Source organism: Pseudochaenichthys georgianus, chromosome 2 (genome assembly GCF_902827115.2).
Source record: "Pseudochaenichthys georgianus chromosome 2, fPseGeo1.2, whole genome shotgun sequence".
Taxonomy (NCBI): domain Eukaryota; kingdom Metazoa; phylum Chordata; class Actinopteri; order Perciformes; family Channichthyidae; genus Pseudochaenichthys; species Pseudochaenichthys georgianus.
In genome coordinates this window covers 4560244-4704422 of record NC_047504.1, presented here as the reverse complement: position 1 = coordinate 4704422, position 144179 = coordinate 4560244, and the positions used below count along the sequence as shown (strand labels likewise).

At 42.0% G+C, this 144179-nt stretch overlaps 6 protein-coding genes across 8 annotated transcripts; 4 read left to right on the top strand and 2 right to left on the bottom strand.

The window, feature by feature from the left end:
• Positions 1 to 35630: 35630 nt before the first annotated feature.
• Positions 35631 to 49693, bottom strand: txndc16 (thioredoxin domain containing 16). 2 transcript variants are annotated; one of them, XM_034098493.2, is made up of 20 exons: positions 48075 to 49693; positions 45036 to 45216; positions 44565 to 44647; positions 44377 to 44450; positions 44204 to 44278; positions 43922 to 44043; positions 43673 to 43763; positions 43161 to 43323; positions 42863 to 43032; positions 42698 to 42758; positions 42481 to 42616; positions 42219 to 42365; positions 42012 to 42071; positions 41582 to 41771; positions 41232 to 41368; positions 40637 to 40721; positions 40119 to 40260; positions 38960 to 39147; positions 38692 to 38882; positions 35631 to 35880 (listed from the first exon to the last, which is right to left on the bottom strand). In XM_034098493.2, the coding sequence occupies exons 2-20, from the start codon at positions 45190 to 45192 to the stop codon at positions 35681 to 35683; spliced, it is 2472 nt and encodes an 823-aa protein (XP_033954384.1). In that variant the 5' UTR covers positions 45193 to 45216; positions 48075 to 49693; the 3' UTR covers positions 35631 to 35680. The 2 variants fall into 2 exon arrangements, with proteins under 2 accessions (XP_033954384.1, XP_033954375.1); XM_034098484.1 differs by lacking the exon at positions 48075 to 49693 and adding an exon at positions 45439 to 45862.
• Positions 46497 to 57208, top strand: gpr137c (G protein-coupled receptor 137c). The gene is made up of 8 exons (XM_034098511.2): positions 46497 to 47244; positions 52056 to 52105; positions 52337 to 52444; positions 52533 to 52671; positions 53265 to 53414; positions 53848 to 53973; positions 54075 to 54199; positions 54338 to 57208. The coding sequence occupies exons 1-8, from the start codon at positions 46870 to 46872 to the stop codon at positions 54591 to 54593; spliced, it is 1329 nt and encodes a 442-aa protein (XP_033954402.1). The 5' UTR covers positions 46497 to 46869; the 3' UTR covers positions 54594 to 57208.
• A 93-nt stretch (positions 57209 to 57301) lies between these two features.
• Positions 57302 to 63597, bottom strand: acp2 (acid phosphatase 2, lysosomal). The gene is made up of 13 exons (XM_034098524.2): positions 63421 to 63597; positions 61476 to 61571; positions 61181 to 61267; positions 60963 to 61023; positions 60797 to 60888; positions 60622 to 60720; positions 60145 to 60234; positions 59462 to 59545; positions 59322 to 59370; positions 59145 to 59233; positions 58929 to 59035; positions 58579 to 58754; positions 57302 to 58497 (listed from the first exon to the last, which is right to left on the bottom strand). Exons 1-13 carry the CDS (start codon positions 63508 to 63510, stop codon positions 58352 to 58354), a joined length of 1266 nt encoding a protein of 421 aa, XP_033954415.1. The 5' UTR covers positions 63511 to 63597; the 3' UTR covers positions 57302 to 58351.
• A 3227-nt stretch (positions 63598 to 66824) lies between these two features.
• LOC117458168 (insulin receptor substrate 2-like) lies at positions 66825 to 78320 on the top strand. 2 transcript variants are annotated; one of them, XM_034098473.1, is made up of 3 exons: positions 66825 to 69650; positions 69842 to 70341; positions 75871 to 78320. In XM_034098473.1, exons 1-3 carry the CDS (start codon positions 66985 to 66987, stop codon positions 75873 to 75875), a joined length of 3171 nt encoding a protein of 1056 aa, XP_033954364.1. In that variant the 5' UTR covers positions 66825 to 66984; the 3' UTR covers positions 75876 to 78320. The 2 variants fall into 2 exon arrangements, with proteins under 2 accessions (XP_033954364.1, XP_033954355.1); XM_034098464.1 differs by having other exon boundaries at positions 69839 to 70341.
• Positions 78321 to 94209: 15889 nt separating this feature from the next.
• lig4 (ligase IV, DNA, ATP-dependent) lies at positions 94210 to 100405 on the top strand. Its single transcript, XM_034098450.2, has 4 exons — positions 94210 to 94300; positions 94781 to 94863; positions 95518 to 97588; positions 99081 to 100405. The coding sequence occupies exons 3-4, from the start codon at positions 95526 to 95528 to the stop codon at positions 99748 to 99750; spliced, it is 2733 nt and encodes a 910-aa protein (XP_033954341.1). The 5' UTR covers positions 94210 to 94300; positions 94781 to 94863; positions 95518 to 95525; the 3' UTR covers positions 99751 to 100405.
• Positions 100406 to 102460: 2055 nt separating this feature from the next.
• nalf1a (NALCN channel auxiliary factor 1a) lies at positions 102461 to 125852 on the top strand. The gene is made up of 3 exons (XM_034097295.1): positions 102461 to 103638; positions 123859 to 124030; positions 125554 to 125852. Exons 1-3 carry the CDS (start codon positions 102949 to 102951, stop codon positions 125850 to 125852), a joined length of 1161 nt encoding a protein of 386 aa, XP_033953186.1. The 5' UTR covers positions 102461 to 102948.
• The last annotated feature ends 18327 nt before the right edge of the window (positions 125853 to 144179 follow it).

Here is a 144179-nt window from a genome sequence, read left to right as displayed (position 1 = left end):
AAACAGTTTCTTACAAGCACACATTCTGACCTCACTAGCAGTACTTTGAGTGCACTAAATACTTACGCTCCAAGACTTGAAGAACTCTGGGTCCTCCTCACGCAGGTATAATGGGAAGGCTCGAAGGGCTGCATTGCGTTTCATGTGGACATCCTGTACTTCCTGGAAAGACAAGCAAAAACTAGCATAATTAAAAAGCAATGGCTTTTTTTTAATTAATATATACATGTTTATTTTTGATTGTTGTCTAATTAAAAAAAAAAATTCCCTATCTGTTATCGTTATATTTGTGACACTCTTCTGAAAAATACAATCCAGTATATTTTACATTATCTGTTTATGATGTGAATTTGAATGAATGTGGTTTTTGTGTAAAAGTAAATAAGCATTGATATTTGGACCAAACTTCTAGTAAACTCACCTGGAGATCACAAATCCTTAGGATTTCACGCAGGGCCTCAGATACCTTGCCAGTGCGTGCCGCCTTCTGCCTGTACAAGGCAATCAGTCGCAGGGTGTGTCTGTCTAGTTCAGAAAAGAACTGGTTTCCGTAGGTTGACGTTTGTGATTCGTTGAAACTCAGCAGAAACCTACAGGAACACACAAATGTATAAAGATCATTAATGGATATGCAATTGTAAAATTATTAGTGATGCAACCGGTTTTGTTGTTTCCGTAAAAATATATTACAACATGATCATATCAAAGTATTCATTTAATTTGTATTATTATTTATATTATAAAAATAAATATCGTTTTATAATATATTAACATTGAACAACAACACTGTTCCATTGTGTGCAAAGTAGGCAGTTTCTGCAAGCACAATTGGGAAACGGTGTGCAGACTATGAGAAAGATGTGACAAGGGGCAGAAAAGAGAAAGATTAAAAGGTCTGAGAGCATCTGTGTTTTACCTGTGATTCCATCCGGAGGGCCGGCCATTTCTCTAAAAAGTCCCTGACCAAGGGATTTTCTTGAACGATCTCCTGGCGACGAAGGGCAAAAGTCATCTGCATGAGCTTTTCTATTAAGATGAGGTTCTTCTCACTTTTCTCAACTTCCTGCAAAATCTGGATTCTCATTTCTTCAAGACTGGTCTGGTTTTCTCCTCTGGGAAAGTTTGGAAGGTAATTCACTTCAGCTCGTCTGGCTCTTTTTATTTTCGAGTGGGGGTGATCTTTGTCAGGGTTGTTGATGCTCTTTTTGCCTGCGTTGACAGCCACCTCCACACATCCAGATCTGGCCAACTTGGTACGATAATTCCCCATCTTAAACTTCAGGAAAATCTTCCATCCGTACCATCCACTAACACTTCCAAGCTCTTTAAGACATGGATGAGCCGTTACAAGAGCCTCCGCTGCCATACCCACGTCCCTGTCACTTGGGTAAGGTTTGAAGTTGTGCATCACTGCAGCCATACTCTCCAAGATGTTGTGCTTTTGGCCTCTGTTTAACTTCAATGTCTTTCCATATGTCTCAAAGGCACTGTTTCCCTCTCCAAGCACATGTTCTACTTCATAGGAAAAAGTGGGTACAGGGAAAATGTCAGGCCAGGTCTTCTGACGCTCTCTTACTGACACATGAGGAAGGATGTCTGTATCGGAACTTGCACATGAGCTAATATCACTCTCCGATGTGACTACTTTCAAAGTGCCCTTCTCTGGTAATTCTTGGATATCAAGGAGACAGCTAAGTTGTCCACCAAAGTCAGGATCCTCATACTGCAGGGTAAACTCGAAGTCCAGTTTTGGCTTGACTTTCTCACGCAGTATGTTGATTAGCTCTTCAACTGACTCTGGCCGCTCAGTCAGAGTTACCTTTATGGCAACATCTGTAGCAATATAAACTCGCAGCAGGAATTTCTGGGATGCTGCCATCATCTGAGAGACACAATGAGGTATTGAAATAGAAAAAGAGGGACATTTATTTACATAGATGTAATGCATACAAAAAATATCAACGTAGGTACTCATCATCTTTTACCAAAAGTAGTCTCTATATGACATTATAGATTTCTGTTTATGTGGGCAAAAACTGTATACCTGCCATGTTAAAATGGGGTTTCAATACAGTTGCACTGTTTTCCTTAAAGTGTACTTTCAGTGAAGCAGGATGAATCGTTTTGGTGTCAACAGCAGTTTGCCTTCTATATTGTATGCAGAAAGTGATGAGCTATCATTGAGCTCTGATATGCTGTGGACAGTCATATTCCCTGGGTAAAGTTGAAATGATCTCAAATGTTCAATGTAGCATGATTTGTGTTTTCGGCAGAGAAATGTGACATTGTGGTTAACAAGGAGGATCTGTTCGATTTTGCTAAACTGAGGCAGACCCCCCTCCTGCCCTACAGATACAAACATCCCAACATCATAATTAGTGCCATCAAAAATGATCCTGGATGTGTTGTAAATCATGTGGCTGTCTGTTTGTTGTCCAATGTGCTCTTTTGCAACCTCAGGAAGCTCTGAAACCAAGACAGAAGAGACATTTGATGTCTGCTGATGTGGTTTAAAGAATGATGGTGCACTGAGATAGTATGCCACCATGTGCTGATGCCTAGTTGCTAGTGTTTTTAACACATTCTTGAAGTTTTGTGTGTCATGTACAACACGCTTGAAAAAGCGATGTTTGCCCTCAAATCTCATAGTCCACAAATGGACAAGAGGCCCAAAACAACGTATAAGATCTGGGTAGTGTTCGACATAATGATGCTTAGGGCGTAGTCTCAATGCAGGGAAAACATCCTGAAGAATTTGTCTGTGATCCTGTATCTTAGTTTGCAAATACTGGATAGTTTCATCATCAAACGTTGGTGACAGCACCAGCTCCACAATGTCTTTCAAATCCATCAATACAGTCCAAGCACCATCTTTCTCAGGAACCTTGTTACCGATCATCAATGGGAGTAGTCTCAACAATGCGCTATTTTCGTGGCCATTGCCACCAATGGTTCCTTTTCCAGCAAAGGTTTTTGAGAGAGGCTTTGGTTTGTCACTCTTGTCTGTGTATTGGTAGGGGAATGACACAATCTTCCTGTTCAAATACTCAAGGGTAAAATATTTGAGTCTAATCATCTCCTTAATACACAAGGCCAACTCCACAGGTACAATGCCCTGCACTGCAGGTGCACTGCAAACTCTCGCGCAAGATACAGTCCCCTTTTACACCCAACTGACTTTTACCATCCCCGGCTTGCATAACATCCTGCACGTTTCGGTCATGACTGGCTTTAGTCCTTAGACTAAATTCACCATCTACAACATCATGAGACTGAATTTTTTCTCTTGTAGCGTTGCAGAATCGACAAATATATCCTTCCCTGAAAGACTGCACAAAGCCTGCTAATGCATGAGCTGCAAGATTATCAGACAAGACGCATAAAACAGTACCCCGAACTGACTGACCAAGGCCTTCAATGTATACACCATCTTGTTCAAGAGTGTGAATGTCTTGTAACAATGGACCAAGTGCTCTTTTATAGCCACACCTCTGAATATCAGATACCTTACATAATGCTGCTAGTTGAATGACATGCAGCGCTGATTGGTATTTACCTGGCAAATCAGCCATCACCCAGTAGACAGAGCACAGTTTGTGTATTTTCCTTGAAGTGCCAAGTGGATTTGCAATTTCAAGGTCATCAATGTACAAAAGCAATGGCAGGGATAGCTCTGAAGACGACAACAAGTCATTCTCTTGGCAATATGAGCCATCTCGATGGCTCATGTAAAGCCCCTTTTGTGAGATCTTGGTTTCCTTGATTCTGTCAAGGATGTCTGTGTGTTTGAACATTTTCTGGATCATTTGTAGTATAGGGACATAAACTACTGTGCAGCCGGGCTCCAACACATACTGCACTGGTTTTACCACAGGGTAATTTTTCTCAATGAATGTTTTTCTTCGCTTGGCGGAAGACAACTCCTCACCTTTAGCTGTGGCACTGACAAAAATATTTGAGTCCATAACAGCACTCACCAAATCGTTCATGATAGCTTCAGTAGGAGAAATCTGATGCCTCTTAAAAACCTCTTTTAAAGTGTCTTTTATAACAGGTTGAGACAAGGAAAATATCTGAGTCAGATGATCAATTATCTCTTTGGATGCCATATCGGAAACATGAAGAATAGTTTGCATCTTCAGGAAGAGCGAGGACAAATTATGGTGTAACTGGGCTCTCAACTGGCTGGCGTCAGCCTCAGGAGAATCAAACGTGTCTGCATGCTGACACTGAGCAGGATTCTCGTCCTCAGGGTCAGTAGCTGTCAAGACTGGGGCACTATCATTTTGTGTCGACACAATGTCTTCACAAATGTCCAAACTACCTGCATGGTTCCTGCTTTTGTGAGCATTAAATGATGAATAGACATTTGTGCTGTAGCTACAGTTCTTAAATGGGCATGTTACAGTTTCAAGGTTCTTTAAGTGTCCCCTTAAATGACTGAACACTGTTGCTTCAGAGAACGAATGTTTAAAGTTACACAAGGGGCAGCTAAAAATTGCACATCCTCCTTGTGCTCCCTCACTTGCACCAGTACTACACACATTTTTGTGAAGCCGTGATAAATGAATTTTCAATGCATTAAATGATTGAAATGTACAAATGCAAGAGTCATAGACACATGGCAAAGGGCTAACTCTTGAGTACTGGCTATGCTTCAAACGATAGTGCCTAAATAACTGAGCCTGGGTGTCTGACGAGACAGCACATAATTTGCACTTCCACGCCATTGAACCATTTCAACTTCAACAAAGCATGATGATCGGATCTGTAGATAGGCCAGTTCTGTTCAAGTTACCTTGAATCTTGAGTCTCACTGCTCTGAACCAGCTTCACCCTACGACAAAAAGAAATGTGCAGAGTTTTAATACAAGTTTGCAGTTTTCATTAGCTTACTGTCACTAGCAAACATGCCTGTGTGTAGGCCTCAGCGTAATTGTGGAAAACAGCCCTAGCTAGCTACTAGCTTAATTCAGGAATAACATCACATTTACCATATAATATCGGATAACATTAAGCACCAGTAACACACTTATAAACAGTAGGGCTGCCGTTGACTGATAGGAGTTACTAGCTAAAGTTAACATGCTGCTGCTCTGACGTTAACGTCCTTACACTCCATTGAACCATTTCAACCATGCAACTTCAACAAAGCATGATGATCGGATTACTATAGAAAGGCCAGTTCTGTTCAATGTTGTGAATACCTAATTAAATAAATAAACCTACTGGAAAAAAGTTCTAAATTAATTAATTGAAAAAACAGAACACAGTATGGGTTAGCAATAACTTACCTTGAATATTGATGCAACAGCTTCACCCTACGGCAAAAATAAATGTGCAGAGTTTTAATACAAGCTTGCCGTTTGCATTAGCTTACATCTAGCTAGCATCAACGTAATTGTGGAAAACAGCTCTTGCTAGCTACTAGCTTAATTCAGGAGTATTCAGGAATGACATCACATTTACCAGATAATAGCATTAATAAGCACCAGTAAGTAACACACTTTTAAACAGTAAGGCTGCCGTTGACTAATAGGAGTTTCTAGCTAAAGTTAGCATACTGCTGCTCTAACGTTGAGGTCCTTACAGTACTTAACCGGCAGTCCGAAATTCAAAAAATAGCGCGAAGCAGCCGGTAACTGCGGCGCTCTGCACGTAACTCTGAATTAAACAACAGTTTAAACAGTCTAACGATCACATATAATCTTCGGGTGGTATATCCTTACAATATTATAACAAGAAAAGCAGTTTTAACGACTTATTTTGGTACTTACAAGTTAAACCATGTGTGGAATCCCTTCGCTTGCAAGAGCCGCCATGTTGGATGGATCTTTCTCGATTCGTCGCAACGTCATGACGTAATGACGTCAGACGCTGCGTGACTGTTCACTCACAAGTTTTCATTCAAATTTGAATATTCACTCATAAACTATGATTCACATAAAATTAAACAGCACTTTTCGTTAAGAGAACGTATAAATGTAATGTTCGGTTGACTTGATATTTGGTTTTGATTGCAGTACCCATAATACTTATGAGTTAGTAGTACTGTTGGGGTTTACAGTGTAGTGGATGTGTGGAGGATGAAACACCCCTCTGTTAAACAATACACCTGGATGAGAATGCTAGATGGGGGCGTCAGTGCAGCCAGGCTAGACAGATTTTACATGTCTGCTTCTTGTATTACTCGTGCAGTGAACTGTCACATCCAACCGGTTGGTTTCACAGACCATCAGCTAGTTTCTTTAGATTTGGTTTTATCCAACACAGAGAAGCCTAGATCCTTCTGGCAGTTTAATGTTAAAATTTTACAAGATTTGACTTTTTGTGAGAATTTTAAATTATTTTGGATCAACTGGAAATCAAAGAAAGAGTCTTTTCCCTCCCTGAGTCAGTGGTGGGAGGTAGGAAAGGCTCAGATTAGAGTGTTCTGCCAACAGTATACAGCCTACTCCACTGCAAACATTAGGAGAGCTATAGAGCAGTTAGAGAGGGAGATCAGAGAGTTAGAGAGTGTGTCTGCTCGAAATATAGAACAGTCCCTCCTAAAACAACAACAGCTTAACTGTTTTCTTCAGGAGAAGGCCAAGGGAGCCCTGATCAGAGCCGTTTCACTTCCATGAGAGACATTGATGCACCAACCACCTTCTTCTTCAACCTGGAGAGGTCTGTGGGCCAAAGGAAGCAGATGGTATGTCTGCGTCTCCCTGATGGACAGGTCACCTCTGAACCTGCTGAGATGAGGAGGCATGCAGTGTCCTTCTACACAGACCTGTTCAAAGCTGAAGGTTGTGACGTGGAAGCTGCTGATGAACTTCTTCAGGGTCTTCCACAGCTGAGTCCAGCCGAAAGTGACACCCTGGGCTCTGACATTACGCTGGAGGAACTGACCTCTGCGGTGACACAGATGGCCTCCGGCAAGGCTCCCGGCATAGACGGTTTACCTGCAGACTTTTTTAAACATTTCTGGAGTATTCTGGGACATGACTTGCTAGAAGTGTTGATGGAGTCCTTTGGGAAAGGGACTCTTCCAGCTTCCTGTAGACGTGCAGTGATTTCACTGTTGCCTAAGAAAGGAGATCTAACCCTGCTGAAGAACTGGAGACCTGTGGCTCTCCTATGTACGGACTATAAGATACTGTCAAAGGTCTTAGCTAACAGACTGAAGGTTTTTATCGAATTTCTTATCGGTCCTGATCAGACATATTGCATCCCTGGCAGATCAATTGTGGACAATTTGTTTTTGATGAGAGACACTTTTGATGTTTGTAAACTGTATGATATAAATGTTGGTATTATTTCTATTGACCAGGAGAAGGCGTTTGATCGTGTGGATCACACGTCTCTGGCGGCCACATTGCAGGCTTTTGGTGTTGGGGAGCAGTTGTTGTCCTGGGTGAAGTGTTTGTACAGTGATGCATGTTGTGTTGTGAAGGTGGGGGGAGGGCTGAGCAGACCTGTACCAGTTAAAAGGGGGATCAGGCAGGGCTGCCCTATCTCAGGCCTATTATATAGTATTGCCATCGAGCCGCTTTTGTGCAGACTTAGAAACCGGCTGAGAGGCCTGTGTCTGCCAGAGTCAGCTCAGGCCCCCCCGGTGGTTGTATCAGCTTATGCTGATGGTGTTTTTGTCCAGGGTCAGCGAGATATCCAGGAGCTACAGGACAGTCTAGCTTTGTACAGGAAGGCTGCTTCAGCCAAAGTGAACTGGGAGAAGAGTGAGGCAGTTTTGGTAGGTCAGTGGAGTGTAGGAAATAGGCCCAGTCTTCCTGGTAACCTTAGCTGGGGAAACAAGGGTTTAAAAGTCCTGGGAGTTTGGTTGGGGTCTGAGGACATGGTGGCACAGAACTGGGAGGGATTGCTGGAAAAGGTGCAAGCAAAATTAGCCAAATGGAAATGGCTGCTCCCCCAGCTGTCCTACAGGGGAAGAGTTCTTGTCGCCAACAATCTGGTTGCCTCGTCTCTGTGGCACAGACTGCAGGTGTTAACCCCACCGCCGGGCCTCATGAAACAACTGCAGCGGCTCCTCGTGGATTTCTTCTGGTCGGGTCATCACTGGGTGCCAGCATCGGTCCTGTACCTGCCCGTGGCGGAGGGGGGGCAGGGCCTCGTGGACATTACTGCAAGGACTGCTGCTTTTAGACTGCAGGCAGCTCAGCGGCTGCTGTATGGTGCCTCTCCCTGCTGGCTGGCTATGGCCCGGCTGCTGTATGGTGCCTCTCCCTGCTGGCTGGCTATGGCCCGGCTGTTGCTCTGGAGGGCGGGGGGCTTTGGTTTTGATAAACACCTGTTTCTGCTGAAGGCCCCTGCGTACAAGATAACTGGACTTACACCTTTTTACTGCTCAGTCATCAATGCCTGGAAGATTCTGAGTTTTACCAGACCACCCGACCCCCGGCCTGGGATGTGGCTGTTTGAGGAGCCACTGTTTGACACTGGGTTTCTTTCTGGAATCCTTTTCTCTTCAGCCACCCTAAAGAACGCGTTCATTGAAGCGGGAGTGGTAAAACTTGGCCATTTGACGGGGGTCTCCATGGAAAAACTGGCTGAGGTGACGGGCGTCCGATCAACCCGAGTTCTGGAGAACCTGGTAGATGAGGTGTGGCAGTCGCTGTCGCCATCCCACCTGACTTTTGCTCTGGATGCAGATCTGGCTGACCAGTGGAGAAAGGGACATGAGTATGTTTTTCCTGCCTGAGTGTGGGTCCTGCGGTGGGGGAATGGAGAGAGGAGGAGGGTCTCCTGCTATCACTGGGGACTCTAACACCTGCAAAGTTCAGCTCCTGCAATGGGAAGAAGCTATACCTTAGCTGCGTAAAGGTGTTAAACCTCGGCTCGCTTGCAGGCGTCAGAGAGTCGAGGTGGACGGATGTGTTTGGCTTGGGCTCTTCCCCTCAGGGCAGCTGGCGGATCCTGTATAAATCTCCGGTTGAAAAACGGATGGCTGACATCCAATGGAGAATTATACACGGTGCAATAGCCACTAACAAATACAGAGCTCATTTTGACCCAGGCACAAGGGGAGGCTGTCCGTTCTGTTTTATGGCGGAAACATTGGAGCATTTAGTCGTGTCCTGTCCCAGATTGGCTGGTCTTAAAAAAATGTTACAGGGGTGGGTGGAAGGGTTCGGGGAGGTTTGCTCTGTCTGAGGGGGCTGGTGGCAGCGCGTCTGAGGGTGGAGCATGCGTACTATACGCTGATCAATCACCTGCAGGGGTTTCTGGATGTGTGGGCTGTGGGGCGGGTTCTGTGCTCGCTGGGGGAGAATGACTCTCTCATATTGAAGTTTTAAAGGATAGGTGTAGTTTTTGTTTTTAAAGTGTGTAAAAGAGGATGTTTTTAAATGGGTAAAACGCTTTTCAAATGATATTTATTTGGTAGTCATGAAAATCTGTTTATTTATTTGATTGTGTAATGTTTTAGTTTTGTTCCGACTCTTTTGCAGGGTGGGTGTATGTTTAAAACAAATGCAAATAAAATTTGTTTTAAAAATCTTCTAATTCAATGTACCTTCCCGCAAAATATTGGACAAAAGAAAGTCGGCTAGTAGCAGAGATGGAGTACTCGAGTCCTGGACTCGGACTCGAGTGCCGATTTTCGGGACTCGTGACTTGACTCGGACTCGCGCACTGATTGACGCGACTCGGACTTGGACTCGTGAATTCTCGCGCAGGATGACTTGGACTTGGACTCGGACTCGGACTCGTGAATTCCCCCCCCCACGATGACTCGGACTCGACTCGTACATTGACGCTCCGACTTGGACTCGGACTCGAGCACATTTTCTCTGGAGTCTGATGTCCTCTATCCTGTATGGCGAGTTCACGTACTGGGCCCCGCTATTCCAGTCTAGAGATGTCTACAGACACACCCACCCATCATGCTGTATGCTTTCACACATTCTGCTTCCACATTGGAAAAGAGCAAAATGCTCGTTATGTGGAAACAATATTGAAGAGAAGGCTCCGTAACACATTACTCTAAGGATCGAGTTCAGACATATAGGCTGTCTTGAACACTATCATCAGAGTAACGTGATCTAATCAATAAATAAAGATTCAGCCGATAACACGAAAGCACATGGATACTTAACATGCATAATGACGTCATTTTGCATGCTAATGTACTTTCTGGGGCTAAATCTTTATCGGTAAACTGATTTAACCGGTAAAAGTTCCTTCAAAATAAGAGTCCCGATCTTATTACTATCAAAATAAAAGTGCAAAACGAAAAAAACTTTACCATAGAAAAATATTGGCATACAAATATAATCACTTCTCTAAAAGGTAACTCATTTTAAATATAATTTATTTATATATAATAATAATATTAATATTAGAAATAAGCTTTATATTTGTATAGCACCTATTACAAGAATTGTAGCCAAACTCGCTTCACAGCAGTTCAATAGACAGGATAACAGCAATGTAGAGGAGCAGCTACATTTCAAAACATATATCCACAAAGATTAATACATGAAGACTTGTGACTCAGACTTGACTTGGACTCTTCTTAAGTGACTCGGAATTGGACTCGGACTCGAACACAGGTAATGATGACTCGGACTCGACTTGGACACTCCTTGGGTGATTCGGACTTGGACTCGGACTCGACTACGACTCTCCCTTGGTGACTCGGACTCGAAGAGTGGTGACTCGAGGGTGACTTGGACTCGTGAATTGGTGACTTGACTACAACACTGGCTAGTAGTGTCAACTAAATCCATAGTATTAGAACAAAAGTGATTTAAACGAGGTAAATTACGAATGTATGTTCTCAATCGCCAAGTGTGGGATTGAATATTAAATTAGTTTAGATTTATTGTCCCCAGTGGGAAATTCATTTCCACAGCTCTGTGAAAACAAGATGAAATCGACAAAAAATAAGACAACTACACATGATGCTTACCTGTTATTATTTAGGGCTGCCTGTATGGATCAGGTTTTTGCCAAAGCGAGCCCTTTTACTATAATAATAATAATATGTTATTAATATAAACCGTATTGGTACAATGAGCGACATCTAGTGACGGATTTTTAATCTGTGTCTGTCCATTTGATGTAGTATTTGATCCAATATTACATTTGGTTTATATATTAGTCACTTTCTTATGGAATGCCAGGTTTTAGGTCTTGGTTTGAACATTCAATCCTGAAAATAAAAAATCAACCAGATTATTTTTTCTTTAATCCTGACATGACTAGAGGTAAGTAAATCTGTATAGGAAGACGAGTTAAGGGATAGAGGAGAAAAGGTTATGGTATAATTACAGAGCCTGTCCATTTATAAATTGAGGAAATCAATGTTAGTCTGTTAACGTGACTAACAAAGTGCAGGCATCTAATAATGTACTATCTATTATTAAAGATCAGAGGAAAAGAACAGAATGAGAGGGGTCAATCCGGAATACAAATAAAGAAGCAAAGAGATTGTAGAGCAGTGAGAATAAAAAAAACTTGATGTGTCAATTCATTACATTGCCAGTATTTTTCGTTGTTGTGGAAAAAAAGTCGTCCCCTAGGATTTTTGAACAGCCCCCTCAGTCATTTCATCCTGGAGCTGGGCCTGGAAAGACATGTATTTCGCAAGAACGTGGCCGTTTCTCAATCGCGAGGATGCTTGCTTGGTAGCACATATCTTCCGAGTCACTTGCTTCAGAAGCGAGGCAAGAATCCTTCCTGGCATTCGAAAACAAAGAGTGGAACAGGCTAGCAAGTGTGCAGGTGTGTGTCATATGAGAGGCCCCGGCTTACATTTTCCGCCACAGATTTGGGGAAATTGGTCCGTGCGCAAAGCATTGTGGGGATTTTAAGGACGCAAAGTCTACCCATGTGCAGCCTCGAAATTACCCCCAAACCAAGGACGCGGCCTCCGTGGAATTCCAAGTATGCTGGAGATTGGAACAGTCCTTTCGGCGGCACTCGATGACGTAGCATCCTTGAAATATTGGCTTGGAAGCTAGTTTCCTCGAGATTGAGAAACGGCCCGTGACTGACACGATAAGATGCTATGATAGCAGCCTTGCTCTTGTTGTTAGGCCTGGTGAAAATGGACTGCTGTGCATTTAGCTGTCCTTTCAGGTCCCTCACCTTTTGGGAGCGTAGGGCAGAATTAGGAGGGAATTCACTGTGTGCACTGTTTTGAAATGCCGCTCCTAAATTACCCTTCTTCGATAAAGTCACGCTCTTTATTCCAGATGAGACGGATGGACTTTGAATTGGAATAGATACAAAAATAATCATCCTCCCACTCGGAGTGAAAATTATATATTTTGGGCTTTTTTGCTTCTGCCATAATTGCGGTCTTGTGTGTGTGCAGACTGTCACTCCTGGGTTGCGGTCGGATAGTTTAAAATCAGCTCCTAAGTTCTAACCCTATCTCCTATTCCTTGACCTCTGAGTGAAACGTCACAGGGTTAAGGGATAGTGGATAGGAGAATTCAAAAGGACTTAGGAGAAGAGACTTTACTTTAGAGAATCTGACTGCACTTTCACTATCCGACGTGTTTATGATGCGCCAGCAGACGTCATAAATGTGCGTCTGCTGCTGTGGGGAAACTATGGAAACTACAGTTTTCTATACAGCGGACTACAACATGGATGTTTAATAAGAACGAGGGACTACTGTAAACTCATCTAGAGACTCTGCACCGTGCTCTGATGCTGTTGTGTTATGCTTTATGAACGTGGACAACAGAGAAACATATTCTTCATGACCAAAGTTGGAATTGAAATAAAAAATGAAAGTGAAACTTATGCTCGTCACCCTCTCCCTCCGGTCTACACTAATACAAAAAATGATCCCAATACATATGATTGTATGAACTATGAAAATATCTTAAAATCAATACAAATGTATTTATTATAAACGTTAGTCCTTAACACCTATCACTGTGTACATCACCATTCATCTTTTAAAAGTTGAACAAACCCCACACAGCTCAGTGAAATGTTGACTTTATTTGATCATTTCAGTAAAAACTAACGTTCATATTTCTCTTTTTGATTATAATACTGATGAACGTTCAAAACAAAGCACTTTGGCAACTTACCACATACGTTTTAAAATGCTTAATAAGCACCGTAACTTTCATGATATAATTTCTCCGTCATAATCGTTTGTTTCCGTGAACGGCCGACTGTTGTGTGACGCAAATGCTGCGGCTGCAAGGCATTGTGGGGCAGCATTTTCTCCTCTCCTTTTGGTTAGGGAGGTCCAGTGGTTCCTAAGCTAAAGGAGGTTATAAAGGAAGTTCGAAACCTCCTTTCCTATCATTCTAGAGAATTTGAACGGCACTTATCATGGCTGCCACTGAGGGACTTCCGGGTCATTTCACTCCGTTAGGAAGGTTCCTAAGCTAAATGGACTATTCGACATCAACCCTGTTGACAAGGACAACGTCAGCGAAATAGTGCCCACTGCCCACCAGCCACGCCCCGACACATGGGGTCACGCCGGCCAATCACAAAGCTTTGATGCGTTCAAGTGCATTATTCTGGCACAGGAAGATTATGTTATAGGACATTAACGATAAAACAGAATATTGTTGTTCTATTTTTAGACACATATCGCGATCGACTGGTTGGGCACCCCTGATCTAACTGATACATACTAGTGAGGTGCATTTTCCTGAGAAAACTCACTTCATCAGAGCAGGAATCTTTTGAAATCTTATTTTATAGGGAACGCACCCATTGATTGAGCCGTTTGGTTGATGCTGCTGCCGGCTGTTTACTGAAGTGCACTCTGTCACACTGTCTTCATGAGACCATGCTATAGAACAGAGAGCATCCTGGTGCTGGCTTTCTGAGGATCAATAAAGTGAAGGGCTTGAGTGCTGAGTAAAAGGGAAAAATACACATCATGTTTCTCCAGGTGACCTCGGCCAGTTCAATTAGAATACGTCAACAGAAATCACAAGGTGAAAGATTTCAGATTCTGTCAAACAAATCAGATTTTACTGACAGGAGACAGGAGTGATGTGGAGATGTACCTTCCTCAAAATGTTGATAGTGTATCAGTCAAAGGATTATGTGTCAGCTAAAACATCTAAAACACTTGAACGCGCTGTCTTTAAACAACTCTCCTGTTATCTCCATCAGAACAACCTTCTGGATCCGCACCAGTCTGGTTTCAAGGCAGGTCACTCCACAGAAACTGCTGTCTCTGAGGAACCGCACACTGCTAAAGCAGCATCCCTCTGCTCTGTCATCATCCTTCTGGACCTGTCTGCTGCATTCGACACGGTGAACCATCAGATCCTCCTTCACTCTCCAAGAACTTGGAGTTTCAGGCTCTGCACTTTCCCTCCTCACCTCATACCTCAAAGACCGTACCTACAGGGTAACTTGGAGAGGGTCCGAGTCCGACCCTTGTCAATTAACTACAGGGGTCTCTCAGGGCTCTGTTCTTGGTCCCCTCCTCTTCTCCTTGTACACAAACTCGCTCGGATCAGTCATTAGCCCGCATGGTTTTTCATACCACTGCTACGCTGACAACACCCAATTAATTCTGTCCTTTCCCCGCTCAGAGACCCAGGTCGTCGCACGCATCTCTGCTTGTCTAGCGAACATCTCTCAGTGGATGTCTGCTTACCACCTCAAGCTCAACCTTGACAAGACTGAACTGCTTTTCCTTCCGGGAAAAGATTGTCCCACTCTTGACCTGACAATCAACATCGGCACCTCTGTTGTTTCCCCGACTCAGACTGCAAGGAATCTGGGTGTGACCCTAGATAACAAACTGTCCTTCACTGCAAACATCGCTGCTACAACCCGCTGCTGCAGATACACGCTTTACAATATCAGGAGGATGCGTCCCCAGCTGACCCAGAAAACAACTGCAACTCCCTCCTGGCTGGTCTACCTGCATGTGCCATCCGACCTCTGCAGCTCATCCAGAATGCAGCGGCTCGTCTGGTCTTCAACCTTCCAAAATTCTCCCACACCACGCCGCTCCTCCGCTCCCTCCATTGGCTTCCGGTAACTGCTAGAATCCACTTCAAGGCAATGGTACTTGCGCACCATGCTGCGAATGGATCTGGCCCTTCCTACATCCAGGACATGGTTAAACTGTACACCCCAGCACGTGCACTCCGCTCTGCATCAGCCAAACAGCTCGATGCACCCGCACTGCGAGGGGGACTCAAGTTCCCATCAACAAAAACACGTGGGTTTGCTATCCTGGCTCCAAAATGGTGGAATGAGCTCCCCATTGAAATCAGGACAGCAGAAAGCTTACACATCTTCCGGTGCACAATGAAAACTCATCTCTTTCGACTCCACTTCCAGTGATATAATTACTTACAAAGCACTTATATACTAATAAAGGACTGGCTTATCTAAAGCCAGTTGAGTAGCACTTGAAATGTGTTAGCTCTATGAAACCTGATGTACTTATATGATTCTGTTTTCTTCAAGTTTGTATCTTGTTGGTCGAAAGCACTTATTGTAAGTCGCTTTGGATAAAAGCGTCAGCTAAATGCAATGTAATGTAATGCAGTTGGTTAATGTTAGGGTAAGGTTTCCACTATCACTCTGATTCTGTCCTTCATGTTACCTCTCCTAAAAATGTCTTCCTCTTTTAATGCTTTGAATTTGAGTTGAAGAAACGTAGCTGAGTTCAGAGCAGGTTCACATTACTATAAAATTGTATGTTTTGGAGGAGCAAAGATAAAAAGAAAATCTAAATCTTTTATGATTTAATAATCACAAAAATAAAAATATATACATTTCATTCCACTCTTTTTAGGATGAAGCGTAAAATGGGTAGTGTGCGAAAAAGTGCACGTCCCACCGTCCGGGACGTGTTATTCACAACATCGGACAAGTATATATTTAAATTGACAAGTGACGTTTTTCGGCCCTATTTATTGACAAATTATTGATAAATTCAGCTTACAAAAGGCATAACTCATTCGCAAAGTGTCCGTGTCCGCCGTTGTTGTTTGCAACCGCTTTACGTTTCCTTTTTACTCAATTACGTCGTGTCGTAAAACTGTGTGAAAATGTAAAATACGATGGCGAAGAAGAAGGTTCTAGTGGCCCCAAGAGGGCAACAAAAGATTTCTTTCTTTTCTAAGAAGGTTTGTACACATAATTCTCACAGTAGTAAAATTGTGTGTTAAGTTAACAAGGAAAATAATTGAAATAAATTCTGTCAGAAAATAGTGGATTAAGGGCTTGAAAGGGGACTTTTATTAATCCCTGTGGGGAAATTCAATAGGCCTAGTTCAAACAGCAACAGGGTAAGGGTGAAAAACAGGACAGCACAGATTCACACAGGTTGATCAAATCAAAAATAATGAAAAACTATGAAATAAGAAATTAATAAAAAATAATAATAAAAAAGGGGTAGGCCTATGTAAAATAATTTTTTTTTTTAAAAGGGGGGGATTGAAAGGGGGTCTTTCTGTACCATGGGGCTTGAAAGGGGGAATATCAAATTATTTCAGAAAAAAACCCCAAAAAATGCAGAAAGGTTTGTGGGGAGTCTACGAGTACGTAAAATTCATGTTGACAAAAATCTATAATTTGTCTGCAAGAACAGGAGTCTGAACAACAGCCTGAACATGCTGAAACGAGTCATCAGAAAGTCTCAGAGTGTGAGCAGAACAATGACCCCCCCAGTCACGAGAAAGCCTCTGCTAAAAGGCCATGTTCCGTTATCTCACCAATGGCTGGTCCATCTAAAAAGGCCAAGAGTGACATCGCCCTGACACCCAAGAGGAAAAGAACATTTATTGAGACTTGGAAAACCCAGTTTCCATGCATAAGATGTGTGGACGACATCATGTTCTGTGAGGTCTGCAGAGAATATCCATACATTGCTGACCACAACAGTAAACTGTACGAGGGTGTCACAGGGTAAAAACGCATTGAGACACTTCAGTCACACGAGTCCAGCAAATATCACCTTCTCTGCATTCAAAGGAAAGAAGTCACAGAGAAAGGCACAGGGCCAATGTTTGTGGCTCTCAAGAAGCAGGCAGAAAATATGGACGACCAACTGAAACCCATGTTCAACACTGCGTTTTATGTCGCCAAACAAAAGCTGCCTTTCCGTTCCGTTCATCCTCATTGAACTTCAAGAGAAGAATGGCATTAAAATGCCGACACAGTACCGGAACGATAAGGGGTGCAAGGCATTTGTGCAGGCCATCGCAGAAGTCGAGAAGGACAGAGTTTCTGAAGACCTCAAGGCTTCAAGATTCTTCGCTCTGATGGGAGATGGATCCACGGATATATCTGTGACATAACAGGAGAATGTATATGTTAGGTAATTATTATTTTGAATTCTTTTGTAAGTGCATATATTGTCTTATTTAAGTTACATTTTATCTCCAAAAGGGCCTTTTGTTTATGAGTCATTAATTCACAATCATTTTATTGATGCATTTTATTAGTTTCAATTTTCAGTTAACTTAAAAGTTTGTAACAGGTAAAGTATATACATAAATTGTTTAAAGCGAATGAAGGTGAAGTTGCTTTTTAGTGTTCTTAGTCTTAAAAAAAGGTGAAGGCAACACTGGTGTGGGAAGGTTTATATAAGCCAAATCATTTTACATTTTTTTAATGCACTTTATTGATGTACTTTATTTATTTTCTATCTTCAGGTATGTTAAAGATGGACTTCCAGCGACAGAGTTCATTGACATCATGGCTGTAAAGTCAGCTGATGCTAATGGTGTTCTGGCAGCCCTCCTCGAGGCACTACATCATGTCGACCTAACAGATGGAGAAAATAATAGCCTGCACATTTGATGGTGCCAGCGTTAACCAAGGTGCCAAGGGAGGAGTTATTGTGAAGTTGCGGGAATTGTTGGGGCATGTACTCATTTCGATTTGGTGTGCTCCACATAAGCTGGAGCTGTCGCTCCTAGATGCCACCAAAGCCACTGACTTCATTGACATCGTAGAGAAAGGAGTGGACCCCATCTACAGATTCTACTATGGATCTGGTAAACGTAGGAGGGAGGTGAATGCCATATCAGCCGTTATAGACGAGGATCCTGTCTATTTCTCAGCACCCTGTGGCACTAGGTGGATGGCGTCAAGACTCCGGGCATACAAGGCTGTAATAAAAAAGTACAACTCCGTCATCCTACACATGGAAGAGGCTTCAAACAGAAAAACAGAAGAAGGAGCTAAGTGTGTGGGGTAATTGAAGGTACTGAAGTCTGCAAAAGTCTGTATTCCAGAAACAGTGAAGAATTCCTTCTTGGAGAATTCTGAGAAGTTCCTAGAGAAGAGATTTTCCTTCCTGAAGGATACCCCTTTCAGTGATTTCCATGTTCTTGACCCCAGGAACGTCCCAAGATCAGACGCACAACTAGCTACATATGGTGATGTTCAGGTTATGAACATGGTGACCCACTTCGAGTCCGTTCTCAGTGAGGAGGAGGTAACCAACATCCCTAGACAGTGGCCAGCTCTCAAGGCCAGACTGAAGTACAGGCAGAGGCAGCTCCCCAAGGAGGTCATAAGTGACCTTCTCACTGAGAACCACCCAGATGTGAAGGACGTCCTGGTTCTGGTGTACATCATGGTCACCCTTTCTCCCTCCTCTGCTGCCGTGGAGCGTGGATTTTCCCTCATGAACCTCGTAAAAACATCCAGAAAATCCCAGATGACCAATGAAACTCTGGGGTCACTCATGAGGGTCAGCCACATCACCACCACAGTGGCAGAGTTCGACCCAGAGCCAGCCATCCAGAAATGGAAAACATCTGCTAAGACCAAGAGGTATGTCAAAGCTGCCCCAAAGCCTGCTGCAGTGAACAGCAACTTACCTGTGCCTGTTGCCCCATAGCTCGGTGTGAGGAGAACCAGTGGAGTGCTGCTCGGGAGACAGCTGCAGTGAACAACCACCCTGAGCCTGAGGCCATACATTTCTGCTAGCATGTCTACTAGTCCCACAGAGGAGAAAACATTATATTGTTAGTACATAGTTGTTTTATCTTATTATTTTATATCTGACATTCATTTGATGTGCCTTGATGGTAGAAGTTCAGAAACCAGACTCTGTGAACAATATGAACAAATAAACAATACAATGTTACCTACAGTAACCTAGATTCTTGTGTGCTTTATGTTGATATGTAATCATATTTAAAATAGGTGCAGCAATGCATGCACAAAGTATAGCTATGGACAAGTGAAAAATGTATTCGGACAAGTAAATTGCCAAACTCACTTGTCCATGGACAAGTACTCTCGAAAACCTTTTTCTCACACTGATGGGACTACAAACTTTCAAAGCTTTATTAAAAAAACCTCAATATAAGCTTCAAATGTACAAAATATGTAACTGCCAAAGTAAAGTCATGCTGAACAAAATGTGTGATTCATAAATGTCTGTTTGCCACAGATCTTTTTTCCTGCAATATTCCAAAGGTGAAATGTTAATAAAATCGTACTACATTGTTTTTGTAGTAGTAAAGTACTACCACACAAACATTACTGTGAGTACATGTGTTGATGTTACATTATGAATCACTGATAAAGATACAATGAAAAAGTATATCAACTGCAAGAATGGCATTAGTTTGTCGAACAGCAGTGGGGCTTCTTTCTTCTTTTATCATGTTATTTGCTGGGGAAATACATGCTGGTATTGCACACTTTATTATATTCCCTGGGGTGTAAAAGGGGGACAGGAAAGGGAATGTTATCAGATATACACACTTTTAAGTCTTATTTCTCAGTGCATGTCATCCTCTGCTTATACACGAGTCTGTTTTATTTGGCTATAAAACTACAGGTGGTCCTCCAGTGGCAGCAAGATAAAACTGCTGCTACAAATAAAATAGTGAAGATGGAAGAACTAAAAAAGCATGTATGCCAGAATAACAATATTATGTCTACCTCTCTGAAGTTGAACTAGTCATAAATATTGACTCCATTTGTCTCTGTTTATCCACTCCTTGCTTCTATTTCCTCTGCTCTCCCCCTCAACATAATCTACCTTCCTCTGATCGCTTCCCATGTACAACTTCCTTTCCCTCTGACCCTTTGTCATCCATACATATTGATAGGCATCTCTTTATCGCTTCTTTTCCTCCATGTTTGTACTCCCTAGTGAAATACGGCGAAAATAAACACGTCTGGATTGGAAACATTGCCCTAAGCCTCAAGAAGCAATGTGCAGACTTAATACGTTTTCAACAGAAGGAACAAAAGGATTTTGTTAAACCACGTTCCTGTGAAAAACAGGTTCAATCACAGGAGGGTACCGCCTCTATTCCTTTAAAGCGCTCTGCTGCATTACTAACATCAAGTTTTGTTGCATGCAAAGTATTCCTAGAACTTGTTCAAGTTGCAACGAGGTTGTTTGGATCCCAATGACGCAGCGCAGGTGTGTTTTCTCCAAGTGATGAGCAATGAATTATATCTCCTCCATCTGCTTTATTGAGAAGTCTGAGGTCGCTTAAGAAAACGTAGGTGCAAGGTTTTCCCTTGCAAACAACTTGTTAGCTTAAAAGATAAGCCCAGCTTGACCCACACCCCTGCTGTTAATGATTATAGTCTTTCTATTAAGATTTTTACACAGCAGAAGGTTCCCATTCATCACCAAACAACCTTCTGCGTGCGTGTTGTAGAGGTTATACAGCATATTAAGAATCCATACATCAAACAAGGTTAAAAGAAAATAGCACTTATTGTGACATGGCTTCAAAACCAAACTCAGTGGGTGTGTTTAAAAGACTGACACGTTCAAGTGATTTATCTGCGCCGGTTTACTATGACCATTTAATCAACTTTGCTGTGTGTGTGTGTGTGTGTGTGTGTGTGTGTGTGTGTGTGTGTGTGTGTGTGTGTGTGTGTGTGTGTATATACCCTTTATCAAGGACACAGGGAAGCAAGAGCCCAAATTGGACGAAACATCTACATGTCGTAGTCTGCTCTTCGATCAATAACCCCCACACACACTCCCACAAACAGACACCATGTATCTCGTCTACAGATCCTTATAACCACATCATTCTTGAATCACGGAGCAGAATAAAGAAATCGCTTGATCTCTACTCTCCTCCCATCTCCATTCATCATCCTGCAACACGTCCATGTTTAATGCATGTGGGGGCCACATGGGAGGCATTATACTGAGGCTGTGATGCAGCTGTACAGCAGGCACAATATCAAGAACATGTTTCTCCATTATGAGCCAGACACTAGAGAGGGTTATCGGTATACAATAGGGAAGGTAATACACGGTGGTGGAAGGAACTGGTACAATTACTCAAGTACAGTACAACTTTAAAGAAATGTACACAACCTAGCATAACGTGTTCTGATAATACTTTTGCACTAGTGATATTTTTAATGTAGGACTTTTAATTGTACTGCAGTAATTTAACATTAATGTATTAGTACTTTTACTACATCTAATGACCTGAATACCAGCACTTGTAATGGAGACATGGTAGAATGGAAGTATAGCATGTAAGCTTTGACTAAAGACAGAGGACAGCACGAGATGTGATGGGATGGTGGACTTGGTAGAGGTTTGCATCGATCAACACTTATGTATTGATCCAGCCTGTGTCACGGTCGGTCAGAAATAACCTATGTTGTGCTTTGTATGGGGGGATCGCAGCTTGACCTCTCCTCCAAACTAATGACCCACTTATACGTCAATGAAATGGCCTCCCAGGTGATGGCTCGGTAAGCAGTAAGGACATAGGATTGGATTCTAATCTTCTTTTAAAGTGGACCTATCATGCTATTTTTATGCAATAGCATAGGTCTCAGATATATAAAAAACATCTCTATGAAGTGTTTTGCTCAAAATACCAAACAGATCACCCGTTCTAGCCATGCCTCATATCCCTCAATTTCACTTTTTTTAGATATATATATATTCAGTAGTGACATATTACAATATAGTATCCAAATCATGGATTATCAAGGATTATGTCTGAAACAGTTTGGAGCTCAAAGGCTTTCTCTCTTGCCGGTTATACCACAAGGTGAGTTCCTTTTTATTTACCATATTACGTCCAAAACAGTCGGGCATTGTTTCTGATAGCAACGTTTCTGATTGGGCCGTGGGCGTAAAGCCAGCCTACATTTCCGATATTACGTCATATCGGAGGCAAATCTGGATCAGCTCCGTTTTTAGAGATTTGGGTACGCTGCGTGAGTTCCCCGACACACCGGGGACACATCTTGATGTATAAAAGACATCACAAAGTGCATTTTGCATGATAGGTTCCCTTTAAGTAAGGTTTTGTTTGAATAACAGTGTAAAGATGTACTGTATGGTGCACCTCAGGTCCTACAGTGAGTCCTCAAAGGGAAGTGCCAACAGAACGTTCAGTAATATACAAAATGGGGCTACTGTGATTTGTTGAAGTTGTCACCAAAAAACAATGTTTTAAATGGTTTATAAAAACCTTTTGTCCTTGTAGTAGCTACAACACTCTTAGAGCCATCAATAGCATAACCAGTAAGTGTACTGTAAGAACATATTTCAATAGGCTACTCAATTATATTATCTTTTTTTTAAGATTTCAGCATAATGTTTTTCACTGGATCAATATTACCTATCGAATAAAGCTTCCCCGACAAAGTCATTTTATATTACACCACGCCTCACTTGATAACCATATGGGGAACATGTCGTTTTGCATTGCAGAACCACCAGCTTATCTTGTAAGAGAGCACTAATCAACCTACTGTTTAAGTCTGTTTTACATGTTGTACAGTTTGCTGAAATAGAATGAACTGGATTGGATTTATAGTTCTTGGAGGAAATAAATCATTTACATGTATCAACAGAAAATAGGTCGTTGGTGGCAGCCCAACAAAACCACAGCCTCTGCAGTGATATAAAAGGGGTCCTTGTGCCTAGAAAGAATGTTTCAAGACTCCTAAATCATACATTAAATGATTAGTCCCTAAGTCACTTGTAGAAAATAGCTTGAATCCCCTCTTTCTCCTTAACTTTGTGCAGCAATTTGCAAAATATGTGTAGGTCATAGAGAGGCAGGATTTGAGACTTAACCTTTAACTTTATTATCCCTGAGGGGCAAACAAGAAAAACATTGACCATGTCTCCACAGGATGTGTTCAGGAACCGTGCTGAGTGTGGGTCACCCGTGTTTTGGCAGCATTATTGATATTGATTGAAACTAACTTTCTGGCCCAGTCATGTGTTCCTTCAGGGTTAGGTCCATTAGATACAAAGGCTGTATATGTGCCGCAGCCTCCATTGGTTTGATGAAAAATATATATATCGATTCGATGGTGATCACAGTTGATTATTATTGCTATTCCAATTAGATTTTTAACTGAATGTATTAAATACAATTTAAAAAAGCACCAACACACACCATCACACTGTGTCAAAACAATTTGAAGGAAGAAGAGGTGTCTAACATTGGCCTGTACGCATATCACTCACATGCAACACTATCTTGTGCCTCAGTCATGAAAAATTAGAATTGTGCAAGTTATCGTCTTGTAGCAAGCAGCAAAAAAGGTATAGTATTATTAAGAGTTTGAGGTTGATTTGCCTGTCAGGTCCTTCCATGTGACTGTTGCAGGTACGCATTGCGATTTGGATGCTGAGTCGATGTATTGTGCAGCCCTAGTGTGTGTTTGCTTGTGGTAGAACAGGAATGTAGACACAAAAGCCAGGTGAGATCTCTGACGTAATTTACCGCACACACACGGTTCTGACAGGAGAGCTGTCCAGGCTTATCATGGGTTGCACTCACTCACTCACTCACTCACTCACTCACTCACTCACGAACACACACACTCTTTCTCATCAAAAACATAGCGCTGTAGGACATTTTTGGGGAACGGCGGAGGATGTTTACCAGGTCGTACATGTGGAGGCAGAGAGAGGCACAAGAGGAGGATGTTTTCTTTACTGTATGTTCATAAACTGGAAGAAAAGTCAGACCTCGGCAAACATTAATAAACAATAAACAAATAATTAATAAATTATTAATAAAATAAATAATAAATAATAAATAAATAATTAATTAATTAATAAACAAAATAACCATAACAAAAGGAAATGCTGTTTTGGACAGAATATGCAGAACTTCCTCCATATTGATCCACCAAAAACCTCTTAACGGCAGCAGGAGAAATGCTGACTGCTGAGGTGTGACTGAGTGCATGAGGTGCATTCAGTAAAGCTGCGTGGTAATTACAGAAGATGAGTCTCATTAATAAATAAAAAATCTACCACTTCCTTCCTTTTGTGGCTTTCATGTCGTTGTTTGAGAAAACATCATAAAAAGAGTAATGATGAAACAGAAAGTTAATGAGTATCAAGAATGAAACTAAAACTTGTGAAGCGTGTTTTTTTGGATGGCCGTGAGAATAAGTTGGACGAACAACAATGTATTCTCCTTTCGGCCTTTTACTTAAGAGACATAAATGGTGTTTACTGCACAGCAAGATATAGTTATATATCTTTTTTTTCTCTCATAATTCAGACCTTGTGTGCTGCTTTATTTGAACACTTGTGAACAGAAGAACTGGCAAAGAGGCTGAGGAATTTGGATCTGATGCTTTCCATCCTGGTCTGTGAATAATTACACTAACAACGTGGGATAAAAGTAAATAAATTAAGAGTAAATCTCAACAAAACAGAAGAGTTGGAACTGTCACAACAGAGTATAAATATTTGTCTCGACAGACTCAGACACATTTCTTTCCGTTAGAAATATCATGTCTCTCTTTTAAGGGAAAAAATGCACTTAAAGTTGTTGTTATGCGTTTTTTGGTTCGTTTATGTTTTTTCCAAAATGATTTGTTATGCATTATCCCTCCCAAAGAAGACTCCATTTTAGGTTGATTGTCATTTTAAGTGAATCATTTTTCACTACTCAAAGTCACTATACCCAACCCCAGGTTTTTATGGTGATTTTATAGTAAATTCATATTATATTTTCTGTGTGTCCCTCTACATGTCCTTAAGAGAAGTACTGTAAATCACATAACGGCCTCATGGGGGGAGTTCAAAACAGACTTCTTTAGAAAGGTATACATATCCTTCATTCTCATAATAAGCGCTCACACACACTTCATCTCACTCTGACAACAGTAAACTTGGTAAGATGTAAAGGAAATGAAAAACACCAGAAGGTCGTCACGTGTCAAGCTCCTAAAAATGTATCTGACGCATCAAAATCACTTAAATCGACAAAACTTGGACCAATCGATCACTCTGATATCTGTCCACAGTGGAGTGCAGTCCTCCCATTTGATTAGAAATGGCTTTATAGTGAATTATACCACCTATACCAGTTATTCATCACGTTTGCATGTCAAACATAATCGGCCCAATATCTCAAACAACATTATTAAAGCTACTTGTACTTTACCTGTATTTTCTATTTTATGCTATATTGGCTTCAACTACATTTTCGAAGCCAATATTGTACATTTTACTGCACTATAATTTCTCAACTGTACTTACTTGAGATATTAAGATGATTAGCTAATATAAAATATAATTCAATGTCTGACTTCTACTTTTTCTGCTGTCCAAGATGTTGCTTAACAACCCTTAACTATAAATGCGTTAAACCTGCTTTAACTTCACACTTCAATACAAATCAACATTTAGGTTAAACAAACGACATTGTAATCTTTTATACGAGTCTATTTGATGATATGGAATGACTTAGTTCTTGGTATTGCTATCTGAGAAAGCATATAACTCAGTGTGTTCAGACTGTGTGTTCTCAAACTGTGACCTGCAGGAATGCTGACCTCTGCTCTTCCTCTTTCCACTCCTCTCCCTCCCTTCCATGCAATTAGTTTCCAGTGAAAACATGCGCCTTTTAATCCACGCTGAATGTGGTTCCCAAGTGGGAGAGATCTCAATCTGTCATCCTTCATGGTAGGGCTGCTCGATTATGGCAAAAAGCATAATCTCGATTATTTGGGTCAATAATTGATATCACGATTATTAAAAACGATTATCCGTTTACTTTGAAAACATCAATTTATTGGAGGGAAAAAAATGGAACAGTATGTTTTTAACAGTTGATTACCCTGAACTTTAAATATACTTCAACTGAATAACCAACAAATATATATATATAAAAAAAATGATAATAATCGTTTTATTTCGATTACGTAGTTTTCGTAATCGTTACAAGCCATAATCGTAATTGCGATTAAAATACGATTAATTGAGCAGCCCTACTTCATATGTAATGGCGCTGAGGGAGTCATGCAGAAATAAACTATCAAGGAGAACAAACTTAGAAAATGATCAGATGGCATCACCAAGACTTTTATTTGCTCGGAATAAACCGTTGATATTCAACTCTGCTCCGCCTCATGTTTCTCCAGAAGAAGGGCGGATGTCACGGATTCTTCACCAGGGTGAACTATAGAAATGATCACAGAGGATAAGCCAGAATGGAGGCTAAAAGTTTGACTTTTTTTCCTCATACGACTCTAAATCTGGCAGCCACGTGAAAATCACTGCTCTGCAGAATGCATGTTTGGAGAACTTAAAACGTTTTACTTCTCCGCGTCTTAAGACTTTATCGCTGGGGTTTACAGCAGCTGAGCTCAGCTTTCCTTTCCCGTTTCTTTAAACACTATAAAAGCCTTAATCTAGGAAGTCATATAAAAAAAGAATAATAAAGGAGAGATGAAAGGAGCTCCAATAAAAGTCAGATATGCATCACTTAAGGTTTGCTCTGAAAGTGCTCTGTACTGTACTGTTTGCTAAAAGTAGAAACGGTAAAGGATGGAAGTTAAATACAAGCCTGGAGCTGTTTATATCAATCTTATTTACGACAGCAAATACATTTAGAGAGAAGAATTGCTGCTCTTCATTTTCATACACTTTGGAGGACTTCATTGACTTTTTTCTTTTTTGACTGTGGAAAGGATTTCCTTGAAAACAGCTGTTTAATAGTTAAGGGAGGCAGACATATGTTTCCGGAAAACACCATCTATTAGAGGATTCTTTCACTTTCACATTTTTAGATTTCCAGGCAAAAGGCGATAATTATATATATATAAATAGTGCTGTGTAGTTGGGAAGCAGATAGGTTTCCTAGGACGTAGACCTCTGGGAATAAAGATATGTGGCAATCCAGTTAGAGATAATTGGTCTGTAACTTGGAAGCAAAAATGTAAGCATCCGTCTCATCCGCCACATTTTACTCATAAGCAGTGAGTAGGTATAAGACTAGACTGATGAGAGTTCTTTAAAAAGAAAAACGAATATGGATCAACATTTAACAACCACAAGAAAGAAGCCTCATGCTTTCTGTTTCTGTCTGTAACATCTCTGTGAACTAACAGAACAGAGAGTGGCTGTCAGACAGACTTTATCTTCCTCTCTGTGACGCTCACTGCCTTTGTCCTCCTGACACACACACACACACACACACACACACACACACACACAACACACACACACACACACACACACACACACACACACACACACACACACACACACACACACACACACACACACACACACACACACACACACACACACACACACACACACACACACACACACACACACACACACACACACACACACACACACACACACAGCTTTTGTTTGCCATTCCAATAGGTGCTGAAAGGTGTTGTATTGCACGGCTGCCAGGACAGAATGTCTTACAGTTGTGGAAAACTCATCATGTGTTGAATGCATCAGGATTCACACACACACACACACATCATTCCCAACTAACGACCAGAAGAAAAATATCCTTTTCTTATTTACAAGTTGGAGGTGAATCATTTTAAACGGTCTTTGGCTGCAACTAAATTCATGACTCTGCGGACCGTTTTCCGGTATAATCGGTTACTGTTTAGTCTACAAAGTGTCTCAGAATACCTGTTGATGTCATGACAATATATCAAAACCCTTTAATATCTTTACCTTGCTGGATCCTACTGGCAACAGTGAAGTATGACAGACTGTTTTTTACATCCTGGAAAATGAGATTCATCCCCTCGGCCATACTACACTCTCTGTCTCACCACCACACACTCAGACCCTACATTTCCTGACAGCTATTCCTATACGGCCGGCTATTGTGTTTCCCTTCCCAGAATTGTGTAACAAACCCAATAAAAGCCATCTAGGTCTCTCTCCCAGACGCTCTGTCTCTCGCTCCTCACACACTGTGAATCTCATCCATATCGACGTACAAGCTGCTAAAATGACCATCATTCTGAAATGAGTCTTTCACCGACTGAATCAATACACACAATATAATGCACTCACACGTCTTGATGAATGTGTGTTCTGAGGCAGTAATGGGGACGTGGCAGCAGTGGTCAAATTAGAAGAAAAGTGTCCACAGAGTAAAGTAAAACATTTAAAAAGGTCAAAGTATGTAACAATAATTATCTTTTTTCGGTGATGTCCCATCTCCATAATGTCAGTATTCTTTTAGTTTAGATAATTGTTTGATAGGTTTATTTAGGGAACTCTAAATAATAGGGACGCTCCGATCGCCAATTTCGTGGCCGATCGCCGATCCGATTGAGTGGGCTAAATGGAAGATTTAAACATCACTTTAAATGGAAGATTTAAAACTCAGTTAATGCTCATTCACTGGCACCTCCACAAACAACAATCAACTTAATTATTACATTCAAATGATGTACATTATTCAAGTTTACATTCACTTTGGAGAATAACACGGGAGAAATGAGCGGAAGCGCTCTCTTTTCCTCTCTCTCTCTCCTGACAGCCCGTCAGTATCTCATGCAGCTCACTGATCCAGTAATGAGTAACCCGACAGTGAAGAATACATATATTTATAATAACTAGTTTAGCTTGTTCCAGAGGTAGATCAAATAGCTAAGTGTGTTAGGTCTAACTCTTACGGCCCGTCTACACTACAGCGTCGAAAGCTCCAAGCAGCTCCAAGCTGCCCATTCACTTTCAATGGGGTGACGTCACGTAGCCGCGCTTTTTCGCCGAACTGAATTGTGGGTAGCCGAGCGAGGCGTCTCAGGCGACCCAGGCGACCAGAAGTTGAACATTGTTCAACTTCTGGTCGCCTGGACGCCGGAGTAGCCAGCGCCAGCCAATCAAATCCCGTTTCCCAAAATCTGACAGCTGAAGCGCTAGCCAATCAAACCGCGTCTAAGCTGGGAGAGATATCCCGCCGTTCATTTCTATATTTTCAAAAAAAGTCGGAGGAGAAACTAACTATCGCCGTAGCGAATCACCCGGTTTTGTATGACCAGACCCTCTTCACCTCCCGGGATACAAACCGGAGGAACCAGGCATGGAGGGAGGTGGCAGAGACAGTGGGGGGAACTGGTAGGTTTTCGCCTGTTTGGGGAGTTTATATATATATATTGCTCGCATAAAATCCCCGGGGGTTTTTGCTTTGTATGTCGGGGGCGGGAGATTCATGTGATTGGTTGTTGGCCGTGTTGCTTGAATAAAATCCCCAAGCTCCAGACACGCCCAGCTCCAAGCTATTTTTGGAGCTGTAGTGTGGACGCTCCGTTAGTGTCCGTTTCGCTCGGCTCACCGGTCCGTCACAGCGGGCGGAGCTGCAGGATGTCTGCTTCACACACGTTGCATACCGCTATGTTACTGTCTTTTTCGGACACCTTAAAATAATGCCAGACCGGTGAAGCCATTTTGGCGAGCTTGTTTTGCCGCACACAGAGAAAAGTGTCATGTATTTTACGTCATGCGATCGGCATGTTTAGAGAGCACCGATCGATCGGTAGAGAGTGAGTATCGGCCGATCTCGATCGGTGACCGATCGATCGGAGCATCCCTACTAAATAGGCTCGAACTCAAAATAAAAGCCAATTAATCCACTGAAGTGAGGAGATATACAATTATCTTTCCAAGCTAAATGCATCCTCTGAAGTCTATGATTTTCTAAATCTGATTTTTTTCTACATATTATCTAAATGGATCATAGGTGCTGGGTACGCAAAAATCAATCAAATCAAATAGTGAAGTGTGCATTCTGAATTGAAGTTTCTGCAGCAATATATTTCTAAAATGGTGCACTAATAGCCTAAGATGAGTGCACAGGTTCTCTATATTTGTAACCATAGTTACAGGACCAACTGTTGTTGGCTCCCCCTGTTGGCTGACTGTAAACAGTAGATGCTGTCAGTTGTGTACATAAATGATTTCCATCCTAAACTGCAGCCTTGCACCTCCACACAGGTGTCTCCACTTATTCTTCATTAGTTACATGTCTGCGCAGCTTGATGTTGGGAGGATCCAGACAGGAAGTCACATGACATCATCAGGAGGCATTAGCTAATGAGGTGTTATTGATTCAGCTCCAACTTGGACCAGGGTTTCTAATTGGCCGTAGTGTTAATCAGAGAAACAGGTAGGGATCTCAGAGTCAAAACGCGCTTCATGGTTTCATTCCCTTTTCTCTGTCCCCCTTTGGCAGAGACAGTAACGGATACTGAAAGGTTTCCATGGCAACACAGTGTATACCAATCGCAGCTGGCCAAATATTAGCAGTGACCTCAGGGCCTGAACTCTTAAACATATCATATCAAGCGTCTTTGAGTTGTGAAAAGCGCTATATAAATAAAATGCATTATTATTATTATTATTATTATTATTATTATTATTATTATTATTATATACTAATTCCTTCCTGAAGAACACTTTCAAATAGACATTTACCAAATGTACTGAAGGGTCAAGGTGGATGTGACATTTATACAATCTGGACACAGTTAATACTACCTTATAATCTCAGTAATACACTGCAGAAAGTGAATCAACTAAAATATTTTTAAATGTTAATTACAAGAGATGCAATGTGAATAAGGATGGATCTTATTTTAATGTGAATAATTGCACGTTAGCAGGAATGTAACAACATGGTGAAAGTGAAATCAGTGCTCTCTGTTTACTTAAATGTGAAAGACAAATTTCCGCAACTTCAGTGTGATTAAATTAAATAAGAACTTTGTTTTAAACAATAAGTTAAACAATAAATAACTTCATGACCTATTAAAACCCCTTATTTATTTTTAGGAGGCTGCTTAGAAACTATGCTCCCTGCTGCTTGAGTTGTACGTGTTTTCCTTTGTGACGTCATGTGGAGATCAACCTGGCTTTAGCAGTGAGATCCAGTGTGTGTGTGTGTGTGTGTGTGTGTGTGTGTGTGTGTGTGTGTGTGTGTGTGTGTGTGTGTGTGTGTGTGTGTGTGTGTGTGTTTGAATTTGATCGCAATCTTGGGGTATAAATTCCCACACACGCTTACACAAACACAGCCACATTCTACAAGTATTCCCAACAAAACTCCATGCCTTCGTATGCCTGCAACCGGATGAATAAATGACTAAAAACAAACCAACTACGCCACATTCAAAGACAAGTGAAGCACACACACTATCGCAGGTAAAACGTCATTTCCAGTCACAATGAAACGGAGAAAAACTGCCAAACAAGGATGGTTCTGCCTCCCCATCCTTCATCTTGGCATCTGCACTCGTTCCCCGTGATGCGTTCATTGACCTTGTAATCAAGATTTCTCGACATGTGTGCCGACTTGTTTCAAACTCCTATAGCTGCGAAAGGGATTTGCGGTTGGCTTTATGCAACAGTTGAAACGTTTCACTTACTTTAATAAGTGAAACATAACTCAGTCGAAGAACAAATAAAGAATGATGACAGGAACGCTAACACGCCGCTTGAGGCACCAGGCCTGCTCTGTGTGTGTATCACAAATTGAATAACATCTATGGTCTGCTTACACTAATGTTATAACTCACATGTAACACGGGGGTGTGTGGTAGTGCTACAATCCAGTTACGCACTTGATCTATGCAGGATCATTTCCCTACTGATGGATTACAATGACTCAAGTTTTTACGGGATGCAGCAAATGCAATTATTTTGTATGTTTGTGTGCATGACTATTTTACTAAAAGTCACATACATGCTGAATATTCTCAACAAGCAGGTTTACAGTGTTTACATTTTTCAACACATTTAAGCTTATATTCGTCCAATTCATTCAAATAAAAAACAAAAGAAAACAACTGAACCTGTTTAGGCTTTAGAACCCACCTGTTGAATCATTTTTTATTTGACTTTTTTATTGCATTATAGTAATTTAAGAGTCCTGCTTGAATAATTTATTTACAAAGCATTTCCCTTCTGGTAAGAGTATATAAATATGAAAAGCATGAACACCCACTTTGTGTTATTTGCTAAATTGATGGTAATATATGTAAATGAAGGAATTGCATTCCCACAAACACTCCTGATACTCACCTGCGCCCTTGGCCAGAATTCATAATAATACTAATTCAACGTTGGACTACATTTTTGCAAAAGGGAGCATAATGACATGAAATGGGTGTAGAGATAATAAATACATGATTAAAGATCTTTCTGTCTAAAACCACTAGGGACCCACTTTCTATCCACTTTACTTCCACTATATATTTCAGACCAGAAACATCTTCACACTCTGCTTTTATTTCATTTTAACTACACTCCTGTAAGGTTTTGTAAATACGTATTGCACCATAACAATGCAATACAAGTGACAATAAACTGGCCACACACACAGATACAAATTCACCACCAGCAGGAAGAGGTGAAAATACTTAGATAAATGTAAATAAAATATAAATAGTAACTGTGAGTAGAGTGGAGTAAAAAGGAGCCTTTACAATAAAGCGCGTTAGAAGTATAAAATACACTTGTAGCAAAATAATAACTATGGTTCTTCAGTTAATTAGTCCACCACTTATAGCAGGCTTGTAAGAATCAGTTTTTAAAAGGAATGCTGAGCTCATCAACAAAGTTGTCCACCATAAGCAGATCTTGAATAGATTTGTCGTCCTTATTCAAAATGTCTGCAGATACATCGATTGTTGCCACAGTTATCTCATTTGTTTTTATTCCCTTCTCAGCTCCAATGGCAGGAGTCAGTCCTCCCGAAATATCTGCCAACCGCGGGAGAGCTGTTAAAAGTCTGCATGTATTTCACTTTCTCTGCCACACATAGCTGACACATGAGTTAAAATCAGATAAACTCTTTAATCCCAGAAATCTGACCAAATGTTATTTCCAGGCGCGACAACTTTGGCAGCACCTCAGGAATGAATCCTGTATAATCACTGGCACCACTGGAAACCTACACAGATACAGTACGGTGAAATCCAGCCATGTGTAGCTTTACCTTGGCTTTTAATCGTGTTTTTCTGCTCTGCACCAAACAGCTTTGACACTGATTAACTTCAACACACAGGGTTAACTAAATGCTGACTGCATGACTGAGAAATCCACTCTAAGACAGGAATCATTTGGTATTTAAGAACAGCTTTCTGTAACCTGCTTTGGCCCTTTTTAACGCGTATCAAAAAGCCTTTAAATATTTCTTAAAGGAGTCAATAAATAAGACATTCTCTCACTTTGCTTCAACAAAACCAAACTTCTTCTTAGAAGAAAGACGTCAATAACTACAAATCTTATGGATTCAGATTAGTACTGGATACTAAAAAAGTGCATCTTTATATGAAATGGTATCAATACATGTATCAAATAGATGACTTACACATGCTTTAATCTATGTTTTCCAAAAGAAAAGTAGGCCTACATTATTCTAGTTAGATATTAAAGCTCAACATATACAAAACTTATTCTACGGACAGTAACATAGTCAGCAGGTGACTCAGCAACAATTAAATACTAAATTGGAAAACTATAATATATAAAAATATTCAAATGCAATTCAGTATAGTACAGTATGTTATTTTCACGATATCAACATTAACACAAAAAGAGGTGAAGGACACATAAAAAGCCAAAGCCAAACTCATAGTCAAGCATTAGGAAAGAAATTAGCTAGGTTAGCAAAGCTGGCAAGAGACAGCTAGCAAAGACCATAGTTTATGTAAGACAGAGACAGACAGAAAGACAGAGTGTGTGTCTGACTTACGTTTGTTGACGTCCGCATCACTTCTCCCATCCTTCATTCAAGTGAATCTTCCATGTTGACAGTCATTTTGTTGGTTGACAGGACTCCACATCTTCTCTCTCCATGGCTGCTGCTAGCTAGCTAACTAGCTTAGCTTAACTCAAAAGAGGGGACATAATTAATACCAACAATTAAAAACCTACTATCTGAAACACTTAATTTTATATAATACTTAAATGTTTTGTTTCTTGTGAGGCCATTTCACACTTTACTTCACACTTTCTTTTCCTAAAACGTTTCCATACGTTTTGCAGTGCCATATGAGCGTATTGTCTCATTTTTAAGTTTTTTAATCACCTTGACACACCTGGCCTGTATTCGTTAGACATCTGTAATGTGTAATGTCGTCTTTTCACCACGCACACTGGCTAACATGTTAACCCCGTTAGTACCAAGAGGGGCGCTGTTTCGCACGAATAGGAATGTAATATAAATATATATTTATCAGCAAAAATAAATCAATGAAATCGATACCATTTGTTATTGAAAAAACTTTACAAGAAGGCCTGTCTATACTTGTATACCTAATTGTATACGTCAAAATGACTGAAGTGTTGTGTTCTGTTTATTGTGGCCAGTATGTCAAATCAATTAATTCCTGTTTACTTTATATATATGTTTCTCTATTTTTATGTATAATAAATCAAGCCCTAAAAGTATCAAACACCAACTTACAAACTATACTGACATTTCTTACTGACATTACCACCACTTTTAATACAGATATACTGCAATTTTCTCAATAATTGGTTATATTTCTGTAAATATGTATTGTAAACATTGTTTTATATATTTGATTTAATAATAGAATTTTTATATTTCTATATTTGCTCTTATTTAACGTGTTTAGGTATGCACCCACTATTATACTAGAGAATCCCTTGTGTGTGAACCTACCTTGCAATAACGCTGGTTCTGATTCTGCAAGTACTTGAAAATGAAAGATGGTGATGGGTTCAAAAGAAAATCCAACCTAAATCGCAAAATCACTTTCCATCCTTCAGTCGCAGCTTCAGAATGCAGTTACCCTTTTAACCAAGACTCATTAATCTGAATTCCAGTTCCCCGAAGCCACATAAGAAACCACCATAATAATTCAACAGGACCTAATTTACCTGTTTTGTTCAGCATCCCAACTGCAGGGGAAATTACACAGACATCTTGTGATTTACCATAAGAGGTGGTATGCGGGGAAATAACGTCAGAATAACTTCAGGACATAAATAACCCTTACCTAAAGTCATTGCAATTGCAATTGCCACGCATGATCTTATTTCATAACAGTGAAGGCAGCTGTAAGATTATTATTGGGAACACGATATGACATATAAGCAATTTCCACACTAAGCTACACCCCTCAGGTTCAGAACTTGCGTACGTTTGCTTAAACGAATGTGAGTTGCTTGGTTTTGTAACTTTAATAATGATTTGTCAGCTAATGAGATCAAACCGCAGCAGTAAAAAAAACAGGAAATGAAACTTTGTGTAAAATACCCCTGAGGGGGTCAAGTCATAATAAAACCGACTTTAACTCCAAACTTCACATTATCTTTTCGTCGTACCCACCTTTACCTGTTATGTGTTTTTTCTATATCTTTTCCAGTCTGTCAATATAATTCGTAGGGAAAAAATTGATCTCAATAATCTCATATAAACCCAGAATTAATAGAAACACATTTTTTTAATCATTTACTTAATGTCCCAATTCACTGTTATAGTTCAGAGTGAGGGTTATTGTGAAAAGTGTCAGAGTGGGAGGAGGAATCGTTCACATCTTCTTCCTTGCTATCTTCTTCCTCCTCTTCCTCTTCTGGAGTTTGCTGCTGGGCGGAGTCTGGTTCCTGTATGTCCATGATTTTCAGGAAGTCCAGGAACTCGACAGCAGGAGGCCAGCTGTCCTCCCCCAACATCCCTATAGAGACACACAGAAACGGAATATTTATTTAGGGCTGCAACGACAATTATTTTCATTATTGATGAACGTACAATTTCTTTTCTAGATTTATTCGATTTAAAAAAGGCAGGATATAACATGATTTAAGATGATATGAGCCTTAATCTAATGCAAAGAAAAAACCTTTGACCTGTTATTCAGTTATAAATATGAAACAAATAACTCATAATCTACAAGGTAAAAAAATATATTATTTCCTAGTTATTAAATAATAGCAGAACAGTATGAAGAAAGGCCCAAAAGGCAGATTTTAAATGCCCCAAAAAGGCACACGATGATACCATTTTACAGCTAAAATTTGTTTTTAACTCGAACGCAATTAGTTATACACTTCTGATTAAAAGAAGAGTTTTGAAACTGCCTAGCATGGAAACAGGAAGTCCCAGGACGTGGAAAATGAGTCTCTAAACCCTGAAGGTCTGTATTTTCCAGTGGAGAATGGAAGGAATTGGCTGCATGACAATCCTTGTGCTCAGAGAAGAGCAGTGTCACCCTTGAAAAGAGATCTTTTGATCTCAAGGGTCTTTCACCTGGTTAAATAAAGGCTATTCGCTCACAAGTGTTGGGCAAGTTACTTTTAAAAAGTAACTAGTAATAGTTATAGTTACTGCTCTCAAAAAAGTAACTAGTTACTTTATTAGTTACTAAATTATAAAAGTAACTAGTAACAAGTTACTTTACTTTAAAAATAATAACAATAAAAATACAAGTTTTTGTGTTGTTCTGTGGCACCGTAAGTCCTTTATCCCCACAAATTGAAAATAGTGGTTATTTCCAAGTTGCAAATGCGCTGCTGCTCTCGCTGATACTTGCATCTGCCATTGTGTGTGTGTGTGTGTGTGTGTGTGTGTGTGTGTGTGTGTGTGTGTGTGTGTGTGTGTGTGTGTGTGTGTGTGTGTGTGTGTGTGTGTGTGTGTGTGTGTGTGTGTGTGTGTGTGTGTGTGTGTGTGTGTGTGTGTGGTTCTGAGAACACAGATTAAGGGACATCCCATAGGAGTTTCAGCTCAATTATGGTTGAGAATTTGATCGCAATCTTGGGGTATAAATTCCCACACACGCTTACACAAACACAGCGTGTGTGTGTGTGTTGGTGGTGAGCGTTGCCATGTGTGTGTTAGCAAGTGTTCGTGTGTGTATTCTCCCCATAAGGCAAGACCCGCCCAACTCTGTCTCTGATTGGCTTACCCTGAAATGTTACCCCGCGTTAACCAATCATCACGATCATCACCCCTCTCTGGTTCCAATACTTTCACTTTTCCATGGTACTGTGAGAGGACATCGCTGCATTCGCCTGTAAGTTACATCCGCAGGGAGATTCGGCTCAGTTCCATCACATAATGTAACGCAGTAACGCACCCATTTAAATCACAGTAACTATAACGGCGTTACTTAATGGGAATAGGTAACTAGTAACGCTATTAGTTACCGAAAAAAGTAGTTGCTTGCGTTACAGTAACGCGTTACTTTGTAACTGGAGAAGAGTCACAGCGCGACCGCTGCCTCGTCTCACCTGCACCCACTGCAGAGTTCAAAGGTCAAGGGTTAATGGCTCTGGACAGTGGAGGTTTTAAAGTCCTAACAATCATCACCTTCACTTAAAGACCATTTTGAGGTGCAATACACGTGTCGACTCAAAGCCTCCTGCATGCCTGAAGCCACTCGCTCGATCCTGCCCTCTGTCATTGTCTGCTTTTGAACTCTATGGAGCATATGTTATTTGATTTGTGCCTAAATAAAGGAAATACACTGTAAGAGGAGAGTGTTTCTTGGAGGCTATTTTTTTACTATTTCCATATGAGGTCATTTTCTTCTTTCCATGGAAATGAACAAAAACATTTCTGATTCTATTTTAAATATAATTTGACACATTACTCGCCTCATCCTTTTTAGTTCAGTCTGGTAAAAGTGAATGAATCACAATATTTGATGACAGTCCCTTACTGTGTTTGTCTTATTTTGACATCTGAAGGTTAAACATGGGGGAAGTAAAATCATTCGAAGCTCTAGTACGACTTCTCTAATGTCATCCAAACTATTTTCCATTTGAGGCATTAAGCAGCCCTACTCCTTCATGAGAGACAATATAGTTAAAGGTCATAAAAGCAACCAATATTACAACGTGTATAGCTCAAGTTTAAAGGGTCAAGAGGTATTGAAATAATTGTTTGATATCTTATGTATGCAGCAGAGTTTCGTAGTGGAAATGTACTTGTACTTTAATGCAAAGTCATCCCTGCGGGGAGTCACCTAATCACTGCAGGTAAGCAGGCAATCACTGCGGATAACTGGGTCATTGCTGCAGTTAAAAACGTCATCGTCATGACTCCTGCTGCTAGAGACATGACGACCTCTCCAAAGCAAAGAGAACTACTTAAAATCAAACCACCTACAAAGTCTGCTTTTGTCTGCATTTGCTGGCTTAGTAAAGTGTTGTTCACAGTGCAGACAGAATACAAAAGTGAGAAAGTGAAAGCATACTTGGGCTAATCATTATAGATTACACATCCAGATGCACTTCAACAGCAGGCACTTTAAAGGCCATAATGCAGAGTTAGTCTTTTTAGAGAGCTTTTAGAGTGAATAAAAAGAGGAAATGACACAGAGAAAAGCCATGATAGTTTTTTCGTGTCTCTTAAGCTCTTAAGATTTGCCTGACGTGGATTTATTGTTGTTTTGTGTACTTTTATAATTTATGCTTGATTTGTTACACAACAAGTATTTATTTTCCTATATCCTCTTTATTTAACTCCAGCACTTCCTGTTCCTTACCTGCCGCTGACACAGCCCCTCCCTGGATCCTCTGCAGCCACTGCAGGACGGAGGAGGCCACTATGGGCGTGTTGGGGGGGAACTGATAGATCTCATCTCCTGAGGGCAAATGAGTGAGGACCAGAGCAGGGAGGGGGGGCATGGAGCCAAGGTATGACCCCAGGACGGACATACCAGCTGGAGTACGGCCCCTGGAACACATATCAGGAAAATGGATATAAATAGAGAATACATAGTGAGTGAACATAGAGCTTATTTTGTTACGTACAGGTGGATCCAGCAGGCCAGGTACTGCTCCATCCTCCCTCCTCCCACCTCCACCACTCCTCTCATCTCCTCCACCAGCTCCTGGTTCTGCTTCCGCCCGATCTCGTCCTCCTCCTCTCCCACAAAGAGGAGGAGGAGGGCTTTACCCAGAGAGAGGAAGGAGGGCAGGTTCTCCACCGTCAGCTCAGGCTGGGAGAGAAAACAGAGAAGTCACATTTATTTCAGATATAAAAAAAAATTACAGTTTGTCAGCAGAATCTTTTTTTTTAACGGCAATAATTATTGTATTGATTAAAAAAAAAAAGAATAGAAAGTGCTCAAAGCAGAAGTGTGCGTAGTAACAGAGGTCCAAGTGTATGACAGTGTGTGGCAGGATGTTTGACCTCCTAGAATATAAGCATGACACGCTGTAATAGGGATATGATAGCTATGTGACGATGTTTAACCTCTAGAGAGATTCACATGAGACAAGCATGACCATTTTGGATGGGGGCCTCAATCTTGTGACTGTAAAACTTGAATATAAGCATGTGAAGGATACGGTTGGGGAACCAGTTCTACCATATTGCTGTATGTGATGACTACTTCCTTTCTTGCAAGAAATAAACACATGTATCCTGATTATTTATATTCAATAAATGGATTTAACTGTATACGTGTTTGACCCTGCTGCAGTCCAGTCTCATTACAAACAAGGACAATTGTGCCATCTAAATACATTCTGGTATTGTTTGGACTATAATACATAAAAAGAGTTTCAAAAGTACAATTTGAAAACTTCAATACTGTCTTTACCAACTCTTCTGTTTACCTTCACAGCAACAAAACTCGTAAACACTCAGAGAGAGATCTGAACTTGTCTTGATGAGCAACATCTGCATTAAAGATCGCAGTTTCCACATCATTGTATTTGTTTGACAGAGTAAATGTAAACGCAGATGTCATGCATGACTCTGTGAATGTATAAAAGAAATCCACATATGGAGCTTGTTATCTGAGACATGCTGTGAATTATTCCATCCGGGCTTTCACAAACTTCCCAGGCTCATGGATCTATATATTAGGCTTTGTTTGAACTCTAAATAACTCGTAAGATTGTTTAGTATTTCTCCAGGCACACATGTCTTATATCCCAGAAAGAGGAGTGATCACACGGTTACCAGAGGATGCAGCAGAGCAGAGTGGATGTGTGTGAGCAGCTCCTCAGAGGAGGGGGATACAGGCAGCGTGGAGGGAGGAGTGTGTGCCCTCCAGGATGGAAACACCAACACTGCAGGAAGCTCCATGCTGTGCTCTGCAGCCCTGCAGAACACACACAATAAGGGTCATATATTTAGCTTATTTTTAAGGCAAGGCTAGTTTATTTATAAAGCAGATTCCAACAACAATTCAAAGTGCTGTACAGCAAAGCATTAAGACATAAACACATTGTAAAAATGACATTTCATTTCGTATTTGTGTGTTTGATGGAGCCCATACTGGCATTACTAGGGATCACATTTTATCTGTGTTTCTTTATCATCAGTTTGTTCCTATCTTTTTTAATTGGTGTTTTCTGGAAGAAGTATAAGTGATGGAGCATGCTGAATTGAGTTGTATCCAATCCAGTCAAAAATAAATTGTAGAAATGAATGTGTTACACAACTGTCAGGGACAAACTAATAACACAAGCCGTTACCATTTCTCTGCCAGCCCATTGGTCAGTAGTCCGGTCAGCATCTCTCCTCTCAGAGACTTTGCTGCTTCAGTAAACAGTGATACGCCTGCAGCAGGACACAGCAGCATCACATGATTTACTGACAGTGACCCTGGATCTGGGAGACAAGTTCCTTCCCGTGTTAAAAAAGTAGCTCTCTTCCATTTGAAACTTGTCAGCGGGGGTGCATAAATAACCTGAATCTCGCAGATTTTGCACAACACTCAGACTTCCAGCTAGGCACCGCGGTGGCCAATCAAATACATGCAGGCACACATTCTTGTGAGATTACTTAACTAAATGCACCGCTGTGCTAAACAGTTAAACAGCTAAGCTGTTATGGAGTGATTTGTCTCTCAGAAGCTTTTAACCTCACACTAGTATTCCTCAAACTAGACTTCCGGTTTCATGGCTCACAGATACCTCAAGCACCAACACAGCCACAGGTGTCACAAGCCTAATAATACACTATTGTTGACATTGTTGGTGTATATCCTTCTAACGTTTTATTTGAGCGGTATAAAACGCGAAAGGTCATCCTCATCCAATACCAACACACAGAATGACAGCTTCCTACCTGTGTGTAGTTGTGTCTTAAACAGTCCCATCACTCTGTCAGGATGATAGCCTGCTAGCTCAGGGTGAGGCACTTCCTGAAGGAAGGATGTCACTTCCTCTTTGGTAGAGAGCAGCACGGGAGATGCTTGGAGGCTCCTGGTTAGAGAAGGGACAAATGCACGTGTGTTAGATAGACACACAGAAAACAACCTTATTAAACTATGGAAAAAATAGAACAATAACTGATAGCTCTTGTCTAGTGCATAAACAATCTAGAATATAAAAGAAGCTCTTCCAGTAGAAAAAGGTTAGTGATTTATCATATTTTTGCTTGACATTGGCAATAAATCCAGGTCTGTGTATTCTCACAGCAAGATGAAGCGATGCAGCGCCTCACTACCCAGCATGCCTCTGTAAAGCTGCGCCGGCTCCTTAGGGCGAAGCAGCAAGACGCAGGGGAAGGCCGTGATTGGCTGGAAGGGGATTGGGAGGGAGCTTTGAGCAGCGCAGAGGTCGGTCCACTCGCCACAGTCCACTGCACTCATCTGCACTTCAGAACCTGAAGAGATCCAATAATCAGACACATATCAAGATAATGATGATGTCACTATTTCATATTTTCGGCAGTTTCAAAGTAATTCAGTGATAGGTGTCCGTAACAAAACAGAACGCAACACTTGAAACCTAATAAAACAAACTAAACACAAGCTTCAAAAACTGACATTCTCTGGATAACTGACATTCTCCTATAGACAAAACTGGGTCTGGAGTGCAGATGTTTTAATTGTGTCCTGTTTACCTTCAAGTCTCTCTGCAACTTCAATGAAGGAGCTGAGGAAAGCCATTGAAACGGCATCCCCTGGTGGTGAAAGAAGAAACTGCACTTACATTCATTTTCATGTATGGGGGGGGATGAGAGCGTTTAGTTTATTTAATAAAAGAGCACATGTTCAGGCAGCACCTGAAAGCAGTAAACCTAGGGGAAACACTGAAGAGTGTGGCTTACATTTGAGGTAGAAGAGCGCCACCGTCAGGCTGCTATGAGATACTGCCGTGTGGAAGTTGTCAGAGGTCAGCTGTGTAATTGAGTCCATGTCCGGCAAGTTGCCTCGGTTTTCGTAGACAGACGCAGAAATCTCATCGTCCAGCTTGGCTTGAGGCAGACACAGAAACATGTGAAAAAAAATGGTATCTCCTCTTGAGGGATTAATCAACTTTGTCTACTTCTCTATTCTTTCTTTCTTTCTGTTTTATGCTCTAACACTTACCAAAATGTGAATCCACCTCGTCGTCCTCCAGCCACCCCTCGTCGTCCTCTTCGTCTTCCTCCTCTTTCTCTTGATTTGTGAAGAGCTCCAGCACCTCATCGTGGTCGTTTAGGGTCAAATACTTCACCTCTGAACTCTTAAAGCACATCCACAAGAGTGTAAGACACACATTGTTTAAAAATAATGAGTAATCTTATTTTGTGAGTGGGCATCATACCTTCTCAGGCAGCCTGTAGGCAGCATTATATTCATCAGGGGTTTTCACAGCAGGACTCTGTCTGATAATACACACATAAACACACACAGGGATAAAGTCAAATGAAGAATATGACTGGTAAAAAAAACATAAAGCCCACCAGTGATTGGTACCTGTGCCTGTTACCTGTGAACGAGCAGCAGCAGGGCGAGGCCCCGGAGCCTCCAGGCCAGAGCGGTGGCCGTGTCCAAGTCCTGCTGCTTGGTCACAGGGCGAGAGAACAGGAAGACCTGCGGGGTCTGCTGGTAGGGGAACTGGGGGGGCTGCACTGAGGAGGGGTCGTCGTAAACTTCAGACTAGTAGAGAAAAACATGATACAATTATGTACAAGAAATACATTAAATTCACTTCTGCCTGTTCGATTTCTTCAGAATTTGGATATTTATAATTTAGAAAAAGTATTCCAGAGTGGCTCTATCCTCACCACTAGTGGAGCCTCCATGAGCTGCAGGAAGGAGTGCAGGCTGAGGGTGGAGAGGGGTTTCCTCATGCGGGTCAGAGGGCAGCGCTCAGAGCTCAGCGGGAGTTTACTGTGGACTCTACAGTGGAGGAACCACACCTGAGAGGAGGGAGACGACTCATCAACGCTGAGGAGAGAAGGAGAGACACAGTAAATACTTCTCTGGTATAATATATAGTTGTCAGAAAACCCTAATCCTTTCATCTTAATAGATTAATGTATTTTATGATGGTAGTAGAAAGGGCCAACAATCATGCAGCTCCAAAATATATCATTATAAATTCAATCAGAGGGATGTTTCAGAGAGAAGGATTACTAATTTTACCAGGCTTACATCGATAAATCAGGCCTATTTTTTTGATAATTCTTCATCATGAGCCCTGCTTTCCTCTGCCTCCTCTGTGAATCACACTGTGTGACTGCAAAGGCCATGGCATATGACTCAGAGACATAGAGAGAGAGGCAAAAGAACGTACCCTAAGTGCTTCAAAACAGGGCCTCCGGTAATGAGGATGAACTGGTATTTGGATCCGTAGACATAAGCTGTCTCCATCATCGATCTGTGCTCTTCAGTGACACAATCAGCAGAAAGGATACAATCATTTACTTCAGTCAGTATGTGTCTGTATCCAGATTCACTATCAGTCAATGAATCAGTCTTTGATCCCAATGCATCACTAAAAGTTTCCCTCCAAATATATCCATCCTCTCCTTCTGTTCCATACCTTGTGTTCCCAGACTGCGGACATAACCCAGCACGATATCCTTCTTCCCTCTGGCTGCTTTCTCCATGGCCAACAGGTCAGTGTCAGTGTGGACGTACTTCACCTCTTCACGCAGAATGGCACTGGAAGAAAAAAGAAATGTCCTTTAACTGGCAAGAACCAAGGAATGAACCCTCATCAACTTACACCAAAACCATCTAGATTGATACAGGGTGCTAAGTAAGAGGAAAGATATGTATTTTAGATTTTTGGGTCACTCAATATAACTGAGCAAGTACTTACAACAGGACTTCAGACACTATGGAGTTGACGTCAAACACTGTGTCCAAATCAAAACCCAGGAACTCCTTACCACCTCTGCCAGAAAAATACAGTCACAGAAAGAGTCATGGAAATGTCAATACAATGCAACTGAATGTATTGTGACATATCAACAACTGCTGTGCTCCACACACCTGAACAGAAACGCTGTGTGGCGCTCCCTTTCTTGTGTGCAGTACGCCTGGACCAGCTTCTTATCACAGTTGACCTAAACAGAAGGGATCAAAAGATACAAAAATGTGCACATCTTGTAGTTAATATTAACGTTGAGCTTTAATCTCCACTTGCATGTGTTGGTGGAGCTCGAGAGAAATGCAGTTACCTTGCCAACCAGTACTCCATAATCCTGCAGTGCGTCAGCAGATTTCTCTAACTCCAGCAAGAACAGAGAGATGGTAGGAGAGACTGGAGACAGATAAATACTGTTATTATTGATAATTTGGTTAAAAAGCATCAACAACTCCTGTTCTATCTGTATTTTTAAAGGTATTTTCATGTGTTATTATTACCCTTTTGGTTTAGTATTCATACATGATTCCTACAGTCATTTTGTGCAATTATTAAAAAGTATAACAGTACACTGTGAGCAACAATTATTATGTTTTTCATTATTAAATAATAGCAACTGTAAAAAAGGGATAACACAATTCTAGTTACTTTGAATCTATATGGCATCATTTATTCAACATGTTGGGCTCATTAATCATCATCTGAACAATACTACATATCAGTATATATATATTTTATGAGATGTTGCTTGTACTTCTTATGTGTAAAAAGATTGTGCGCCTACCTTGATGCTCAAAATAGATAAACATCATCTTCCCAGAATGCAATTTCTCATAGAAGTCTGCAGCTGTGTACTCTATTAATTCTGATGTGTTGGCCTTCTCTGTGCATCCTCCTGACCTCAGCCACAGCAGGAAAACAGCAACACACATCCACATCATGGAGAACAGGCTCTGTTGTGCTCTCTGTGAGGAAACATTATTGTATTATAAACAGGAGATGCAGCAGTTGTATGTAATTATACGCTGAAAAAAACATGATAATAACTAACTTAACCAAGGAGGGGTTACACAATGAACATATATCATGACCTGCACTATGATATGCGTAAGTGGTTCATATTTGCTGTTCAGTTCAATTGAGCTGTATAGAAAACACTGACAAAAAAGATGCTAGCTGAGTGTTACCTGAGTTAGTCGAGGAGGGGTTCAACTTTTGTCTTTCCAAGTGGCACAAACGTTACCAACCACAATTAAAACCGTGGTCAGACGAAATAAAGGCATTATGAATTATAAATTGTAAGCATAAGCTTATACAACGAGTATAAAACCCAGAAGAAGGTCCAAAAATTGCACTTTTATACTTAGGAATGTAGTGATGGCTAGTCCATTAGCTAGCCTTGTTAGCTACCTAGTGATGGATGTTTTTCCATAGCTTTATGTGGCTAGCTAACGTAAACACCTATAAACTTAAAAGACACATGTTGTCATGTTTCCGTTGAAAGTGTAACGTTAGGCCAAAGAAAAAACTAACTTTGCAAGGTTATTTTTCACCAAGCTAGGAAGTGAATTTTAAAAAATGTAGCTTGGGAAAATGACTAGATATTTAGCCAAACAGTGTAAAGTCACTAGCGTCAGAACATCATTTCCGGTTATTCTAAAATAAGTATCCTTAACTGACAAGTATGTTAGGAAGCTTTTATTCCATAACACTTCTATAATTAATACGAACTCGATACTGTAAGAATAGTAGCTGGTGAGAATATAGCTGTGTTATAGTTCTAAATGTTATTCCCTATGTTGTGTTTCTGAGCACGGAGACATTTTTTGCTTTTATTTTGAAGGTAACAGTGCTTTTCCGCCACTGTTGGTTATCGCTTAGTAACTTGACGCACATGTCTGCGAGTTGTTTTGATGCCTCTTTTCTGTGCAAGAGACGCCCACGTGCGTCTTTTAGCCAATACCATGATGGAGCAGTTTTTGCCTTGAACAAATTGCCAATATAGCACATAAAGGCGGGCATTATTACAGCTGACATCATCAGAAACCAATGGAGTGAGGAAGCTGTGGAGGTTGGTTGGTAAGATTAGCCAATGAAATGGCGTACTTGGAAATGGGTGTGTGTTCTTCGTTCACTTTGGATAATTATCTCGGAAACTGGCGAGAATCTGTGGCTCCGGCGTCAGCTGTTTCACAAGAACATGCGTAGTGTTGAGCCAAGATGGCGTCCTCTGCAGGGCTAGTTTCAGTTGTAGTTGAGAACAAGGGGGCGGGTCTAAAACGGCATCACAGCTGATCTGGAGGTTTTTCCCCCTTAAGTTGTTTTTTGCAGAGAGCAGCTTTGCAGACATCCACACAGGGGGACCTCTCTCTTGTTTTCTTCCTTGTCATTTTGGAACCTAGCGAATTTAAAAGAAGATCCTATTTTTTCTTCAGCCTATGATCGGATTCAAGCCCCAGCGCAGCTTTATTATGGCACTTGTTTTAAGAAAAACATGTTTTTTTCACCCGAATACCCTTGTTTTTTGTCATCCACGGCGGATTTAGCCTCGGTCTGACCCAGTTTTAGTGCGTTTGCCTTCCCTGCATCCCATGTGTTAGTCCGAGCCTTCAGTGGAGATGTTTTCGGCAGGAGAGGAGCTTAATTCCCATTTGTTTACCTCACTGAAGGAGTCCCCTGGAGCTGCAATCTCACCAACACTGGAGCTCAGTCTCACTGCCGTCTACACCTTCCTCTACTCATTTCTGTTTGTTTTCGTGTACCTGCAGCTCTGGCTCATTTTGCACTACGGGCACAAGCGCTTCAGCTTCCAGAGTGTGTTTTTGTTTCTGTGCTTGCTCTGGACTGCATTGAGGACGACCCTCTTCTCTTTCTACTTTAAAAATGTGGTGCAGGCCAACCAGCTGCAGCCTCTGGCCTACTGGCTGCTCTACTGCTGCCCTGTCTGCCTGCAGTTCTTCACCCTATGCCTCCTCAACCTCTACTTCACACAGGTAGGACTGCACTCTGTGTGCGTCTGACAGGGTGTGCAGTGTTTGTCTGTGACCCAATTTCATAAAGCCGCTGACACTGCAGTTTTGTGTTCTTTGTTTGTATCTGATTTCACACAAAAACACATGTAACTACCATGCATGCAAATGGAATTGTTATTATCTTATTATTCTTTTGTATCCCACTAACTTCTTCCATATGTATCCTAGGTCCTTCTCACCCTGCACTGCCCTGTGGGCCCCTAGCTCTTCGTGGATGATTAGCCAATCTTAGTTAAAAGTGAGCAATGTGTCACAATGGCACATGTCACATTGAGTTTGCATGTCAGTTGTCCTTTAGTAAAAAATAAAAGAGCAGCTATTCAAAAACGAGGCTTTGACAGTCAACCTCTTTGCACAAGCTCATTTGAGCAGATGTATTGTATGCTCCTCTCTCACCCTTAAGAGTATGTCAATATAATAATGCCTTTACAAAGTACGTATTGTTTCATGCAGTGTGCAAACAAATGGCACATACCACTTTATCACATATAAGTAACCTAACTTTGACTTTCTTGCTCGTACAGTACATCCCCTGTTGAGAGGATTGTGGGCCAGAAAAGCATGTTTTGCATATTGCAAAATGACTCAGGATGCAGTAGGATATCCTGATATGTTTGGCCAACTTGACATACTTTGTATTCAGACATATAAAATAATATTGTGGCATACTAGTGTGGTGTAAGGATATTAGAGGACAGATTGAATCTTGTTTTCAGGCAACCAGCAAAGAAACACCTGGCTAAAACAAAGTGCATGTGAATTTAGATGTGTTGGTGAGTGGGCTTTGTTACCTTTCACATGGCCAGACTAGCTGTTCTCTTCCGTGTCCACTCTTTATATCCAACATTTCGTCCTTGAAGAGGGGAGAATGTGGTCACTATGGTCACCATCGGCCTAAATGTTCCAGAGTGGAGTGTGTTACCTGATTTGAAGCAGATTTTTTAGGTGGCTGTTGGTCTGAAAAGCCTGCAAATTGACTCAGTGCATGTCTCTGGCATTGACTGATTACTGAACGGGCCTACCAGGGGGATGAAAGTGACAGGAAGCATTTTGGCCTTCAACTAAAATATCAATACTCACACAACCAGGACACTCAAGATGACTTATAAGCAACATAAAACAACTACAGAGGGATGCAAAGAGACAGCTGCAAAGAGACACACAAACTGAAACTAACTACCATAAAGTCTGTGTGTCTTGCCCCTATGTAGGAGAGGTGGTGGGGCATGTTGCATGTCTGTTTCTAGGGGCCCACTGTCTCATAATCCTCACATGATGCTGGGGTGAGAGCTGTTAAGATCCCCAAGTAAAGCCCTATTAAGCCGCCTGTGATGTGTTTCATTCGATCAGTGCACAAGATTCAAACGTCCCTGACGAATCCTGTGTGCCAGTGGTTTCTGGGAGACCGAGTGAGACACAGTTAGTGTCAAAGACCTGTTTGTTCCTCCCTCAGAAAACACCTACACACTTTCAGTTTGTTACCATTCAGTCACTGCTTCAAAGGAAAACAGAGAGTGGGAGTAGAAAAAGGAGACGCGTTCAACTTGAGTGGAGATTAGATGATGAAGTTAAGGGTGTCTTATGACAGCTGAATAATCATCGTAGCCCCTCAGCTGATCTGCGACCAGTTAGTCTGCACTTCCTTTGAATAACGAATGTTGTACGGTGGCTGCCATGCCAAAAGTATGCATCTCTATCATGTGACTGGCCACCTCAGCGGATACACTTTTCCTACTTGAGGCTGAATGTCTAGCCAGCTCAGGCCTGAGTTATAGGTCATGGAAACATTGACCAATCCTGATGAGCCAAATTCACTTTACAGTCTTAGTTATACTAGTTATCAATCAACACATGCTACTGAACGTTTTAAACAAAACACTGAAGCAGCTATCTTCAACACATTGATATTAATAATGAATGAAATGACTAGTATTTGGAAAGTGCATGGTCACTCATACTGTAGTCACAAACCCACAGAGAAGTCATCCAACCCTAGCATTTTAGTGTCTTTCAGCTCCTTGTTTTGGTTCACACTGTTTGTGCTGCGTTTGTGCACCAACTGAGAACAAATAGGCCAACTAACGCATGCCATAAGCAGAACATCATGCCACCATCTGACACACACTCATGTGTGGAAATACTTGTGTGTGTTTTCTGATGAGTCAGGCATGACCCCTGTGATTTACTTCCCACTTATTGCATTTTAGTTCCTTCTTCCTATAGAAAATAAAATGGTTGGGTTACAAACATCGTATCAAAGCTTATTCTCTGCACAGAGGAAATAATAATTTAGCTATACATATTTAGGCATACAGTATAGGGCAAACAAAGTATGTAATGGGGTCGTGTTCTTGTGGCTTGTTGCTTGCAAATTACCTCTCCTGACCTACATTCTCACACAAAAGTGTGTACACAACTCCTGTGGCCAGTGCACCTCTCTCTCTCTCTCTCTCTCTCTCTCTCTCTCTCTCTCTCTCTCTCTCTCTCTCTCTCTCTCTCTCTCTCTCTCTCTCTCTCTCTCTCTTCTCTCTCACTCTCTCTCTCTTCTCTCTCTCTGTGTCTGTGTGTGTGTGAGAGAGAGACACAGGAATCTCTACAGGCTGTGTTGAATTCACACTCTTCCTCGTCCCCGGCCACACGAGGACAACAACGGCTAAACGCATAGGATTAACGCAATCGCAAAAAAAGCTTCCGTGTCTACACGCAATAGACACAGGGGTTGCGTTCCAATAGTCCATTTAGCTTCGGAACCTTCCTAACCAAGTCAAATGACCCGGAAGTCCCTCAGTGGCAGCCATGATAAGTGCCGTTCCAATTCTCTAAATGATAGGAAAGGAGGTTTCAAACTTCCTTTATAACCTCCTTTAGCTTAGGAACCACTGGACCTCCCTAACCGAAAGGAGAGGAGAAAATGCTGCCCCACAATGCATTGCGGCCGCAGCATTTGCCGTCACTCAACAGTCGGCCGTTCACGGAAACAACCGATTATGACCGAGAAATGATATCATGAAAGTTACGGTGCTTATTAAGCATTTTAAAACGTAGGTGGTAAGTTGCCAAAGTGCTTTGTTTTGAACGTTCATCAGTATTATAATCAAAGAGAGAAATATGAACGTTAGTTTTCACTGAAATTATCAAATAAAGTCAACATTTCAGTCTTTACTGAGCTGTGTGGGGTTTGTTCAACTTTTAAAAGATGTTTGAATGGTGATATACACAGTGATAGATGTTAAGGACTAATGTTTATAATAAATACATCTGTATTGATTTTAAGATCTTTAGTTCATACAATCATACGTATTGGGATCATTGGTATTAATGTGGACCGGAGGGAGAGGGTGACGAACATAAGTTTCACTTTCCTTTTTTATTTCAATTCCAGCTTTGGTCCTGAAGAATCTGTTTCTCTGTTGTCCACGTTCATAAAGCAAAGCAGCAGCATCAGAGCACGGTGCAGAGTCTCTAGATGAGTTCACAGCAGTCCCTCGTTCTTATTAAACATCCATGTTGTCGTCCGCTGTATAGAAAACTGTGGTTTCCATAGTTTCCCCACTGCAGCAGACGCACATTCATGACGTCTGCTGGCGCATCATAAACACGTCGGATAGTGAAAGTGCATTCAGATTCTCTAAAGTACCGCAGTCTCTTCTCCTAAGTCCTTTTGAATTCTCCTATCCACTATGCCTTAACCCTGTGACGTTAAGTCACAGGGTTAAGGAATAGGAATAGGAGATAGGGTTAGAATTTAGGAGCTGATTTTTGGATTATCGGAACGCAACCCGGATAGTGTCTGTCCACACGAGACAGCTCCGTTTAGCTCCAACCGCTGGAGAAGCTGCAGTACTTATGCCGAGCCTGCACGTGGCGCTGTAACTTCCTCCACAAAAGCAGCGAAGAAGCATGGTTGTCATGGATGCCCTTCTGTTTATTCTCCACGGTGGGGGCCGAGGGAACCGTGCAGTTTTTCACCAGTCAACGTGTATTAAAGTTTAAATCTTCCGGACACAATTATAAAAGTGCCGGTCAAAGGTCTTCTTTGTTATTTATTGAGCTTTAAAACAAATGAATAACGAATCTATATAATATAATAATAAAATACACGGAGCCTCTCTTTTTCCTCCCTCTCTTCGGACAGCGTCAGCGTCTGTCTCATGCAGCAGCTGATCCAGTAATGAGTGACCCGGCCGACAGTAAAAATAAGCATATTTATAACTAGTTCAGGGAGTTTGAGAGGTAATTAAAATAGCTAAGGGCAATGATCTGATTTGAAGTGTGTGTTTTGCTCCGTTCACCGCTGCATCAAAGCGGGAGGAGCTGCAGGTGAGCAGAGCTGCGTGTCTCCGTCCTGTCAGATTAGACTTCACTCGCGTTTAGGTCCATATCGAGAGAAAGATCAATTCAGTGTGCAGTGTGCAGTTTACTTTGAGGCGGGGTGAGCAGCAGAGGTGGGGAGAGGCGGGGCTATTGCCTCATCATTATCAGAAAATGATCGTATTGGGCGTACACACAGAGCCGTTGGACCCCCCAGAGCGTTGCGTATGCCGTTCTATCCACCTTGGGACCATAGGCTTGGGACCCGTTATCGTTTCCGCAGTCGTTTAGTGCCGTATGCGGTCGTCCTCGTGTGGCCGAATGGTCTATATGACACAGAACGGTAACGGAAACGACCGTTTTCGTCCTCGTGTGGCCGGGGCCAATGTGAGATTTTTTTAAATACTGGGATTATTAAATGAGTACAAAAACATAATTTATGATTTTCTTTCTTTGTTTAGGTGATGTTTAAGGCTAAAGCCAAGTATTCTCCAGAGCTCACTAAATACAAGTAAGTCTGTCCTTTTGATTTATTTATAATTGCCTTATCCTTATTATACCAGAAGTTGTTCTCTAATCAATTGTTGAAATCTATATCTAATAAAACGCAATAATAATTGTGTATTTTATTGTATGAGACAGAACATTCCTTCCTCCCTACCATGCATTTAAATGAGATGTTGCTTATGAATTTAGTTTTGGTTGTCTTCTTACTCTGTCTGTTTTTGCCTCCTCTCCCCAGGGTTCCTCTGCGTCTGTTCTTCCTGTGTCTCAGTATATTTTTCCTGGTGGTCAATTTAACTTGTGCGTTGTTAGTGCAAGGAGCTCTGGAGCGCTCTGAGTCACCAAGGTAAGCAAAAACAGTAAGAATACATGTTCCCCAAGATAATAATGTCACATTTAGAACCGCTTACCTTGAAAAACCTCCATGTCTGCAGTGATGGGGGAATCAGACACGCGGTGCTGGCCCGGGTCCTGATCAACGACAGTCTGTTTGTCCTGTGTGCCGTCTCTCTGGCCGTCTGCGTCTTCAAGATCGCCAAAATGTCCTCTGCAAATGTTTACCTCGAGTCCAAGGTAGGATAAAAAAACATTAACAAAAAGTATATTTCATTTTCTATAAAAAAAGTCAGTATTTCACAAAGTAAAGCACGGTAAAAATGTATGTTATGGTTATGTGTGTTTTCATTTTTACCGTGCTAGATTTGTGTTTCCTAGCAGGTATTAGGAAACACAAATCTAGTATTGTATCCCATTTTGAAACATGTAAATCTACATAATCTGGATATTGGCAGCGTTAGCATGAAAATGTCTGTGTATTAATGATAAAAAATATCAGACACTAGCTGCCTGTTACCCGGATGTATGTTATTGTAAAACCTCATTTACAGTGTATACAGTGACACACACATTATCATAAATCCCTTGTTAAAATCCTAAAGGGTGATCAAGCCTAAGGTTATTGAGCCATTTGTACATGTTACTTTTGAAAATTGTGCAGTTTACGGCTCTTGGTAATGGTGTCTCAAATGTATGTCCTACAAAACTCAATTCCTGGCCTATAATCCGCCATGTTTGTCACGGAGAGGCCTCTTTTATTTGGTGGATCACATCTGTGGCCCATATCTGACATCCAATTTCAGCCGGCTGATAAAGTAATCTTCCCCCAGGGTACATCAGTGTGTCAAGCTACAGCCATAGGAGCCGTGGTGATCCTGCTGTACACATCCAGAGCCTGCTACAACCTGGTGGTGGTGGCCCTGTCGCCGCAGGACAGACTCAACCCCTTCAACTACGGCTGGTTCAGCGTTTCCGATCAGGTACTGCTCCAAGTGTTGGGAAACAGGCTTGTTTTGAGCCAGACACCCACTGCCCTGTGTGTGTGGACAATCCATGTTATGAGATTTGGGGAAGCAATGCATAGTGGGGTAAAGGGCTTTGTTTTGCTATAAATAAACCAAATCTCACCAGTGTGTGTTTTGTGTGTGTCCTCCTGACCTACATCATGGCTCAGGAATTAAGACACAGCCCATTTCAAAGAGGGTTTGTTTGTGTGTGTTGGACACCTACTGTGTGGATGTAATCTGTCACGAATGATGTCATTAATCTGTCTGTATACCTGCTGTCAGTACTATATCTCAACATGTGTATAACATTTTCTAAGTGTAAATGTATAAAATACAATATTTTCTGTTTGTTAACCGTCCTCAAGAGCCATGATATCATTATGCAATATGTTCATGTGTGTTACAGGCTGATGTGCAAGAGATCAGCGGTGAAGCCTACATTGTGTTTGGGATCATTCTGTTCTTCTGGGAGCTGCTACCTACAAGTTTAGTGGTGGTTTTCTTCAGAGTCCAGAAACCCAACCAAAACCTGGTAAAATAACAAGTTAAAAATACAAATAACTGCAATAATCTGTCGTACAAAACTGTGACCTTTCAGAGCTGTAAAGTGTAATGAACTTTGATCAACTCCAGACTCCAGGAGGGATGATCAACAGCCACAGTTTCAGCTCCAGAGCTTATTTCTTTGACAATCCTAGACGGTACGATAGTGATGATGACCTGTCAAGAAGCATTAATAGTAGGAGTGATCGAGCCAGGTAGGCATAACCCAAGCACAAATAGTCTTTAAAGCTTTGTATTGGAAAATCAATACCCTTACTGACAAAATGACTTTGGATTGATTCCTCTTATCCTTATCCTCCCTCTCCTATCTCTTGTTCAATATTTCTCCTCAGCCTTCTCTCCAATACTCCCCAGCTGGGGACGTCCAGTTGGTATGGCGCCATCCAACGCAATGGAACACTGACGGCAGGCGTCGGGACCGCCCAGCAGGCGCCATCTTCTACAGCCCCCCTGCTGTTCGCCTACGGAAACATCCAGAGTGACAACCCGCAACATCACAACTATTACTCCACCCCGCAGAATAACAACTACCACCATCACCACAGTAACTACTATTCCACGCCACAGAATTATTACTCTGGGTCATAAACGTATTTCTGCACCCTACAGAATTAAACTGGGTTAGAGTTAAAAAGACTAATAGCAATTTCCTGTCACCATTTAGCTTCCCCAGATCATCATTGCAGGTACTTTTGAATGATATTTTGAGGGATTGTTTTGGACCAAGTTGGGCCTAAAAGTTGGTTCGAAATGTGGTGGCATCAGTAGCTGGGGAGTTGTTTAGCCAGGGCCTTTTTGTGGACATTACTGTCTCTAAATTACATAATTGGATCAGATATAAAACACTGGACGTATGTAACAGAGTTTAAGCAATACATCCGTCTAATACACCTAAAACCGCAAAGACCAAACTCTTTCTGTTAAATGTTTTAGTCACACGATTGGAATCATTAGGGACCAGATAATCATAGCCCTCATCATCTTCTTGTAAATTGCATCCAATTATGGAACATATCATTCCGCTCAGACAAGAGCCATAGCAGGCTAGCTAACATGGCTAATGAGGAAGCTGCTCAACAGTTCTTAACACACAGACATTGACTTGACATACTGTAGGTCAAAGTGTTATTTGGGTTGTCAAAAGAGTTGTATGACTGTTTTTAGTCAGCATGCATATTATACAATCTTCATTTAGCATAAAGAAGGGTAATTTGGCAGGAAGTGAACAGTGTAGGATTCTGGCCTGCTAGCTTAAACTAATTCTTAATAAGGCTTCTCTGACAATGAAAAACAGATGCATCTACAGAGGGTATTTTATGTTGTTTCTTACCTTTAGGTCTGGTTACGTTTGACAGGAATTAGCAGTCGCTAATTTGCCATTGACTGTTGTAGCAGTGAGAGCTACCTTATCGCATCCTCTAACAGTTAGCTCAAACAAAGACAATTCCCAGAGACCTATCTAAACTGAATTGCAGAAAAACAAATCAAACTTTCATCCATCCATAACATACTTGGCAATATTATTTTGTTGGTGGCAAATAATCTTTTCTTCAAACAGTGCTCGTTAGGTTTGGTGCCACAGAAATATAACACCATTAGCAAGCTTAAGACTTTAACCTTCCTACTCAGTAGGCTACTGGACTTTGGTTTAACATGTAAAAGAGGCTTATTACAGTAATAATGTAATCAAAAATACTGGTCAGTTTTTTTTCCGGGGTTCATAGGTGTCATCCATGTAAACCGCTTACAGCTGCAAAAGTTAGATGTATGTAGCATCCATATGCTTGGTATCGTCAATCTCAACAGCACAAGCTTGATCAATATTAGTGTGTGAAAAATGTAACATCTACCATTTATTATAGAAGTTAATGGTGGAGGAACAGTTCCACTGATGACTTAAATGACCGACTCAGGCTTTTGACTACATTTGCTCGGTTCCGAGAACATGCCAGGGCTGTTGGATTATTTAAACAGCAGCTTAATCCAGGTTTACTTCCCCATTAATAATACATTGGAAACTACATTACAACCTATAACAGGGAGTGCTGAATGTTTGGGATTAAAAAAACATATCATAGATTCTACTGGGCAGGAGCACTATCATTTGGAGGATATTTAAATGAAAGTATCAACCTGCATTCAATTTTGGAAGAGCCCTAGGATTGTACATTACCAGGTTGAAAATATCATTTGCTGAAGTAACAATTTGCACTTAGAAAAAAGTTCACCTTAAGAGAAAAAAGCATTATGCGTGTTCTCCAATCATCGTCTGTATTTTATCTTTTAATATTTATCCCTTTTGAGAAATAAAATATCAATGTGCCATCACAGTAAGTCATGTCTTAATAGTTTCGTTCCTAAAGGAAAATATTTTTGCACAAGAGCGATCGGATAATGTATTTTTAAAGGTTTGTGTGTCACCTTAATCGATTTCTAACATTTCAGTTTTAAAGGTTGCTTTTATAAATTTATATTTGTATTGTTTAATAGATTTGTATAGTTTATTTTTTTCTCCTATTGTTCATTATCTCTTAAATCTTCTGAATTTCATGTCAGACTGCAGCCTGTAAGCAATATTTCACTTTGATGGAACATTTGTGGCATATGACCCAGCTATGAGATCAAAATCAGTGTACACATCTGTGCTAAGTCAGAACTGAATGAGAGAAAGGTGACGGTACTTAAACAGACTTCAGCTGTCATGAAACTCAATCTGTAAATGACCAAGCAAACATTGACTTCATACCAGAAAACACAGGACACTGAAATACGATGGAAATCAAATCATCTGCAGTGCATGCATCAGAGTGCAAGATCTCAGTGTCATACTTTTTTTCCAAGGTGATATAATTTATGTAAAAATGTTGCCCTATCTGCTTCAAAATGGCAGAGATGATTTGTTCATCGTGTTATTGATTGTTTTATCTGTGGCCATATTGAATGTAACCTGAGATCACTAACGATGTATGCAAGAAAAGCACTACCATGTTTAAATAAAGGCCTACTGCACTGTTTTGAAAACTAAAATCACCCGTATTTCAAATGTTGTTCTGTAAAAGTGTTATAGGGGAAATGAACCTTTCTACCTGGCAGTTTCACACAGAATACAAGTGTGATCACCACCATAACCGTGCACAGACATGCTAGTCATGTGCCTGAGTTTAACAGTTAACAAGTTTATAAGGAACATCCAAATTAAGTTGAGACGGCAGCTGGTCGATCACTGCGAGACACGGCAGGCTGTGTATCTCGGCTCTGAGACATAAACACACGTGATGCAAAGAAATCCATTAGAATAAATTAATACATTTCTTTTAAATGATTAAACACACAAAACAAAAATGCAGATTCAAAGACACACACATGTAAAGATCTCCAGTGTTTCTAGTATCCCCCTTAGAAATGTATATTATATGAAATGTGATTCTTGTTTACGCCCAATTTTAATTTTACTAGCCTTTTCTGGATAAGTGACACTTTTAACATCGAGCTGCTGCTCAAAAATGTGAAATGCTACAAAAATATTTGGCATCCAAGCAAATGCACACCCCAGAATTAAAAATATTTAAGGCATCACGGTCATTAGGATTACACATGCATTTAAACAAATGTATTCCTCCTATTCAAAAGGTAATCCTTTTTTCAAACAGACCAGGGCTGGAAGAATTCTGGATTCAGTATTAAGAAATGTTTTGCCTTTTCAGTCAACATCTTGGGCGTCATCAGGTTGAGTATTATTGGAGCTGTTTTTAAGAAATATTAGACAAGCCAGGAAGAAAAGCATGATGCTAAATAAAAATCGTGAATTTGCGATGACATTCCCAAAACCTTTTCCCATCAAGTATCATGATTACATAATTTAAGATTACAACTGTATCACTATTTTCGGCATCCAATCGAGTCCCACTATGCTTGAATAACCCCAGATGCAGTGTCTGTATGAGCACATTTTGGGAAAATATGTGTAGAAATATGAGCTCATTTGGCTGATTGGAGATCAGACCACGATGGGTAAAACAGACCCTTTTCCCTGCTGTGTTTTCTTGATGTGGAAATCAGTCCTGGTCCCTCCAACAGCCTGTCTCTCAGCACTAATGTTAGTTTAGAGTGACAGGGAGGCATTTTAAAACCTGTTCTTCCATAAAATCTTATTTAAATTCCTCTCTCTGACTCAACAAAATCAGGTCACTTTGGACGACAACTCACTCTTTAAAGATTTTAATTGTTGTGGCTCCGGAACTGTCAGAAAGGTCACTCGGGAGTTTAAGAGTTCAAAGTCCTTCTTCATCGCTGCTGTCCCAAGATGCCGGGCTTTCCAATCTCCGGGGAAGGAGTTTTTGCTTCTGTCAGGATTCATCTCCCACGTCCTGGTTGACGACATGGCTGTATCCCCGGTTGTTGATTGGCTCCTTCTGCCAACAAATAACTCCGAGGAGGAAGGCGACGAGGAAGACGAGCAAAGAACAAGACACCGCCAGACTGATGATCACCTCTGAAGATGGAGAATGGAGGATTAATGGAGGCACAAACAATCTTATTATTTTTATTTGAGCAGTTTTTAGTGTGTGTTAACCTGTATCTCTCCCTTTTGACGGCAGTTGGCACTCTTTGTCTCTGTCGTCTGAAATGGAGAGCTTTGTAATTCTCACAAAGTCATCTAGGGGGCAGTCAAGAGAGCAGCCTGGTATCTGAAGAGGGTACGGCTCCACTGTGTTGTCATTCCGGTAGAACATGGACACAGAGGCAGAGCTGGAAATAAAGGGAGAGTTGTACTGTCTGTGATGTCACATTTAAATACATGTCATCTTCCCTATCAGCCGTTTGGACGCATTAACAGACCTTAAAACATCACCATTTTTGTTTGTGTATTTGTAAGTGTCATCTATGTATTCCACTGTTCGTAAAAGGTATGGTTTTTCTTACCCGTTTTCCTCCCTGTAAAGCTCAATTATATGACAAGAGGCATAAGGTGGCTGTCTTCCGTTGAACACATTCAGACTGGCCTGAAGAGCGGCTACCGTGGTGTCGTGCTGTCGAACAGGAACACATTAAAGGAATTAGACAAAACAATACGGTATGGTTAGCTTGGCACAAAGACTGGATAAAGAGGAAACCGCTAGATGTATAAGTAATTCTTACAGCTGACAGCATCATCAGTTTCAGCCTCTGGGCAGGGTCTGGGACGGCCATTGTTGAAAGTTTCTTCACTATTTCTCCCAATAGCATACCTGGAAGAAAGTCACCAGTTTGTATATCCATATGCACTCCTGCATTTAAAAGGATAACTCTGGTGATAATCTAGATGAACACACATACCTCCCATCAGCCGGCTCTTTTCTTGTTGCTTGTAGACCCCAAATGTGATCTGTGAAAATCAATCGGTACATTGAAATAGTCCTTGACTAGAAAATAGTATTTAGACCTGAAGGAAACCTTGGTGTTGCGACTTCTTTTACCCGAAATCCAAAGTCTTTGAGCCATTGGAGCTTCTCCATGACTTCAGGAGTCACCCAATCAGGAGCAGACTTGTTGTGACGGGACTGAAATCACACGAAAAACACAGGAGAATTATAAAAAGCACAAAAAACACGTGGTTAATTAAACAAAGTTAAACAATGACTAAAAGCTTTAATTAAGAAGAACAGTTATACAGTTTAGTGAGCAAGTAGTGACCTTTGTGAGGACCAAAAGCACCAGTGTGAAACCGATACCAGTTCCTCACTTCTGTTCCTTAAACCAACATGTGTCTGTGTTCCTTTATAACTGATGAAAGTCACAAACCAACACCAGTTTTGGTCAGTAAGCTCGCTCAGCAGTTTACACAAACTGTTGTTGTTCAAAATGTTGAAATGTAAACGGCATAACAGGGTGTTTTTATTTCCAAATGAGGGCAACAAGTTAGCTTCCTGAAAAAGGCTCTTCAATATCTTTAATGAAAGTGTGCTCATTGAAACCTGCTAATATCTCATAATAAAGATGTGTAGCTAGCTATCATTTTGTTTACCTTTAGTTCATGTTCTTCAATTATGTTCCGTGTGTGTGTGTGTGTGTGTGTGTGTGTGTGTGTGTGTGTGTGTGTGTGTGTGTGTGTGTGTGTGTGTGTGTGTGTGTGTGTGTGTGTGTGTGTGTGTGTGTGTACCTCACAGAACAGTGTGTCGTACACGCTCCAGACTGACTCCACATTAGTCTTATTGAGTCCTGTTTTGTTCTTCACCAGTTCTATAATATCCTGTAGAGAAGAACACAACACTTTAAAGCATCCTACGGAAGCCCTGAGAGGCAAAATAAGAATGTATGTATGGTAAAATGTACCTAAAGAAAATCTATTGCCGGTTCATGACTAAACAGGTAAAAGGACAATCTTTTTTTAAATTGTTTTGCAGGTAAAAAAATATATACATATATTGTGTGTTTCAAATAATGGAGAAATTAAGAATCCCCTGGAGGAAAACCAAAGAAATTATGATTTTACTTTACTAATTTGGAAAAAATAAGGGGTAGTGGTGCTTCCCAGGTCACATAGAAAATGGAAATGGACTTATTTGTCGCTTTATTGCCTCTCATGGCTTCTGTATTTATCATAAAAACCCAACATGCAACCCTAGAATTCCTGTACCTGGTATGCCAAAGTGACATTGATGTATTCCTCCGTTTTTTCAGTTTCATTCATCAACAGGTTGTAGCGAGGGCAGTCATCCAGAGGGTAATTGAGAAGCTAAAAAAAAAGACTCAAAGTTTAGACAAAGTGAATTAGAGTGAAGCGCTGATAACCGATTTCTCTGCACACGTACCCTCTCTTCACTTTTTGGCACTGTGTGTACAGGTATCGGCTGCCAGGGCATATTTGGATTGAAGACCTGCTGACCAGCGGGGGGGTACAGACCTGATGGATGGGAAAGAGGCTGTTAGTACAAGCAAGAAAAGTACTACGTAGAGAATTACTGTTAGTTCGCTGACCTGCAAGGTTGGATTCAGCGCTCATCAGGGTGCGATCGTAGTCCGTACTGCGAACATGGATCTGAGGACAAGAAGAAAAACACCTCCATCATGAATTCCAGCTCCAGTGGGAACGCTGTATAACACCCACATGGGAAGGGGCCCCTCTTCCTCAATATCAATGTGAGTCATCGTGTCTGGGACCATGGTGCCATGTGATCTGACAGCGGAGAGGTTACCTGGTTCCTGTCGTAGGAGTCGTTCAGGAAGCCTTTGTATCGGTTCCTCAGGAATTGGCCCAGTTCAAAATGCTGCTTCATCCCCACCTAAAAACAGAGACGAGTGTTTCTGAATTCATGACATAAACTCTTGTACACTGTTGCAGAACAAATAGGGACTCAAGTGGGACAATAACAAGGGGTTAAAATAACTCAACTGTAGAAATAGATTGTTTTAAAGGCAAAAAGAGTATGCAAGACAATATATGTGCAGATGCCATGCAGACACTTGGATAGACAGAAATATTCATCATACCTGTGATAATTGTCCAAAGCCTTGTGGCCAGTCGTCCTCTTGATAAGGGTCTGTAGGATATGCTTTGATTGGAGACCTGTCGCCATGCCGGAACAACTGGAAGAGGGAGGACAAGATATCAACAACACCCAAAAAAACAACAACAAAAAACACTTTTTCTGTGGCAAAAGATGTGACGTATCATTCAGTATTTTCTGTATGGAAAGAAAGGAACATACTTTAATTGGGTGATAAGTAAGGACATCAGCACAATTTCTATCTACGTTTTATTTCACTTTCAGTTACCTCAAGTGACTTTTGTTTGGAATTGATCTCTATTATAGGCCCTATTTCTCACAATTTGATGGCATCTGTAGTCAACATTGCTTCTCAAAAGACAGCACTAATTTCCCCATCAGTTTAAATGTCACAAGGTAAAACCTTTGTCCTTGTTTGAACTGTGTGATTGGCTGTGATAAAGTCCAGTCAGCAGACAGTGACAGTGTTTGTCTTGCCACTCAGGAATGAAAACAAACAGATACAAAATGTAACTGTAACAATAGGAGGAAAACAAGGACAATACTAAGAGTGAGAACAGGGACCTTTCTCTTTGAAATGGGTCATTCACGTATAACTTCTCCTTTAACAATGAATAGAGAACTCATTGAAACCAAATTGTTAGTTTTGGTTGAAAGCGTTGTTACTGGAAGACACCAAATCAAGCTTCTATTCAAGTAGAACAGTTTCGAGTTTCAATCTTCAAGCCGCCTCAGAGGAGTGTGGTTTCTAGTTTCCTCATGATGCATGCCTCCCGTCCAAAATAGCTTTAAAAAACTGTAAATTCTATTTGAAGTGTGGATTATCCCTTTAAGACCACTAATCTCTTCTACTGTAGACGTGGCTACCTCGCAGGCAATTAGGTCAACGGGGGGGCAAAAATATAAACGTCTGTTAAAGGCAGTCAACAAATACTACTTTCATAACTTCATGTGGACCTGCTGACATATGTTAACACCGTCACAGCAAGATGCTTGATGTCTTAACACGAAAAACCTGAGCGAGTCCAATGCTATTTCAATTCCCACATCCGTGACAGGTTCCATGTCTGTAACGCTAGAAAACAAGAAATGGAGGGTGGGAAAAAGAACCTACACACTAGTATAGAGAAATAAGAGCTTATGACAAAAAACAGATCAACAAATTCACTAATTTGCCATCTAAATAGATAGGAGTGAGATTAAGCACACATCGAGATGTTTTCTTCTCACTAGTTTCAGTTTTGCATGCACGTGTCTGGTATCTTCTCGCATTGACGTCATGAGTATCTCATTGTTTCCCTGTCAGTACAATAACTTCTGTGTCCTTGGTTTTCACAGGGACAAGCATTTTTTCGAGGTGGGCTGTGGACAGGTTTAGGGCTTAGCAGATGCATGCAAATACTTTATAACTGGATTCCTAATATGTGCCTTTTTTTAAAGGAATCCGAGAAACATCCATGCAGAGTTTCTAAATGACCAAATTGTTTTCATTCTGACCAAACTGCACTGACTCAGAGGTGTCAGCTAGACAGTTTCTAACAGTCCTTGAGAAGACTTGAACATTGTCAAATTCAAATTGCTTTAAGTTAAATTATAGCTATATGTGTACTTTTGCAAAGAGTAAACCTAGTAGTCGCAATGCATTAGAAGAAAGCAGTTGAAAACCAAACAAAAAAATAAGCGTATTCTTCTAAACTAAGGGTTGCTAGGTAGATTATTAATAAGCCGAATTATTTTAAAAAACACTTGTGCAAAACAGACTTAATTCGAGTTCAGAGAAATTAACATTTGCACAGAAAAGCAAAGAAAAAACAAAACTTTAAAAATGTTGGATAATAGTTCGTAAGTGGCGTAAGAGATTCGTTGCAACTCGCTGCAGAGTTAAACACATCTTCCGAATCGTTATATTTAATATAATGTGTACTCACCACAGTCACATATACTAGTTGTTTTTCTGCTGCAGCTTCTCCACATACAGAGCCAACCATTAAAACAAAGAGCACCACAGCGGACTCCATGTTTTCGTCTGTATGACGGGAGTGCTAACCTATATTTGCTAACCAGAAATGATTGTCGGTTCCTTAGGTCTCCTGTCTGAGCGGCGTCAAGACAACTACTACATTAACTAGCAACTAGACCGGAAGTTAAAGAATAAAACGTAGCGTAAAGGTTAGCGAATAAACCGCATGTCTGAGAAATACATCCATGGTCTGAGAGCACGTGAAGCATTATAAAGAAAACAATGTATTTAGTTACATTTTGCCAGTAGTTCTTTTTTATTTTTAGTACAAACATGTAAGATGTAACTTAGTTTGCCTTTTATTTTTGACATAGATAGCCTGCGTAATGTTAGCTGACTTAACAAGGAAAGAGAAAACGGAAGTGACGTTGCATCAGATCCGTGTGCGTACATGTCAACAGTCCGGACTTCTCAATTGAATACCATTCACAAACTGCGACACAACAGACTTAATTCATTTACTGCACTGTGTTTTATTAAATCCCTAACATCCACAAACGACAGACATGGTTCTCTTGATCTTCTTCGCCATTTCTGAAAGAAAAAAAACACATTATAGTTTTGTGAATTATTGAGTGTAAAATGCTCCTAATAAGGCTATCATACCATTTAGAGTTTAAGGGTTGCAGTTGCTATTGTGTGCCACTAGAGTTCAGTGGTGTGTCATGTCAGACATGCAGTATTTGCAATGTTGCTGTGTATCCTTTAAAATCAAGTACTGATTATTACAATAATGTGCCTATAGGTAAAATATGTTGCTGAAACCTTTGATTTAACTGATCAAACATTTAGACCTGGGGATTGTTAACATTATAGTGGATAAACAAAGATTAAACTACATGAGAAATATGTTTAGCACATAGGTTTAGCACCATAAACCGGTTATTCAGAATATAACAGATGTATTGACATAATACAATCAATGTGTGTTTGATCTTGAGAGCAGTTAGCCCGTGACACCTTTGGTGCTGAGCTGACATATCCGTGACATGATCCCCTGGGCTGGTATACAGATCTGTGTTTACACAGTGAAAAGCAGTTTTGTTGTGTGACAAGAAACATTAATCCCGGATCCCAGTGGTAATCTAATCCTCAACTACCTTTTTTTCCTGACCACTACTGTAACATTGTAAAAACGTTATTTTACAACAAATACAAATACACTGAATAAACATGAAAAACATGGTCTCTTAGCAAATATCAATGTTTTAACAATTAACTTTTCTCTATCCTGCAAGATTAGTGAAATATCTTTAGAAAATGTCACAGCTGGACACTTGAACTCGGTGTGACCACTGTATTTTAAATGTTAAGAGGCAGAAATCAAAAGGAGACAGAATATTTGGTGAAACTTTAGTCTGTATTTATATATGTATTACTCTGGGTGTATTAGTCTTAGTGGGGTGGGTGTGTTGCAGATGTTGCACTGTATAATGTGTAAAAGTTTGAAAACCCAATAACCTCATTTGAATAACAAGTTTACTTTCACTTTGACTCTCCTCCTGCACAAACACTTTCATCACAACACAGCTAAACTCCCCTTACAGCTGCCAAATACTGAACATTGCGCTGCTGCTATGGCAACTACTTCTTCAGCTACCACTTTTACAAATATTACAACTATATCTACTATTACCATACTGAAAATTAACCTTAAAGGATATGAGCTCCTAATTGCAGCTGTTCTTCTTTTACTTGTATCAAAATCAGCTTGCAGTACCATACAGTTTAGAAAAAGAGTCCATGAACAAACCAGGATAATGCCACATGTTTTTTTGAGATGGCACACCTGGACATTATCACAAATAAAAGATCACCGCAGAACAACACAGATTAGTGTTGTAGTAAACCCTGTGGGAATCAGAACTGAACATCCCATGAACTGCCTGCAAAACATAGTGCCCGCAAAACAGTAGTATTCGGCATTCAGCAGTATTCCCTCAGATTATATGCCAAATGATTGCACATCTTTGCCAGTAAAGTGTCAACAATACGCACTTTGTTCCTTTGTTTTTGCCCTCAGGCTGCTTATATATGTGTTACTAAATCCCGGCGAAGGTGTTTTTGTTCATATCTCAGACTAATGCTGAAAACACATGCTAACCTGGCTTAACCCGGATAAATTAACACTTGTGCAAAAACAGAAAAATAGGCAGTGGATGAATGTCACAGATCACACACACCGGCATCAACAAAAACAATGAGAACAATAGTGATTAGAAAAGGATGGGATTATCCTTAATCTGTAGTATGTGTGTTTTATATGCTCATTAAGAAAAAGCCCCCCCATCAGCATCTAATGCACACTGACACCTCATCAATAGAGGTGTAATCTGCTTTCTGGGAGATTATAAAGAGCAAACCATGTATTGTTAGCTTGGGCAGGGGGTCAACATGAGACTCATGATGTTGAAGACCACATGGAGAATTATTAACATAATTACCAAGATGATCTGATGAGCAGATGTCTGTTATCTTCCCCCTGACTTCTGACCGACCCCTTAACAGCCTGCAGTTATCTATTTCTCTGCTCATGATCTAAACTAAGGAACAAAGTTTAGTTTGTTTTGCTAAACTCATGTGTAGGAAGAGTTGTGTGTGAGCAGCCAGACGATGGCAGCATTTCTGCAGCGTGTTATGACACAGAAGCCTCTGACGCACATCTTTAGTCATCTCCTCTGTGAGATGGCTGTTTTTCATTCAAAATAAACACTTTGTACCAATGCACCAAAGTGCAAAACAAGTGTATAATAGGATTACATAACTGACAAAATAAAGTCCCTTCCCTTCAGCTGATTTAACAACATACATGCTGATGTGATGATAGGAGGATCCAGTTGGGGAGGAATACCCACAGGTTTAAATATAGACCACAACAAGGTTTATATAACAAATGGCACGCCAGGGTTGTTTACACTTTTACAGCCTCATAAATAAAGGGTAACAATCCAACATCATTTCAACGCCTCATAAATCTAAATTGACTCGTCAATGACATTGTAAAAATAATAAAATGTTTGATAGAGGAATCAATCTACTGCAGTAAAAGAGATATATAAAATTATCCCTCTATATACTTTCATTTTTTAACTCAGGAATTGGTTGTTTTTCTGATATCTGTTCCTACACGAGAGAGCTGTTTGGAAAGCAGTGGGCGGGGTTTGCCTGTCTTGAATTATTGAATCAGCCAATAGGCAGCGTCAGAGCCGGTCGATGGACAGGCACGGCCCCTGCAGAGGCCCCGCCCCCCTATGACTCTGTGTTTTATTCTGTTTTTAGAGCAGCAGCGTCACATGTTGTTTTTATCCAGGATCAGATCAGTCCCGCTGCACTGTTGCTTCTACCGTGGCCGAGGACACATCTATAGACCTCCGCCATGGATTAAACACATTTTTAAAACGGGATATCATTAAAGTTTTTTGCAAACGAGTTTGTTTAATTGTTCGCTTATCTGGAACTTGAAAAAAGAGAAATGGCAAGTCCGCCGGCGACGGGAGGACACCTGTTATCGAATGGGACGTACGGAGTGAAGAAGTGCGGATACCTGAGGAAGCAGAAACACGGACACCGGCGCTTCTTCGTGCTGCGGGAGCCGACGGAGCGCTGCCCCGCGCGGCTGGAGTATTATGAAAGCGAGAAGAAATGGAGGAACAAGTCCGCTGCCAAACGGGTCATCACTTTGGACTCGTGTCTGTGCGTAAACAAACGGGCCGACGCAAAACACAAGCACCTGATCGCCCTCTACACCAAGGACGAGTACTTCGCCGTGGCTGCAGACAACGAGCAGGAGCAAGAGAGCTGGTACTCGGTTCTGACTGATTTAATAGCCGAGGGGAAAGTGTACGACAGCCCTGCTTCTACCTCCTCTCTAGTGGGCTTTGAGGAAGCCAACTACGGACTGATCACTCCTGCAACAGCTGTCTATAAGGAGGTGTGGCAGGTCAACTTGAAATCCAAAGGTCTGGGTCAGATCAAGAACCTCACTGGAGTGTACAGGCTGTGTTTGTCCAGCAGGACCATCAGCTTTGTCAAACTGAACTCAGAAACAGCTGCTGTCAGTTTACAGCTCATGAACATCAGGAGATGCGGACACTCGGACACCTTTTTCTTTATAGAGGTGGGTCGCTCAGCTGTCACTGGGCCTGGGGAGTTCTGGATGCAGGCAGAGGACTCAGTGGTCGCACAGAACATCCATGAGACTATCCTTGAGGCCATGAAGGCCATGAAGGAGCTGTCAGAGTTCAGGCCGCGGAGCAAGAGCCAGTCTGCCAGCACGAACCCCATTTCCGTTCCCACACGACGCAACCTCAACAACCTCCCCCCCAGTCAGACGGGCCTGGTGAGGAGATCCAGGACAGATAGCATGGCAGCAAACTCCCCAGGGAGGAAATTCACATCATGTCGGGTAAGAACGGCCAGCGAGGGGGACGGGAGTGTGACCCGGCCTGTGTCCATGTCCATATCTGTCAACGGGAGTCCCACCAGTCCCAACTCTGGGAATCTCCTCATCAGGTCCCACACGCTCAGCAGTGGGCGCACCTGCAGGATACTGGAGTCCTCCTCCAACCTGCACCACAGCCGCTCCATGCCCGTGTCCAACTCGCCCCCAGGCACCTCAAGCCCCATAAGCATGTCCCCCAGGGGGGCCAGCATCTCCACTCCTGACAAGATCCGGCGGCCTTTTAGCTGCAGCGCCTCCATCTCTGGCTCCCTCAGTGACACTGGCTTCATGCTGTGTGATGATTACAGCTCCAGCCCAAGTGAGCCCAGATTCACCCCCCTGACCCGCAGCAACACCCCCGACTCCCTGTCCAGCACGCCTCCATCCCGGGACATCAGCGACCCCTGTGGCTACATGATAATGGAGGGGGGGAATGTCACTAGGTCCGGGGTTGGGGTTGATGGCCTCGCATGTGACAACGCTTACAGGAAGAGGACGCACTCCCTCACCACGCCACGTCAACAGAGGGCTGTGGCGCCGCTGGCCTCCGCCTCCCTGGATGACTACACCCTCATGAGGATGGCTCACGGGCAGAACTCTCACTCCGCATCGCCCAAAGTGTGCTACCCTGAGGACTACGGAGATGTTGAAATCGGGTCATCCAGGAGCTCCAGTAGTAACCTCGCTGATGATGGCTACATGCCGATGACGCCAGGCTTAACGGCCCAGTCGGGCAAAGTAGACTACATGCCCATGAGCCCCATGTGTGTCTCCGCACCGAAGCAGATTGTGAACCCTCGGGTCCATCCCCCGGCGGCTGTGAGCGGCGGCCACAAAACCAACTCCCCCTGCAGCAGCTCTCTGGAGGACAGCGGCTACATGAGAATGTGGTGTAGCTCTAAATCGTCCATGGAGAGCTTGGACAGGAACGGTGAATACATGAACATGTCGCCTGGAAACCCACCTCCACTCCAGACCCCCCCTGATTACTACTTGGGCCTGCTGTCTGGGGAACATGCAGCTGTGAGGTCAGCGTACCAGGGCGGCTCTCTCACACTCCCTGCTAAACTCCAGGCCTCCAAGAATGAGGAGAGCAACCAGTATGTGTTGATGAGCCCCCAGAGTTTGAGGCAGAGGGTGGGGGAGTCAGACTATTATTCAGTGATGCAGCCCAATGCCGCCCCTCTTAGCCCCTCCGTGCCCTCCCCAGTCAGGCAAGGCCGGGCAGAGAGCCTGCCCTACAGAGGGAGGCTTGGCAGGCCTAACAGACTTTCTCTGGACACCCTGAGGACCCTGCCCAGCATGAACGAGCACCCCCTGCCCGGAGAACCCAGGAGCCCCGGGGAATACATCAACATTGACTTCAGCTGCGCCAGATTCTCCCCACCCTCCAATGTGTCCACGGAGAGCCAGTCGTCATCACTGGGCTCCAGCGGAGGGGGCCCCGGGAGGTCCTCGCTGTCAGACTACATGAACCTGGAGCTGGGCTCACACTCCCGCAAGGAGGCACACACTCCCGCTGAGCGCTTGGACACACTCCCAGAGTTATCTATGTGCTCAGAGGAGGACAGAGTGTACCATCTGGAGGGTGAGAAAGGATCTCAGGGCCTCTGTGACGAGGGGAAGAACGACTACACTGAGATGACATTCGGGATGACCAGCTCCCCACCACAGCTTGTTCCTCAGAACACCGCAAGGTATGTGCATCTGTGTTCTTTTTGGTGTTATTTTAATCATTTATTGTAGTCTTATATTGATCACAAGCAAAGGCCAACATTGTCTGATAATCAACATTAATATTTAAGTATGAAGTATTTCATATTTGCTTAATAATCCCTGTTTGACCAGTCTGAAAATAAAGGCTTCTTTCTGACTAACTCTCCAGCAGCCAGAGCAGCAGGGAGAGGAGGCTCTCTCTGGAGGACCAGGGTGTCCCAGAATGCATTGGGGCCTTCCTGCTCGGGGGCACCTCTTCCTCCGCAGTTGACCCCGACTGCGCCGCCAAGGTGATCCGGGCCAACCCCCAGGGCCGTCGGCGGCACAGCTCCGAGACCTTCTCCTCCACCGCCACCGTGACGCCGGTGTTCCCCTCCTTCGCCCGCGGAGACATGATGAAGAGGCACAGCTCCGTGGAGAACATCTCGTCCCGGAGCAGCGAGGGGTCGGACGAGGAGTACGGCAACAGCCCCGTGAACCGGCAGAGCTCGGCCGGGTACGCCAACGGACTGAACTACATTGCCTTGAACCTGCTGGACAACCGGGACGTGGAGAAATGCGAGGGCCTGGCTGGCTTCAAACCCACCAGCAGCTGCAAAGGGGGCATCAACGGATTACACAGCTCCCCGTATGTGTGCTTGGGATTCAAGGAGGCCGCAACCACTGCCAAAGGTGAGTGAGGCTGCTGTCAGAGGTGTTGTTGTTGAATAATGTATCCCCACTCTAGCTGGAATGCTCCATTATTTTAAACAGAAGTCAGTTTGGCTTTGCTGTAACAAAAGAAAGCTGCACTGTACAGTTAAGAACAAGGATGCATGCAATCTTGTCCTTCCTCCAGATTCAAATTCAAACTAGCTGTGTGGATTTCAAAGTACGTACAGGCGGTGCTGACGCAGCCTGCAGGAGCTCCTCCTAAACTCCTACTTCCGAGTACTATTCTCTAGTGTCAAAAGGAAGTCTTCTGATTTTAGTTGCAATCACACCTTTTTTCAATTGTGTTGCTCCTTCTATATCTGGTATTTTCCCACAACACGTGAACGCAGCAGAAGGCTGCTAGGAAACGTGACCAAGCTGAGAGCTCTGAAGTAAACAAGCCCCACGACAGCACAGAGCCGGATGCTGCCTCTGCACACGCTATAAATACACGAGCAGATATTGGGATTCCACCAACGCTTATTATGAATGAGAGGAATGATAGATTCTTCATGAAACACAACTATTAGCGAGGTCTGCTAACGGGGCCTCGGGCATTTCCGGCTGTTGTTTTTTTCAGTTGGGTAGGCTTTAGGATGTGTTGCACATCAATGTGACCTCCATGGACCTCCCACCATCCCATAATCAATAGTGTCCCAGAATAGCCCAGGGAACCGCTGCGGCGGGGGATAGTTGTAAACAAACCGGGAACAGCAGAATGCTAACATTAAAGCCACGTTTTACCCTTCGCCGTTTAACAGGCACACAGTGAACTCGTGTGTGTGTGTGTGTGTGTGTGTGTGTGTGTGTGTGTGTGTGTGTGTGTGTGTGTGTGTGTGTGTGTGTGTGTGTGTGTGTGTGTGTGTGTGTGTGTGTGTGTGTGTGTGTGTGTGTGTGTGTGTGTGTGTGTGTGTGAGCACGGAGAGGAGGGGTAGGAGAAAGAGAGGGGGGGGGGGGGGTCAGGGGGTTTACGCTGAAAACGCTGAAATGTGAGGCCCCCAGCACAAGTGGATATGTGTTTGTGTCCTTGTAGGCAGTGAGGGAGAACAACAAAGTGGGCGAGTTGCTCTGCGGCCATCAGGTAACTGGATGTCACGGTGCACATTCCTGGCTGAGCGTGTTTGAAAAGTGGCTGCGAGAGGGGGCTTGTTTTTGTCCCGGCTCCAGGCCATTTGAATAGAAAGTGGCTTTTATTTCACCACATGGCCCCTGTGTGTAGGGAGAAGTTATATTAGGTTTCATTTAGAGCAGGTACAGGCTATATAAGTTGTTGTTATTGTTCAGGGATGAAGAAAAACAGCCACTACAGAATGGAAATGCAGTGTGTTGCAATTGGCTGTTCAAGTGAAACAGGCTGTAATAATGGCCCCTGTGTCCATCTGTTTGGATCATATTTGCGATGGAGTCCGATTATTTTTGTGGTCTTGTAAAAGTTGTTCCAGTAAGCAGTGGGAGGGTCTGAGTCGAGCACATGCATGTGCACTGTAGCACGTACGCATGCAGAGCAGTCGGGGGGTGTTTTTCTCACAGGGAGCCTTTTTTTTTCGTCCCCTTCTTTTTTTCCAGCCTGCATCGGTGAACGGTTTGGCGGGGATGTGCAAAGAGAGTGGCCTGTTTTTGTTTTCCAGTTTGTGGGGGAGCGTGCATAATGGGGCAGGATGGCACGTGCACTCCACTGCCCTTCTGCCTCATTAGGCTGTTCACTTAGCAGAAGTAAGACAAGCAAAGAGGGGGGGGGGGAGATGCAGCAGTGGAAAGAGGAGTGGAGGGGCTTCTTTTTTTTAAAGAAACAAATAAAGTCATCGGTGGGCCCCTTTCAACCAAGGTGCATTCTGTGCTTGTTTACTGACGAAGCGGGGTGAAGGGGCTCAAAGTGCGCCGCTTGGTTTTGTTTGGTGCTAGGCCCCACTGTTTTTCAGGAGGTGAAGCGATACCCCTCCCCCCGCAACATGTGCCACCCAGACCCAAAAGTCTGCAGCTTTTCATTCCTTCCCCGTCTGACCCTCGCAGGCAATTGGCTGGAATGAGAACTTCGAATGGAATGCTGCAGCTCTTGAGGCGAGTGTTTGTCAGGATCAAAGTACAACCAAAACAATCAAATTCCCCTTGGAATCCCCCCCCCCCCCCCCCCCCATATGACGCCCGTGACTGCATTCCTGGCCACATAACCCTGGAGATTTACGTTCTTTTGGTGCTCCAACTCCAGTCAGATTAGATGTCTTAATGCCTGGCGTACAGGTCCGCTTTTTGTTTACCTGTTTTTCTGTCCGAGTGTGATTTAGAGATGGTGTTTACCTCTGCCCTAACCTGAGCCGTCGTCTCTGCTAGCCGCAGCTCAGCCAGGTGGATGTTCTTTACCAGACTCAGATTAGCCGAGTCAGCCGTCTCTGTTTCCACCGCCACACCCAGCTAATACCTTTTTTCTTCCCTCTGACGATTCAAGAAGCTTGATTTGCAATGTGAGATGATTTTTACTACGCTTACACTCGTATATGAGCATTTCCTTTTACCAGGCGTGTTGATAATCATCATCATAGCAGGTGTAAAATAGGGATGGGGGATTTTGCTAGGAGCTTTCAGTAAGTTGTGGCAACATATTTGATATCATTTTTGCTATATTCCTTATATTTTTTATATTGAACATTAATTTAAGGAGTTTTCTGTAGGTCTTATAACATAGTGTTGTTGATTTTTATTTTTATTCTACACATTTATATTTTTTTAAATATATATACATTTAGGTTTTTTATTAATGTATTTATTTATTTTCTAAAACATTTATTTAAATTTTTTTCAGTTATATTCACAGTATCAGTATATTGTTTTCATTTTACCTTTTTCTTTGTATTATTATTATTTTGTCAATTAGTAAAAGTATTTAATATTCTCAATATTAACAAAAACTATTTTGTATTGGAACATCGAGCAGCCCTAGAAGTAAGGGAAGAAGGAGAGTTAAGTAAGGATAAAGGGACCAAGACTGGAGGGGCCCTTCCTGAGTGCATGGCAGATGGCCACTCTCTGATGTGAGTGTGTGTAGTTTGGTGGAAATGGAGCCTTAAACACCTGCCAATCTGCCTTGTCTTCACATACATGTAAACCCATTACCCATTTCCCTTCCACTAATACTTTAACATATATGTCTTCCTCCTACACACACATCCCCACCTACTCACGATCCCTCCACTAATGACTGCCCGCCATCTGCCGCACCCACAGGCTGCGCCGAGCATGACCATCAGCATCATGTACGAGTGTGTGTGTGTGTGTAATTTATCGGCCAGATTAGAAGCATTCGTGTCCTTCTCCATAAATCCCATTCCCTCTCGGCGCCATCCAGTCAGTAGTATTGTGAGTGATGTCATCCCGGATCTCAATGCACCCGGAGCTTGTATATCTCGGTATGATGTGCGTGTGCGTTACGATGTTAGAGGGTGCAGCGAGCGAAAGGGGTCTAGCTGCACAGCCATGCATGCCTAACTCGCTCTGAGCATGCTCGGTAGAAGCACAGGGATTTAGATGACATAATCCTGGTATTTTTTGACATTTTGTAGACCAAATTGTAGACTTTGACATTGGCATAAGGGATGCATTGATTCTACTTTTTCCACTGTTGGAATTTGGCCGACATGATTACTTTGTGGCTTCATTTTCTACCTGACGCATTTTGTTCTGGCATTGGCGTAAAAGTGACACCTGATTTCAGCCATCCATCAGCCTGATTGTTCAATCCATCCCTGTTTACACACACACACACACACACACACACACACACACACACACACACACACACACACACACACACACACACACACACACACACACACACACACACACACACACACACACACTGTTGAATACTTTATTACAATCTGTGTCAGACCTGCGTTGAATCTGAGTTCTCTCAAACATAACATAACAAAAAAGCCAAGGCAGGAAATCCAGAAATGCCATGTTACTTGATATATATCGAGAACAAACGTGCACACGTAACACCGCAGTCAGAGTTTCCAGCCAGTGTGTGTGTATTTGTGTGTGTCGTGGCGCGGGGAGGAGGGGGGCTAAAGTAGGCCGGGATGTTCCAGACTGAAGCGCTAGCTGCTAGATAACTGCGTGGCCAGCGTTCCCCACATTTAGCCAGCCACGGCTCCAGATGAGATTACAGCCTCTGTGGCGAGATTAGACGGCATGGGGTAGATCAGCAGCTACTCCACGGGGAGCAGCTGGCTAATACGTAGCGCAAGGTGTGTTTATCCTGTCCAGATCTCAGGTCAGCGTAATTGCGACAGAAACCTGCATAGAAATTGGCTAGAAAATCATAAGGTAAATAGAGTAATATCTTTGTATATGCATTTTAATAGTACATTTTATAAGAAACAGGGATTCACTTTTAGATTTAACATGCATAGTGTCCTCAACTATCCTGTGTATAATTGTTTCGAATAAAAATAGGTATTAAGACTTATTTTCTTAGATGAGAACTGCTTGACTCCGAGCTCCAAAAATGGCAACTTTTCAGTTACTAAGAAAAGCCTTGCTTTCAGCCCAACCGCCTCTCATTTTTGAGGTTATCCAACTGTTTTTGTAAGAGTTTCATCAGCCCTACTCTGATAGAAGTTTCCAAACCTCAACACAACCATGCAATCCTCGTGTGGTTTCATGACACATGGAGAATATTGTCCTCGTGGAAGTAAGGGACCCTTTCCCTCACCTTTTAACCGTTGGCCCTTCACCACTGGATCTCTTCCTGGAAGCTTCCAGTTGACCCAGTGCCCCTCCCCCATCCCCTCCACTCTAAATCCTTCCTCCGTTCTGCTTGAACAACCCCTCTTCCTCATCCTCCATAATTATAAATTCCACTATAAACCTACCCTCAGTTTCTGTATAATATCAGAGATGCATCGTGTACTGGTTCTCCTCCGCTCACTGCGTGTCCATAGCAACACGGCAGCGCGACAGGAGACCCCCACCCCCCATTGCTCTACATCCCAGATTATGTAATAACGACCGTTGCCATCCAGCTTCCCACTTCCAGCCTCTCCCCCCCCCCCCCCCCCCCTGCCGTCCTTTAAGCGGCAAAATACAGCTGGTGTGTAAAGACATGACGCCTACCATCAAACTGGTACTCATCAAATAAGAACTGACTAAATATCAGCATAATGAACAACCCATTGCACACGTCTCAAATCCGTCCTCTGGCGTTTGTTTGTGCAGCACACTGTGTTCTTGTTATTCGAGCTGCGTGTTCCAGTGTCTCCTTGTTATTGTGGCACAAGCTAATCGGAAGGGGTTCACACTGTACAGTAGACTGTTCTCTGCATTTGAATGTCTGCAGTCTCAAAGCTCGGCATTGTTGGCACAAGTGTTGTTTTTGAGGAAATAATCAGACCACAAACTGGGGGTTTTCCATTTTTCTTTTACAATTAGACAGTAGACAGTAAGACAGCTTGCCAAAGAGTGTTACAATCACAAGATATTTCCACTAACTCCCTCTTCTCCCTCTTTCAGACTGAAGGTCTCGTCTGTCCTCTGACTTGGCGTCTTCACCAACCTGCTGCTGGAAACAAGAAACCGACTTTGCCCTACCACTGGGCCCTAATAGACTGTCTGGACCCTCAGCATCACTCTCACACACTTACGAAACAAGCAGGTCATTGTCTATGCATGTCATGAATTCGCTGGAGGCAACACAGGTGTGCTCATGTATGTGTGTGTGTGCGGATGTGTGTGTTGGTGCGTCTAATGTTCACTGCGCTTTCAGAGGCCATTTTTCATGTGACCCACATTGTAGCGCAAGCACAGAAGCAAAGATAGTCAGAATATAACAAAAGTTGAATGGTACCCGGATACTATTTATTTACTTGAGGTTAGTTTTATGACTGCCTGTATGAGTGCGAGTGTGTTCCTGAGACAAATTACGACCAACCTGTATGACAATGGAAAATGAAACCTACTATAAAAATGGCCCAGGGAGCGAAGATACCAAGGTACACTGATATAACTATATTTAGATGAGATATGTTATTTATTTTTGGTAGATGAATGTTTGATAAGACCTACCCAATGCCTTAATGTCTATATTGTCCTTATGTTTTCTATGAGATAAGAGATACATATTATATTACAGTGTGTCTGTTTGGACCTCTATATTGTTATTCTATTGTGGACATTTAGCTTAGAATATGATTTCAGAAATATCCAGTACATTGGGGCTGCTTGACATCTGATTTATCTTATGGATATTAAAGTATTTTCTTAATGACACATTTCTTATTTATTCTAACCTAGTTTATTTGTTGTCCAATCAAAGCGCTGGACTTACAGAAATATATTTCTAAATGTCTTTAAGAGTTATGCATGTGTTTATAACTCAGCTCAGACCCCACAACACCAGGCATCTGATTGCACTGTTCCTCCCACAGTTCCTCACTTGAGCCTGAAAACCTCACACACTCCTACCTTCAAACCTATTGACTGCTGTTGAGCAAAATGCAGGACACCCTGCTGTGATATATTGTGACGGTACAACTGTATAGTTAAAGTGACGATGAAGGGGCGATGGAGCCAATGCAAACTGTCAGGGTTGGGGCACAGCCGAGACGTTTTCTGGTCATCCAGCGAGGGCTAAAGTAAGGGGGAAAGGGGTTGGCAGTGCGGGACAGTCACAACAAGTAAAAGTAGGGAGGCCACATCTGGCACCAACAGGGAGCTTTACTGGAGAAACAAGTTTAGTCAGATATGTTGTTTTAACAATATCTGAATTGCAGTTGACGGCAAATGGTTTGATCAGGCTGAAAATAATGATAACATTTTACAAGTTAAGACTATATTTCACGAAGTGACAACTATTTAACAATGTCAGGACAATGCTAAATAATGGCACACTTTAGCTGTCATTGGTTAGGCTACCATTAGCAACTGGTCAAAGGCCTAGCGACGGTGTGCTTTATTAATGCTAAATTCATTTAAACGTCGTAGTCTTTGTTTTAATTTGAACCAAACATTGTGCTCTCAAGAGAAATTATTAGTCAAAATTATACAAACTCCAAAATGGCCTCCAGTGGGTTAATATTATCTGAAAGCCCTCTAAGCTCTCCTCACATTGTAGTGTTTGCATCATTCACTGTGCCGCCTCCAACTGGCTCACCACCTCTTTAGTGTACAGTAGATTGTAAAAATGAAAACCGTGTCTGAATGTATCGCTGAACTGGTGGGAACAACACACAAACACAAGGTGGAAAACGCTTTTGACAGTTGAATAATATTGGAGCTACTACGCTAAGTTTTATTTATCTGCAGATTCTTGAAGGTATATATTTTGTACATAGAAAGAGTTTAACTAAAACAATCTATTGAAAATACACTTAGATTTTATGTTGCAATGATATTCCTGTGTAAAGACTTTAGCTACAGATTTTTCAAAAGGGGATGGGTTTTTTCTTCTGGGTTGTACAGGTTATTGTATGCTTTTCTCCCTCACAGTCTCAGTGACTATATGAAAATATACTGTCTATTTTATTAAAGAGATCTCTTTGCCTTGTTGACACACTTTACCCCAATGGCATATGCAATAGTGACATGAATACAATCTAGTTTACAACCGTGGAACCAAATGTAACATTGCATTGATGATTTATTTTCTTTTTACTGCGAGCAGAAGCTGCTTTTCTCCTTGTACATTTCTCTCTCTGCCAAGTGTTTTTGTTTTTGTCGCTGGGAATTTTGTTCTTGACATGTTTCCGAGCGCTTTCCCCATTTCTGTGTCCATGGACAGAATCAGATTGATCTTCACTCGGTCTGAATGTGTCGTTGTCTTCCATTGTACATAATTCAATATACTGTTTATTGTGATGCTCACAAGAGATGATTATAACGATTTTTAAATTCTGGTAGTCCAGTATTGCTTTTCTCTGTATTGATTATGGATAGTAACATACAGAAATAAATGAATTTATTTAAACGGGTATACTTTGTCTGTATTCTTTTTACATTTGAGTAAATTACTGTTGTCCAAGATTAAGACTAAGATTAAGTAAATTATCATTTTAGAATTCTATATGATATAAAATGCAAATATGAATACAAGAATAATATGTTATTTTGTCTTTGAAACGTTGCATAGTGTCTCTTTAATTAGGTTTGCCCCAAAAGAAACTGATTCAAAAGGTTTTTCCTTTAAAACTACAAATCCCATCCTGCCCCTCTCCTTCTTCTTTGACGCATTTGGCACAAAGTCTAATAGCTTCCTGACTGTCAATAGAGGAGGATGTCCTACTGTACCTCCGTCCTGTATGGAGTGAGGCTGAACTCTCCCTCTCTGCTAAGTGTTTTTATTGGAAACGGAGGCAGAGGCAGGAAGCCCATACTGAGCCAATGACTTCCTACCAAGCCACGCGTCTCCAGAACGGACTGCGTAATCATAGTCTGGAGGTCAGCAGGTTCAGAACATGCAGTAAACAACTGTCTATCTCCCACTCACTCACATCCAGCTGTCACACAGGAACGTTGTGTTTCTTTACCATGCAGTTATCTTTTTACACCATACAGATATAGGAATATTTTCCATTTACAAGGTTACATTGCTTATCTTTGGTTAATTCCTTTTTGAAAGGGTACACAGAAATGTGTCTAGTCCTGCAAATTGTTTAGATTTTTCAAGGTTTTAATAATATTGCTGTCAAAAGTGAATATAATTGTGTTATTTTAAGGTAACAAATATTAATTTATTTGCTATCTTGCAGAGAGTTAGATACAAACTGATACCAATATCATGTCTGCAGGTTATGTATGGAAAATCTTAATTTGTACAATTGCTTTTTGATCTGAGATGGGGACAATGGCCAACATTAAACCTTCTAAACATGTCATCATGTTGGCATGTTGATGTGAAAACAAAATGGAATAGGCCTCAATGCAGCCAAACAGACCCCCAATCATCGACTCAACAAAACCCCAAAAGCATGATGGAGACCAAGACGGTGAAATCAAAGTTTGAGTTTACTCGTGGTCGAGCATGCAGGGTAGACGAGGCTGGCTTATCCAATAGGCATCAGGCTAAAGGGCAGGAGTCCAAAAAGCATGCAGCGAGTCAAAACAGGCAAAGGCCAGGCAGGGAAAAATAAGATGTCTGGAACGCTAAGGCTGTTTTTGAAAAACATTCCACACTTACAATGTCCTTATAATGCTTTAATATTCTTTATGGGCACCAAGCTTTCACCTCTCCAGTACAGATGCAACATGAACACACACACAAGCAGCCACTGAGGGCACTCCTATAGCTGGTGTGTAATAATTAGCAGTGTGACAGTGTGACAGTGTCAGTGGGGCTCCGCTCTGCTGCCAGGCAGAAACCAGCCTTACATAAGAGCACACCACCAATCCACCAGGAGGGACACAATGTTCCTCACCCCTCTGACTGTCTGTCAGGAAAACCATTGTTTATTTGTATTTGTACGGGCAAACCACAGGAGAAGTAGCCTACGTAAAAGCAGGAATCCGTTGCATGATCTCACGTTGTCATAAAGAACAGCTTGTAGTCAGGGGAGTGGATTTCTCAAGCCTTTGTCAAAACAGTTAAAGGCTCCTAAAATACAGTTAAGAGGATGCTGCTTTGAAGTGTGTGGTTATCTGATCTATTTCTGAATGCCCTCAATTCTTCCCAAATTTAGAATCACATTCACAAAATCACATGCTTGTAAACGCACGCAGACGAGCAGGAAAGAATGCATCATGGCCGCAGCGCTGGTGCCATGCTGCTTCATCATCATCATCATCATCATCATCATCATCATCATCATCATCATCATCATCATCATCATCATCACACGATCTGGAGGCTCCATCTTGTGACATTTATTTTTGCCTTGAAGTCTTCGAAGATCAGTACTTTTCCGGCAAGTCGAATCATTCCTTCACTGAGGACAACACGCACAGTTAAATACTTCATTTGATTCCACACAGGCATTTGCAAATTCACTGCAAGCTTCCATTTTAATAGCATTTATAGACAACATGGGCAACAACCATATACATTTTTATCGGATAGCAACATCATATATCGACTTTGTATTCACGGTAAATTGGTTTGATATACAGGTCAACTGACTCGGGAAGAGTATCCACTGGGAAATGAACCCAGGCCTGATTTGTTGGCGCTCAGAGAGAAGCCGTACTGGAAATAATCATATACCTAAAACGGCAATTGTGTATGTACTCGATGCACATTATAACAGCATGCATGTGGTATGCGGTGCAGATTAGGGTTTTAAAAAGAGAATGGCTGCTCTTTTTGAACTCTCGTCCACCCTGTGCTCCACTGGGCCTCCCTGCCAGCTTGCTGCCCGTGCTGGGCTGCGGCTCTTCAGGGATTGAGAGGCGCTGGCCCCATTATTTCTCCCTGAATCAGCCTAAAGGAGGGTTTCAGCCGGGCTCATTGAATTTAGCCGCGCAGCAGCAGGGAGGAGCTGTGACCCACTTAGCTCTCCACAGAAGACACCACAGAGGCGCCCAGCGTAACATGAAAACGTAACATAGGCCTACTGACATATATTTCAGAGATACTATACTGAATCAAATCCGAATGGGAATAGATTGCTTTCATTATGCTAGCAAACACGTTTTAACCTACACCTTAGGATCACGTGGTCTTTCACTGATTGAGAAAATGGTGCCATGTTGACAAAAATACCCATACAAATTCTACATGCTGATGTATCTTTGCTAAGTGAGTGAGTGTAAGTCCTAAAACCCAGAAATTAGTCAGAATTGAGCATTTTAGAACTTCCCTAATCCCTCACAGTTTTTGGAAAATGTTTAAATTAAGGTCTCTGGTTAACATAAGCTTTAGAGACGTTAACATCATACTACTTAAAACATAACACATATCAGTACACACGCAATTTTAGTTGCATTTAAAAGGAGGTTGCTTACATTGTTCACTTTTACTTATTTACTGTATTTTTACTTATTTACTGTATTTTGACAGTTTGGTAGTATTACTTTTACAAAAGTAATGGATCTGCATACTTCTTCCACCACTAATTGCAGGATAAACAGATGTGTAATTGATCCAATGAACTTTGGTCCTGGTCTATTTTAGTGTGTCACACCAATTCCACTGAGTCAGCTTTGCACAATACCAGGCCCTGACCCACCTAAATGGAACAAGGCCATAATTAATGTTATCAATTACATCTGTGTTTACCTTGCAATGACATGTCAAAAATGGCTCCTGAGAAAAAAGGGTATATTCATCCTGGGTAGGACATACATGTGAGTACCACATGTCATGGAATCATCCCGTAGTTGTTTCTGCAAATCTAGAGTTGAACGTAGAGGAAACAGAGGGGTTCATGCTCTGGGGATCATGAATAGCTGCACCAAAATGTGCGGCTCCCAATTTGTACACAGGTTGTAAAGAGGCTATTTGTCACTTTGCATTGTTCACTGTTGTTTTTCTTTTTGTATTTGAGAGCTGTAGGAAGCGAGAGGTAATTCGGTCAGCGACTATCTTGATAAGTTGACAGCATGCACTCTCGTTGCCTCTTCCTCCCGGAGCAACGGCAGCACTCTAAGTTACAGAAAGGCCAACAGGTCAATCAGCCCTGATGCATTTTCTCTGAACCTTTTTGGCTTTTCTCAGCCATCACGTTTACATTTTTTTTTTCCAGGCAGAAAGCTGCCTCAGGAAAAGAAATGTGAATGCTTGGCTTAGTATTTGAAGAGTGGGCATTTTTCATTTTTCATCTTAGAATTCTTGCTGCAATGGCAATGAAGGGTTCTAAGTTAAGATGTCTGCTTAAGAGTCTTACAGATCCAGTGTTGTTTGGTACTCATATTCCAACCTGTAATGCTCAAACAACAATCTTCAAAAGAGAAACCATTGTATTTGTACCTTTGAGGGGGCCTGCACGTGCATGTGACTTTGTGTGTGTGTGTTTCAATGGAAAGTCTCTGAGTCCATGGCATTCAGTCTCCACGTGTTTGGACAGCATGTGGAGCCCAGGTCCCGCCCACTGCTCACAAACCCTCCTGCTGCTGTTTACCACACTGCCAGTGAAGTGGAAGACTCCAGCCTGCCGGTCCACATGCCGTCTTATCAGCCGACACTCTCTCGCAGCTCGTAAACATGTTTTGCAACGGAAATTATCTGGCAAAAGACTGTTGTAAATGAGCCAGACGCAAGTCGATTCATATTTGCTTCTTATGATGAGCTAAGAAGTAAATAATGAATATAAACAAATGTCTACAAAAGAAGTTTTAGCAGGCTTTTGGCTTTGGTTGAATACAGGTTAGCAGTACGTGTAAAGAGCCTGAAGGCCAACTGTATTGCTTAAAAATACGAGTTTTATTTCAATGTCATTATAACTTTATCGAGGAGTAATATTTAAGACTTAAAGAGACATTACATTTTTTTTTATTAACCCCATCTATGACAGTGCCAAAAACTAGAGGCATCTACAAGACAAATCTACAGCCACAGTGCTATTTGTTTTTACATTTGGTAAAAAAGTGCAAAATGTGTACTGAACTGAAAGCTTTGAACGGACTGGAAAGACTCCAAAAAGTACACCCCCCATAAAGGTCAAACGGAGATGTCGGTTAATTTGCATGTTAGTAAAAACATGCTAGAGAAGACTTGAAGTCCTCTGTTTGAAGTCTATGAGTCACTTTAGGCTTCAGGCTGAAGATGTGACCATAAGGCTCACAGACCAATGGAATGCTTGCTCATAGCTATACCTGTAACATGATTTGCATATAAGGTTTGTGTAACCTTTAAATGTTGAAAGGATGACATTATTAAAACTATTTAATGTACACCCTCGCGCTGTTTAATAAGGAATCATAATGGCTTCCAGCTAAAGGTGTCTGACAGATTAAAGGTCTGAGACTAAAACAGGTTTCTAAATTGACGTCTTTCAACTGGCTTTTTCTTTTCCATTATGCTCCGATGTTTTTTGAGTGTTCTGTGTTTTTACAGTAAGCTCACAAAAAATCCTCCATTAACCTCTGCCATTTTAACAAATTCTCAGTTGTTTGGGTTATTTTCATCTAGGCCATCAGGACAACTGACAGGCCATCGCAAGGCTAAAAGCCTCAGGGACCACACTCGTTTTATGACATTTAATCCGTTGTTTATCATGAAATACTTTATGTCCTGTAATTATACAAATCCCTTGGAATTCATGGAAAAGCAGCGTAAAAGCCCATCGCACACAGTTTCCCCTCTGATCCACTCGTGTCAGCAAACACAGGCCCTGCATGACATCGGAGTTTTCAGCACGCCATTCCCCGTCACCATCAAAGAGGGAGACTTCTCACTAAAGACAGTGTGATCACAGTTTGTTCTCTGTATTGTGGGAATAGTGTGATGTAATTTGGGCTTGACGTTAACACATCCTCAAGATACTAAAGTCATCTTTTTATAAAAGCTTTGTTTTTAAATGTAAATTCAGTATTTCTGAGCAGTTGTATGACGTGACAGGACTTTCTCTTGTGTGCTCCAGTTGTTGCGCTCTGCGTGGTCGGCGGTGACGCTGACAGGTCCTCTGTAGTGGAGGAGGACGCTGTTTCGGAGCGGAGTCAGTGAGACACTGATGCTAATGAGGCATTCGTGTAAGCCTATAATGCGGAGCGTGGCAGTTTAACATCGAGGGCGGCCTTCTGCACACTACCAATCTGACTCACTGGATTTGGGATGATACTATGACCTAATAGCTACAAAACACACATTTAAATACACGTGGATTTGACAGAATCGTGCATAAATCTAATTAAATCTGCATAATTGATATTAAATCATCAGTTGTAGAAGTACCACCAGCACTTATTTCCCTCTGGATTCTTTGCCTATGATTATGGGATAAGCATACATTTTTTTTTTCAAATATTCCAAAAACAACATGAGTTCAGCATTTTTTTTATTGCACACTGGCACAGACATTGCACCAACAACTAAAAATGAATGGCAAAATTGTACAAAGATAAACAAATGAAATGTATAGACTTTGCCTTAGAGACACAGTGTAGTCCATCCAGTGTTGGCCTGAGTCCAGTTCTTGTTTTCTCCCCTATACATTCCTCTAATCTTATCCCTTTAAATGTATCAGTGAGGCGTCTGCACTGTGAAACCAGCACCTACTGAACCTATTCACACCCTTTAAGTGTGCGTCAGTATGCATTCAAGCCTTTACCTTTAACACTAATGAGGACCAGCTGTTTATTTACCATGAATGTAATCAGCTTGTTGTTTTGTAATGTAACCTGTCTGTCTGCGTCCGTCACAGCCCGTTCCAAGGTTTCCCCTCAGGGTTCAGTGAAGTTGATATCATCTTATCTTTCCATTAGCCGTGTGCTGCCAATAAATGAATCATGGTAAGAGTGATTTATTGCTCACTCCTGTTCAAATGCAGGCTTCGTGCACATGTTTCACATTCCTTCTTAATCCTGGACTTCTGTGACTGTACTCAAAACCTTTTGTGCTCACTGCAATGCCAAATCACTCAGTAACACATATCTTAATCTGACTTCTGGTCTTTAACCATTTACTAGCCGTAGCTCCATAGTAGAGCTATCGTGGACTGGTACAATGAAAACATATTAAAAACACATTTCGTAGCGTGTTTGCACCATATTTGAGTCTTCAGAACTTCTTCCAGCATTCCTGGATCTCTGTTGACTGTCATTGTACTACAGTAACAATTAACTGACTACGCAAATGGATGTTTACAGTTCTCTTTGATTACTATGCTTTCTAAGGCGTACATATTTTAATGACAGCTTTACTTTAGTTTGTTTGCATGCGGGTCGCTGTGACTCGGATCGGCTCCAGCGTCTGGCTCCAGTCGAGCCGGTGCCTCGCTGCGTTTGACCTTAGTCCCGGTGCTTGTTTACCTGCTGGGTGGAATGTGCAGTTATGTAAGGCGTAATCTATCAGAAAGTACATGTCCCTCTGTTACCTGGGTCACAGGGCAACACACACACTGACAAACAAGCTTAATATGGCCTTTCTGGTGTCACACACTGTATATCCACCGAGGCTTATAAGAGCCATGTTGGTCAAAAGTATTTAAAAAGCAAGGAGCTCAGGGAAGGGGGTATATATTCAGATACAAAAAGTAGAAGAACAAAAATGTAATATTGTCAGATTTTGATCAAGGAACCACATGGTTTCACTTTGCAAGGTAGGATCAACCTTAACACCCCACAGGCGGTAAACAGTGAATGCAACACGTGATGTGATGAGGTCAATACAACCTTGCAAAGTGAAGCCACATAGTAACAGAATAGGTGTAACATATTTTAGTTTTTTATTTTAATATCACCCCCCTCCCCTAGCTTTTTTTAGACCTACATTGGCCCTTATATGCAGTTGTATCCACTTTGCTTAAACAAAACCTGTTTAATCTCACTGTGTCCGGACGCGTGTTTTATTACCAATAACTGGGCTTTTACAGCCACACACATAGATTAAGGTCCACTCTGTTTACACATGCTAAACACACAAAGACAAAAAGTGGAAACACACACCTCAGGCATTGTTAACCAGTCTGAGTGTGTTGCCATTAAAGAATCAGCTCCATCTATGGAAAACTCTCCCTCATGTTTGCACCACTGACGCGTTTCATTTGTATTTTGTGTATTATTGACGAGCGGACCGGATCAATGTGTCTTTCCGAAGGTTTATGGAACCCATCCGGATTGAATTATGTTCTGCACCCATGCCTCTCCGCTGAGGCCTCATGCTGCTGTGGGTCGGATTGCTCATAAACACTCTCCGAATGTCTGTTACTCACATCATCGGGTATCAATGGCCCGTGGCTGGTGAGGTTCCCACATAAACACATCAGTCTGTTGAAAGTAAAAATAGACGTGTGCACACAGAGAGCATAGGCGTCACAAATATATGTACATAAGCAAAGTTAACAAACACAATAAAAGAAGTGACGCAATGGTTTGTTTGTATTCCAGTTGAACAAACGTAATTATCTGAAATGCATTCTTACGTTGATGTCACGTAATTGGTGAGGTTGTAAATTAAGAAGCTTTGGATCATGGGAGATGTACGATCAATCAATCGATGTTTATTTATATAGCCCAATATCACAAATGTTACATTTGTCTCAGTGGCCTTCACAGTTTGTACAGAATATCAGTATGACAATACGACACCCTCTGTCCTTAGACCCTCTGTCCTTAGACCCTCTGTCCTTAGACCCTCACATCGTACAAGGAGAAACTTCCAGAGAAAACCCACAGTTTAAAGGGAACATGGGAGAAACCTCAGGGAGAGCAGCAGAGGAGGGATCCCTCTCCCAGGACGGACAGACGTTCAATAGATGCCGTGTGTAAATTGAAAAGATAATAATAATACATTTTACAGCGTAGGTAGACCAGATGTTTGGAAATGCATGTGTCTATAATAAGAAGATGGATCCACGAGGATGTCAACAGTCCTGTGGGAGCCGTCAGGGAAGTAGCATGAGAGTCAGGCAGGACCACAGAGACAGGTTCAGCCACGACTCGAAGTCCAGGACTCAGATCCAGTACTCAGGATAGAGGATCCAGGACTCCGGATCCAGGACTCAGGATGCAGGATCCAGGACTCAGGACCGCAGCAACAGGATCAGCCACGACTCAGGATCCCGGCGTAGATAGACACCAAAAAGAAATCTGGGGAAGCTGGGTTATTGGGAACATGAGAGAACACAGGTACAGACAGACAGAAGGAAGAAGTAAGTTGTCCCCCGACAGAAGGCTAGCCTATAGCAGCAAAACTAACGTGTCTACGTCGTACACTGTCATTGCAGTAAGCTTCTCCTGGTCATGTTTACCATGAGCAGAATGATCCAGAGGTCGCTTCCTCTCCTAAACGAATAGATCCTCTTAGTAAGACGAGTAATAACACTTAATTAAACGGTTTCGTGTTAATAATCTGTGTTTTTCTGACGCTGTTCGATTTACTCAGCTTGTTTCTCTAATAACGTAATTCCGGACCCCTAATGACTTAAATCCCTCATCAGGTTGAAATATATAATTAGAAAGGGCCAAGATCTATAAAGTGGACTAGAAAATATTGCAAAAAAAAGGAACGCCTGCAACATTATAATAAGCAACTAAATGAAACGCACCATTACTTTGATTAAAAGTGCATATTTCTAATTTTTTTTACATTTTTGATAATGTGAACTGAAAAACATATAACAGTTATTTTTCGATGAAGAAATGTTACATTTTTCACACACAAATATAATAATAGTTAATAATTCCTTACATTTATTATAGCGCTTTTCCAGTGCTCAAAGCGCTTTAAAAATACACATTACACATATATTTTGTATACATGCAATGGTCACTGTGGACAATACCCACAGGAGCAAGTTCAGGTGAAGTGTCTTGCCCAAGGACACACCGGCTTTACAGACGCAGCAGCGGCGGGTTTCACCCCTTGATCTGATGATCATTGCACAGCGCACTGCGCCACACCGTCCATCTTCACGCCTCACAGTCATCGAGGCGCTTTTACAAGTACACATTGATATCATACATGTACTGTGGACAATACCCACAGGAGCAAATCCGGGTGAAGTGTCTTGCCCAAGGACACAACGGTTTTGAACTGGAGTTCCCCAGCACCCCTTGATCTGATGATCAGATGCACAGACCACTGCGCCACCCGTCCCTAATGAGAATATGAGTTTCCTTTAATGTCAGAGCTTATATCAGTTCTGTTAATTTAATCAAGCAAGTACATGAGTCACATACTTCCTGCCAGCTGGTATGATTTAGATTATTTGCACATTGTACTGTACAGACAGGAGTGTTATTCACCAATGCAAATGCTTCCTATGTGCACCACATGAACTTTTCACCAGCAGCTGTCTGCAGGAGTTCGCGAGCAGGTCCAATCCTGTTAGCAGGGATAGTTGGTACCTATAGGAATCCCATTCAGCAGCACAACAGCACCCACCGTACCGAGTTCACACTGGGGGAATGTTTGCGTGCGCAGCAGCCAAGTAAATCATCCGTCAAACATGCCAGCCACGAGGCTAAAGCTTACAGAACAGAAAAGAGTTGGAGACACACATTCAGAGGGGCTTACTGGAGAGCGGTGGCACGCAAAGATACTGTACCCAAAACCTTTCCAGCGAATCCTGCCCAAGAGACACTCTCCTAACATGCAAATGAAGCCGTGATCACACGCTCGAATCAACACCAGGTGCAGAGAGAGATGCAGCTGTGGAATCAATTCCCCTTGATAGTCTGCCCCAAGGTGTCCAAAAGAAACACAATAAACACGAGATAATCTTTGAATGAATGGCAAGTGTGCTGTAAACAGAGCGCGACCTTTCATCTCATGCTTACACAACCATATATAACACGTCTGCATGTCGTATGAGTGGAGCAGTTAAAAGGCTGCTTTTTTTCCAACAAAACATGGATGTAACTTGATGCTTGTTTTTGTCCTATTGAGGAGAGAAGCCAGCGCTGCGAGGTGAACAGGGTTGCAGGTGGCTGACTGTATTTGAAACAGCTAATTGTAGCCGGGTCCAATGAGCTCAAACATTTCAGCCATGTTGATGCAGCATGACACATGGTCATTTTAATATATCTCTACAAAATGTACGTAGTTAATTTGCTTATATGATCTGTTACTAGCAAAACATGCTAACTGCTAAGGACCAATTCAAACAGCAAGGACTCATTGAAAAGATTAGCACATTAACCTTAAAGGGAAAGTTTGGATGTTTTAAGTGGGGTTGTATGGGCTACTTAATTGAAGTCATTGTAATACCTCAGTAGATGGTAGTCAGTATGCAACCAGTTTAGAGAAAGAGTATCGGCTAAGAAGCTAAGCGATGCATTGCTGTGAATGTGGGCAGCAGCTAAATGTATTTTAGCCACCAAAAAAAGTCCTTTACAATAAGGAAGCCATTATGTATCCTGTTTTTTTCTTATGGCTGCCTCCAACGTATGCTCATACAACGATTGGTAGGATATCTTACAAACATAACATTTTACACATTTTACTAATGTCCAGCAGTGTTGGTTTATAACGCTCCATAAAGGCATATGTGTTGATAGTTTAGTTTGGTTGTGTTATCTTGTGACCTTGCCTTGCTAAATCTGGACAAGCATTTAAAATTCTTGCACTTGCAAAAAACATGCAGACAGGGCTGACAGTCCAGCTTTAGGGAAGAAGCTGTGAGTAAATGCTTGTTTACAAATGACCAGATTTAGATTCTCCAGTTCTTCATTGGATTATAGGAAGTGGGCCAAGTGTCTCAGATTGGCCCCGTGCAGTTAGTGCCAATGTCCCGACCTGAAGAAAATGTCAACATTCTAAAAACACAGAGAAACAAACAGCATAAAGTGGATCGCCTCCATGATATATGTAGAATGCGTGAAGTGGAATGCATCAGTTGTTGTTGTTGTTGTTGTTTCATCAGATAAGATGTGAATTCCATAAATAGATGAATGAAGGTGAATAACCGTGCTGGAATGTTGCTACAACATAGAGGAAGGTTCAAAGCTTAACAGTAATAAGATCAATCTTCACGGCTTACTGTGTTGGCACCATTCCCTAGTTTCATATAAAAGTTTGACCCGCGTGTCCAACAACATACCTCAGAAAATGTCTGTGTTATTAATTTGCGTGTTATGCAATGAGTTGTTTTTTAGCAGTATCTTAAAGTGGGGCAGGTGAAAGCACAATGTTACATAAGATGCATGAGAGGGTGCAGTCTTGTTAGTATGGTATGTGTACGGCTTTTGACGTGACATGATAGCAGTAAAAAGAGGTGACTCCAGAAGTTATCGCTCCGAGAGCTCAATCATTCATCGGGTTTCATTGAAAACACTTGGATAAGGACACTGTAATGGATAACAATTACAGTCACAATCGTCAACACACAGTGGGATCAATAACGTGACCTTACTGGCAGAAAAAGCTTGACAATAAATGCCAATGCTGCAAAGGACATGTTTCAGGGAGCCTTTATAGAAAACAGGGGACATTTATATATATAATATAGACATTGTAATTTCACTCAACCTGCACTCAATGTGACCTATTCTAGAAAATGCAACCTTGAACAACACAACACTTTTCCCTTAAAGATCCTTATTTGTGTCCCATGTGAAACTAAAAATCTAAGTTATGTATTTAACTCTTGCAGACTTAATGAGCAAAAATACAAACAAAGTGGACTGAGTATATTTCACAGGATCATCCAGTCAAACTAATTCTTAAGATAATTTGAGTAGCAGTACATACAGTAGCACTCCATGTTTATTTAGAAGACAGGCGGGTCTGTTTGGTAAGTGACAATTAATGAACTGAGTGACATACTCTAACAGTGATTCATAACTCAGCTGTCACAGCTTCAAACATATTTTTAAGCTAGGCTGTGAAGGATGAGAACCTAATGAAGCATCGAGAAGGAAAAAATACGAGGCTCAAGAACGGAGCCCTGAGGCACACCATATCCCGGAGCTCAAGATGAAATATAGTTCCCATCATAATCTACACATTTCCTTTTTGATATGTGAGAGGGGAATGCATATCCTGAAGTGCCAGTCCAGGGTTTAAAGTTGTAAATCATAATGGCGTGAGCATCAGTGGTGTCTAATGGAGCACTTAAATCCAACAGCAGCCAAATGGGCAAATGACAATTTAGAAAGGCTTAGGTGTCAATGGAAAGAAGTGTGTGAAAGTGTATGCCATTAAGCCATCACCTCCCTTCACAAACAAATCCACCCTGCTGATAATGGAAACAACAACAGAGCTCAAGATTGTCCATGGCTTAATTAGTCCCAATGACACCTGGGTATCTGTAGATTAGAACTTTCTTTTACAACAATATTATTGATTTTCAACAACAATACCAAAAATATTCAGCTATTATAAGGCTCCACATTCATCTACTGATTGGAACTTATTTACTAGGTGTAGTGATTTCTGAACTGGAGTTGGTATGGTTATCATAACAAACATTAACAGGATCACGTGGTTACAATTTAGCAGACTATTTCTATGTAGCATGTCTTGTAAAATATCCATCTGGTCAGCAAAGATCAACACTAAGATCAAACTACCTGCAGCTGCAGTTTTTTTCTTGGATGCACATAATCTAACTCTGACCTTCTTTGTGTAACCATCTGTCTCTCTGAAATGCAGCATGGTGTGTTATCTCATGCTTTAACCCAAACTGAGGCCGAGTCCTCACTGAAAGGCTGCTGTGCGACCTTCTGACCCCGCTGCTATTATGCCACATGACGTAAGCGAACATTACTGCATAGGGCATCTAGCTGTCCAGTCAGACTGATGAAAACACAGGGGTTTTATTGGAAATGTAAAAACAGAACGATTATGACACAGCATGTTATGACATTGAGTAAAGGGACAATTATTAAACAGGTTAAAAAAAGACGGTGCATCACAGTTTGGAAGGGTATTTCTATCTTATTTTAGTCTAAGGTCACTGGGTGCTGTCTTGTTTGCCCGGAACAACATTTTGTGCTCTACAATTGAGGTGAACCAGATTTCCCTGTCCTCATTTCTCCTGACATTTGTGTAAGATTATGTGGTGAGGAGTTCAATGGCGCCTTGAGGCGGCGGGGCATCAGAAGCGGCTTTGGCATGAGCGCAGAGGTTGTTGTTTTTTTCACTCTGTTCATAAAACAACTGCTGGGAACACACATTACGCACAGTACAGACGGGAACATACTGTACTGAAAACAAAATCTCATCGCAACAAATGTATGCGTTTCAAAACAAAAGTGTATAAGTGTGGATGTAGTTTTTAAAAGGCGACCTCCAGAGAATAGTTTATAATAGTTTAAGCGCATCTTTTATGAACTGTACAACCAGTGTAAATAATAAATGGGAAGCCTTTTGGCAAACCTATTTATCAATTTGTCAGCGAGCAGCAGGAGACAGGAAGTGTTTATGAAAGTCTGTGCCACACATCACCAACAAGTCCCTCAGTGAGGAGGCTGACGCACTGCTTAATCATTGGCCATGTCGAGGGGGGATTTTAGCTCTGTTTCTCTCCTTTTCCCTCTGTGCCTCCATGCCCAAATCTCACTCAGTCCTACACCAGCACACTACAACTGCCCCCCCCCACCGCTTCCTCTTGCTCCTACTCCCCTTAGTCCCTGTGCTCTCTGATGAATGCCACGGAAGCAGTGACGTCAGTTGTTTACTGTCTTGTAGCTCGCTGCTAGTTGCAGTGCAGCAGCACATCCAGCAGGGCTTATGTAACGCTGCATGCTGCATGACAGGTCGTTTACTGCAGAGTGTGTAGGGGGGGGGGGGGGTTAGGGGCGCTTATGCTGCAGCCTGCACGCCACCATCACTCCCACATCAGCACCGGTGCATGCACATACTGTACTTACACCATAAACTCTTCACTGCATGTAAACACACTGTGGGTTCACTACTGGAGCATATATAGTAGCTCTAAATGGACCTCCTCCCTCCACACACACATATCCCAGGATCCTCCACTGCAGCACAGACAGGTAAACAACACTGACTCAGGAGCTCCTCTTGCACAGACACACACATTGCCCCCTGTCGGACGCAGGAAACAACACCAAATTTGGGTTGTGAGGGACTTCCTTCCACTAGGCTGAAGGTATTTCAGTCTTACAGAGGAATCACTAACTAAAGTTTAAATAAATAAAAAGAAAACATGTGTTTTTTTCAATGCTTTAAGTTGTGTACAACTCAGGATTGACAGAAGTACTTATATCCTTTATTTTTCGTGGATGTTTTACTTTTACTGCATGTAATGAAATATGTTTTGTATTTATGTTTGTCCGTTTTGGAATTCAAGTACATTCCAGTGACATGCTTTATTGATTTCTGCAGTGAAATATCTCCTAACAAACACACGCACCCCCACCCACACGCAAACACATACACAGGTCAAAGGTTAGGGTCAATAACTGAACAGTTTGCCTCTGGATTCTCTGTTTTGCTCTAACACACTGAAGCTGTCATCCACATAAATGATTCAACTGCACATCAATTGCTAATACTTTTATTGGGAACAAGACATCACTGGCATGATTTTGAATTTCTTCACAGGTAATGGCTCGTACTTGGCGAGCATTAACCCAGAAACCACCTAATGCTTTGGCTGTCAAAACAAGTCACATCACATGTAAGGACAATAACAACACATACTACAATGTTCAGGCCAAATATCACTACTAACAAACGTACAGTACACCCATGATAGAATATGTGTCATGTGCATTATCATATTTAAAAAAAAATCGACCTATTTAAGGACACGGGTTAAGTGTTTATACAACTACCTGCTACCAGAGCACTTAGATCCAAATATGTCTTCCTAAGAATTGTAATGAAGACAAACGCCTTCTTGTGGTATGCAAGTATGCATTCCGATGTTTTTACTACACCATTAGTCCTGGCTGACTGGATCCAGAGCCCTGATGGTAAACAAGCTCACATAGCAGCTCAATACCGCGCTCTGCTGAGTACAAAGTGGAACAACAGTACTATGTCTGCTGGGAATTTACCATGGCAAAGACTGTAAATAAAGAATGAACACGTTTTTTGAGATTATGTTTTAATCCGACAGAAAACCACTTTTTGATATAGTAATATAACATAAATAAATAATTTTATTTGTAATATATTAACAAGATTATGTACAACAGAGAGGAAATGCAATTATTATAATTGTACGACATATAATATGGCATTTATTATAAATGATTAAACATGGATAAAATGTCAGATTTACAAGACTAAAATTAAGTAAATAAATATTTCGAATCACAAAGATTCCCGTCTTGTTTCTAGGGGGCCGTTTTAGCTGCACGTACCTACGTTGAGAACCAGGAAGTGGTCAACATCTAGCTCACGTCGTATACTTCTTCTTTGAAAGATAAATCGAGAAAGGTAACAATTCAAACTCATATATTTCATTATTGTTAAATGTTATGTATCGTTACTGCTCCTCATTTTAAGCTATAGAAAAACACTTCCCACTTTGGTGGTGTTTTTTCAAAATGAAGCAGGGCTAACATTTAATGTATTTACTTTTAGCTGCATGTTAAGCCATATAACATAATGCTGCCATTAAGAACTCGCAATTATTTATAAATATTGCTTTATTTTGTCGGCAAGTGCCCGTAACTTATATGGAAACACGACACTATAGGCTCCACCGCACACGTCTTGTAACAACAAATACTTTTATTTTGAAAAATGAACTAGCTGGCAGTTTGGGTTGAAAGCAGGAAGTGTGAATATAATACATTCAAACATACGCCCAAAAGCAAATAACCATTACGAACAGTTTATGTTAAACGTCTTATTAAATGTAATGCTTTCTGCTGCGTTCACATTCTTCGTTTAACTCTGCCTGCTGCTTTTCAGAATAAAAGAGCCCTTGCCGTTTGGAGACAAGTCACAACATGTTGAAGCTTGAACTCTGAGGATCAACGATCTGCAACTACGTAGTAAGTGCAATTGTAAGAATGATGTGACTTTGGTAACATAATTATTTCACGTGGTTTGTAGATATATTTATTTATTATATATTTATTTTCCATTGATTCCAGTGTTGCATTGTTCATTTATTCAAACAGGAGATGCAGGCAGTCCATTTTCTTTCACCTAATACGACAACAAAAAAGAAGTGAAACCACAGATTTGTATTTTTGACTAGCTTCTTCTGAAAGAGAACTGTATTTGTTTAGTGCAAATTACGTGTTGTTTATATGCTTATGTTATACTAAGCCTGTATTCATTATCAAAGTGCAGTTTTATTGTGGAAATCAAAAACATCTCATTAACCTCCACACGATATAGGTTATTTATGAAAATGCAATTGTTTAACCAATATATTTAAATATTGAAATAAAATGCAAAAAATATGGTAAGTGTTAACCTCAAATATTTTCATTCTTCGCATTTATTTAGATAATAATAATAGACATGCCACTAAAACATTTTTCCATTATTGATTTAAATGCAGATTATTTTCTCAATTTGAAGATAAATACTTTGGTTTATCCAAGTGAAATGCCCATCTGTATTTATTGAAAAGAATGAACTATTAACAACCTACAAAGTGGATTGGTAATCACATTTTTTTTAAAAACGTGTTACAGATTCCACCATGGAGGGATCTTCTACAAGTGATGCAGCTGCTCAGCCCTCTGTCGCTGCTCAAGTTCCTTTCCTTCATCTTTGCTCCACCTTAGAGAAAATCCAGAAGACTAAACTCCGCCCAGAGAAATCCAAGACCCTTGGGGATTTCATTGAGTCATGGAGGAAGTTTCATGCTGCCCTCCACAAAGACAACCCCAAATCAACAGACTCTTTCTACTCAGCTATGCGCCTCATAGTCCCTTCCTTTGAACGAGAGCGCATGGCTTACGGCATCAAAGAGAGCATGTTGGCTAAACTTTATATCGACGTCTTAGGCCTCCCAAAGAATGGCCCAGAAGCCAATAAACTTTTGAACTACCGTGCTCCGACTGCATCCCAAGGAGAAGCTGGAGACTTTGCCGGCATGGCGTACTTTGTGCTGAAGAAACGCTGCACCAGCCAAGGGAATCTAAGCATCAGAGAAGTAAACGACTTTCTGGATTCGGTAGCAATCAACAACGCTAGCAAGCAGAAAGGTCTTGTGAAAAAGAGTCTGCTGCACATCATCACCCAGAGCTCGGCTCTCGAGCAGAAGTGGCTCATCAGAATGATTCTGAAAGACATGAAGCTCGGGATCAGCAAAGAAACTGTTCTTCAAGTCTTCCACCCGGATGCTAGCGAGCTCTATAATGTCAACACGGACTTAAACAAAGTCTGCCAGCAGCTCCACAACCCCTCCATGTCTTTAAGCGATGTCTCTATCGGACTCTTCTCCGCATTCAAGCCGATGTTGGCGGGTGTGGCGAACATCCGCAATGTGGAGAAACAGATGGGAAACAGCCCATTTTTCATTCAAACTAAACTGGATGGAGAGCGGATACAGCTTCACAAAGACGGCGACGTGTACAAGTACTTCAGTCGAAACGCTTTTGAGTACACCCAGCAGTTTGGAGCATCTCCACTGGAAGGCTCGCTGACGCCTTACATCCACAACGTTTTTAAAAGCCACGTCATAAACTGCATCCTCGACGGGGAGATGATGGCGTACAACCCGACCACGGACATCTTCGTGCAGAAAGGGAGCAAATTCGACATCAAGAAGCTAATGGACGACTCTGAGCTACAGACGTGCTTCTGTGTGTTTGACGTGCTGTTAGTCAATGACCAGAAGCTTGGCAAGGAAACGCTAAAGAAGCGCCACGAGACCCTTCAAACCGTTTTCACTCCAGTCAAGGGGAGGATACATCTGGTACCAAAGGCCGACGCCAGAACCGTGCAGGACGTGGTGAACGCCCTCAATGACGCCATTGACAGCAGAGAAGAGGGGATCATGGTGAAGGATCCTTTGTCCATCTACAAACCTGACAAGCGAGGAGAGGGATGGCTGAAAATAAAGCCAGAATATGTGGATGGCTTGATGGATGAGCTTGACCTGCTGATTGTTGGCGGATACTGGGGGAAAGGAAAACGGGGCGGTATGATGTCCCATTTCTTAGCTGCCGTCGCCGAAGCTCCAAAGCCTGGCGAGAAACCCTCAGTGTTCCACTCTTTCTGCCGCATCGGCTCTGGCTACACCATGAAGGAGTTGTACGACCTCGGTTTAAAGCTAGCCAAGCATTGGAAAGTCTACCGGAAAAACGACCCGCCAGCATCCATCTTGTGCGGAACCGAGAAACCAGAAGTCTACATCGAACCCTGCAACTCGGTCATCCTCCAGGTGAGAGCGGCGGAAATAGTGGGCAGCGACATGTATAAAACCAACTGCACCCTGCGCTTCCCCAGGATCGAGAAGATCCGCGACGACAAGGAGTGGCACCAGTGCATGACACTCGCAGAGCTGGACCAGTTCCGCGGGAAGGCCTCTGGGAAACTAGCCTCGCGGCACCTCTTCATCGATGGCAACGAACCGCAGAAGAAGAAGCGCAAGCCGCTGGTCAAACCCAAGAAGGTGGTCGGGATCATCGACCTCTTCAAGCACCAGGACCTCTCCGGGGTTACCAAGGAGACGGATATGTTTGAGGATGTCGAGTTCTGTATCCTAAATGGCACTGAGCAGCACCCCAAAGCGGAGCTGGAAAAGGGCGTGGCCAGGTAGAGAAAGCCTTTTGTGATAGTTAAAGTCAACCGTGTGGCTGATAAACAGCAATATATATCTTATGTAAGCTAATATTAGCTAACATTAACCAGCACAACATACTGATCGTACCGCATCAGGTCGCGAATGGACGCGATGACCGGGAGATTTATTTTTTTTATTTAAAAAAATAAAATGTTTTGGACTTCAGGCCGGAATCGAACCTGGGTCCTCGCGGGCGGTAGTGGATTATTACAGCCGGAGACTCGCAACAGCGGTGGACTTTCACAGCACCGCTGCACCAGAGCCTCGCAACGGCGGGTGTTTGCGGCGGCGGATGCGGTACCGGCGCAGCGGCGTTGTGAAAGTCCATGGCCCACCTATGCCAAAGCCAGTGGCCCACCAACGGCAGCGGCCCAACGGGAAAAGTCCCGAATCTCCTGATGGCCAATCCGAGCCTGCTCACACACACACAACTGAAACCAAAGTCATTTGCAGACATATGCAAACATCTCTCATACACACATGTGAAACGCTCGCACACACAGACACAACAGCGTTACAGTCAGGAAGAAAAGCAATGAGGAGCGGCACCTCACCACTTCATAAGGAGTTTAACCGTGACACTTTTCGAAATCCCGTTTGTGTCCCCCCATTTTACAAATAGGCCTATGTTTATTATTATCTTTTAACGCAAGCCATCATTGCCACGGAGGAGCACACAGCCTCTGTGAGCGAGCGAGCGAGAGAGAGAGAGAAAACACACCTTTATCTATTTAATATAGCCTAGTTGTACAAAAATAAAGTAAGAAATCATTCCAATGTGTACTATAGGACAGTAAACAGTTTAAAAGGGGAGTGATTAGTAATGCATAAATAAAAAGAAAGAATGCTAACTAGGTAACATAAGATAAGAATACACAAGTTTAAATGATTTGTTATTGGTTGTGATCATATTCTAAAGATGTTTGGATTATTGAAAAGTATACAGCTCCCTTTCATAGAGTGTTGAGAGCTGTATCCATAAATTCATTTTGTGCTCAAAGTAAACCAGATTGATGCATTTAACTTCAACATTTAAAAAAAAATCATACATTTTCTTTTCACTGCAAACGGGTCCCACAGACCCAAACAGCACACAAAGGTTAAAGGTAAGCATATAATAATGTTAAAATGTGCTAAATATATACACTGCAAGCTCTCATCCTAAAAAAGGTTGGAGACCCCTGTTATAGAACGATACATTTGACCATTTTAAGCTTGGCCTACCATTTTATTGGAGCGGCGAGGAACAGGTGGGGCTTGAAAAGGCCCACCTGTTCAAAGTGGGGAATGGCAGAAAAAGTTTGAGAACCACTGAATTAAGGTTGTACAAGCAGAACCCCTCACTGCAATGGTGCATTTGATGTCTTATGTGATGGTGTTGCTGCGTCTCTAAAGTCTTATTGTCACACTTTAAAATAACCTTAATAATCAATGAACTCATGATTGTCTTCATCTCCTCATTAGGTGTGGTGGTATCGTGGTTCAAAACCCAGGACGGGACACCTACTGCGTGGTTGCCGGCGTGGAGAACATGCGCGTGAAGAACCTGGTTTTGTCCGACCAGCATGACGTTGTGTGGGCCGCCTGGCTGCTGGAGTGCCTGGACCAGAAGGAAGTGGTCCCATGGCAACCGCGGCACATGATCCACATGTCGCCCTCCACCAGGGAGCACTTCGCCAAGGAGTACGACAGCTATGGCGACAGCTACTTCGTGGACACGGACGAGCAGCAGCTGCGGGAGGTGTTTGCACGAATCAGCAACGAGGACACGTCGGCGACGGTGAACATCAGCCAGGTGGAGCAGCGCTACAGCTGGGAGGACATTCCCACCAGCATGTTCAGGCCATTTGAGGTCTACATGGACAGATTCACCGACATTGGAGAACCTGGAACCGCCATACAAGCTTCCTGTTTGGACATCAGGGCGCTGGAGTTTCGCTACCATGGAGGTAAGGTGGTGCAGAAGTTGGAGGAAGGAGTCTCTCATGTCATTATCTCAGAGGAAACCAGACTTCTGCACTTAAGGACTCTGAGGCGCTGCTTTAGGAAGAAGTTTAAGATCGTAAGAGAATCATGGTTGACTGATTCAATAAAAGCAGGGTATCTGCTGAATGACACGGACTACTTGGCTTAAAGAGTCCACTGGTGATGCACACTGGATATGAATCCCTGCATAGCTAGCCTTTTAAATCAGATTGTTGTGTTCCATGAGTGATTACGGCGACATGTGATTCGTTTTTAATTAATAGGATACTGTAAAAGTCCTAAAGGCAACAACTGCATTACATTTTTAAAGTTAAATGGCAATATGGAGTATTGCAATGGGAAGCTAATTAATCGCTTAGCCTTTTAATCTTTAGCCGAGCAGTTTTTAATACAAATAAAGGAAAAAAGCTTTTCGTTTTTTTAACAAATGGAGGGGTTCAATGTGTGTTTAAATTTTTGGAAGTATTAATGTACTGTCTTAAAAAGGAAGCTGCTTTCACCTCTTAACTTTTCTGTCTTCATAGATGAATACATTTTATTCATCCACATCAGAGATATCAAATGTAAGATTATACAACACGTAACAACATCTCAAAGACAAGATGTAGCATTTATTTATTTATTTATTTATTTAGAAGAACCAAAACGATGTGACTTTTAATGACTTTTTCTGTCGAGTCAACTGAACTGTCTGTCAAACGTGTGTATAACATTGGGATTATTACGCCGTTTGCCTTGTCTTGATCTGTGCCTTTTATGCTTTTGTGTCTGTCTACAAAACTAATAAATATTATAAATCCTTTTTAAAATAATGAACCGTATTGACTGAAATATTGTTTTGAATTTGCTCAAGCTCTTCTGCTTGCTTCAGCTGGCAGAGCGTCACCATGGGGGGGACGTTAAAACGGGTCCAGCTCAAGGCCCTCCGACAAAGAAGCGGCCATGTTTTGCTGTCTTCAGAAATGTCACCATTGTGTCTTGGGACGCGTTGATATGTTATAACCTTCATTACCATGGCCTCCAGGGTGCAGGTAGCTGCCTGCGGTGTCCTGGGCTTTGTTTCTCCTAAATGCCGCATGAATACATTTTCAAAGTAAGTGATGAGGTACCTGTTTTCAATTAACTGCGATCTTACCTTTCAATGACATGTAGTAGTACTCCCAATAGGGTTTGCCATTTATTTCAACAAGTGAATACCCAGGCTCTAAGAATGAAACCCTATTTGTGAAATAAAATACTTTAGAGCAAAAATATCTTTATTATTGGTTAAGAACAAGATTTTGTGCAAGAGTAAGCGCTCTGTAACCCATCGCCCACTCTGGCCTATTTCCAGGTGAGTTTGACTGACAGGCCTTAATTAGAGCTACTCAACTAGTGCTTATTCCACTTTGTGTGGTGTGAGGCTTTCCGTGTAATTGTTGGTTTGAAACGTCTAACTGCTGGTCCTCGCAGGGGCACATGATCAGCCCTAAGGATCTTGAGATGCAAACAGCCGCTGAAAGCATAGCATTGCAGAAATACCAGGTTCCCTAATGGGATAAATGGCCCTAATTAGGCCGGCCGTATGGAGAGCTGCTACCAGCGAGTGCACTGGACACCAGCAGAAACAAATGGTTTGGAAGCGGCCCCGAGACAACCAGCAGCTGCATGCACTCAGCTGGAATAAATGAGCCCCTGTAGAGACCAAACACAGGGTCAGGGCGGCAGAGGTTTGTCCACAGAAATTAGCCTGACCCGCCCTCAATGGAGAAATGCAGTCAAAACAACAAGAATCAAGCTCCAACTGAATTATGACATTATTTGTACATGTTGACATAAAGCTCTGGGGAACTGGTCATTGTTGATCCATATTCTTTCATATACAATTCATTTTTTGGAAAGTGTTTCCTTATCCAGATTGTAAAACACGCTGAAGTAAATTTATATTTTGAAAGTTGGACTATATATATATATATAGAATTGTCTGGACGTGTAAACCACCCTGTTTGCATTACTGTGCAACAATAACACTTTAGGGGGAATACAAGCATAGTGATAGATTACCTATCTCTACAATGTTAATTATCGGGCTTAAACTTAGTTAAGTGTTGGCCTTTTCCTTCAGAGAGTAGGCTCCTTTCTTTTGACGAGAGCATCTTCCCTGAGGCGGAAACCAGGTGAGGACCAACCTGTCTGACTGACAGTGTCAAGACAACAAGAATATAGGCCAACATAATGAAGCTAGCAGTCATTTTCAAAATAAAATAATCACATACATGTACAAAAACATCCTTACCTGCACACTTCTGTGACATTTCTTCTCTATAGCAGCAAACAATTCATATTATTGTTTGATCTTTATGTTTGTAGTATAAAACAAAGTAGTTGAGATTGTTATTACTGACATCATAGGCTTTAATTTTGAAGTCATAATTACAATATTTCATGTGACATTTCAGCAGGCTCCTTCTGACTTGACGCACCTTTGGTAGAGAGCGATGCGGTGACTGCGATGCGCGCGCATAACGTCAGAGATGTGGATGTTTGCAAAGGTAGAAGGTTTATGTAACACAATACCGCGTGTAAGTTGAGTTGACTTTCAAAATAAAGCATCTGACTCGACATGCAGTCAGTTGTACAAATGTCTATGCATTAAAGTTATGTTTTGGTTTCAAACTTAACAAACATTTTGTATTATTTATAATGCTGTATTAAGCTAGACTGTGTACATTTGTTAATGCACCAGTAATCTTTAAGACATTTGGTGTAATTTTATTGTTATTTTCTAGACTTTTATTTTGAACGAGACAACCAGAAATGCTGCCGGTTATCGCTGCTGACCTGACGCAGCTTCCTGCATACACACACCGTCTCTTGGCGAACATGGCGGCAACTTGACAACGGCAGCGAGATGAAGACGGTGAGAGCTTGAAAAGGAAAATAGGTCTGTTACAGGCTGTAGGCCCCTCCGCCGACATAAAGGCAGACAGCTTCGCCATGTTGGAAGAGGATAGCGCCCTTGTCCCTGCACGACCGAGGCCAGGGAAAACGTAAACGCGTCGGTGAGTGTTTCTAAAAACGGAGTCGAGGCTACGCAGAGGAGCGGAGCGGCGCGGAGCGGAGCTCAGGGCGGGCGGGAGGACAGCGGCTTCACCGGTCAGCCATGGAGGATGCGGCCCGTGGTCGCCAGCGTCTAATTTCCCATCCGGCCCACGCTCATTTTAATGGGAATTACCGCTGAACGCAAAGACACGCCGGGACAACCCACCACCTGACATTTGAGGGGAAGAAAACCCGAAGCGGACCCCACGTCAATGACTGTTGCGGCAGAGGAGCCCCCACGGTGGAGTCGGCCGGTTCCCAAAATATGACCAGGGGTGCTGGGACGTGTTGGCAGCAAGAAGATGACGACGGCTTCCAAATCTGGCTAGAGCCCCCCCGCGACAACCAAAAGCCATTCACCGACTCAGAGAGGGCGCAGAGATGGCGACTGTCCTTGGCATCTCTCTTGTTCTTAACCATCCTCCTCTCTGATCACCTGTGGTTCTGCGCCGAGGCCAAACTGACCCGGACCCGGGTCAAGTTCGCATCCTCCCACCTCCTCTCACCTCAGACCCACTCAGCACACAGCAGCCTCAGAGGAAACCCAGATGCTATTTTTATAGGAAACTCTACCAAACATTTGTGGCGGCTCGAAACTTGCCACCAGGAGGATAGTTTATCTAAAGACTGCTTTACTTTCGCAGATGCCGACCATTTGTGCGGGGGCCTTTCCGACCAAGAGGGGACGCGGGCTGTAAATATGAGCGATTTGTACCTTTCCTTTTGTAACTCCTACTCTCTACAGGATTTGTTCTACGGGTCGACAAATCCAGACAATTTGAACTGCAGCCTCGACGTGCTCGACAATGGCGACATCACCAGATGCAGCCTGTGCGTCCAGGCGTACCAACGCTACGACCAGCACGCCCAGGAGAAATACGAGGACTTTGAGCTCCTGACTCAGAAATATGAGCCGGGAGCATATTCAGTGAGGACGTGCATGGAACAGTGCAAGGTAGGCTGCAAAGGGGAAGGGGGCGGGTGGTGGGATGGATGGAGGGAAGGAGGGAGGAGGGGGTGTGGTGGCCATCTGTTGATTTGGGCCCGGATAGATGCCAGTTTTTGGTCCTCCTCCTCCTGTCGCCATGGAGACGGATGACAGATTCAAGGAGACTCCCGGGCCTCATGTTCATTCATCTCCTCATTGTGTTTAGGCCCCATGCTAATGTGCAGATGGAGGCCCTGCTAGTGTTTTCTCCCCCTGTTACTCCACGCTCTTTGACATTGAACCCCGCCTCCAGCTCTTAATCCCTCTGATCGGCTATCGATAACCCGGATAGGCTCGTAAGACTAATGCTGGAGCTTTTACAGCTTTACAACAATTTAATGAGCAGGAAGCAGGCTTGTGCCATATCGCAGTCCGCCAGGTGTTCATCATGGCCGCCCACTCCATATCGAGAGCATTTCATTAAAGTCAAGAGGTGGTTTCCCTGCCTAATGTGGCAGAAGGCTTTCTTCGCCTCGACTTGTGTTTGCTCATTAAGAGGCCCGCGCGGACAGGCCTCTCGTGCGTCTGTAGGCCCATGCTTCATGTTTGATCGCCAGGCACTGTTTACCAAGGTGGGTCAGAGTGCGCTGTGAAGGGTTTCCGGGATACTGCTGAGCCCCGGCAGCGCCATTCAGCACCGCGGAGAGCTGGGAGCTGTCCGCGGTGCTGAATGGCGCTCCATTCACAGAAGCCCTGGCCAATCCCAGATGGCCTCCATTCACCCGGCACAAACACACACACAGGCGTCAAAACGCGTCTCCAATAACGCCATCTGCCCTCTTGTACAAACCCAATGCATGTGGATAGAGGCACATGCATGTAAACTGGGCCTGGTTTACAAGGATAGCTTGCGTTTAGACAGAACCCCTGGTGTGTGTTGTATTCATCAAACAGTGATTTGATATTCTCTTCCTGTTGGATGTCTTAATCCTTGAAAAGACAACAAAGGCTTTTTATAAAAGATAATTATATTAATCACATGTTTTCATAACCTCTTATTTACATGTTTACACCAATTGTGTCCACACAGGAGCTGGAGGCTGCTCCACTTCCTTCACTTCCTAGATTGTGCTTAAAAACCTGCTTTTTATCTCACAATGCTCTTAAAGCTGTCTTTGTGTTTTTCTAAATAGCTGGATAAAGTAAAAAAACTGCAAACAAATCTATATATATAGCTTTTGCTTTAGTCAACAAGACCTTAGAAGGCATCAACTTGTGTAATGGCAACTTTTCAGGTCAACTTTTCCACATCTTGATAACCTTACATTGACTAAAGGATTAATGGAGAAAAGATGAATCGATGATAGATAATAACAATTACTTAAACCCAGGTCTGATATATCTCATAAATCACCATCACTGGAAGCTTTATATTCTCCTTCCAGTATCTCAAAACTCGCTCTGCATACAAAAACTCATGTTGAACTAGTAAAGCCTGACCTGAGCCCCTTCAGAGTCTTACTTCAAGGTTTGCCGGTTGCTCTAGAATATGCAAAAGCGATGAAAATGGCAACCAGGGAATGCAGAGTTTTTTAAAAAAAATATCCTCTCCAGCAGGTATCTGAGGAAAGCTCCCTGAGGCCTGCATGGGAGACTTCCTTCCTTTCTCCTCTGTGAACTGGAGCCACACACATGATTTCAGTCTTCCCCGCTCTCTGAGCTCACCTCTTGGCACTCGAGAGAAAACAGTCATTTAGCCAACGTGCTAATTTCTTTGAGAAATGTCCCTTCTCTATCACCTTCATGATTATAGGCTGTAAGTGTGGTCGGAAATAGCGTTGTGACTCAGGCAGTAATGCGGAGCTCTTGTTGAGTTAATGGCTACCTGCCTTGGGGAAGCCGAGCAGTTCATGTTGTGTGCCGGATCGCACGGATGTAATCTGTGTAAATAAGTGTTCAAAACCAAATATATCTCTGACATTTCCAAGTGATGGTGTTTGACATGGAGTGTAGTGTGCAGGAGGGACTCCTGTGGTCCGCAGGTGGTGCTTTGATTCCTGTAGCCTGAGGTGAAACATCACACGGTGGGCATGGCCGCGGTGCTGTTCCTCACCGTGGGTTTCTCCATCATCTGGCTCCGTAAAAACCCCGACCGATCAGACTGACAGCAGGTCGGGCTGGAAACATTTAACCCTGGGCTGACGCACTAATGCTCAGCACTTCTTTCCCTTTATTCTGAAACATTTCTGATTCATAGGAGACAATGACGCAAATGCAAAACCCCGTTTAAAAACCATGACTGTGCCTATCACCTGCGTGACTATGGTCATGCTATTGTCATAGGACTATTTATAAATTGGGCTGCTATCTTTCCCTTCTTGTGTTTTTCATTCAGAATACAATGTCTTTCTCTTTCAGAAAGGGATATACTCCCACACGTTCGATATTATTTCTTTTAAAACATAATACATATCTATAGCTCTTTTATGAGATGATTAGCAAGTGGCTTTGTGTCCCTTACCTATGCTACTGTAGCTAGCATGTTCATCCTTGCTGGTTGCCTGATTGTTGTCAACAAGGCGGCCAATACCTATATTTGGGCGATTAGGACAAGTTAGGAAAGGTGCTGTCACATGTGTACGCCCATTTTAACATGAACTGTTAAACCATTTGTTAATACCTCAAGTTGTTCTATTATCCGTGTGTTCCCTCTTTAGTCACACACATTGCTTTATAGAAATATTAAGCACTTGACAAGTTGCAGGACCTTTTTGAAAAGCAGCATTGAAATGTTAATTTGGAATATGAACGTTCTGAATTAAGCTTTGTACTTTCCAGTACAGCCCTATAATTACCTAACAAGTACGCTGCACGGTTTGTGAGAGAGGTTGGGCCAATAGGAGCCCGCAGACGGCCCCATTAGCAGGTTAAACTTGCTCGGTGTGAACTAAACACAGACCTTTTCGGGGTTTCCCACCAGATATTAGAGTTTGAGCTCTTCAGTTCTCACCTGCCATGATCGCAGCACGACACAAACATGGCGGGGTAGGCAATGGGCTGCAGGTGTCTGCCTTCCTGTGCCTCCGCAGTCATTTCTGTCATTTGTAAACTTGAACGACTCAGCACCTGGCCAAGTAATCATGCAGTCTAGGAGCTATCTGCTTAATACTCTATTATTACGTCTCCTTCCTTGACCCTCTGTGACTCCTGCTACTACTACCAACCTCCTCTTTCCTGCCGTCACTATCATTTCGAACACAATCACCGATTCATCCGTTGAAATCCGTCTCCTCCCACCCTCCAGGTCCAATTGAATGTCTAATCTTAGCCGGTGTTGTGTGCGAGCGGAAAGGAGGACAGCTTCGTCCCTCTTTAGATCCTTGTCAACCGCACACATCTGCATTGATCGGCGCTCCTTTTGAGCCGGAGGGACGGGTGGCAGCAATACCAAGAGGTTGATCCCTATTGATCACACCGAGCCCTCCGTGTTCACTCGTCGTTCCTTTGATAGTGGGCGGCTCCTCCGCCTGAATAGGCCAGTGAAGACATCATGTTTGATTGTGCCAGAGACCTGTGTGTCTGCTTTAGATATAGTTATGGTTTAAAGTGAAACCCTCTTCATCCATTACCTGGCTTGTTACAATCTGGACAGTTCTGCAATCGAGCCGCAAATGATGTGTAACAACAAGGATATCGTTCTCACTTGGGGGGCCATGAAAGAAAATGTAAACACAGATGGAAGTAATGCGTTCGTTTTATAGGGTTTGGGAAAGGCTGGAGCTCCTCATTTTTGTTGGATGAACACATCTGTCCTTTTAAAGTTCAACAGTTTGGGCTGCAACAGTATTGATTTACAATTTGTTTTGACAGCATGGCATACGCTGAAATATCTCAGCAAATATTCAATATGTTGCCGTGGAATTTGGAAAAGATATACATGTGACCTTTAGGATAATATGTAAGTCAACACATGACCTTTGCTCTATCGCCATAGACTGAGTATTAGAAGTTGACAGTGTGGCTTCACTTAGCTTGGCTTTGATAGCCTCATGTTTGGTGTGTGAGCAACACCCTAAAGCATACCCGTCTTTATCGTCTCTCTCACTCTAAATGGGACCATCATTCTCAAAAGGAACATTGCTCTGTATCGAAGAACATTTCAAACTATCCACAGAGACCAATTAAAGAAGTGGGGTCGTTTTCGAATAGACTTTCTGACAAATGCTAGCATGCTAACCTGCTAAATGAACATGGATGGCACATTAAAAAAACCTGCTACACCTCTGCATGTTAGCATAGTGATGCTAGCACTTAGCTCAAATCATTCAGAGTCTCTTAAAGGCTGTAGACCTTTAGTCCTGATACACTTTAAGTAGGTTACTGCTGGGCATTTTTTCAGAATAAAATACAAATAAATGATAAATCCAAGTACACTGGTGTGACATTTGGTCAAAAATGTTGTTGTAAAATCAGTATGTAGCTCATAATGCTTTCATTTCGAGGGCCAATATTGCCGTGTATACCCATCAGTTGTATCAGCGTATTCTTTGTATACCAGTCTTTTGTGTGTGTACATGCAGTGATTATGAAGGTTCACAGAGGGAAAGTGGCTCATACGGGCACCACTGTAGCTTTGATTTGCTCCCTCGCTCATCCCACAGTCCCTCCTACTTGACAACAAGACACAGACTCTCTCATCCCCAAATCTATCAGTTATCTAACAGCACCAATGTGGTTTATCTCATCTACATGAATATCCTGTGATCATCACCCGTGCTTCTTTAAAATCGCTGCCTTTGTCAGCCTTTTATTCATTATTCATATTAGCCGGCGCTGTGTGTCCGCTACAGTCTCACAGAGGCTCGCGTGCATTCACGAACACGACAGATTGTTGCACTGCTTTGTTCGACCATCCAGGTTGAACACGGAAGCGCTCACATGTGTTATTTCCGCCATTGTGTCTTCCTGCGGCGGTTGTGAATGCTGACCTTGGAGAGGGGTTTTGTCCCACGACAAAACGACAGCCCTTTTATGAATGGACTGATCCCTGAGCAGCATGTTAATGAGGCCGGGCGGGGGGCGGGGGGGCTATGGCTGCTGCAGTGCACGGCAGCGCTTCCATATTGTTTTAACTGTGAAGTAGATCTGATCACATGGAAGCAGTGGGGGAGAGAAGGGGGTTAAAGTGGGCTACCCAATGAATAGGCCTCATTTAACCTGTGTGGCATCCATTATAGGTGATACGGGGAGTCAGTACTATGGCATACAGTAATGTTGTCAATCAAAGGGGGAGATTGTAATTAGAGCTACATCATCTCTGTGTAACGGATTGATTCCATTTATTAAACTAATGGCATTCCCATCAGCCCCAGCTGTACTCTATGTTTAGTGCTAATTAGCAAATGTTAGCTAACGCAGATGGGACACATGGTAAACGTTGTACATGCTAAACAGCACAGGCAATGTGAGAATGTTTGCATGATGACATTAGCATGTAGCTAAAAGCCCTGTGTGTTGAGCTGTAGACTCTTATCACAAGAACGCTACCAGCATTTATGTGCTATTTCTCTTAAAACTATTTACACATTTACACAAAGTTGTGTTTGTTTCTATTATATATTTAGAAATCTATGTATTTTTATTTTAACTAAATGAACGTTAATGACGGCGCTCTAGAGATGTAGCATTCCATAAAGTCGGCCAAAACTGAAGCAGAAAAACGTAATTTCTCATAATGCTACGCAGTGTTTTTGTTTTGTTAGACTGCCCTGACTGGGAAATTTACACATATTTAAAACTCCAACTCCAAGCGGTTCTCTTGAGCAATAATAACAATGTAATTATAGTCAAAAATATTCATTACTTGACTTCATGATTGTGGGTAAATTAAGATTAAAGGAATGGTATGCTCATGACACTCATTTTTAAAAAATTATCATCCGATAAAACAGACCAGTCTCTGCCAGTCTCTCTCTTTTTTTTTTTAATCCGATGACATTATCAGTGATTTTAAACTGATTATATACCGAAATAACATCAACACTGTGGGCGCCGCCATTTCCCGGACGTGACGTAATCCATGCGTTTGGTTTTCGAAGACACGTTGATCTCCATGTTATTTACTGTAGTTTCTCTCTTCAAATATGCCTCACTGTATCGCGAAATATTGCCATAATTCGGATAGGAACAATCCACGGAATGCTCGGTTCCATCTGTTGCCAAAAGGTAAGCATAAGAAGTACATTCGGAGGCAGTGGCTAGCGAAATGTGGCCGGCCCGAACCGAGAGATTTACAGGCTCATGTATGCAGCGAACATTTCACATTTCCGGACGACTACTCTGAGAGTATGATCAAACATAACATGGGATTTAAAGAACAACCATTACTCAATTGAGATGCAGTACCATCGGTCTTTCTGGTGTCATCACCGACCAGGACACCAGTTCGGCCAGTAGAGAAATCGCCCTCTGCAAGTGTGAAGCGACGGAGGAGCAGAAGTAGTGCTCGGAGTAAGAATAAGGTATGTTATAGCGCATTTCCATTGCAGCGGCTAGCCCCGTTTTAACGTCCAGGACAGGACAGTTTTTGGTGGCCTTTCCATATAGCGTAGTACCGACTAGTGTGTATTTCCCCCCAGTTTTTCCGGCCCCATAAAATCGTGATTCTATGGCCAGGGACAACGAAGCTGAGTATGCTAAACTAGAGAGGGAATCGCTAGCAAGGGTGGTACTACATGCATACATATAGTATCTTATATCATCTTCCCATTATACACACATGCATTTTCAAACATTTGGACTACCTATGTTGCAAATGTATTATCTTTTCAATTTACACACGGCATCTATTGCACATCTGTCCGTCCTGGGAGAGGGATCCCTCCTCTGTTGCTCTCCCTGAGGTTTCTCCCATGTTCCCTTTAAACTGTGGGTTTTCTTCGGAAGTTTTTCCTTGTACGATGTGAGGGTCTTAGGACAGAGGGTGTCGTATTGTCATACTGATATGTATGGCTGAATTCCCCCATCCAATCTCTTCACATTGGTCAAAACTTGTTCCTCTGCTGACGAGTCCGAACTGAAATACTCCACCATGTTTCCGTGTGTTGACAAAGTGAACGCATGGATGACGTCACGACCATCACGTGACTACTGAAAATGGCAAACATGGCGGCGGCCAGACGGAATATACAGGTCTTGATAAAAAAGAGCTATAAAATCATTATTTACCGGGGAATATCGCTGATTTCTTCAGCGTATGGTTTAAACATAACGTTTCACTAAATACTGAAGTTTTGATTAATTATCTAATGAGTGGACCATTCCTTTAAGGATGTTTATTTCCTCAGGGTCAGACTAATACCGTAATTATTTTATGGGCATGACATCAATTAGACTAACAGTCCTACTGTCTGCGTTAGTGTTTGAATGGATTATATTTACAGGGGCAGATATAAGCCTGAATGCATTCCCTAGCCTCTGTTTGCAATTTCCATCCATTTTAATATTTAGGAAAAGTATAAAATGCAGGTGTAGGGTGGAGGCTTGTGTCCATTACCCATATCTGGTGGCGTCGGATATGGAAAGTGATGACTAGGCTGCCTTCACATGATCAAATCTAAATTCCCCAACACATGGCACTAATAGGATTATGTGACATCCCCTTACTTCCCAGTATGGTACCTCTCTCTTCATTTTTCCAACCAGGTCTGCATGTGAAGTACACAGTGGACTAGGTAAAAGGTTGGAATCCCTGTTAAGCTCTGTGTAGCCCATTAGGATGATTGAGGATGATGTTCGTCCCGGTAAATGAATTGTCAGTCACTGGACATGCGTTTTGTTTATGAAAGCGGAGAATATCATACAGTAACGTCCATTAAATCACTCAGTGTGCGCTTCGGTCTTATGCAATACGCTGATGTATAATAGGACAGTGAATTAAATATATTGTGATGTTTTATTTAAACACTGACTTGAAACTAAGGGAGAAAATTCAAAAGAATATTATAAAGTAATATTCAATTTTCAGGTCACATCAGAAACAGGCTAACTTATTCGCTTCTTTCGCCGCACTACAGGCTTGTGACTTTTGAGCTTTTTGAGCTAGCTAGCTTGCTAACTGTCAGTAAGATAGCTTGTTTTACACTTCGTTTGCATAGCTCTCCTGTCTTATGTGTCTGTTTGGGAGCATTTTAGGCTCCACTCTAAGGAGGAGATTAATTATAGGTGACTGCTGCAACACAGATAATAAGCTCCAGGCTTCCCCCTGTTTGGACTTTAAAGGTCAGTGCTGTAAAGACAGTTTGTTATTGGTCACTGGCAAGACTTTGGTGAAGTCAGGGTTCACCAAAGTGATTTTAGAGTTTCAATTGAAATGAATTGACTTACCTGTGGAAGGTTGACTTTTCTATCCAGCTTCTGGCCATTGTCACGAGATGTTTCCCACCTGTTAACTGTTTTGCTATCCATTGCCTTGGCAGAGATAGGAGTCTAAACACCACATTAGTTACAATGACCTGCTACCTGCTTCTGATGATCTCCAGTGGTGTTGTTCTGGAGATCTTTGTAAGACAGCAAGAGAGGTGAAACCCTTATCAGACCAACTAGATACAGTCCATTCCTGATGTTGCTTTCCTCTCCAAATCCTCACATCTCAGCTGCTATGACAAGAAGCAGCACTTTGAGGACATTTCCCTCAGTGTCCAGTCCAACAGGAGATGTTCAGTCTGGACCCTCCGTTCTACTCGATGCTCTTTAACACTGAGAAACAGCCCCTCTCTCGTCCCAGAGATGTTAGAAAAGTTCTCAAGGCCGCGGTGTTGGCCTGTTGGCCGTTTGACTCTCAGTTTCTCCTTGTGTATGAATGATACATTCCTGGACAGCTTTTATTAACATTTCTGAAGTATAATATACCAAAGTGTTATTCCATACTGAATTATGGCCACAATTTCAACTCATTCTCCTTTTTTTGGGAAATAAACACTACTATACCACCTGTGAATGAACGATAACGACAGCCTCACTCTTTCTCCGGCAGTGGCAGACGAATGTTCCCACTGACAGTGTCTTGACCAGTTATCTGCCCTCCGTCGCTCACACAGTGATCTTTCACATTTTCACCCCTCGTAAAGCCAATAAATCTATATGCTAATGCCCCCCACTCTAAGGCCTTTCATCCCCCTCATTCCTTCACTGTCATCACTTGCTAATGATCGTCATTTACCTTGAGTAGTGATAAGTAGTAACGTTGTTCCGCTCGTCATTGGAACATGGCGGTCTATAAACAGACTGAAAAGACATGCTGAAAAAGATTTGAATTATTGTTTGAAACGATTGACCAACCTTATTTTGTTGCAGATGAAAGCTAGTGCTCACACATTGTGATTGTATAATGTGTGGACTACTTTAAATGCAGGTTTATGTCAGTGTAATGTGATTGAGGCTGAGGATAGTGCAGCTGAGCCCAGTCCAGTTGATTCAGTTCTTTTATGTCAAAGCCCCACTCAGCATTTATCTGGTTTGTGTTTATCTTGAAGTGACATCTGGTTGCCGTTCAGTCAATATTTCTTGCGTTCAGGTCGAGCCTCCTGCAGTCAGCCGGCTCTGCATCGATAGAGAAAGTAGAGCCACCCTGACCTATCCAGCAGCCCCCTCCCCGAGCTGATCCAGCCCAGAATGAATTCCTCAAACCTTTCGGAGAGGAGAGCTGCAGAGCTGGAGCCGTGCCAACAGGAATCCAGCGACCAGAGGACAGCTCTATCTGCTCCACATGAAACCAAACCTGGGAAACAACCTTGTATCAGGAGAACAATCCTTACCTGTTTTCTAACCACTCATCGCGAAAACAAATCCTGCCATTCACATTCATGGCCATGTTTACTCAGAACTCATCTTCGGGGAAATGACATGTCCTGACAGGCAGATCCATGCTCTGACGCCCGTAAATCCGCTTCCTCGACAGGGCATTTCCTGTTAAAGGGTTCAGGGTTTCTGGAAGCCTCTGGAAGCCTGTCAATAGCATTGATGGATCGCTAACCAAGCATCACCCGCCGTGAATGTGCGTCTTCCTGTTATGTGTGGATCAGGTGCTGATTTTTAAGATGTTATGGACAAACTTCTAAGGCTAATCCTGTAAAACACAAAAAAGGCGTTTTAACCTGAAAATCAACCCGACACATTGCATTTTCAACACTACTATTATACGGGGATGTCCCTGGTTTATTTAGCTGAGGAGCAGCCACTGTGGCCACATGCATGAATTAAAGGAGTGGGCATGTAGTGTAACAGCAGCCCCAGCTGTGCAGAATGTCAATAGCATTGATGGATCACTAACTAAGGCCTCAGTTCACTGTTCTACTTTGCTTCCGAGAATTGACATGGCTCTCCTTTTTTCTGTAACTGTTTGCACTATGAACATTTATTTATAGCTATTCACAGAAAAGAACGTTCAATTGCACACTGCACATTTTCAGGTGCTTGTGATTAATAAGTGTTCTATTTAATTAGAATAACAGATACAGTTCCATATTATCAAAATGTAACAAAAACAACAATGTTTTGGCTATATTAACAGACATTTAACTAGATTGTATTAATACAAAACAGACTATAAGGGAACACCTTTCTAGTGTTAAAACATTTACATTTTCAAGTGCACCTGGAGGGAAATAATGACTAAGAGGTGCCATTCAAAATGCAGGCAAATCTTTAAGTTAATATGTTTACATTGATTATATTGATGATTGTGTCGCTACATTAGTTGAATGTTTGGCCTCATGGTTGTTATATAGCCTCTTGTATACATTGCAATGTATGCGAGATGTTGTTTCTATGAAATTATTTTGAAAGTGTAGAAAAATGTATATTTTAAAATGAATTTCAAGGATTGTGCATCTGGGGTAGAGGTCTGAGCTCTCTAGGGCTTTCTAGTGAGCATGTGCATTTTACTAACATCCGAGTAAGGCAAGCTATTTTTACACCACAAACTCACAAGTTTGTCTCAAAGGGCTTCACATACAGGGAATTCGCTGGATTACATCATATCCTGTGAATGTGTACGAAGGCCAACATGTTAGTGTTCGAAAATGGATTTGTGGATAGCATTGATTTCTTTAGTTTCAGCCAGCCAATACCGTGTCAGGTGTCCTCCATCTCAGCATCAACTATGGCAGAGACCTCCTTCCAGTTTGAATCCCTCAGGCCATTGCTTGCCAGAGTTTCCATTCAGGAACGACCATGTTAAACTCTGTCAAACGTGTTGCCCCCGCTTCTCCCAGAGACCCCTCGTTGGTAGACGATGACTCGGTGAACCTACAAACAAGGCTTGCTCCGAGATTGCAAACCGTGTAATTGGATGGAAACGCTCTGCCTCGGAGTGTCATCTTCCAGAAGCGCACATACGGCGCCTGGCAGCGTTACATCACAGGGGAATGGGATGTAATAAGTGCGGACATCAATGCAGGAAGACAGACCCCCGCATGGATCCCTGTCCTGTGGATTATCCCGGGGTTGCGTCAGGGACCCAAGGCGGCCATTGGGATTTGAGTTGTGGGTGCATCAAAGTCCTGTCAACAACATTCTGTCAGTGCTTCTTTCATGTGAAGTGGGTAGATGCATATTTTTGCAGGATATTACAGAGCTAAAATAAAATGTACCAGACAAAGAAAATAGTCCAGGTAGAGTGGCTTCCTGTCCTCCTGTGATTTGTGAGTGGCAATGATCTGTGTCATTCAGCCTCTAACTGGGATCTCGCTCTGCAGCTGACTCATGGGCTTTTTATAGTCATTCCACTTTATAGCCTCTGTATGTGTGACACCGTCCTGCTGGGAAGAGAGAGTGTTGATACTCAGAGGCGCGCTGAGTTATTTTACACACCTGGCTGTTTAAACCAACAGTTTACGCTCAGAGATAAACCTGCGCCTTAAGATTTTAGCTTGAACTACTTTTTATTTTGATGCTACATCCCTGCACCTACATAAGACATCATTGTGGCTTAATGGCATTCATACACACATTTTACTGAAAGCTTTTAGATCTATTTACAGACAGTTAAAGGACAGTAAAGCAACAACTCTGACATATAATGCTATAGAAATGTAAGTTTTTGAAGTACAAGTATTATATTTCAACTATCGCAATATGTAGCTGGTGCCGTCACTGTCAGGTTAGCTCATCACAACGTCATTATGAGGTTCATAACACCAATATTTTCAAAGTTGTAGGTTTAAAACTCAACTTAAAGAAAGTTTGATGATTAAAATAATTCTAAAAGTCTCTAACTAGAAACACATCTTGCATAATTAGTATATTTATTTAGTGTAATTTAATATTCCATCTGTTTATTGTAGTTGTATAATCTTGACACGTGTAAAGCACTTTTTTTTCATTGGTCCCAATACAGTTATCAATGGAAGGACAATTTCAAATGATCGCTATAAGTTGTTATAAGTGCGTTTTTCAAATGACAACAGGCGATTGATGTCACGATCTGTCTGTGTTTTGTTTTGTCTTTTTCTGTCTTTGGTTTCCTGTTTTATTTTGAAAAGTCTTCACCCCCTGTCTTGCCTGTTGCTTTCTGTCTGTGTCTGATTACCCGATTGTGTTCACCTTGTGCCCCTGTGTTGTCTCCTCCCTCCTCACCTGTCTCTTGTTTCTTTGATTAGTCTTGTGTGTATTTCAGTTCTGGTTTTTCTGTCTGTCTTTGTTAGTTCCTTCTGTCAGGGGTTGAGTGAAGCAGGCAGGACCCAAATGCAGATTACACAGGAAATACCTTTATTTCAAGGTTTTACACGGTGACAAACAGAACACTACCCCGTGAACACAGACAAACAAGGAACTAACAAAGACAGACAGAAAAACCAGAACTTAAATACACACAAGACTAATCAAAGAAACAAGAGACAGGTGAGGAGGGAGGAGACAACACAGGGGCACAAGGTGAACAGGGCAATCAGACAGGAGGGAACACAGACAGAAAGCAACAGGCAAGACAGGGGGTGAAGACTTTTCAAAATAAAACAGGAAACCAAAGACAGAAAAAGACAAGACCAAACAAAACACAGACAGATCGTGACAATTGAATTCAAGTTGTAACAGATAAATACAGATTAAACGTGTGTATAGACAGTTCTGGTTGTTGCTGAGTGTTTCTTCAATGATGTTATGTTGCAACTGCTGCTTAGAGTCATTGTAGTTTGACATTTTCCTCAAGCGGTTGTAATTTCGCTACTGAATGAATATCGAGCAAACGCTTACATTGCTCTGCTGCCTAGTGCTGCCTCTTGTCTGCACACAAGCTCTCCCACAGTCCTCTTTGTGTCGGATGACAGGCATGTGAATGGGACTGGCGAGGGGAAAGCCCTGCGCCACGGCGAGGCCAAATGGAGGAAGCACGGCTTTGCATGTCAGATTTACAGGAGCTGTCAGCCTGAGACAACCGCTGCCTGTGAACGGATGCTGGTGGAATCACAAACCTGACCTGCTTTTACAACACAATAGACACTGCAATGGGGGGGTTATCGGTCTGAGCCCAACTGCGGATCTCCCCGAAGCCAAACGGAGAGAAATGCTTTGTAGTATTAAACAAGGGTCATCCAGTTACATCATAAACGTGATGTTTCTCCGTCTGCTGTTGCAAATGTATATTATATTGAGCACCATAATAGCTCAGTAATTCTCCTCATCCTTAGCACAGCTTGCTACCTGCCGTTTGCAACATCAGTATATTATGAAATAGTGTGTGTGTGTGTGTGTGTGTGTCCCACACACACTCCCTGTTGAGACACGGTTGCTTTCTGCTCTCAGGTTGATTGATGCTTCATGACAGCACACAAGCAAACCCCTAGCCTGAAGGATGCACGTTCTTACAACCAATTATTTCATGTGCAAGCCAGACTTAAAGCATTTTAACTAAAGGGAAATAAAAATTCATGTTTGATACGAATTAAGCATGTATATATTCAGTGTTAGTTATTTGGTCCTGGTAGTTGTGGTTGCTTAGTCCCATCTGTGAACACTTTACGTCACCTGTTGACTACATAAGTTCTATGTTGTGATTCAAGTGTTGGAGTACTGTTCATAGAGCTTAAGCTACTCATTGCTGCATGATTCGACAGCCAGGCATGTGCTATCACTTCAACTGCAACCATAACAAAGAGACAGCTAACCCTAGCTTTAACCATAGCTTCTATAATGTTTATCCACATCAACACTAGCCGTGTGAGCTCTCAATGACTCAGCAAACGTTTAGATGACAACAAGTGTAGAGAATTAGTGCTAACTTTAGCAAGCAAAGCTAATTAGCTTCCACTTTTAAGTTGTAGTATGCCACTGTAGCAGCAGCGTTGACACAAGCCAGGCTAACTAGCTTCCACTTTTGAGTTGTAGTAGGCTACTTTACTAACAGGTTAGACTGTTAGTAAAGTTATGTTAACTAGCTTTCACTTGAAAATACTAGCAGTTTGCATTAAAGCTATGCTAACTTTGCTTCTTTGGAGTTGTAGTAGCATAGTATGTTCCTCTCAGGCTAGGCTACCTATCTTCTACTTACAGTGGCTTCCACTCAAGCTAGGGTCACTACTAGCGCTATCTTTCTGCTTAAAGGGGACCTATCATGCAAAATGCACTTTTTGATGTCTTTTATACATAAATATGTGTCCCCGGTGCGTCGGAGAACTCACGCAGCGTCAGAAAATAAAACCCTCTCTCTTTTCCTCCGTACCGAAATCTCTAAAAACGGGGCTACAACGGAGCTGGTCCAGATTTGCGTCCGATATGACGTAATATCTGAAATGTAGGCTGGCTTTACAACCACGGCCCAATCAGAAACGTTGCTATCAGAAACAATGCCCGACTATTTTGGACGTAATATGGTCGGTGTTTACATTAGCATCGCTAACACTCAGAGCTAACCTGTACTGGAGAGCATGTGTGTGAAGAAGCAGGAAGTAAAAAGGAACTCACCTTGTGGTATAACCGGCAAGAGAGAAAGCCTTTGAGCTCCAGACTGTTTCAGACAGAATCCTTGATAATCCATGATATGGCGTTTCATCACGGCAGCATTTAGTTTAGACAGTAGCTGCCGGGTCCCGCATGAGCTCAGACCCCTCCTTTTTTTAAGCTTTATACATAAAATCAGCACCTTTGAAACAGGAAGTGAAATAGAGGGATATGAGGCATGGCTAGAATGGGTGATCTGTTTGGTATTTTGAGCAAAACACTTCATAGACATGTTTTTTATATATTTGTATATATCTGAGACCTATGCTATTGCCTAAAAATAGCATGATAGGTGACCTTTAAAACTTAGACACTGTTCACCAGATAGGCAATATCTTTTTATATCCAAAAGCAGTAGTGTAACATTTGTTGTTGTTGTTGTTATTTCTTACAATACAAATGACATGAATTCAAACATCAACTGTATTTAAATTGTATTTAAGACCATTTGCTATAGTTTATGGTGTTTCTGGGCACAAAAATGTCACTGTTTGAAGTGAATTTACAAAATACAAGGGAAAGTAATAAGCTTTATACAGCGAACCAAGAGGAAAGATCTGACGTTCTGAGCAGTAAGCTGTGTTCGGATGGTAATAGGACTGCATGCATACAGAAAATAAGAAGCTGGCCACGGCTCGTTCATCAGTCTGCTTCTTATATAATAGTAATAATCACTGTGGTGAAATTCAGATGCCAGCTCTGCTGACACTTATCTGCCAAAGCGTCAGCATTTGAATCTTAATTTTTAAATGCTATTTTTAGGCTTCAAAGCACTGGCAGAAAATGCCTTGCTGGCGTATTTTACATCTCTGTGTAAATGTCCATACAACAGATTGTATCTTTGAAATGTATGATGTGTAGGCTGAAGTAGAATCTGAAGTGAAGTGAAACGTCTTGTGTACAGGCTGGGGCTGAAATCAGCTGCAGGCATGAAGCCCCGGTGGAAATGGACGCCAGCTTGGTGTCTTTCCTGTTTGTGTCTCTGGGCTTCAGGACATCGTTTAAAGCAGACTAAGCTGCATGGCGACAGAGGCTTTTTGAGTGCCAGGTTCCCATTCACACTGATCACACATTAGACTGATCAAATCAGACTCCAGGCCTGCTTCCTCACTAACTCAATTTGCTCTCATACGCTTCCCTTTTCACGCTGAGCACAAGCACGCACACATTTACACACACATAGACCCGGTTGCACGCTTAAACATGTGCACACACTAACAGAAAACCAACAGAGAGTGGGGCAGTACCCATTGAGCTCTAATGAAAAGCAGAAAAAGCCGTTACCTTGGCAACTGCCAGCACACATCTTCAGGAGGACCCAGATTTCCTGTCTGACTGCGATCGTATTGTTTTGGTTCTCTTTTGATAGCCGCAGCATCCCTAGACAGATTATCTTGCGGCTGGCAAGAATTTATGCTAAATCATCGGGAATTAAACATCAGCCATTTGCGCAGACAGGAAGTCGCCACACTAGAAAATCCCCAGCCGTGGATTAAACACCTCCACAGTACACCTAAAGTCTTAAAGCACACATGTAATCAATGATCTGAGTGATTTGATCTGGGTCTTCTTGAGCCCGTTTCTCTACACACAGTCAGCTGTAGAGCGAGACCACCGCTGCCAAAGCAGAGGATCATGGGAATAAAGCTGTCAGTGCAATTTATCTACATTACCCTGTAACATACAAAGACGTTTTTTACCCTGCACTATGAACATACTATGAAGATCAATCAAGGGGTTCAAATCCACACAGTGTTGACCTTTTTTGTGAAGGATGAATGTATTTCCTGGGAAACAGCGTTAACCCCTAAAGCACACTGTATTCTTCCCTGCCCCTGTATCAACAGGAAGTCATGCGTGTCTGCAATTTATTTGATTTTGCAAAGCATTTGTGTCCTTACTGTTCCCATCATTACCATTCCCATCACCATCAACATCAACATAATCAGATTATTATAATTATTATAATTGCCTGTGCAGTGTTTGTTGTCTTTGGATGGCGGGCTAAACAGGACACACATCAGACCCCATGTTATTTAACGGAAAATGGAAGGATGGACGGAGGAGGAGAACATTTACCTTTTTTAAAAGTCGTTTGGAGTTACTGGAAACATGTTGACACTTTAAAACCACGATGACAACCCAACCTCCAAGCTATAGTTGTTCCTCTGTGGTTAAATAACAAAGGGGATCATTTACTGTGTGCAGTGTGTTCTCTGCTGTGCCGTCTCCTTGACGTTTGCGTAGGTGGCTCTCATCATTGCCCATGCTAACTGTTAGCAACAGACAAGAAATGTAGCTTGCACTGTCAAGCCACCCATACAAATTAATAATAGTTACGTTTTTTGCTGTTTATTTTCTTCAGATACCCTTTTTCAACGTACTACTGCGTATTTCAGTGCACCGATAAGCAGCACTTGAATTTAAATGATTACAGATGGGCTTTTTTATTGGTGTTAAACTCTTAATAAATATAGGCTTTAACTCCGATTGTAACTTAGTCTACAATTTTTTATTCATGAAGAATTAGGTGTTCAATGGCTTCCAAACAAGTTATTATTCCTTGTAAAATATTTCTTTTGTATGTGTAAACCTCTCAGTGTGGAACATTTTATTATCCTCCCTGTAGGTAATTACCTGATCAGCACTAATGGTTTGTTTTGTGTGTGATTCATGACTTGGAAAGGGCTGTTGTCGTCCTCTTGCTTGAATGTGTCAGGTAGTGAAATGACTCTCTTAACACCTTTCATCACTTAGCAGCGCCACATTTCCCTTTTTAATTTAAAGGATAGACCTTTCCTGTTTAACGTTCACTGAGGGCAACATGCTGCTGGTCCCACATATACAGCATTTGTGTATATTACATTACATGTCACTTGTTAGACGCTTTTATCCAAAGCGACTTACTGTGGGCAATCCCCACAGGAGCAATTTGGGGTGAAGTGTCTCAGGGACACAACGACAGGCTGACTGCAGTGGGGTTTGAACCTGTGACCTCCTCCAAATACCAACTCACAATCCACTGCACCACACGCCTCCCATGTATATGTCGACCGAAAGGGGTTACCGTATTAGCCGTTCATTTCAGTACAGAAATGCAAAAGCCAGAAAAAGAAAAAAATATTGTTACATATCATATTTAGTAATACATTTATATGCAAGATATTTTCATGTTATAACAAGATATTTTCAGACTATAACGACATGTTTTCGATAAGATGCATTATAAAGAGAAACTTTTCGTGTTAACAGTATACTCTTTATCTTGTTATTATGGGAATGTTTTACGCTTGATAACCTATATTGTGAAATAGGAAAATTAGGAAAGATAAATATCATATAGTTATAATATGTCATAATAATTTCACAAGCGATACAAGCGGCCGAGATGGGTTTTCTCCGCAGGGTGGCTGGTGTCTCCCTTAGAGATAAGGTGAGAGGTTCGGTCATCCGGGAGGGACTCGGAGTTGAGCCGCTCCTCCTTCGCGTCGAAAGAAGCCAGTTGAGGTGGTTCGGGCACCTAGTTAGGATGCCACCTGGGCGCCTCCCTAGGGAGGTGTTCCAGGCACGTCCAGCTGGGAAGAGACCAAGGGGTAGACCTAGGACCAGGTGGAGGGATTATATCTCTTCGCTGGCCTGGGAGCGCCTTGGGATCCCCCAGTCAGAGCTGGTTGATGTCGCCAGGGAAAAGAAAGTTTGGGGCTCTCTGCTGGAACTGCTACCCCCGAGACCCGACCACGGATAAGCGGGAGAAGATGGATGGATGGAATAATTTCACAATATATTGTTTTAACATTAACCTTTTAATATTCGACATGGAACAAATTGTATTTCCTTCCATACAATGGAAGCTGTTAAAGTGGTAAAGGAAGGATTCATTATCACACAAATATGAACGTGTTGTATTCAACGTTTCTACAGTGTACCTCTAGAAAATGTGGCAAATTAGCAGTTTCAGTTTAGTGCTAATTAGTTGCTTTTGTTCATTTGGAGCCTCATCTGTACCTTTGGGTTGCTACTCAGCTAGTGTTAATAGCTAACATGCTAACACGGATGGTGAACATGTTGAACAATAGCATGTTAGCCAAGCTGTGACACTAAGTACAGCCTCATAGGGCTGCTTGCAAGGCCTCTTATATTATAGTAATATTCAAAATCGCCAGCCCGCTTCTCACAATACTTTATTTAATGCTCTTTACACTTTAGTAAAGGATTATGTTAATGTGATATCCAGATAAGAGTACTGTACAGTAATATAGTCTTGTAGCTGTTCGTGTTTTTGACATCTTGATTTCCAGTAGCAGACATGGAGAAAAGTGTCATATGATTCAAATGAACAATATAGACTGATTCTTTTAACGCTCAAATGTTGTTTTTTATTGAATATACATTTTCAATTTGTCCCTCACTTTTAGAAGACACCCAGTAAACAAGGTCCTGTACTCTGCTCCATTAATCTGCAACACAAAGAGTTTTGTCTGCTCTAAAATGTGTGATTTCTTTGTTGCTTGTTTCCCTTTGTATGAACTTCATTAAGTCTCAATGTTCCTCTTTAAACCAACCAGCCCTTATTTTGTTCACAAGCGGCGTCAAAAAAAATCCCTGGTTTTTGCTCTTTGTCCCTGCTTCAGTGTTAATCCCAGTAAAAAGAAAATGACTAAGTGAATCCAGACTGTGGTTTGCCCTTGGTTCATTTTGTTTTGCTAAGCTTTCCGAGCCTCAGGCTTTGGCTATTACACGTCACCATCTGCCTCCTTATGCACATACGTCTGTGCATTCTGTGTTGCTCTCTGCCTGGGAAGCACAGCGAAGAGAACCTGGAAGAGGACAGGAACTCGAATTTGATGACGTTGTTTGGTGATTTGGAACTGCATTTTTTTCAGTAGCTCTGCAGAGAAACAATAATGGGTTAGGGTAATGAGCTATCGACTGCTTCATACACCACTTGACTAATTGATCAAATGATCTGCAGATGAAGAGCTAGTACATTTCTGCTCTTGTTTATTCGTCATTATTGTAAAAGTGATCCTGCTGCAGCAGCCTTTCATACTCCATCCCCCATAAATAAGCAACACATTCCTCTGTATTTGGCATAGTTGACTTTCTGTTAGCTCTGCAGTAGCATTGATTCAGCGTCCCAAAGGTGCAGAAAATAGTTATGTTCTATTCACACAGGAAGGCTTAAGACAAGTGTCCTCAAATGGATATTGCAGCAGCATGTAATATGTTTTTCTTCTTCGTCTCCCTCTCTAGATGGCCTATAAGCCCTGGCTGTGCGCTCAGTATTTCCCCACCACGCAGCTGTCCTGTCAGAGGAAGGTGTCTTGCCAGCAGTACTGCCTGGAGGTCCAGCAGAGCTGCCCGTTCATCCTGCCCGACAACGACGACCTGATCCACGGAGGCAGCCCCAGCTTCATCTGCACAGGTCAGAGCCCACTCTCTGTCCAGCAGCAGCAGCAGCAGCAGCAGCAGCAGCAGCAGCAGCAGCAGCAGCAGCAGGAAACATGCCTGTGCGTGGGTGTTCGTGTGGCCTTGCCTCGGAAAAAAAAAGCTCCTAATTTTAATTCAGCATTTTACGTGTGTTACTGGATGGTATTCCTCCAGGAACAAGCAGGTGAGAGGTGTTTACAAAGGCTTGCTGATGACATCTAGTGGCGAGCGCAGTAGAGGACGTTTTAACAAAGCATTGATGAAGTGAATTTGGCTCATCTCTTAAGATTTACTGCAGTTAATACAAAAGCAATCATCGAGAACTTCCCCTCGGAGGAGCTGGCTGTGTGCCAACAAACAAGGTGTCTGTAGTCCGAGCCACAGCTGAATCAGCACAGACACAGCAGAGTTAGCAGGGTGGAGCTACGCCGGAGATATGTCAGGTCATCAGTATTTCAGGGGCTAGGGGACTGGAGAGACTTTGGGAATTGTATTTATTGTTTGTTTTTCAGCTTTAAGGCTATACTGACACGGAAAACCTTCTCCAGGAGAGCAGGAGATTCCTTTGAATCACCCCTTTTGAGATCAAATAGTTTTTAATAATAATAATTTATTTTCAAAGTGCACATATCACAGCTAATCATGAATAGATCCAATGTGTCACTCATGACAACAAAGAGCATTGATAATAATTGTGATACCAAATGTAATTATATCACGTAAAGTTTGCCTGGATTTAAATGGATATTGTAATTTACTTATCAGCATTAACTGTGTTTATCTTTTATTTATCCATTGGGACTGAAAGGGAGGGCGCACAGGAAATATTAGGAACGTTTATAAAAAAAAAAAAAAATCATAATAAATGAGCCATTCATACGGCTCCTTTAAAAAAAGCACGTGGATACAGGTCGTGAAGAGGTCCATACATAAACAGTGTTTCTCCAGAACTCCTGATGAGTCTCGAGACACATCAGATCAGCCAAGCGTACCTCTGCTCTCATCACCCCCCCTCCCTAGTCATTAAAGACCAGAGGGGGGTGTGCCTCCAGCAGTCAGTCTCCCCTGCGGGTGAGTGACAGCTGGCAGGTGGAGACTTCAGAGTCAGGGCCTTACTGCGTCAGCCTCTGAGTGTCCTCGACTGTATGAGGGTTCAGCTGCGGGTCAGTGTGTCTGCTGCTCCGCCTCGTGGTCGCAGCTACACACTGAGGTGGTGTTGCTGCACCGCTGCAGGCAGAGCATCACCGCCATGCCATTAAGCTGCTCGATGCAGACGCTGTGTTTAACTGAACAGCAGTCGTTTGAATTACTCCTAACATCTCTGCTGAGGACAGTCGGTATAAGATACAATCCTACTGCTTTTGATCACTTTATTAGACCTTACCACAACAGCTGACATGTTTTAATATCAATCAAAATTCCTGCCTTATTAAAACCTATGTATTTGTATTGATATATGAAACGTTGACTCTGTTGCTTCAGATCCTCATCAGCATATTTCTGCCCTCTCCCCCTCAGGGCTCCTGGCAGATCATGTACCGGACAGCGAGGCGAACTGCTGCGACGTCCGATGGGACTCCAAAACGGACAGCCCCTCAGGCGGGACACTAAAAAGGACTGCTTCTTCCTGCCAGCCCGAGGGGGCCTCGGTCACCTCCGCTGCCACCGCGAGACTGTGCAGCGGGCGGCTGAAGATCTGCCTGCTGGCCCTCGTCCTCCTACACACTGTCATCATCATTTCAGCCTCCCATAATTCCACGTTGGTGGGCGTGGCTGCCATTTTCTCGCCAGAGGAGAGTGCTTCTAATGAGGAGTGAACTTGGGGTGCTTGCGTCGAGAGGATTATGGCTTCATTCACAAGTGGCTGCCAGTGGACAACATCTGGCCGAAGACGTGCCGGAGACGCCTCTCCATCGGCCGCCGATGAACATGAAACCATCACGGAAAGTGGGAGGGGTTTAACTGGAGCTAAGGGTGCTGGGATTTGACCACGGACCCGAAAGGGTTGATAAACCTTCCCCCCATAAAGAACTGGACCTCTTGCCACGTAAAACCTGCTCATTGTGTCTATTTCCTCCAAATGTTTTCTAGCATATTGTCCCTGTCCTCCTCTCCTTCCTTCTTTCCTACCTCCTCCCCTCCCGTGTATGGATGGCACGTCAGAGGAAAAACGGACTTTGATGAGTGTGTGCTCTCGCTCATCATTACCTTTAGATTTTTGCTGCATTTCTTTCAGGTGCCAGAATGTTTTTTGACATATCAACTGTGTTCCACTTCCTACTCTGCGTTTCTTACTACCTTGAATGTGATGTTGCTCGAGGGCCTGTCAGGACCAGCTCATCCATCACTCATTGTTTCTCTGGAAAACAAAATGTCTGTGATTCTTCTATATTCTGATGTTCCGCTTGTATTTTGTCCCTCTAGATCTCGATCCCTTAGCGACGGCACATGCCTACTCGTTTTAGGACCTTAAGTGCTCTGAGAACGGCTCGCTATAGCTCCTAACCTGTTGGGCCATTGAGCAAGTTAGGAGCCATGGACCGATGGAGGAGGTGACGCTACAGGTGGACAGAAAGTGGAGTTCTCTGCTTTGTGGAGCGTTCACTTTACCTCATACGGTAGTGAGAGTGCAGGGACACTTGAGAACAGTTGCATGATGCCAAAACAAGGAGCCTCATTTATCAAGCACGCGTACACTTGTTCCTACACATAGAATCCAACTTATTATCTTTCAAATGGACTTAGCCTCATGAATACAGAGGATGGGAGCTACGTCCACCTCCACTTCTCAGAAGGCGGAGAAAAAAACTACCAGGAGGCCAAAGGTGCATTCAAATTCTTCCGGAAACTCCCATTTCCATAGAAGGGAAGTCGTCCTTCTGTTTCTTTAACACCACTTAAATGTAGCACAAATCTCGTAAGTGAAAAATGAGCTAAATGTAACTTGTTCCTGTTTTGAATGTGGCTATATTTACCACATGTTATCAAAGAGAGCAATGAAGTGAGACTTGTAAGCCATCTCCCTTTTGTATAGAATTCAGATGAAGGTCATTTAGGCTGTTTACATGCAAAGGCGAAGTCCGTAACTAAATACATATATCCTGTGCCCAAAGATGGTGGACCTAGCCAGGGTCATGAGTTGTTCTTACCACCAGGACATTCTACAAGGATAATTGTAGACCTTATCATGAGGTAGATAATATTATAAAAACTATTAGCACTACACATTCAACCAAACAAAAACATGATGAGAGAAAAGGGGAGAAGTTGTAGAGAATGTAATGTAAATAACAGCAGGAACACTACGAATAAACTCGTCCCATGCACTCATTTGGAACTTGTCCCACGCTCGCTTTGATAAATGAGGCCCCACATCTTTGAGTGCCTCTCTGCCGCGTACGCCCCAGTGAGGCAGAACCTGGGAATGGAGCAATATAGAGGAAGCAGCCGGTGTGAGTGCCCCACTTTGTGGCAATCTTCACTACTGTCTGTATCGCAGAGAATGTGACCAGCCAGCCAATCAACAATCAATCAGTCCGTCGACCCCTTGACGCTCTGACCCACCGCTATCTCTCAAAGGCTAGCAAAGGGCTGTGTTAGTGTCAGAGTGGGAGGAGTTTTAAAGGGCTGATCCACCCATTTTGTTCCTTTCTTTTGTTGTCATAGTTGTTACGCAGGGAAGTGAAGGGACGAAGAATACTTTTTCTATACCCACAGATTTACCCACAATATTTCAAATCTGACACCGTGAGCAACGAGTGATATACCAAAAATAAAAGCTAATCATGGTTGCCTCTGATGATCAGTGACTGACAGATGGGAGTTTTCCGCTCCAATTGTTTCTTGGCCCCCGCCTCCTTTTTCTCATTAACAGCTTATTGACTCACATCACGCATTTACCCACACATCAGAGTAGGATTTCACATGGAAGGTCTACCCCTTTTTTTCAGATTTTCAAACGTTAGGTCCCCCCAGTTTAATCTCTTTTGCTTAAATTCTCCAGAACTACTTTCCCTTGAAGACAGCAGCGGATGTATCAGGCCCACACTTCGTGCTTCGCCCTTCCTTTCTAGCCGTTTACCATCTGAGTCCTGTGGATCTATGCAGATGAACCCCCCCCCTCCTTTTCCTTTCTGTTGTAAATATGTCCTGAGGATGTGGGATCCCAAAAATGGCCGCCCTCCCTTCCACCCCAGACCCTTCCCCCCCCCCCCCCACTGTTGGAAATCTCACTGTGTTTTCTGTTCGCCTCCTTGGTTTTCGTCTGTTTTTTGAGATTTATGCCGCATTTTTTTCTTCCGTTGTCTAAAGCAGGTGTGTGAGTTGATGAGTAGGACTAAGTTGGATGTTATAAAGATGAGATCAAGAGGTCTGGAGAAAAATATACAAAAAAATGAAGCTTGAATTGAGAAAAAGGGTTCAAATATAGAGAAAAAATTATGATAATGTTGTCATATTGTCATACTAGAGATGCTTTAGTTTGCTAATTTACTTTCTTTTTTTTACAAAAGACTTGGATGAAAATTATTTATAAAATGCGTCCCACGAGTCATGATCTTTTTTGGACGTAAAACAAATACATTTATTAACATTTTGTTCAAAAGAAAAATAAATATAAATTATGTTAAACATTACTGGTGTTTGTGCTTTTTCATTGAGTGTCCAAACCCCAAACCCCAAAGACTTCAATACAAATAAAAATATATTTGAAAAATTGTGTCGAACCTATACAATATATATCAAATAAACAATAATTAAAGGAGTTATTTAATCCATTTAAAAAAATATATAAAATAGTTTTTAATCATTTATTTTCAGAATTGTATTGGATATCCTTTTTCTTTAGTTATGTTCATTTTTTATTAAATCATGCAACCTTTTTTTAAAATTCTGTTCTCGTCACTGACCCTTAGTTCATAATTTCAATTTACATAATGATATATTTCATTTCATAATGTCACTTTTCATAACAGTGATGATGTCATTGTCCTCTCATTGTCCTGTGATTGGCTGAAAGTGTTACTGTCAAAAAGCCAATACCAAATACAATTGAATGAATTTGTAAGGCTTATTATATAAAAAAAGGTGAAATTACATTTCATAGGAATCAAGTAATGTTAAATTATTTAAAACGTTTTAAAAAACATTGTTTTGTTCATAAATAAAGAACAACTTTTTATAACACAGTACAACAATTCAAATAATTCTGATAAAAATGAATAATATCTATCCACAGCTGCAGTAGTGAAGAAGTGCAGGTGTGTTTGCGGCCTGTGGCCACAGGGGGGGCAGCAGCGCTCCATGTCAGAGATGAGGTGTGTTCTGTTCGCTGGCCCGGTGTATCCCGGTAACACAGGGCGGGGCTAGACCATGGGCTAGACGTTAGTGAACACAGTACATACATATACAACAATGCAGTTAAAAAAATCTCCTCATGCAATATGGTACGCGTTTCTGTATGAGTCTGAGAAAATAGCCATGTGAAATAACCATTGCTTTATTTCACCACCTATCGAGCACCTAGGTGACACAAATCAAACACACCTTCACCTACGAGGTGCATTCTGGGTCTGGATACCTCATAAATAAATGTCCAGAAGCTAAAGGCTAAAATGGATATAAACTAACATTTCAGAGTGGTTAAGCGTTTTCTTCTACTTTCTTCTGTTTGAGACTGAGTGAAGAGACTTTTTCAGCTGAATTTGTTTGAACACTTTGAGGACTGGACATTGCATAAGGACAAATGAGCGAGCAGAGATGCTGGACGATGTGAGGATTTCGCGGGGAAAAGACTGAACAGATGACGTCAGACATGTGAGTAAACGTCAATTGTTTTATATAGTGGTCGAAAAAGTACTCTCTTTTACTCCATTACTTAAGTACAAGTAGTAATACCACAATATAGACATACTCTGTTACAAGTACAGCTTTCAAAATCTTAATTAAGTAAGAGAAGAGAGGTATTAACATCAACATATGACCAAGTACAACAAATAAAAGCATTCACATGCATAATGCCTCATTTCAGAGTGATATATTTTATAATATGTGTATTATTAATAAATGATTGTATTAAAAACTTGTAATGGCAGCTGGTAAAGGGTTTTTATGTCTTGTGAATTTCACAAAGGAATGCAAATTGTTCTTGCCCTTTAAAGAAATAGAAATAAAAAAATATAAGATTCAGTATCACAAGTCTGATTTGTTGAATTAGTTACATTTTTATCTGCTGTTGAGTGTCCTGCTATTTCATTTTTGTGGCTAAATATTGCTTTTTGCATCCGCTGTGGTGTTTATTATTTAATTGCAAGGAAGTCTATGGGAAAAATAGTTCTTACTCCACCCACCCTGCTCATAGTCTGAGGTCATCATCTCACCAGCTGTTGTTGGCATTATCTGGAATATACTTCCATTAGGACTCAGCTAAGCAACATCAATATCAAAGGTAAATATATATAAAGAGTCTTGATGAGAATATTACTGATGCAGCATCTGATATTTGCCTGCCATTCTTCGACTGACAAACCAACGTAATACCTTGATGCAGCCACAAGGGGGCGTTATTTGACCTTTTAGATCTGAGACCTATGCTATTGCCTAAAAATAGCATGATAGGTGACCTTTAAAACTTAGACACTGTTCACCAGATAGGCAATATCTTTTTATATCCAAAAGCAGTAGTGTAACATTTGTTGTTGTTGTTATTTCTTACAATACAAATGACATGAATTCAAACATCAACTGTATTTAAATTGTATTTAAGACCATTTGCTATAGTTTATGGTGTTTCTGGGCACAAAAATGTCACTGTTTGAAGTGAATTTACAAAATACAAGGGAAAGTAATAAGCTTTATACAGCGAACCAAGAGGAAAGATCTGACGTTCTGAGCAGTAAGCTGTGTTCGGATGGTAATAGGACTGCATGCATACAGAAAATAAGAAGCTGGCCACGGCTCGTTCATCAGTCTGCTTCTTATATAATAGTAATAATCACTGTGGTGAAATTCAGATGGCCAGCTCTGCTGACACTTATCTGCCAAAGCGTCAGCATTTGAATCTTAATTTTTAAATGCTATTTTTAGGCTTCAAAGCACTGGCAGAAAATGCCTTGCTGGCGTATTTACATCTCTGTGTAAATGTCCATACAACAGATTGTATCTTTGAAATGTATGATGTGTAGGCTGAAGTAGAATCTGAAGTGAAGTGAACGTCTTGTGTACAGGCTGGGGCTGAAATCAGCTGCAGGCATGAAGCCCCGGTGGAAATGGACGCCAGCTTGGTGTCTTTCCTGTTTGTGTCTCTGGGCTTCAGGACATCGTTTAAAGCAGACTAAGCTGCATGGCGACAGAGGCTTTTTGAGTGCCAGGTTCCCATTCACACTGATCACACATTAGACTGATCAAATCAGACTCCAGGCCTGCTCCTCACTAACTCAATTTGCTCTCATACGCTTCCCTTTTCACGCTGAGCACAAGCACGCACACATTTACACACACATAGACCCGGTTGCACGCTTAAACATGTGCACACACTAACAGAAAACCAACAGAGAGTGGGGCAGTACCCATTGAGCTCTAATGAAAAGCAGAAAAAGCCGTTACCTTGGCAAACTGCCAGCACACATCTTCAGGAGGACCCAGATTTCCTGTCTGACTGCGATCGTATTGTTTTGGTTCTCTTTTGATAGCCGCAGCATCCCTAGACAGATTATCTTGCGGCTGGCAAGAATTTATGCTAAATCATCGGGAATTAAACATCAGCCATTTGCGCAGACAGGAAGTCGCCACACTAGAAAATCCCCAGCCGTGGATTAAACACCTCCACAGTACACCTAAAGTCTTAAAGCACACATGTAATCAATGATCTGAGTGATTTGATCTGGGTCTTCTTGAGCCCGTTTCTCTACACACAGTCAGCTGTAGAGCGAGACCACCGCTGCCAAAGCAGAGGATCATGGGAATAAAGCTGTCAGTGCAATTTATCTACATTACCCTGTAACATACAAAGACGTTTTTTACCCTGCACTATGAACATACTATGAAGATCAATCAAGGGGTTCAAATCCACACAGTGTTGACCTTTTTTGTGAAGGATGAATGTATTTCCTGGGAAACAGCGTTAACCCCTAAAGCACACTGTATTCTTCCCTGCCCCTGTATCAACAGGAAGTCATGCGTGTCTGCAATTTATTTGATTTTGCAAAGCATTTGTGTCCTTACTGTTCCCATCATTACCATTCCCATCACCATCAACATCAACATAATCAGATTATTATAATTATTATAATTGCCTGTGCAGTGTTTGTTGTCTTTGGATGGCGGGCTAAACAGGACACACATCAGACCCCATGTTATTTAACGGAAAATGGAAGGATGGACGGAGGAGGAGAACATTTACCTTTTTTAAAAGTCGTTTGGAGTTACTGGAAACATGTTGACACTTTAAAACCACGATGACAACCCAACCTCCAAGCTATAGTTGTTCCTCTGTGGTTAAATAACAAAGGGGATCATTTACTGTGTGCAGTGTGTTCTCTGCTGTGCCGTCTCCTTGACGTTTGCGTAGGTGGCTCTCATCATTGCCCATGCTAACTGTTAGCAACAGACAAGAAATGTAGCTTGCACTGTCAAGCCACCCATACAAATGAATAATAGTTACGTTTTTTGCTGTTTATTTTCTTCAGATACCCTTTTTCAACGTACTACTGCGTATTTCAGTGCACCGATAAGCAGCACTTGAATTTAAATGATTACAGATGGGCTTTTTTATTGGTGTTAAACTCTTAATAAATATAGGCTTTAACTCCGATTGTAACTTAGTCTACAATTTTTTATTCATGAAGAATAGGTGTTCAATGGCTTCCAAACAAGTTATTATTCCTTGTAAAATATTTCTTTTGTATGTGTAAACCTCTCAGTGTGGAACATTTTATTATCCTCCCTGTAGGTAATTACCTGATCAGCACTAATGGTTTGTTTTGTGTGTGATTCATGACTTGGAAAGGGCTGTTGTCGTCCTCTTGCTTGAATGTGTCAGGTAGTGAAATGACTCTCTTAACACCTTTCATCACTTAGCAGCGCCACATTTCCCTTTTTAATTTAAAGGATAGACCTTTCCTGTTTAACGTTCACTGAGGGCAACATGCTGCTGGTCCCACATATACAGCATTTGTGTATATTACATTACATGTCACTTGTTAGACGCTTTTATCCAAAGCGACTTACTGTGGGCAATCCCCACAGGAGCAATTTGGGGTGAAGTGTCTCAGGGACACAACGACAGGCTGACTGCAGTGGGGTTTGAACCTGTGACCTCCTCCAAATACCAACTCACAATCCACTGCACCACACGCCTCCCATGTATATGTCGACCGAAAGGGGTTACCGTATTAGCCGTTCATTTCAGTACAGAAATGCAAAAGCCAGAAAAAGAAAAAAATATTGTTACATATCATATTTAGTAATACATTTATATGCAAGATATTTTCATGTTATAACAAGATATTTTCAGACTATAACGACATGTTTTCGATAAGATGCATTATAAAGAGAAACTTTTCGTGTTAACAGTATACTCTTTATCTTGTTATTATGGGAATGTTTTACGCTTGATAACCTATATTGTGAAATAGGAAAATTAGGAAAGATAAATATCATATAGTTATAATATGTCATAATAATTTCACAAGCGATACAAGCGGCCGAGATGGGTTTTCTCCGCAGGGTGGCTGGTGTCTCCCTTAGGGATAAGGTGAGAGGTTCGGTCATCCGGGAGGGACTCGGAGTTGAGCCGCTTCTCCTTCGCGTCGAAAGGAGCCAGTTGAGGTGGTTCGGGCACCTAGTTAGGATGCCACCTGGGCGCCTCCCTAGGGAGGTGTTCCAGGCACGTCCAGCTGGGAAGAGACCAAGGGGTAGACCTAGGACCAGGTGGAGGGATTATATCTCTTCGCTGGCCTGGGAGCGCCTTGGGATCCCCCAGTCAGAGCTGGTTGATGTCGCCAGGGAAAGGAAAGTTTGGGGCTCTCTGCTGGAACTGCTACCCCCGAGACCCGACCACGGATAAGCGGGAGAAGATGGATGGATGGAATAATTTCACAATATATTGTTTTAACATTAACCTTTTAATATTCGACATGGAACAAATTGTATTTCCTTCCATACAATGGAAGCTGTTAAAGTGGTAAAGGAAGGATTCATTATCACACAAATATGAACGTGTTGTATTCAACGTTTCTACAGTGTACCTCTAGAAAATGTGGCAAATTAGCAGTTTCAGTTTAGTGCTAATTAGTGGCTTTTGTTCATTTGGAGCCTCATCTGTACCTTTGGGTTGCTACTCAGCTAGTGTTAATAGCTAACATGCTAACACGGATGGTGAACATGTTGAACAATAGCATGTTAGCCAAGCTGTGACACTAAGTACAGCCTCATAGGGCTGCTTGCAAGGCCTCTTATATTATAGTAATATTCAAAATCGCCAGCCCGCTTCTCACAATACTTTATTTAATGCTCTTTACACTTTAGTAAAGGATTATGTTAATGTGATATCCAGATAAGAGTACTGTACAGTAATATAGTCTTGTAGCTGTTCGTGTTTTTGACATCTTGATTTCCAGTAGCAGACATGGAGAAAAGTGTCATATGATTCAAATGAACAATATAGACTGATTCTTTTAACGCTCAAATGTTGTTTTTTATTGAATATACATTTTCAATTTGTCCCTCACTTTTAGAAGACACCCAGTAAACAAGGTCCTGTACTCTGCTCCATAATCTGCAACACAAAGAGTTTTGTCTGCTCTAAAATGTGTGATTTCTTTGTTGCTTGTTTCCCTTTGTATGAACTTCATTAAGTCTCAATGTTCCTCTTTAAACCAACCAGCCCTTATTTTGTTCACAAGCGGCGTCAAAAAAAATCCCTGGTTTTTGCTCTTTGTCCCTGCTTCAGTGTTAATCCCAGTAAAAAGAAAATGACTAAGTGAATCCAGACTGTGGTTTGCCCTTGGTTCATTTTGTTTTGCTAAGCTTTCCGAGCCTCAGGCTTTGGCTATTACACGTCACCATCTGCCTCCTTATGCACATACGTCTGTGCATTCTGTGTTGCTCTCTGCCTGGGAAGCACAGCGAAGAGAACCTGGAAGAGGACAGGAACTCGAATTTGATGACGTTGTTTGGTGATTTGGAACTGCATTTTTTTCAGTAGCTCTGCAGAGAAACAATAATGGGTTAGGGTAATGAGCTATCGACTGCTTCATACACCACTTGACTAATTGATCAAATGATCTGCAGATGAAGAGCTAGTACATTTCTGCTCTTGTTTATTCGTCATTATTGTAAAAGTGATCCTGCTGCAGCAGCCTTTCATACTCCATCCCCCATAAATAAGCAACACATTCCTCTGTATTTGGCATAGTTGACTTTCTGTTAGCTCTGCAGTAGCATTGATTCAGCGTCCCAAAGGTGCAGAAAATAGTTATGTTCTATTCACACAGGAAGGCTTAAGACAAGTGTCCTCAAATGGATATTGCAGCAGCATGTAATATGTTTTTCTTCTTCGTCTCCCTCTCTAGATGGCCTATAAGCCCTGGCTGTGCGCTCAGTATTTCCCCACCACGCAGCTGTCCTGTCAGAGGAAGGTGTCTTGCCAGCAGTACTGCCTGGAGGTCCAGCAGAGCTGCCCGTTCATCCTGCCCGACAACGACGACCTGATCCACGGAGGCAGCCCCAGCTTCATCTGCACAGGTCAGAGCCCACTCTCTGTCCAGCAGCAGCAGCAGCAGCAGCAGCAGCAGCAGCAGCAGCAGCAGCAGCAGCAGGAAACATGCCTGTGCGTGGGTGTTCGTGTGGCCTTGCCTCGGAAAAAAAAAAGCTCCTAATTTTAATTCAGCATTTTACGTGTGTTACTGGATGGTATTCCTCCAGGAACAAGCAGGTGAGAGGTGTTTACAAAGGCTTGCTGATGACATCTAGTGGCGAGCGCAGTAGAGGACGTTTTAACAAAGCATTGATGAAGTGAATTTGGCTCATCTCTTAAGATTTACTGCAGTTAATACAAAAGCAATCATCGAGAACTTCCCCTCGGAGGAGCTGGCTGTGTGCCAACAAACAAGGTGTCTGTAGTCCGAGCCACAGCTGAATCAGCACAGACACAGCGGAGTTAGCAGGGTGGAGCTACGCCGGAGATATGTCAGGTCATCAGTATTTCAGGGGCTAGGGGACTGTAGAGACTTTGGGAATTGTATTTATTGTTTGTTTTTCAGCTTTAAGGCTATACTGACACGGAAAACCTTCTCCAGGAGAGCAGGAGATTCCTTTGAATCACCCCTTTTGAGATCAAATAGTTTTTAATAATAATAATTTATTTTCAAAGTGCACATATCACAGCTAATCATGAATAGATCCAATGTGTCACTCATGACAACAAAGAGCATTGATAATAATTGTGATACCAAATGTAATTATATCACGTAAAGTTTGCCTGGATTTAAATGGATATTGTAATTTACTTATCAGCATTAACTGTGTTTATCTTTTATTTATCCATTGGGACTGAAAGGGAGGGCGCACAGGAAATATTAGGAACGTTTATAAAAAAAAAAAAAATCATAATAAATGAGCCATTCATACGGCTCCTTTAAAAAAAGCACGTGGATACAGGTCGTGAAGAGGTCCATACATAAACAGTGTTTCTCCAGAACTCCTGATGAGTCTCGAGACACATCAGATCAGCCAAGCGTACCTCTGCTCTCATCACCCCCCCTCCCTAGTCATTAAAGACCAGAGGGGGGTGTGCCTCCAGCAGTCAGTCTCCCCTGCGGGTGAAGTGACAGCTGGCAGGTGGAGACTTCAGAGTCAGGGCCTTACTGCGTCAGCCTCTGAGTGTCCTCGACTGTATGAGGGTTCAGCTGCGGGTCAGTGTGTCTGCTGCTCCGCCTCGTGGTCGCAGCTACACACTGAGGTGGTGTTGCTGCACCGCTGCAGGCAGAGCATCACCGCCATGCCATTAAGCTGCTCGATGCAGACGCTGTGTTTAACTGAACAGCAGTCGTTTGAATTACTCCTAACATCTCTGCTGAAGACAGTCGGTATAAGATACAATCCTACTGCTTTTGATCACTTTATTAGACCTTACCACAACAGCTGACATGTTTTAATATCAATCCAAATTCCTGCCTTATTAAAACCTATGTATTTGTATTGATATATGAAACGTTGACTCTGTTGCTTCAGATCCTCATCAGCATATTTCTGCCCTCTCCCCCTCAGGGCTCCTGGCAGATCATGTACCGGACAGCGAGGCGAACTGCTGCGACGTCCGATGGGACTCCAAAACGGACAGCCCCTCAGGCGGGACACTAAAAAGGACTGCTTCTTCCTGCCAGCCCGAGGGGGCCTCGGTCACCTCCGCTGCCACCGCGAGACTGTGCAGCGGGCGGCTGAAGATCTGCCTGCTGGCCCTCGTCCTCCTACACACTGTCATCATCATTTCAGCCTCCCATAATTCCACGTTGGTGGGCGTGGCTGCCATTTTCTCGCCAGAGGAGAGTGCTTCTAATGAGGAGTGAACTTTGGGGTGCTTGCTTCGAGAGGATTATGGCTTTCACAGGGCTGCCAGGGACACATCTGGCGAGACGTGCCGGAGACGCCTCTACAATCTGCCGCCGATGAACCATGAACCACAGGAAGTGGGAGGGTTTTAACTGGAGCTAAGGGTGCTGGGATTTGACACGGACCGAAGATGTTTGATAACCTCCCCCCTAAAGAACTGACCTCTTGCCACTTAAAACCTGCTCATTGTTTCTATTCCATCCAAATGTTTTCTAGCATATTGTCCCTCCTCTCCTTCCTTCCTTCCTCCCTCCTCCCCTCCCGTGTATGGATGGCACGTCAGAGGAAAAACGGACTTTGATGAGTGTGTGCTCTCGCTCATCATTACCTTTAGATTTTTGCTGCATTTCTTTCAGGTGCCAGAATGTTTTTTGACATATCAACTGTGTTCCACTTCCTACTCTGCGTTTCTTACTACCTTGAATGTGATGTTGCTCGAGGGCCTGTCAGGACCAGCTCATCCATCACTCATTGTTTCTCTGGAAAACAAAATGTCTGTGATTCTTCTATATTCTGATGTTCCGCTTGTATTTTGTCCCTCTAGATCTCGATCCCTTAGCGACGGCACATGCCTACTCGTTTTAGGACCTTAAGTGCTCTGAGAACGGCTCGCTATAGCTCCTAACCTGTTGGGCCATTGAGCAAGTTAGGAGCCATGGACCGATGGAGGAGGTGACGCTACAGGTGGACAGAAAGTGGAGTTCTCTGCTTTGTGGAGCGTTCACTTTACCTCATACGGTAGTGAGAGTGCAGGGACACTTGAGAACAGTTGCATGATGCCAAAACAAGGAGCCTCATTTATCAAGCACGCGTACACTTGTTCCTACACATAGAATCCAACTTATTATCTTTTCAAATGGACTTAGCCTCATGAATACAGAGGATGGGAGCTACGTCCACCTCCACTTCTCAGAAGGCGGAGAAAAAAACTACCAGGAGGCCAAAGGTGCATTCAAATTCTTCCGGAAACTCCCATTTCCATAGAAGGGAAGTCGTCCTTCTGTTTCTTTAACACCACTTAAATGTAGCACAAATCTCGTAAGTGAAAAATGAGCTAAATGTAACTTGTTCCTGTTTTTGAATGTGGCTATATTTAACCACATGTTATCAAAGAGAGCAATGAAGTGAGACTTGTAAGCCATCTCCCTTTTGTATAGAATTCAGATGAAGTCATTTAGCTGTTTACATGCAAAGGCGAAGTCCGTAACTAAATACATATATCCTGTGCCCAAAGATGGTGGACCTAGCCAGGGTCATGAGTTGTTCTTACCACCAGGACATTCTACAAGGATAATTGTAGACCTTATCATGAGGTAGATAATATTATAAAAACTATTAGCACTACACATTCAACCAAACAAAAACATGGATGAGAGAAAAGGGGAGAAGTTGTAGAGAATGTAATGTAAAATAACAGCAGGAACACTACGAATAAACTCGTCCCATGCACTCATTTGGAACTTGTCCCACGCTCGCTTTGATAAATGAGGCCCCACATCTTTGAGTGCCTCTCTGCCGCGTACGCCCCAGTGAGGCAGAACCTGGGAATGGAGCAATATAGAGGAAGCAGCCGGTGTGAGTGCCCCACTTTGTGGCATCTTCACTACTGTCTGTATCGCAGAGAATGTGACCAGCCAGCCAATCAACAATCAATCAGTCCGTCGACCCCTTGACGCTCTGACCCACCGCTATCTCTCAAAGGCTAGCAAAGGGCTGTGTTAGTGTCAGAGTGGGAGGAGTTTTAAAGGGCTGATCCACCCATTTTGTTCCTTTCTTTTGTTGCATAGTTGTTACCAGGGAAGTGAAGGGACGAAGAATACTTTTTCTATACCCACAGATTTACCCACAATATTCAAATCTGACACCGTGAGCAACGAGTGATATACCAAAAATAAAAGCTAATCATGGTTGCCTCTGATGATCAGTGACTGACAGATTGGAGTTTCCGCTCCAAATTGTTCTTGGCCCCGCCTCCTTTTTCTCATTAACAGCTTATTGACTCACATCACGCATTTACCCACACATCAGAGTAGGATTTCACATGGAAGTCTACCCTTTTTTTCAGATTTTCAAACGTTAGGTCTCCCCAGTTTAATCTCTTTTGCTTAAATTCTCCAGAACTACTTTCCCTTGAAGACAGCAGCGGATGTATCAGGCCCACACTTCGTGCTTCGCCCCTTCCTTTCTAGCCGTTTACCATCTGAGTCCTGTGGATCTATGCAGATGAACCCCCCCCCTCCTTTTCCTTTCTGTTGTAAATATGTCCTGAGGATGTGGGATCCCAAAAATGGCCGCCCTCCCTTCCACCCCAGACCCTCTCCCCCCCCCCCCCCCCCCACTGTTGGAAATCTCACTGTGTTTTCTGTTCGCCTCCTTGGTTTTCGTCTGTTTTTTGAGATTTATGCCGCATTTTTTTCTTCCGTTGTCTAAAGCAGTGGTGTGAGTTGATGAGTAGGACTAAGTTGGATGTTATAAAGATGAGATCAAGAGGTCTGGAGAAAAATATACAAAAAAATGAAGCTTGAATTGAGAAAAAGGGTTCAAATATAGAGAAAAAATTATGATAATGTTGTCATATTGTCATACTAGAGATGCTTTAGTTTGCTAATTTACTTTCTTTTTTTTCTACAAAAGACTTGGATGAAAATTATTTATAAAATGCGTCCCACGAGTCATGATCTTTTTTGGACGTAAAACAAATACATTTATTAACATTTTGTTCAAAAGAAAAATAAATATAAATTATGTTAAACATTACTGGTGTTTGTGCTTTTTTCATTGAGTGTCCAAACCCCAAACCCCAAAGACTTCAATACAAAATAAAAATATATTTGAATAAATTGTGTCGAACCTATACAATATCTTATAATTCAAATAAACAATAATTAAAGGAGTTATTTAATCCATTTAAAAAAATATATAAAATAGTTTTTAATCATTTATTTTCAGAATTGTATTGGATATCCTTTTTCTTTAGTTATGTCATTTTTTATTAAATCATGCAACCTTTTTTTAAAATTCTGTTCTCGTCACTGACCCTTAGTTCATAATTTCAATTTACATAATGATATATTTCATTTCATAATGTCACTTTTCATAACAGTGATGATGTCATTGTCCTCTCATTGTCCTGTGATTGGCTGAAAGTGTTACTGTCAAAAAGCCAATACCAAATACAATTGAATGAATTTGTAAGGCTTATTATATAAAAAAAAGGTGAAATTACATTTCATAGGAATCAAGTAATGTTAAATTATTTAAAACGTTTTAAAAAACATTGTTTTGTTCATAAATAAAGAACAACATTTTTATAACACAGTACAACAATTCAAATAATTCTGATAAAAATGAATAATATCTATCCACAGCTGCAGTAGTGAAGAAGCTGCAGGTGTGTTTGCGGCCTGTGGCCACAGGGGGGCAGCAGCGCTCCATGTCAGAGATGAGGTGTGTTCTGTTCGCTGGCCCGGTGTATCCCGGTAACACAGGGCGGGGCTAGACCATGGGCTAGACGTTAGTGAACACAGTACATACATATACAACAATGCAGTTAAAATAAATCTCCTCATGCAATATGGTACGCGTTTCTGTATGAGTCTGAGAAAATAGCCATGTGAAATAACCATTGCTTTATTTCACCACCTATCGAGCACCTAGGTGACACAAATCAAACACACCTTCACCTACGAGGTGCATTCTGGGTCTGGATACCTCATAAATAAATGTCCAGAAGCTAAAGGCTAAAATGGATATAAACTAACATTTCAGAGTGGTTAAGCGTTTTCTTCTACTTTCTTCTGTTCGAGACTGAGTGAAGAGACTTTTTCAGCTGAATTTGTTTGAACACTTTGAGGACTGGACATTGCATAAGGACAAATGAGCGAGCAGAGATGCTGGACGATGTGATGAGGATTTCGCGGGGAAAAGACTGAACAAGATGACGTCAGACATGTGAGTAAACGTCAATTGTTTTATATAGTGGTCGAAAAAGTACTCTCTTTTACTCCATTACTTAAGTACAAGTAGTAATACCACAATATAGACATACTCTGTTACAAGTACAGCTTTCAAAATCTTAATTAAGTAAGAGAAGAGAGGTATTAACATCAACATATGACCAAGTACAACAAATAAAAGCATTCACATGCATAATGCCTCATTTCAGAGTGATATATTTTATAATATGTGTATTATTAATAAATGATTGTATTAAAAACTTGTAATGGCAGCTGGTAAAGGGTTTTTATGTCTTGTGAATTTCACAAAGGAATGCAAATTGTTCTTGCCCTTTAAAGAAATAGAAATAAAAAAATATAAGATTCAGTATCACAAGTCTGATTTGTTGAATTAGTTACATTTTTATCTGCTGTTGAGTGTCCTGCTATTTCATTTTTGTGGCTAAATATTGCTTTTTGCATCCGCTGTGGTGTTTATTATTTAATTGCAAGGAAGTCTATGGGAAAAATAGTTCTTACTCCACCCACCCTGCTCATAGTCTGAGGTCATCATCTCACCAGCTGTTGTTGGCATTATCTGGAATATACTTCCATTAGGACTCAGCTAAGCAACATCAATATCAAAGGTAAATATATATAAAGAGTCTTGATGAGAATATTACTGATGCAGCATCTGATATTTGCCTTGCCATTCTTCGACTGACAAAACCAACGTAATACCTTGATGCAGCCACAAGGGGGCGTTATTTGACCTTTTTAGATATAAGAGCGTGCACTATGCAGGCTACATGGATTGTATAAATCTGGATCAACATCAAAACATGTAATGCAAATAGTTTGATACATATATTTTGAAATCTTAATGTATAGATTCCCTTACAGAAATAAGTGCATATACAAATACGTGAAAATAAAGTATAGTATATGATGTAGCTCACTGTACCCATACTAAAATATCTAACATATGTTGCCTGTGTCTACTATAACATCAAATACTTGATAGAAATTGACCATGCAAATACACTTTTATGTAAGCAACCATCGTTTGTCTTTCTCAACACGGGATGCCACATTTTGACGAGCACCCGAGGTAATGTGGACACAAAAACCTTTTAGTTCATCTTCAATGCTTTCAATTTCGAAATGGCAAGCCTGGCTGTTACACTGGTCTAGGGATTTCCTCTCTAAGGCATTTCATGCAGTTTCCCACAGCAGCGCTCGCACATCTCCCTCTCATTTCTCCCCCTTTTTTTTGTTCTTCTCTCGACTACATGTCGATGGACCTGGCATTTCCCATCTCTTGGGCCCTTTTTACCAAGCTGACTGTCAGACACTTTGAGCAGTTGGGGAAGGGGAGAGACTTTTGAACTTTAAGAGGTTGTTAGACTGTGAAACTTGAAGATTCCCAGTTGTTTCTTCAGTGTGAAAATGCACCATATCGATGTAGGTAGGTAGGTACTAGGGTAGGGAGGGAGGGAGGGAGGTAGGTAGGTAGGTAGGTAGGTAGGGTAGGGTAGGAGGGAGGGAGGTAGGTAGGTAGGTAGGTAGGTAGGAGCATAAAAAACAAAGGCAATGTACATAAGATAAATTAAGACACAAGAAATTAACAGTCCAAAATATTTCAGATATAGAAATAAAATAGCATTAAACATTTAAAAGGTTAAAGAATATAAAAAAAATAAAAATATATATGTAGTCCTACAGAGTGAAATCCCACATTGAGCCGTGTGTACATCAAACAAAAGAAACACCAACTAACACAAAAAGCCCGGTGTGTGTTCTCACTCTAAATGAATCGGAGATGCCAGAATCCCTCCCACATCTAATCCTCTCACTGCCCACTTTCCTTTTCAATACCAATTTATCGAACAAACTGGCATCTAACACCTCGGCTACCATCGCCAACAAAGCCTAGGCTCGTGCACCCAACTGCAGCAAATAAAGGGGGCGGGACAGAAATCCTGGAAGAACAGCTGCGGGGTTATACTGTACTCTGGCCTGAGGAGCTCGGCTGTTTGACATCGCACTGAAGGAGAATAATGTGTTGACATGATCCCTTATGTCTGAGGGAAGTGCAAACACACACTGAAACACACACACTCTGTTGAAGTCCAGTGACTCTGCAGTCGTGCACCCTCTGGTCACACACTTCCCATCTGTGTGCACTCTGTCGAACTAGCTCCTGGAGCCTTTTGTTATTTTACTTCTCTAAAGGCCAGACAAGATATATTTTTATATATATATCATTTTAGATTTGGGGTTTTTTTTGCTTCTTTTTTCAGACTTTTGGAAAGATAACTTTCAAAATGGATCCCAATTGTTGGGGAAATAATTGTCCTAGACTCCTAGATATGACGTGTATGACCAACCCTGACGTCTGTTATCTCCTTTAAGGAGATAAGCTGCTTCAGCCATATGTTGTTGTTCCCATTCTGTAACCGGGCAACCGAAGGTCACAGATGGTTTATTGTTGTGGGTACACTGAGACGCTTCCTTCTCGGTGTTTGTGGACTCCAAGGTGTGAAATCTTCGAGGCCATAAGTGTCAGATGCAAGTAACTCAGTGTTCCCAGCTGTTTAG

Coding starts and splice junctions, on each gene's coding strand:
- txndc16 (XM_034098493.2), bottom strand. CDS start 45,192: ATGATGTGGATGTGTGTTGCTGTTTTCCTGCTGTGGCTGAGGTCAGGA. Junction 42,072..42,218: donor GGCGCTCTTCTACCTCAAAT/GTAAGCCACACT, acceptor TTTCACCACCAG/GGGATGCCGTTTCAATGGCT. Junction 40,722..41,231: donor TAAGACACAACTACACACAG/GTAGGAAGCTGT, acceptor GTCCTGCTGCAG/GCGTATCACTGTTTACTGAA.
- gpr137c (XM_034098511.2), top strand. CDS start 46,870: ATGTTTTCGGCAGGAGAGGAGCTTAATTCCCATTTGTTTACCTCACTG. Junction 52,445..52,532: donor GAGCGCTCTGAGTCACCAAG/GTAAGCAAAAAC, acceptor CCATGTCTGCAG/TGATGGGGGAATCAGACACG. Junction 53,974..54,074: donor AGAAACCCAACCAAAACCTG/GTAAAATAACAA, acceptor GATCAACTCCAG/ACTCCAGGAGGGATGATCAA.
- acp2 (XM_034098524.2), bottom strand. CDS start 63,510: ATGGAGTCCGCTGTGGTGCTCTTTGTTTTAATGGTTGGCTCTGTATGT. Junction 61,572..63,420: donor AACTAGTATATGTGACTGTG/GTGAGTACACAT, acceptor TCCCTCTTCCAG/TTGTTCCGGCATGGCGACAG. Junction 59,371..59,461: donor TCAAAGACTTTGGATTTCGG/GTAAAAGAAGTC, acceptor TGATTTTCACAG/ATCACATTTGGGGTCTACAA.
- LOC117458168 (XM_034098464.1), top strand. CDS start 66,985: ATGGCAAGTCCGCCGGCGACGGGAGGACACCTGTTATCGAATGGGACG. Junction 69,651..69,838: donor GTTCCTCAGAACACCGCAAG/GTATGTGCATCT, acceptor CTAACTCTCCAG/CAGCCAGAGCAGCAGGGAGA.
- lig4 (XM_034098450.2), top strand. CDS start 95,526: ATGGAGGGATCTTCTACAAGTGATGCAGCTGCTCAGCCCTCTGTCGCT. Junction 97,589..99,080: donor CTGGAAAAGGGCGTGGCCAG/GTAGAGAAAGCC, acceptor TCTCCTCATTAG/GTGTGGTGGTATCGTGGTTC.
- nalf1a (XM_034097295.1), top strand. CDS start 102,949: ATGACCAGGGGTGCTGGGACGTGTTGGCAGCAAGAAGATGACGACGGC. Junction 103,639..123,858: donor CGTGCATGGAACAGTGCAAG/GTAGGCTGCAAA, acceptor CTCCCTCTCTAG/ATGGCCTATAAGCCCTGGCT. Junction 124,031..125,553: donor CCCCAGCTTCATCTGCACAG/GTCAGAGCCCAC, acceptor TCTCCCCCTCAG/GGCTCCTGGCAGATCATGTA.